The sequence below is a fragment of the Neodiprion virginianus genome, chromosome 6 (assembly GCF_021901495.1).
Source record: "Neodiprion virginianus isolate iyNeoVirg1 chromosome 6, iyNeoVirg1.1, whole genome shotgun sequence".
Lineage (NCBI taxonomy): Eukaryota > Metazoa > Arthropoda > Insecta > Hymenoptera > Diprionidae > Neodiprion > Neodiprion virginianus.
Genome location: NC_060882.1, coordinates 11,370,575 through 11,492,130, shown reverse-complemented (window position 1 = coordinate 11,492,130; position 121,556 = coordinate 11,370,575). Strand labels below are relative to the sequence as shown.

The following is a 121,556-nucleotide window of genomic DNA, read 5'->3' as shown; positions in this document are numbered from 1 at the left end:
AAAATATCTGCCCATTTTGTGTTTACAATTTGCGGTAATCGATTTAAATTACAGGTATTTCCCTATTCTTTAATGGAATACAATATAGTGTCATTTTAAGACTTTATCAATAAAGTATTGAGAACTGTAGGACAATGATGACTGACTGAGAAAGCGTACGTGAACCTCAATGTGGTAAACATAATACTCCGACTTATCCAGTGACAACATTCTCTGACTATTTGTAGTTTACCCAGTCTATCACTACGTTGTTGTAAATGTACGCATAAATACTTGCGTATCAAGGAATCGTTGTCTTAAATAAAAATTTCTATTCAACCATTGAAGTCTGCCACCCAATTTTGGTAATATACTTTTCGCTGCCCGTATTTATTGCGTAACTCCGCAAAATACCTTTGGACTATAGTCTGTCAATCGAGATTTTGCTAAGAAAATTCCCGCAGATATTGAGCGGTCTGCAGCAAAAATGTGCACCGCGTGCATCAAATATAAATCATTTCAGGATGCATAAACTAAGAAAATAAAATGTGGCTATATTAACGATTAAAACGGATGGAAAAGGACTACTTTTTTTTAAACCTTGTTTTTTTTGCAGTATTGGCAGCAGTGGACGGTGATTTTGGGTTTAGCTGGTTCTTGTGCTTTTTACTTTCGACATGTTGTGCAAAACTGCTCTCTGAGTTTAGAGAAACGTTGCAAGGTGCACAGTAGTATTGCCCTGATGGATAAAAGTGGAGGATTACATCTTGGCTCTGAATAAGTACTTATACTTCTAAACGGACCTTAACGTGAAAATGTTCTCGACTTAAAACTTACCCGATGGGGTTCTATAAATTGAATAATCTAGCGGTCCACTAACAACAGGGACCACTTCAGCTTCAGGTACTGCAAAATAACAAAGTCACCGAGAGATGTAAAAAATTAAAGTCAAAGTCTGTATGACTAGAGTAACGAGTCCATTACAAAAAGACAAATTACTGTTTCTGAAATTGACAGATCTTACCTGTGTCAGGTACTGGAAGCCCATTCATTCTGAGCATCCTGAGATGCCTTGCACCTCGACGATGTGTTTCTAATTGGTCTTTTCGATTTGCTGAAACACCGCAAAGGTCACAGCGCAATAGTGTTTGATAAGATGGAGCCGTGTAGAGAGGCGTACTGACTGGTACTGCTGCAGCAATCGTCGGTATCGGTACAGGAGATACAACAGGTACAACAATGGCAGCTTCTGCCGGAATTATTACTGGGGCTGGTGGTTCAGCTTGAAAACCTATCCCTATGCCAAACCGTCCACTCGGATCTATCGGGGCTTGATTCTGATTCTGCTTTTTTGATGTCCTTTAAAAAAATGGTATAATAAGATTACTTTAACATCAAAACTGTGCCTCCACTACGTATGGTATTACATAATATTACAGACATACTATTATTCTCTCTTGTTCAACTGACATTACTCGTATTATGGTTTTTTGAATCACTTGTAAGTGGAAGTGTTTAATTGATTTTTGATGTCGGCTTGTTACTCACCTAACACGTGGGCCACCATTAGCTGCCCTAAGATGTTTCTTGCCAGCATAATGTTGTGTCGCATCGGTTTGCGAGGTGAACCAAGTCTTGCAGATCTGTGAATTACAGTGACAAATGCTTTATGATTCGTTTTAAGTATTGATATTTTATGATCACCTGATTAGGTTCTGGAATTTTACCTCGCAGTAGGTATTCCAATCCGCTTCGGTTGTACTGGAAACTTGACCACTGTCTTCAGTTTTCAATTTTTTCACGCTCTGATTCAGGAACATAGATACCTTCTTTTGATGGGGTTTGCCATCGTAATGTAACTTTGCTTGCAACGTAGAGTTCATCTGTAATTTGATACAGTAATATGAAGTAGGATTCGTAAATGAACCTCTCACAAAGTTGATTATCAAAAATATATTGTAACAATATTTATTCTTACAACTGCATTGCACAAGTCACATTTTAGCGGTTTCATCAGAGCGGAAAGTTCCCTTTGAGCACTTGCAACTTTCTCTGGAATAAGAAGAAAGACGAATTCATCAACATGAATTTTCAAATTGCGACAATATTTTCGAAACATGCAACGGTTCTTTTATTCTTTAAGGAGAATAAAAATTTTCCAATTATGCGATTCCTTGACATTCGTAAAATTCCGCGTCTTTCCCTTTTCATCACAAAGATAAAATTCTAGTTGTGGTTGTAATACAGTCCTTAACTATATTAATTTTTTACTATAACTAAAAAATATAGTTCTTCATACAAAATGAAAGTCAATTTTGTAGATGGAACCAAAAAATCTAATATACGTATTCTTTCTGATTATGGTCACTCGTACTATATTTTCTTGTAATTGTTGCAATAATTTGATGATGGTGCAACAATTAATTGTACTAAGACCTTATTTAAGTGTAAAAATATTGTAAACTATACAACCAGATTCCACATTGCAATAACCATAAAATGTAGTACTGAGAACTATAATCGCATCAAATAGTCACTTGTACCACATTTTCTTGTGATTCCAACAATATTTAAACTGTTATTTCCACGATACCCATTTGACAAGAATTTTCTAGTAACTGTAACAAACGAAATATTTCTCAGCGTAGCTGCGGCCATCATGAATTTCCCTAGTGCTGCAAAATAGTCGAGGTGCAATAAAGAAAAACTTTGAGAACATTTGGCTGGTTATCGGACAGTTCCGATGAGTTTGAAAAGAAAATAGGTACATATATATACAATATAAGAGAGTAATAAAATCTAACGAGCGATGTAATTTACCTGCATCTTGAGCGGGGTCAATGAATTCACTCTTGCGTTTGTAATACTTGGATTTAGCTTTGCCGGAAAGGTTAGCTGGAAGAGGAACTTTGTAAGTTGCTTCGTACCATTGCGCGTATTGCGAGTCGTAAAGTTCCGAGGAATCTGCTTCCGTTGGCACCCACCATGGGGTGGGAGAACTTTGCGTTTGCATCGGGGGATGGATATAATAAGGAGAAGTGGCGGCAGTTGGAAATTGACTCGGCGCCAGCACCGTGCCCGTTGTTGCTGAAGCATTTTCTTCGGTTTGCTGAGGAAGCTTGATTTGCGTCGTTACAACGCTCGCTTCTGTCGACGATAACGACCCAGGGAGCGGGGGTGGCCGAGGTGGTAGCAAACATTCTAATCCTGTACAATAATAAAGATGTTCATTAACATTCACAGAAATTAACTTGCTGTCTCTTAATATTCATTTTATACCTATAGCAATGCTGCATCTAACAGCTGCGTCGAATGCGCTTAACGATCAGATAACGTCCGCCAATTTGGGTAATTACGCACTATTCAAAGTGAAATTAACTCGAATTTATTATAGCCGTGATAGAATTGAAGTCACCGAAATAGTTATTTTCGTGGCTAGTGGGCATAAAATACGGATTTCTTGACGAGCGTAAAGTGCCGCACGAGCCGAAGGTGAGCGCGAAACTCACACGAGTCAAGAATTTCTTACATGCACACATAACACAAATAATTTTTCTGTGATACCGCCGTTAATAATCCGACCACTTTGTAGTTTTTATGAGCACTAAGGTTTAAAAGTCGAATTTTAAGCACTAGTGCTTATAAAAACTGGACAGTATTCTCGTTTTTGACACGAGGTAGCACAGAAAATAGAATTTCATACCATGTAAGAATGCATGTGGATGTAATAAGTATAAACGTTGGATTCACTCCACAATGTCTAGAAGCCACGCGATATACACGGGGAAAGGATTTGTTGAATCTATCAAATATGGCGATGAAATATGGCGAAAGGAATATATTTTTGGGTCGAAAGACCGTCATTTGATTCAAGTACAAAGAGATGAAAAAAGTAATTGGAGTTATATATATATCTGGTGGAATGAAAAAAACGTTTCTTTTGCCATATTTAGCAAATTTAACGTTTTTTATGTTTGTTGTATTTAATATGTGAATGACAATGCTTACTGACATCGTAAATGCTTTTCTTGGAAAATAACCTGAATTATTTAGGATGGTTTAAGCTTATGAGAGGACTATAAAAACTTCTATAAATCATTGGTGATGGATGATGGTTATAAAATAAGGATACCTGTATTTTGGTGTGCAGATCTAAAGGCCTTAGTTTTCTGCCGACAAGAAAGTCGTTCGAAAAAAAATTCTATAAATTATATGAAGAGGCAGTCCACCACGGGATGTTGCTTGAACATTTGTATATATAACACTACGCTGTTGAGAATTTTTTCAGATTTTTAAATTGCCTCAATCCAATGTTCGTTGTTAAAAGTTGCAAATAATTAATTACTTTAGAATAATCTAAAAAATCTGAAAAATATGATCTGACATATGAAAATTAATGTTTAAGCAGCCACCCATAGTAAACTGACTCATCGATCTAATTCTTTTTTGTGTTTCTTTTGAGAAAATGTCGAAAAAAATAAAAAGGGAACGTCAGACCACTTTGGCTCAAAGCTTGACAATTTTGATATCTGACCCATGGTTTTTTTAGATTTATTTCAGATTTTTAAATCCTGTTGATCAATATTATCGTTTCAAAAATTGTAACTGATTGACATCGAATCAAAAAATTTCGGAAAATATTAATATTTTCCGGTATCGAATCAATCACATAAAAGATCGCGAGCCAAATCAGAGAGGTCAAAGATTAGAGACCCAGATCCAGTTGGTATGGAATGCCTCATATATATGATAGTGAAAGGTTGAGGCATAGCGATGATTGGTGTATCCTAAGTAATTATCATCATTATCTTCATTAGAAATCGCATTCGAAAGAAGAGTGTTCCATTGTATTGAAAGTCCCATGCATACGTACACATCTGAAATACTCAAACGACCTGATTTGAAAGCATACGACGTGGAATACTAAAGATACGATCTGAGAGGATGATTAATGATTTCGGAAGGCGTTTTATATTGCAGTAACAGGTGCAATGGGTACAGCAGTCTATCGCTATAGCCAATCAAACAGTGTTTCAAGCAAATAATTCCACCCGCTTGAAATTTTCTGATGGCTTAAACATCCACTTTTTGCTCATTCCTATCAGATTCTATCGCTTTTTGTACGAAAAAAAGTGTTCCATCGACAAGCAATAGTTGGATCGGTGGATTCTCTATCGGAAACAACTTACAGAACCGATGATAGCATGAATATATTAACGGATTCATGATTTGTTGCAAAAGGTTATGCACACAGCATTGACATTCTAAATAACTCGACATGAAATTTCAACAATTAAAAATCTATTAGACACCAATATATGATCGTCTATGGCCCGCTTACATACAACATTATTGAAGTATCTGAAACTTAACTCTTCTCGCGTCGTGTAAAGGTAAATACGAATGTGTTCACACGCATATAAGAGAGGAAAAGGAGATGCTTTGCTGAGCAAGGATTACGGTCAGCTAGTCAGTCGATCATAAAACGTTCTAAAGTAAAGTCTGTAGCTGTCACTCTTGGCCAAGTAATGTATAGAATTTTTACAAAACCATTATTCTCATATTCATAATTTTTATATTCAATTCAACTATTGACGAACCCTGCTGAAAATCTTAGATATAAATAGAATGTGGCCGACTCAACGACGATACGTCTTGAGCAAAGAAGAGTCCTCAATTTGATTGAGTTGATTTCGATGTAAAAGAATTCTCCTCTGCAATGTGTATCAGGATATATTCAACAGTTGGAGTTTCATTAATAGTTCATAAGTATTCATTACTTTAGTAAATTAATAAGTTCATTACAGTGGAATAGCCCAAAAATGTACATCAGTACGTTCAAAGAAAGATTTATTGACATACCAATTGCAACGATAAACATGGTTTCAAGTAACAAATACGACTCAATCAATTTCGATTATAATGTTAGGAGTTAAAAATTTCCAAATTCCCAGGTTACAAATATTTAAATTTTACAAAAATCAAACTGTAGAGAACTTACATGTTTAAACATTTTTCGATCGATTGCCGATCAATTGACTGTGACAACAAAATTCGCGTACTGACTATGGCATAGTTATTTCAAAAATTAAGACTGTGCGATTAATCGATTAATCGTAAACTTCGATTCTTTGTTTTTATAATTAATCGATTTTTCACCCTTTTCAATTATTGTTTTTCCGTCGAACGTCAAAGGAGTCAAAGGAGATTAACAGGTCAATCAGTCGTACATTATTGATTCGATTTACAAGTTTCCAGTCAGTCAAGTAAAGCTTACAAGAATTACCAATAATTCACTAGATTTTATTTAACAAGTCAATAACAATTAATAAATCGAATAATAGTGGTTCGCGGGATTTTCCGATTTTCGGAAGAATAAAATCAAACGATAGCTTTTAATAAAAGATGATAGTTAGCAGAGAAAATTAGACACAGGTCGGTAAAAGCGATATAATAAAAAAATCTACTTAGAACTATACGTCACTGAGCGACATGATTTTACCCACTTTTCCAAGAACGACGCTACGGTAATTATTAGTCTATTGATTTGCAATAAGAAAGTACGGACTTTAATAGAAATCGGAAGTTGTTGAAATTGACGATAGCCCGGAACGCTCGTGAGTAGTGACAAAAGAATTAGACGTAATTTGTGGTAGATGGTAACTGGCAAGAGACATTGACGTTAATTAATAAGCCTCAAAAATCGGTAGCTTAGATGAGAAATCATCAAATGAAGTAAATTGTGGGGGGCAAATGACGAAAAAATTATCGATAGATAACTGAACTGATAATTTAAAAATTCAAGAGATAATTCACAGAGTTTTTACATATAATTTACGAAAAATTATAAAACTTGGACAGATGTTAAGAGATTACTAGGGAATACACTGAATACACCTTATTGCGCCAAAATCAAAGATAATAAATGAGACTTGAAGTAACAAAAAAAATATGAAAAATGTGGCGGGTAATAATTAATAAAGGATCATTAACAAGAAAATGGCAAAAGGTACAGTAATATTTAGCGGCTTAATCACGACGCTGAAGTTAGTAACGTTACCGTAACGAAACGTAACAAAAAAGTGTATTAATGTACAAATTTAGGATGACTCTCAAGGAGTTGGCTTTACAAACCGTGAGCATGTTTAGTTTTTTTATGGTTTACTAAAGTTTAGACATTCCTAAAGTTGCGAAGAAACGATTTTTTCTCAACATGTATGGTTGCAGTAACGTTACTAACTTCAACCTCGTGCTTAATCTTCACTTAGATGTACTCCAACCAACTCGACTTACGATACAAATTCATGCACAATAGCAAATAAAATACAATAAGCTGTACGGTAAATTAAATATAATAAGCACTACCAGTACAGAAATGAAGAACAAAGAAGGATAAGAGATAGCTCAAAAAAGTACGATAGAAATTACAGAAGCAGTCTAAGAGAAAATTACAAGAACATCAGGGAAATTCAAATATACGGGAGAATTCTTATTCGATAGTTACGAGGTCGCTCAACGATACCAAATTAATTAATCAACGAAATCATGCAGTCACTCGACCGCTCGAAGCACTTCAGATGCATGGACCATTATTCACAACGATACTGGCATCATACAATGCAACGAAAAAAATAAGTAAAATACGAGAAAAGAGAAGGTACGAACAACTTCGTAACGATACGATACTTAACGGCAGAAGCCTTACCTTAGCCGGTGACTCAAGCACACAGACACTGAATTTAATTAAAAATAAACTTGACGGTAGCAAAGAAGGTAAGAAAAAAATGTGAGCGGAAAAGAAAAGAAAAAGAAATTAAACGATAATGCAAACGGTAGTAAGAGAAATGTTAGCGGTAAAGAAACGTTAGCAAGAAAGAAAAAGGAAGGTAGAATTTAACGAAGGAAATCTCTAGTTGTATCGAGTAGGAACGTGCGGTCGCCTGGCGGGTTGAACGTAGAATAAACGGAGGTCGGAGGTCGATTCTTTTTTCCTCGCTTCTTTTTGTTGATTCGTCGTTTGTTCCCAATCATAATTGGGTCATCCCATTCGCGTCCAATATCAGTTGTGAATACGCGACGCGTTTACGGAGATTACCGGTAGATGCTGCGTAACGTTCGTCCTGTGACCTCTTCGATTACACTTGCTCGTGCGGAATTACAGCCGAGGCACATTACGACCAGCTGGTTGCCTATCGTTGGGGACCCTCTGGCGAAGATACGCCGAGGAAATTTTCTCCAGGCCAAAGTTTTTCGCCTGGAGAGCGACGGCATAACGCACCTCAGGGCAATGTACATCTGCCCACAATGTAATCGTGATCCTTGCCGACAGGAACGCTGTATCGAGTCCTCTGGATACTCTTGACGGCGATGAGAACCAGCGGAACGGTAGTGATTAAGAATCGCTTCGGCGCCTGGCTGAGAGGTTGTAAATGCGCTTCTCGGGCGACCCTGAACTCTCATCTTCACGGCATCCGGGAAAACGGGTGGCTGACTTCTTTGGGAAAAGTGGTGACTTTGCTGTCGGGAGGACTTTTGAATGCTCCTCATAGATGCTTATACGCCGGCAGTCGAAGGGTTTGCACGTCAGGTAGTCGGTAGATGAGGTCATCGGGAGAATGATTCGGAATCATCAGGGATGATGTTGATTCCTCGGTGGTCGGGATCGTTCCCGTACTAGTAACTTGTTCGCTTCCGCTGAACCGCGAAATACAGAGTATACAATGAAAAAATTGGTTACTAGTAGTTTATCGTCTAATTTGTATCGAGTTCGGTCGGAGTACCCCGCCAGGGACGCGTTTTTTGGGAATTACAGTCAGTTGTGTGCCCTTGTGACGGGCCGTTCTAAAACGCCACGGTACAATACATGATACGCATACAGGCTGCGCCGTGTATGAATTTGTGACATATAACATGATTGTAGATTCAAACATCAAATTCTGACATTTTTGCATGCGTTATGTATAATGTGCAGAGTATTATATTGTGTTTATAACGGCAATTTACAATTTCGCAAAAAGTCACGTACAAATGCGTAGGAGCGGGTAAAAAAATCAGAAAAACCCAAGATCGGAATGGTCAGAATTCCGAACACAAATGTATCGAAAACTCACAATCACGAAAGAACAAAGTGGTGAATCTGCATTAAGCCAGAAATAATGAAAATAGAATACAAAAGTATCGAAATTTGAAGTCATCAAATTTAGAATACACAACTGATGAAAATTCCGAAAGGCCATTGGCAGAATGAGTCAAATGCGGTTGCTCACAAACACAAATAGATAACCTGCAGATGGATCATAAAGTAGACTTTTTATCTATTCGAATTCATAAATGTGAAGGATCAAGAATCAGAACAGTTAGAACTCCTGGTAGTAATCTTATAGAAGGCTCAAAATATAAGTATATCAGAATCGTCAGAATGAAGAATCGCAATATATCAGAAGTCAGGCACATCGTTGGTCACACTCTAAAGGGCTAACCCAACAGCTTTAATAACTCAAAATTGTCCACTTGCATTGCGTTCTTTCTTCTTTGTTAAGTATTGAGTAAAGAATTTCTTTGATTCTGTATATAAAAGATTTCACAAGTCAAAATAGATTAGTTGGATAGACTCGGAATGTGAAATTCTGGTGGTAACCATACGGTTACTTTCGGAATACTGATCTTTCAGGATTGTACGATTCTAAATAATGACTGTTAGACATTCTGGATATCTGTTTTCCGCTGTTTCTAGATGATGAAGTTCTAACTTTTATTTTTATAATATTTGGACATTTGAGAATATGAAACTTTCAACAAATTCATTCTCTGGAATATTGACTCTATACATTATTAAATTCTGCATCTCTGAATTCTTGGATTAACGTTTTCTGAAGTAAGTGGGTTCGGATAATAGAGCCCTCTACTAAATACATTTTAGGTAAACAGCAGCTTTTTATCGGGCACCATTCGGGGGGTAATATTTCTGACAGTATCTGTTCGCTCATATTTGTTATTCGAGTTTATTAAATTCGGAATTCTGGCCATTCTGATTTCTTACCCCCACCCCAAATGCGTACGTTTGTGTTTTACGGATACACTTAATAACGCACGCAGCGTAACAGCGAACGCCTAACTGTATACAATACTCAACTCAATGCGAACTCTTTACCGAGTCTATTATTGCCGGGTACACAGCTGCCGCTGTGTAGATATCGTTTACAAGTTTGTTATGCATACAGCAGGGTTAATTAATTGCGTCACGACTTACCGGGAACTTCTGGATTTTCAATGGTCTTCGTCACTGGCCCTGACATTAGTGCAAAAACGTTTGACATCCAATAACTGAGGGATCGTTTAGCCTTCTGCAGGTACACTGAAAATCCAAGGGTCTTTAATTCAACAACCCCATACTGAATCGGCGGTATATTCCAATCGCTGGAATATCTTCACACGTTTCGTTTTGCCAATTGCTTCATCTAACCCTCTTGAATTTCACGCAGATTTGCGGAGAGCCTCGAGTGATTACCGTCGTCTCGGTGATAGCCCGGCGTCTACTGTTTATCTCTATCAAAAATATTGAGCTGTATGATAGGTTAACAGTGTTTGACAAGCGGCCTGCCGACCGACAGTATCGACTTTAATTGCAAAATGGCCGACCGTTGTTGTTCGACTAGGGTCCCTTTAAATCGGGGCGAGCCAAATTTGAGAGCCAATCAGGTGCCATGAGCCATATAACAAAATCCACCATGTTAAGGCGCGCGACTTTTCAAACGTCAGCTACTGTAACCGCTTGAACTGAGAGATTTTTAAAGTATGATATTATTGAATAACGTCATGTCACGGAATGAAACCTTACATTATAAGACCTAAAGTTTTCGTTAATTCTCATTTCACCCTGAGGTTGTGATTTAAATTAGCATTAAAAAGGATGTTGAATAATTACTCCAGTTTCCAGTGGAAGACTTCGGTCGTTAGAAATGAAGATACAGATCATCTTCATATATCTTCAGTTAATGCAATTATGAACTTGAAATTGATATACTGATTTTTGTTTTTCTTCTCACTCCAGATGAAGTCTACGTAAAAATTCCGTTGTTACCAAACAATTCTCAGCTCGTCAATGAATAGGCAGTGAAGATTTTCACTTTCTTCTTTTCCGTACAAGTTTTTGACCGGCTTAGCCAGTCCATATCTTCGAGGCTGAAATAACATTTATCGTAAAATTTTCTAATTATTTGCACTGAAGTTAATTGGTCGAGCCAGTCGAAACATTGTACAGAAAAAAAGAAAGTGAAAATCTTCTATCATTTTTTTTCTGCTCGTAGTTGAATATCTATATGTAACTTATAATCTTTCCAAGAATAAAAAATACAAAAATAAACTATAGAGTTTTTGAACATGGGCGAATGTTTTGAATTTTCCACCTATCAAAATAATGTCGCATGTATTGAGTTATGATATAATTATTACAAACGGAACTTATATGATGTATATTAATATTAATAGAAGTTTCATGGAATACGACTCAAATGACGATAATTTTTTTAACGTTGACACTTCCTCGACATGACTGTTATGTGACATATTTGAAGAACGGAAGTATCCCACGAATAACTGCGACCAATCCGCACAGCGGATCCACTAAACCTATCGGCGAGTCCCGTACTCTTTTTACAAACTACTACGTGCATCGGTACTTGTCTCGATAATTGTTCAGTAGTGAATAGTTGTAACAGTAAACACATGATTATAATCATACTATGCCAAGGTTTTCCCGAACTCTGTCAAAATAGTCCATGCGGATGTGCTGTGTTCTGTCATGGATGAGAATACAGAGTTGCTAAAACAACTTGAAGAAAGAATTCAAGGCGGCAAGCAAATGATAGAAGGTTTGAAGTTACTGGAACATGTCGAAGGGGTTGACAAGTTTGCCAGAAAAATTAATCAGGAAATCCGATTTTTAAAAAAAGTGAGTTTACGCGACTTCGATTTATTACTTTCAGATTTGAAGGTCGGTTTTGTTGCAAAAAAAGCCGCAGTTCCTATTTGATTACAAGAGCTAGATGTACAGTCGGTAATGTAGAACGCTCAGATCGCGCGATTTTCAAACGAGTCAGAGATGTGAGTTTCACGTAGTTTGAATCAAGCAATTTATTGTGTGTATTACTTCTGATTTTTATGAGGTTTCACGTTGGGTCACATGCGTTCAAAAATAAAGCGATCAAACATCCAATAATCTACGCACGGCTATCTTATAGTTCATTCAGAATAGTTCTTCTTAATCTAAGTAACAACCACGAGTCTTGAAAGTATTGAGTGAATTTGGAATTATAGTTACTCTTTAAAGTAGATTTATAAACATAGGAGTTCTTTCTTTTCGCAATGATTGCTCAGGCGTAACAATTTTTATCCGGTTTGAAAAAGGTACAATCGACCGGGAATGTGAAGAAGGATCATTTGCAAAGTACAAATTTAATCCATCTTAGCGCCTTGGTAGATCGTCTACATGCCTCTAAGAATCCGGTGAGTGTTATCAAACCATTCAAGTTTGAACAGTCTCGACTGGAGGTCGACATCGTCGATAACAATGGATCAACCTGGGTAAAAGTCATAGCAAGAAATGCACGAGCTTTGACGCTAATATCCCTTGGCAATGGGGAATATGGACAGAAGTCTGTCCTGCATCAAGCGGCAGCCTATCTAAAATGTGCTGCCCTCCATCCACACATGTACAAAATACCAGAGGTCATTTTTCATTTTGCCTATGGGATAGAAACCCCATTAGCTATCAGATTGAAACATCTAGGAGTTTTGGTCGAGGGGGAAAATATTTCCTGCTCAGAAGTTCCGTCCCTGGATAATTCTTTCTTGATGGACCATACGCAACAACTTGATTTCTCAGCTTTAGATATGTATGACTCAGACTGTGAAAATGATCAGGGAGAGCTGAAGGAGGTGGCAATGCTTGACCCAATTAATTCGGTGCACACGAACGAAATAGAGGAGATCAGAATTCTCAATTTGGACGTTTCTACTCTATTGGCGTATGTTACGAACATGGTGAATGGGCATACGCATTTTAAGTATCGTGAACCTCTGTTGACCATGCAAGCAGAGTGGGAAAGAAGCCGTCCTGTAAAACCGATTCTTGATCAAATTTTCCAGGGCAAGACATTAATCGTCTGCCGCACTGCCTATGATAATTTTACAAACATAATTCGTGTTATTGGAGGCCCTAATGAATCTCGGAGAAGTAAGGAATTCATGAGGAAAGTGACGATCGTTCCTGACGATCCTTGTGACAGGATTATGAAGGCGTTACCCCTTGGTGGTAGAATTAAGGATCGGTCAAGGCTCGTTTTTGCAACTGGTGAAAATATGAAGAGTATCACTGTGTCGGCTAATGAAGGGTTCGTCAGAGCAGCCAGGATGCAGGTAATATATGGAATTATACATAAAGACTCCTCTGTCAAAGGAGCTAAATTTAAAACGCACCTGCTGCTCGATTTTTTATTGAACAGTAGGGGTTATTTTCAAAGCCTAAATAATTTTTTAAGCATAACAACCACGTTTCCACACTTTTTTTTAATGCTAATTTTACTTATGACTGCTTTCTATTAAAATTAGGAAATTCTGAGATATAACTATGCCATTCTGCTTTCAGGGAATTGAATGCTCAGTTTTTCTACATGAACCAAGATCGTTATCTGAAATGAAAGAAATTAATGCTCAGAGATTAAATCTATCGTGACATCCCACATCAACCAGATTGATTAAAATGGGTGCCAATAAAAACAACTCGCAATATTTATACACGTACGTAATTCGTTATTGCATTGTAAAAAATTGTGACATAATAAGTATTTTTGTTACAAATAAATTGTACTATATTTATTGACCACCAAAACTCCAATTAATGCCTTGTGTAATCTCGTTGTTCAGTTGAAACATCGGACATTATTCATTACTTCTGTACAAATATTATTCGTAGCCCACCTCTTGTCTCAGTGGAACTTTTACCTCATTATCCAAGTTTTCCACGAATTCTGTGAACAAAACCAGCATCAGAATTTTCGTAACAAAATACAAAACTGTAGACGAAAAAAATCATTCTTCCTACCAGTCTTTTATAAACGCTATTGGGAAAGGAAAGGTAAATATCAAGATGCGAGGTTCAACATTGTACTAGTCAGGAAAATACCCACGTACGTGTACATAATTTTCGTGCAAGACGAAAATTTTCTGCATTTTGAGTGTCAGGTTTGAGTGAAAAATAGCTTTCTAGTTACCGTTTCCACTGTCAAAGTACATGTTAGTTTTTTTTTTTTTTTTTTTTGCACTTATAAATTTTGACGAATGAATTACCAAAAATTTTTAAGATTACCCATTGCCAGCTTACGAAATTTTATCTCTCAAAAATAACTCGCTTTCGGAAAAAAATGCAGTCATATAATGTTAACTTTTACTCGAAAATATCGTCGAATTCCCATCATAAAAATAATTATGGGAGATTTTCGAATTCAAACACAAAATTGGAGATTTCTGTAATAGGCCATTTTTAATTTTTATCATTTTTCGAAAAAAAGTGAAAGTGAACAAAAACTTTTCACCCTTAAGTCCGCATAGGATAATTTTTCGTGATTTGTTATTAATTTTTTAAGTAATACTTTCTAAGATGAAACTGTCTATTTCATACAGAATTTCCCAATGTGGCAGTTGAATTTGCTTTCGTCAATTTGAATTGCACTGTCTGTACTAAATTCAAAAATAATTTTCAAAAAGTTGAAACAAAAATTAATTTAAAAAAATGTAGTCCCATTTTTTACTATGTTTGTAAATTTTAGTCGAATTTAGTACAGGTTACAATCAGTGAAAATCAGTTTAACTAACATATTTGGAAGTTCTATATGCAATAGTCAGTTTCATTTCAGATGGTTATAATAAAAAAATGAATAACAAATCAAAAAAGATTTACTCCGCGTTAAGTCAGGAAAACAGTGAAATTGCTCATTTTTGAATTTTCTTCTTCTAAAAACATACATCAAATTCAATATATTATAGAAATTTTCAATTTTTAAAAATTTTTGGTAATTGTTTAGTCAAACTCATTAAGTGAAACAGAAAAAAAAATTGCTTTAGGGATATAGTTCAACTTCACAAAAAATAACTCGAAAAAATATTTGGGTCAAATCTAAGAATAAAAATTCAGAACCCTTTCTACTTGAGGAAGAATTATTGATATGCACACATATCAAATAAATCAGGATACTTTTGATTTCAGATATGACCATTTGCAAGCCTGAAGGTTAGGCACCACTGCCACAAAAGCACACTGGAATTTTAAATTACGGGGTTACCCTACTGTGAAATTATCAAAATAAAATGATTTATTTTTTCACTTTAAAAAAGGCAGAAGCGTCGAACAAAATCTAGGTTTTTCTTTTGTCATTAAAGAGTAAAAAAGCTTTGCAGCCGATAGCCAATAGAATGTAGTTAACAAGCATTTTTTTTTTTTTTTGCGTTAGACCAACTATACTTGCGATATCATGTACACCGAGGGATCGTGCACGAAAATCATCAAAACACGCGAAGCGACGTATCTTTCGTCAAATTGTAATTTTTCCGATAAAATTTTTTGAATACGCTTCTTAACGGGTACATGTGTTGATATCAATAAAATATTGATATTGCATGAGTAATTTTTCCGAAATTAATTCCTGAAAATTAGCGTATTTTGTCGTTTGTCACAGTAGGGTATCCCTTATCTCAACGTTTTCGTGCCTTTCTGGTTGGCAGATGTCTGCAAAAATCAATCAGTATCCAAATTCATCATGTTCTTTTATATACCTGGTGACCCAGGACTGTCGTCCCTATAAGCTATCAATGTATTTCTTGTGAAAATCTTCAACAGCAACGTTTCTGACTTCTGATAGAAAATTTATTGTTGGCGACTTACAGCAGTTTGAAAATGACCAATACGGTAGCATCCGATGGCTCAGGATAGCTGCCAAGTACATGATGGTCAAATGACGATTTGCCCTGTTCTCGTTCTGTTCTGAGTCATCAAATATTAACAGATTGGCCAATTTCAAACGGCTGTGTTTCGCTAAAGACAAATTTCCCATCGAACATAAAAAACGTTCGTTTTAGATTTTCATCAGGAACATATTGATGACTTAAAGCGACACTCCTGGATATATTTTATATTATTCTACTCTTAAGCCATCAATTCGTGATATTATATTCTTAGTCAAAATTTTTTACCATCAATAAAGTCAATCAGATCAGGATTTGATTCTTTAGCTCTGTGAATAAATTCGTCAAATTTTTTGTATTGCCTCAAAAACTTGTAGCACTTGGCGCCATTCAGAAGTGCTTTGATGTTATATTCGTTTACTTTTAGAGCCCAGTCACAGTCGTTCAGAGCTTTTTCATACAGACCCAATTTCATGTAAGAAAGAGCTCTATTATTCCAAAGCATAGCGGAGTCTTTCTTCTGTTCTACAGCCTTGGTGTAGTAAGTAATAGCCTTTTCATAATTCTGCTCCTTAAATGCTTTGTTGGCGATCCTCTTAAACGTATCTGCTCGTTCATTTCTGATTTTCCTATCCTCTGCCCTTTGTTTTGCATCCTTTTCTACACTCTTCATAAACGCCTCTGAAATTGATAATGGCCTTAAATGTAATTTGCTTTTCTTTATGTCATTTGTAATTTTATGATTAATGTATTTAACATAATCAACTGTGAGGTAATAATTTTTGAATTTACCTCAGTAAAAAAAAAGAAGCTAAAAATGCTATACGATTAGATACATTGAAAAATTGAAATATAATATTTTAAATAATAGGTAATAGTGCAGCCATGAAATGTTGTCGACTTGGGCAGTCATTAAAGATAAACAAACGGTTAAATTGCAAAACATAGTCATTTTCACCTTTAAATATACGTATATGTAAATATATATCTTGTGTGCGTCGGAAAAACAAATTTTTTTTTGGCCAACATCAAGTAGTACAGTTCAGAAACAGACACAGTAACTTTTTGAATTTCTGGACTCGTATTTTGGGAATACCATGTTTTTCTTAATTCACTAGAAATTATTTTCCAGTGCTCTTACGTGAATACCTCACTAACGATTTTATTTACGTCGAAGCTAGTCGTCCGGGAGCGAGTCGTAATAGTAGCGAAATACTGTGTTTCTATCAGAACAGGTGTTCCGACAGAACAGCCTGCGGTTCACAAAAAAGTTCATGTGAGGCACTGCGGAATTTTTGATATTCGTGGTGTCGAAAAAATGAGACTTTTTTTCAAAAAACTGCCCCAAGATTTTTGCGATTTTTTCTACGACAAAGAACGATTACACGAGTAACAAAGTTCGTAAGGGTTACCATATTCCTTCAAATCCTGCAATTTCGATATCACGCATCGAACCTTCCGTAGCCTCAAGGTCTCCTATGACAAAATAAACTGTTGAAACGTAAGGAAAAAAATACTACCAATCCACTATGCGAAGTAAGTCGTTACTTGCTGATTATCTTCGTTTTATTATGCATGAAAAACATTCAATGACATGAATACCTGGAAAAATAGTTCACTGTTGGTCGTCCAGGTACCCGGCCGACTAGCTAGGTCGATTAAAACCAGTACGGATTGCGATGCATATTTGCATTGTGTTTTTCATAACTGTAACTAGGTGATGAAAAAAATGGTTGATTCTAGTAAGTATACTGAATATTTATTTCAAAAAAGATTCAGTCCGTCGGTAGAAGGAGCCAAAATATTCACAGGATCGCGGGATTGTAATTAGTTTAAAGAACTAAAACAATATATCTTCACCGCACTCTCACTCTTTACAATCATTTACCAAGAACCAAATTGAACCATAAAATTTACGCTGAATTGCATTAACACATGCGGAGTATGTTACATTGCCCATGAAAAATTTCCACACCTTGTGACATTTTGTTTGGGTCCGATTCCTGTTCGGTCAGCGGTATTTTGTTAATGACCGTTCGGCTGCTCTTGATTTTCAACTCTCCAACATCAGAAATTTCCGTCGTCACTTTCGGGTCCAAGATTTCGTCAGCGAGCATCGTGCCCAACTTCTGTTCCTGAGGATTGTCTGACGCAAGTTTCTTCACGATTTTCTCTGAAATGACAAAATATTATACTTGGCAAAAATCCGGAATACATACATCATAAATATTGATACTTAATCTTATTATGTCAATATGACCAATCTGTAGAATGCCCATGTAAGTGCATGGTTGAAATCACTCACCAACCTGATGTACACGGTGCATGAAATTTTGAAATTCCTCTTCCGTCGCACTTGAATCCCGTATGACGCTCTTCACAGATTCCTCATCGACTTCCATTCTATGTTCCTGTCACGGTTTCTGTTTTCGAAAATTAGCTGGAACTTTTGAATATTCGCTTCTTCTTTTGCAACGCAGTAGGTGCAGGTCGCAATATGTTCCGTAAACAACCCTCTTGATCTCCACGGCAACCGATGCTCACTGATCAAAGGCGTTCATCCAGGACACGCTTATGGTTAGAATGACTTCTTATATCTTCGCCGTGGTAGCACGGAAATTTTTTATACATATGAATATAAGTCGACATTGTCGAGTGATCTACGAGTTATGTAAATAATTGCCTATGCACTACAGACATACATATGTAATATAGTATATTAACAAATTTGATTTGGTGATGTTATTACCGCCGTTAATGAGTTAGGAACTTTTTACACGTGTTAGGGCTCACTATAAGCGAGGGCGTTCAGAAATGAGCCTGTTTTCTGTGAATCAGCATGTCGTACTTCGTGTAAAAATAAGCGCCACAACCGCAAACGTGTGTTCCTGCCGAGTGCATCGTGAAGGTATGTTGTCGTAAAGTTGCCGCATCCCTATAAACCCGGTTGCAGATGTCACATGGCCTCGGTTCGTGAAAGGCCAGCTTCCGGTGTTGGCTCTTCACCAAGGTTTTTGCAAAATTCTGATCCGGTAATGCCCCAAGAAAACCGCTGCAAGCACTCTCGGTCAAGGCGCTTTCAGCTGCTGCAACAAAAGTCAATTTTATTTCGAATAAATATAACAAGGTGTAGCAAAGTATTACCTTTGTTTGAGTATTTTGATCCAACATTAAAGACGCAAACAATATTAATAAGCAATATTTTGCCGAAAAGTAAATCGACTCAGCTAAACATCGCAGTTTCAGCTGAATTTTATGAACAGCAATAAGACATAAAATTTCGAGGAAAATATAATTTTTTTACTTCGTATATCAGTAGGATCGCAACGCGTAGATCGATGGGCAATGATGGCTGATTAAACTTTAATTAGAATTTGAAGGTTTAGTTGATAATGTAATTGAATTTAATTATAAAAATACAATTTCGACTTGACGACTTATAATTAAATCGAAGTCGAATGCAAATTGTGACTGTAATTTGTATTATGTCATTACTCATACGCCTAAGTCTGTTCGGGATTCCTTGATCTTCGTCTAGAAGGATGTAAGAAATCGGTAAGTACAAAAATGACAACCAACAAATTTTGTGATTGGATGTGCAAAATTGTGCAATTTTGAAATACGTCATGTCATTTTTTCTTCTTAACTGACGCAATAAATTTATAACTCAATGATGTCAATTGTATTGTAAATAATAATAAATAATGATATGGTTCTCCTGCCATGGATGCGATTGCGAGCAGTAAACTGAACATAAAACTGTAAATTAGAATTGAAATAATAAATTTGTAGTATGTGGCAACACTTTGAAAAATCCACCGAATCTCAATGAAGACGTTTATTGACCATAATTTTACCGAGCAGGCTTGAGAAGGAATGTGAAAAGTAGTAAATAACAAATCCACAGGAAGGAAGTTGAGTGAGGATCAAATCGTATTTAATCGAATCAGAGTCACAATATTAAAGCAACGATGCGGGATTGTCAATACAACGAGAATTACTTAAAAAAGAAACATGTATAATATATGTACATACATTACAGATAAAAAGATAGAACAATGTTACAGAATATGTACAGTTTTATACATACTATCAATTATTTGTGCATAAAAATGTTGTATTTTACAGGGCTTTCGCGTAATGCAATCGTCTATAATTATGTCCGATGGGTATATTGGAAGATCGCAATATAAACATGAACCAAAGATTTGTTCTTCAATTTTATTTCAGGGTAATAATTTGGATTCAGAAAAATCAGATTTCACCAATACTCATGGATACTTGTTAAATTACTCCTTTAAGGTCTGGGGCAATGTGATCATTGGAGCGTGTCATTGTGATTTTATGAACATATACTAATCCTACCTAACATATATAGTCAGTATATATATATATATATATATATATATATATATATATATATATATATATATATTATATTATATTATAATTGATACTTACAATTTGGTAAGAATCAGCAAAATTATGCGCAAATGCATATAATATGTACTTTTGTGTGTTTGTGTGATGGAAAATAATACCTCCATTTCTACAGTGAACCCCATACTTTGTCAAAATTTGTACATGCCTATCATTCCCTAGTACTGAGAATACTTATCTAGTACTATTATTCCTTACAAGTTACAATTTAGAATAATTTCTTCCAAAATTAGTCTGTCTAGGATCAAGTCTCCACGTAAATTCATCTCCGATCTCGTTTGGATTAGTCTTTCTCTCTTCCACGTGCTTGTCGATACTTTGATTGTAATCGTAGGCTCAGATCAACCTTCATTGCTTCATATTTTCAGTTATAATTAGTGATGTAAGATCAAATGATTCTGTGAAAAAATGATCCAAATTTGCTACATAATTAGTGAACAGAAAAGTCATGTTTCATAGTAATCTAATCAAATGTAAACTAGGTAATTTGTCTCTCGAGTAAGAGATGCTAAAATATTTGATAATGGACATTCTTTAGTGAACAGACAGTGATCTTCATTGAATTAAAATGTAATGATGTCACAACATGATAAAAATAAAATGCATTATAAAACGTGAAAGTACGATTTCCAGTAACTTTCACACCCTATATTTTCAGTCTTGAAAATCTAATTTTACTCTTAATCATGTTCAGCATTTCTACTGTCCTGATCACCGAATTCATCAACTTTGGCACCACTTCCCAAATCAATTCTCCCATCGTCTCTATCTCCATTTCCTGTCCGACGAAGTGCAGCACTCTGGTTTTTACGAGCTGAGCGAAATCCATGCCAATCCTTGGCATTGCTTAGACAGCTGGAGAGTGCTTGGTAGTATTCCTTTTCAGTTAGAGGTTCATTTCTTTCTCTGCGATGGTATTGGCAAATGAGAGCTGCAATGAATAAAAATTATGGACTTCTGATTACTATACGGCAGATTTTTGATGGTTTGATTATGAAAGGTAATGACAAAGGATATTACCGAAGAGACAATCGTTAAATTTGGTGCCTTTGAATATCATCTTATCATTTGATCGTCTTATTGCAGTGCAGGATGTTGCCAAGTCTCTACTGACGTAACTTTTCAATATTGATGTTATACTCTTTTGTATTTCTTTTTCAAGAAGGTGTTCCAATGTGGATACCTGTGATCGAAAGTTTTGACAAGGAAGCATTTTGTTACACAGTATATAAATCAATGTTTTCATATACTGGAAATTATTCTGGTAATCATACCGTGGAACTTACAAACTTTGCACAAAAATCACCATCATTTTTTAATCGTAGATCGAAGTCTTTGAACTCTTCAACTGTTTGTAACTGTAAAGATATTCCATACTCCTCGGCGAAACTTCTAACGGTAATTGTGTCGATTTTCAAAAATCCACGACTCTGCAGACAATTACGAAGTTCTTGAATTTCGTAGCTTTGACGCTGCACTTCAAATGTCAGCTCTTTAATTGCGGTGAACAGCTTTTTGGAATCTGCAACAGAAATAAAAAAAACCAGATAGATATTGTGATATAATTTTTTTTAAGTTTTTAAAATAACAAATTGACCATTGATTTATGTACTTTCTACGAGATAATTATTAGATACATCCCTTGGTTTGTTAAATTTATTCCTCCTCTTGTTCATGCCAAGTATTGCATTATGATTGATTTCCAATTATATTAGTCAGTTATGGAGCGCATTTAATACCATGCAAAGTAGGTATCGTACGCAAAGCTGGCGCATTAGATAGATGTAGTGCAGTGTATCTGTAATTAATTAGAAGATCGCAAAAAATCTAGTGTTGGAAATTTAAACTACTATAATTTTGTCACTGATACGAATTTAGAAATAGATTTCTAATGATTCTTCATTTACTATTATTTAAACAGATAGATTTTCATAGATTAGTTTATATTTGGAAAGAACAGTGGTATTGGGGGGATTTTCGTTAGCTTGTAAATGAATTTGCACATTTCAATAAGGTAATATAAATTTATTGGAAAAAAATGAATACTCGTAGTGTACGTAAACGAAATCATTTTGAGATTCGAATTTTAAATTTAATAAATTATTCTAAAATTGGTTTTAAGATTCAGGATGACAACTTTACAAGTCTTGAAACTCGTGTTCAGACGGTTAAGAGTGTTACTCGCAATATTTGATATTTATATTTACTGTAACAAGAAGAAATGATTATGAGAATAGAAAAAAAAAACAATGAAAAACCAATGTCTAGTATTATTCAGTTACAGGAATTAGATTTTACTGTTCTTTACTCTTACTTTATTATTTACATTGGCAATACTCGGAATTAGATGTATAGAAAAAGCATATTCGTGAATGTTATCAACAATCATTTTTGTGTTATTTCAATAAAAATAATTTTCTATTCCATTTTTCTCAAGGATCCTCGATTTCAAAATACCTGGATCAGAAATAAAAATAGTGAATTTCAATTTTACCGCTAAACAACATAGAGTAGATAAAATTGATTGAAGTTGTTTATGGTCAAAATGTACATTTCCTGGATAGTCAGATTGTCATGAGTTTCATCTGCACTCTATAATTCAAAATTAAATCTATAAGACAGAAAAAAAATGTGGCACACCTGAATCTTTGCTGATCGTAAGTTAATAGTGAACGCCAAATCATGCAATAAGATCTTTTTGCCAGTCAGAAATTGGTATGTAATCAACTAATACCACGGACTGATTAAAACATGTCTGAGAAACTTATTGAAACATATTTTTTTAGATCATTCATTATTCAAAGCATCGTAGCGTCAGTGATTGGATAAACTGTTCTGAAGGAATTTCAATATATCATTCTTGCAGAAATTCTTAATTTTTATGACAACAAAATTACATGGATTTCATTTATTGAATCTGGAGTTTCTATCGATTAAGCTTGATCGTGAAATCATGTTTTCACTTATTCTCAGTTCTCATAATAAATAAATATACGCCAGCATAATATTCATCCTTGAGTTTACCATTTTGTGCTTTTGGATTGCCTAACAAGTTTTATTTACTCTTTGAGATCTTATTATTAAAGTTTTCGGTCAAGCTTGATCGATCGAAATTTCGATACGTTTATTTACTGCTTGATTACGTATGTCCTACTTACTTTTACTGTACTTAGGGCTGATTATTATACTACACTTCCAGCGTGATGATTAGCACTTAGAACTCAGAACTTTGGTACTTGGTAACACTAAAGAACACAGTTATCGCGGAATGAGCGCTAATGCAGGTACGTGCACAAAGCGCTATTTGAATAAAGTGCATTAGCATTTTATTGTATAATAGTAGATTTGGGCAGCAAGGAGGAAAAGTATATAATACGACGAGTATTGGAAATACGAGAGGCGAGGCATAAAAAAATTTGCATCCATGGTGTACGCGATATTTTATACAACAAGACTAGGTTTACAATTTTCTTTTTTTAAGCGGATTATAAAAAGAGCAGTTTTAAGTACCATCACGTAAGAGTTCACTTTTACGAACTCTGGTCGTTTTTTTTTTTGTACTGTCGCTAAAACAATTACATTACGTACAAAACGCCCGCTAACAAAGGAACATACTAGCGTGACATAAAATATACTGTACATAACTTATGCATCTTGTCTTGCCTGTGTTCCGTACTTAAAGTAATCGTTTTGCGACAATATACAAAAAAAGAGCACATTTACATTCTAGTACTGGAAAGTGCTATTTGTTGTACCCCGCGATAAAAGAGAAACTTGTAAACCAAACTTTTGTTACCCAAAGTATCCTGCGCTTATTTCCAAAATTCGTCCTTAGCTCTCTCGCCTACGACTCATATTGCAAACTTGCGTTTGGTGTAGAAGGACCTGGTTTGCGTCTTTGATGCACAATCTACTACGCTTTACGAGTGTATTTTGGTGACGAAGCTATACTAGCTCCTAGAAGTGAAGTTTGATTCTTACATGGTTGCTTCAGACAGGAAAGGAAACATTACTAATTCCACAATTTATGTTGGATTTGGTTTTGATTGGAAACACATTAAAATTATTTCTATTTGAAAATGGTTTTTACTTCTCAACATTAACAGTGTATGCAATGATGCATATTTAATTCGATCATTTCTATTCAAGATTTCTCTACAATTTATCATCAATTAAATCTCAACCTTTATTCTCGGATGATGATCCTAAAATTGGAAATCATCTCAGAATCAGATAAGTAGGATGAGATCGAAGTTTGTAGCGTTAACTTGACAAAACGCGCACTGCCGATTCAGATACTTTAATAATCAAAGGCTTCGAGGATCGCAAAAAAAAAAAAAATGAATAAATCGCTACTAAAAGAACAAATTGAGTGCGAATTTTTTTCATTCTGTAAATTGTCGATGGTTGCAGTAGTGGCTAAATATTTCCCGTATACATATATTCCCATATACATTATTCCCTCAAAATAAAAATTTTAAGAGCATTATCCTTATAGACAAAACACTACTACTCCAACTTTACTCTGCATACTATCATATGATGCTCGCTCTTCAGTCACAGCTAAGATGAAAAAATGTGTACACTGTACATACGTTACTCACCTTTCCTTTTATTCGCAACAGCCTTAAGCAGCTCTGCAGCCAGCATGCTTGACCCAAAACGATCAGTGTTGTTTACGAGCAAGTTGTCTGCTGGTGAATTATCCAGATCGACATCTGATGCTGTACTGCAATCGGTGGCAACATCAACTTCATCTTTGATAAAGACACAGTTTTGCAAAAGGTCTTCGGCGTCAGCTGAGCGACCTGGAAGGGTTTCTCGCACTGTGGACAGTCGCCCGGCTATTTCAGCCTTCGGTTCTAGCTCTGAATTATTCAGAGTATTAGGTGTCATATTAGATTTTTTAGCCGGAGGTTCGGCGACGCCTTTGTCAAAATCCAACGATCTCTTTTGACCCTCCCAAGCTTCTTTGGATGCTTCCGACGACTTGTGATGATTCACATTTTCTAACAGTTTGGCCATTTCCTGAAGTTTCTGACTTGAACTTTTGAATTCCAATCTATCCAAATCTCTGTTCTGAGATATTTTTACTTTCTTATTATCGCAGTCACTTGGTATTTCCTGTATCCTTGTCCCATTACCGTTTTGCGCCTGCTGTAAGAACGACCAGCTTCCGACGCTCCTTGAACATTTCTCAAACTTCTGTGCCATCTCTTGCAATTTTTTACTTGAACTTTCAAACGGTTGAAGAGAAGATTCTGAATTGTTTTTCTGACCAAGGCTAGAGACATATTTGAGAAGATTTGACGCAGGCTTGCCACTCGAACTATTTAGATTACCTTCGTAGTCCATATTGTTTTTAGAAGCTTCAGTTCGATTGATCTCAGCATTTGAACCAAGATAATTTTTTACACCGAAGCGAACGGCAGGACTATCCAGTTCTTGAATTTGCTGTAATCCCGTGATTTCTAAAGTATCAGCTATTTCTAACAGTTTTTTGAGATCGTTTTGAAATACTTGAACCTCCCCGCAGTACATAAAAGTCATCAAACTCCTGAGATCGTCAGCGTCAATGTTGTGCAAGACGATCATTGGGTGCGGATGTTCATTTTCAGTCAACAAACGTCGAAAAAACTTGCTAGTGTTGGCGAGTATCATTTTGTGACCTTTAATCACCTCCCCATCCTTGCATACCAACGATACATCCACAAACTGTTGGGACTCGTAACAAGAGTCGAAGGAAAGCGCCAAGTGAGATGAAAAGTTGTCCCACTTTAGGTTCAGCTGAACCTCTTCCGTTTCATTCATCTTTTCGATGAATGTTTATTAAACGCCAATGTGAGGCCACAATAGCAGTACAATTGTTTTCTGTTTTGTACTCCAAAAAGACCTCGAAAGCTACAAAGTACTGGATGTTTTCTTTTGACGCTCGTTGCGTTTGACGGGCGGCGCTAGCTGTCACAGAACTGTCACTTTTGCCAAATGTAACGCAGTCACCATAATCGTGGTAAGTTACAAGGGTCCGAGGTGATTGGTCGTGTGTTCACCATTTGCATAGTTGCATCGAATATCGATACAGTTGAAAATTACATTTCAACGCGCGTATGCATTCACATGTCGCACACAGAGTGCATTTCGATTTACACTTATTGCTTCGGTTATTCACCGTAACGAAAATTTTTTCCTATTTCGCCGAAATTTAGGCACCGCGACAATCGTTTAGCAGCAAATGAAGTACAAGCAAGTATCTTGCTCGTTTACCTTCCCGGCCCGAGGATTCAATCGTGGTTAAACTAGCACCACCCGTCGTTGACCCCTTAACCTCTTGACTTTTCTTGGTTCGGCTTTGGCCTCGTTTTGCGGCGATCGGACGAGGCGAACGCCAGCGGAGTACACACATCATACATCATACCATAGACTATCATACAAGCTTACAAGTCGATAGCATTTCCGAAAATCCGTCGATAGATGGCTGCACGTGTCGACGATGTGTGAGGAACCATAGTTACGATTAAAAACAGTTGCACAAATTCAGTTATAATTGAAATTTCGAGAGAAAAGAAGGCAGATTACTAAAAGTTCTGTTATTGTCTATTATTGCTTAGTGTTGTTCATTTAACTTGAAACCCAGCAGAAATTAAAGCTGCAGACGTAAACACACTTCCCGCGTTTTCGTCCACTGATCCGAAGACTGGTTAGTGTGCGCAGGGTAGTCTATGATAAGGCACCCGCCGATATGATGTCTTGCAATGTTTTCGTAGTATGATGCATTCTCGGAAGGTCCTATCGGGGAATTTGAATATGCGAATACTCTCTGTTAGTAGCATATTGCTTTTCTACTGATGTGCAAACAACATGGCCACAATAACTTATAAATCTGTCAAGTCTGGCACAAAGCTAGTATTGAACTAAAATACAAACGTTAAATGTTTAAAATGAATTGATTGGTCGGATCGTTGATTATTTTTTTCATCACTTGGAATATTCCACGAGATTCGTTTCACGATGAAACAAATTTGGGATATTCTTTTTTTAACTTACAAAATTTTGAAATGAGAAACCAATGGTTAACCTAACCTGAAATGATCACAGCAACACAATGAAATTATGTAGAACTTTTAAGAAATTTAGAGAAAGTGGAATTTCGAGAATATTTAAACATTCAAAACTTCAAAACTAGTAGATGAAAAAATTAGATAAAAATAACTTGGGGATTCTAGAGATGTTATTCACAGCTGAAAAAGTTTCAACAAAATTGAGAATAGTGAAGATCAATATTAGATGATTTGGCATCAAATGCTCTATAATAAATACTAATTGTATGGAAATAGAATTGGCATGGTCGAATCTATGAATAATTGATCGGAACTAGTAGATCTTAATTAGATTTAATTTTCATCCGATATCATTCTAATACATGTTCAGATACCCTGCACACAGTATCGAATGTTTCAAAAAATATTTGAACTCAAATGTATTGAAGAACATTAAAACAATATGTTATTGGAAATGAGTGTTTTCCAATGACTTACGCCAATTAAATTTTTGTTTCCAAATTATAGTCCAGATTGCAATGTTTATCACAAACTGTCTACAAGACGTGGTGTAGATTCATCTTAGATACGAAAAGAATTTAGCTCATTATTAGGTGTTACATAAAATTATCGAAGAATTCGGAATCGTAGGTGCCTGAGATCACAGTTTCTTAAACGTATCCTGAAACAAAACTAACTTCGATTAGTCACAAATAATAAAATCTTTCGCCTTGCAATAACTACCCCGTATATATGACATTGAGACCTAGGTATGCCTATAGGTATTTGACCGAGCTGATACGACTATATGTCACGGAATACATACCTAAATAGATATATCTCTTCCCTTGGTTATTTATAGTATTCGAATATTGAGATTAGCCAGAAGTCGAGTACCTTCAAAGTTACTCTATACTTATACATTTCCCGACAAAGTCAAGTGTCTACCTATCCGGTAAATGACTTATGCATGAGACAAAGATATCCTTGTGGCTCCACGTGCCAAGTAAACACGTCTACAGCGCAGGTACGCGTATTATATTTACCATCGTTCGTACACCTATTCAGTTTCCGTCCTTCTGCGTTTCACACTATCCGCCTGATTCCATACGACGCAAAATATTTCGAAAACATTGAGAGGATGCTTTTATATTGCGCTCACATACCCAATATTTCAGATGGATCATCACAGGAACATCGTCATTAGTATAAATATGGTATCATAACATTTCGTGAATATAACATTATTACAATACTGTTGCAGTATACCGGTGATACTAACCGATCAACGTTTAACGTCGAACAAAATCTTGCTGATATATATCCCACAATATAATTTCCATTTTGTGAATTACAAGGTAAAGCTATTCTTCTAAAACATTTTTGCAATATTATTGTATCATGCGGGATATTAAATATATTACATCCTAGTAAATATATGTACATTATACCTCTTGCTGTGTTATAAAGAGTAATATACACGCGTGTCTAATATCTCACAATTTGAGGACAACTCCCAGTTACCCGCATGAAAAACATTTAGATTACTCCAATATGCCTTTTTGAAATACAACAAGATGTCTAACCGTCGACTATAAGTTCTGTCGAAAAGTCATCTCCGAACCACCCTACAGGCAAGAAAAAGGCAACATATAGATGGACATTCTTCGACTTTACATTGCCTATAAGTTGTCGATTTAGCTCGCAAAAAGGCAACTATCGTCTACGACTGTCATCTGACAGACAACCATCTGATGACATCGCGTTTACTGGGAGCTTTTTCGCCAGAAAGTGCAATCTCCATAAAGTGGACGAAAGTGTTCTCGTACATCTTGAGATAGCGCTGCACCGCTTGCGGGAACTAATTATTTTTCGTCATAGTAGACCGAGAACGGGATTTTACGCTCGCGCTCGGATCGTAAAATTCTATTTATTCCCGACTCAAACTTAAAGTTAATTTTATTGACCTCAAAAGCGGGACGAATGTGGCATGTTTTTCCCGCAGATCCAAATCAGCGGGAAATATGAGCCCAATTTAAAAGCCCTAATTTTCAAATAAATATTGAGGCCAGAGTTGAGTCGGAAATAAAGTCCTATATGTAACACAGGAATAGAAGTCGACTTTATTCCCTTGTTACATGATGTACTATTTACGTCTACGTAGGACGAAGAGATAGCCACGTTCGCCCGCTTCGGAATTGGCCTGAAACGTCCTACTTTGCGTTTGCTTTACATGTATGAAATCACGCGTCATCAAAGGGGTCTGGCATAAAGCATTTACGACTAATTTTGAACGTAAGTATGACAGAAATTCCGCTAATGTTGCCAATGTACCTAGTTTGAAAATATGCATGGAATCCTCTTGAATAGGAAGTATGACGATGAGATTTTTATTTGTACCTCTTCATTGGAAAATCTTAATAAATATAGTGATTATTACATTCGAAAAACTGTGACTGAAAATTGATTATGAGCGAGCTGTCAGACGATTACACCTGTATATACCAATCGTATCATAGTGTAACTGGTGTAATTATTCCATTTTAACGCCAACTAATTTAGAATTATCCCGAAATAGTGCTTTTAGACACTGATACCAATATTTATCGTTGAATAGCACGCTAGTTAAAATAATTTATAGCAAAAACTTATTATATATGAAACCAAAAAAATTTTCGAGCATCCCCCCAAAATTAGGTATATACTAGAGAGCTCACAACTTGCTCATAATTGAATAATATATGTGAAAGCATCTCACACATTGTGAATTGTCTGAATAATATAAGGTGGATACATGATTAATTTGTTTAGGATTTTTTACTCGTGAATTCGTCCCACCACAACTTTGTTAATATACATTTTTCCAACCAAAACTTCAACAAAGCAAAATATGTCACTACCGTTGCACTGTTTTGATATAAAATTTATTTTCCTGCAATGTTTATCATTGTACATACATTGCTCCAAAACATGACGCATTTGTCAAAATTTAAGTTAAATATTTCATGAGTTTCATTACATCTCTAGAACTATGCGCTAATTTAAAAAAAAAAAACCATTGACTGGGATGTAGAGAATTGGATTGCCAACAGCAAAATTAATTTAAAACTTTATTATACGTCGACGTATATTTACAGAACCAGAAAAATCGTAAACCACTGAATACTTTCAGGAATTCAATCAATTATCTTGATCAGTTTAGACTGATTTCCCATGATTTTTCCCAAAAGAAAGTATTACATTGGAAAAATTCAAGCTTCATTCATTTGTCACGTATTTCAATGAGCAGACAGACTCAGATACTAATTAGTACGCGATGAAATTAAAAATATTGTAATTAATGAAAATAGTACTATATAAGATAAAAGTTTTGTATCGTCTATTCCCGCCAACAGATAATTCGAAACTTCGGAGCGGCTAAAGAGTGCAAATGAAACTCGTAACGTTATTCCATTACGAGTTATATTCAAATTGCTAATTAAATTAGCTTCGGTAATCTTTAGAACAGGTCTCCGAGTTTTTAAGAAAATTTTAGCGTTTGGCGACGAGACAGACCGCAAAAAAATAACTCGCTTATTAACCTGTCGGTGGTGAAAGCTGACGTCACCATTTTCTTCACTGACAAGCATCTAATAATTAAACGCCGAAGATTTTGGGCTTTCGAAAAATTTCCAACTTTCAGTGTACCTCGTTTTTGTACAGAGATATCGAGTCCTAAAGCAACGCTCCTAAACGTGAGTGACCACGATAAGGTGGCCACTCCCTGCCAGCAGTCAGTCACGAGGTGTGTTAAAAAAGTTTTAGCATGATTTTGAAGTGAAATGCGATGAACTTTTCAGTAGCGATGATGTATTTTGTTTCAAAGCAACCGGTTTTTCGCGGGGAATTTTTTTTTCGATTTTGTGGTTATAATACGTTTCAAAATTTACTTCTAAAAATTCGAAATTTATCGAGTTCGGATACTTAAAATATTCAGAGATTCGTTGAACAGATCACACCAACATAAATCTCAAGATTCGAATTAATCGCTGAAAATTTGGCATTGATTGGCACAATAGATTGAACTGGAACATTTGAGAAGGAACCAGCGCCAACTTCACTCGATGACATGTTAAAAAACGGATGTATAAATACAATGCTCAATGGGTTTAGTTGAGCTGAGTTTCTCACTTTGCAAGTACCTAGATAATAGCAAGATTAGGAGCTACACAATTGTGACAAAAGTTACAAATCCAATAATAAGAGTAACAAAAACAGTAGTAAGAGTCGCAATTGATATATATTTGACTACAAATAAGTGCTGTCCGTATATGAGGCATTCTCCACCAATTCAGCCAGTTTTTTTTTATCCTCTGGATCTGTTCCATAATTGGTTATATAGTAGTACTACTTAAAGTTACTTTCTGTGAATTTTTTAGATTTTTTAATCTACTCGTTACGGAAATATATTTTTTTAACCCCGTGTATCATGGAAGATTAAACTATTTAATGCCATATATGTTATATTTTGATCAAAATTATCTGAATTAATGTTTTCCATGAACTATGTAATGCGATATATATTATATTTTGAACAAAACAATTAAACTCATTAAGCATTTTATTTACATATTAGCTTCTTCAAAACGGGTACTCGGCTGAAATTGATGCTGATCAGTTTCTAGATATTTCAATTCCACCTTTTCCAGTATTAAATTTTCGATGGATGGATTGAACTTTAAGATTTAGTTTTGCGTGATTGGTTTGACGAATCTCTGGCAATTTTACGTATTTGATCTCAGGAAATTTTTAATTATCGACAAAAAATGTTGGAACCTATTGTGAACATAAATTCTAAAATTAAATCCCTACACAAAACCGGTTGTCTTGAGAAAAAAATCCGACTTCGTTATCGAAAAATTACTCGCACTTCATTTTAATATCATACAAAAAGTTTTTTTCAAAAATCGCGTGACCGTCTTGTCGTGTTTACCCTTGATATATAATATCTAAAGTCTGAAATACACTGGAATATTCTTTAATTACAAAGAAATAAAAATGGTAACCCTGAAAATCTGCTTGATAATTGTCGGAATTACCGCATGTCGAAAATGAACACAACCTGATACGTAATGAGACATAGATTGGATACATTGCATGTCGCAATTAAATTTATACGCATAAATATTGGTAAAATATTTATTGATAGGCACAAATAAAAATATACATTATATACAATGATTCATCTGAGCTGTGTATACTTTCAAAAAGTGACTTCTGTCATTTCTTCGTTTTCCTTACGTTTTTCAGATTCAATTTAACGGTAATTATAAATAGTTGTTTAAGAATTTGGGCACAAGGCTATAAAAATAGCGTTGTAATCGTAAGCGTATAGTAATTATTAAGGCCTTATGTCTCTGACGATTAAAATTAACGATACATGTGTTTATAATATTATTGAAAATAAGTAATAAAGTACATAAAAGTTGTATTTCATATGCGATTAACTAAGTATTCGTGTACCTATGTAAAGAAATCGGGATCCTAATCTAAATTTTTAAGGTGAAAACATAACGATAATAGTCGCGATGACAGTAAACATATCAACGTTAACACTGCCATAGTAATAGTCATGACAATGTTATTAATAGTAAAAATCGTAATGGTAATATACATTCAGTAATAACGACAATAATATTTTCACTACGTTGAAACTACATGTATGTTGCTACCGCTATATGTACAATATTCGGAACCACCGTCACGTCTGTTCTAAAATTAGAATGTAAAATTAAATAAGTAATATACATATCGTGTGTGTGTGTGTGTGCGTCTGTGTGTGTATGTACGCACGCCGCGCACGCGTGTATGTAATATGAAATCTATAATCTATAGTCTAAATCTAGACACTGTTAATTTTTTTAAACACATTTTTATAATTAAGTTATTGTTAATAACAGTCTGTACGTTGCACCAACTGAATCTATACGAAGCACGTACGTATTCATATATTATTATTCGATATTTCTTCTTTGAGCTACAGCGAAGGATATTATTTTTACATTGCTAAGATTTTTAAGAGATTCTTTCCCCGATGATTTGCGCTGATAATTCGCTCTTCACTTCGTCGTTTATGTTTACAATACGTGTGATATATATATATACTATACTATATATACTATATATATATAGTTGGTCCGTAATTTCCTTGACGTGAATTCATAAGAAATGCTTAAATTTGGCTGTTTCATCCTTAGTACTGTATGACCATCTCCTCATTTGACGGTTCGCTGTCGTCGTATTACGGACCAAAATCTTCGTAGGTGACAACCTCGCCGTCTACGAAACGAACGTAACGAGTACAGGCTGCAACGAAGAGTGCAGGGACTCGTTGATCTGTTTCAAAATGAGAAAAATCAAATATTGAACATTTGTTGTATCAGGAATTGATTTGAACAGACAATTGGAGAAACTGTTATAGGTGTATTGAAATGTAAGTGTTAAAATAAATTATCACACTTTTAGTATTATGTGAAATTATTATATATTATGATGTCAGTAACGTGCGAGTATGCGTGGTAGTCGTAAAAATTACACAGCAAACTGAATAATACCAGCACTTAAACTTCCCTGGGGAAACTTTTTCATGCAAAACTCCTTTTGTCGAAAATTAATCGAAGATTGCAAAACTATTCGGACTAGTTGCATTGATTTCTCTTGCAGTTTTTCTGCTTTCGTTGAAGATTCTTACAATTTACAATATTTTCTACTAGTTGTTTTTTCTATGATTTTCTTTAAAAATTGAAAAATTTCCTTCAAATAATTTTTACACGCAGTTCATTGATAAAATTTCGGGTTTGTAAATTTATCAAAAATTTTGTTTAGTCGACAGTAAAAATACTGAGTATACTCTACAAATTTATGAATTTCTTGCGAATCTCTCCCAATTTTTAAACGAATATACAAAGCATTTAAATTGATTCCAAAGCATTTAATTGATTCCAGAAATCTTCTGCAATGGAAGGAAGCTTGAGTCAAATCTGTTCAATTCATTTGGACGAATTTATTCCGTATGGACTCGGTTGGTTATTTTCTTCCGCGGACAAAAATAACTGTAGGTCAGCCTCGGACTACCTTGAATATTTTGAATGGTAGATAAAAATAAATTATAGCCGTTCGGGAAATTTTGCAGCTTGGAAATTTAAAAACCCATAGAAACTTTGCTGATTCGTTTGAAAGTAAAAATCGAGTTATTTTGAGAAATGCAGAGTAATGAAGGCGTTTTTTTTTTGCAAGAATGAAATGCACCGCTCATTGGAGCAATCCGGAAATTCGCAGAGAATTTCTTTGCATGTATTTACGAATTTTTTCCACAGAGTCTCAACTCGCCGAGAATTTTGCAAAATAATTTCCAGGAAAAAATCTCCCGGGATTGTCCCGCGACTGGCTGGACGATACCGACAGTTAGTATTGTTAGGTCACACACTCACATGCCTTATCATCTTGCTGGTTCGAATCCGTCGAGTTTTGGCAATTCGGTGTTTCTATGTAGCGGCTCGGCTGCAGTGGGCGTCCATCCTGGTCCTCGACCTGGACGAGAATTCCGTGGTTGTGTGAGCTGTGACTACGCCAAAATCTCAATCCCTGTTTAGCGTCTAGAGCTAGATGTTCCCCGGTCGCCGTCAGCGAAATCATCTTCGAATCCATCAAAACTTTCTTGGCTGGAAATTCGGTAAAATAAGATCAAACTTTCAGTATAACCGAACAAAATATGAACTTCGGTCCACTGTGCACAGCAATGACCAAACGGAGCTAAAATATTTTACAGTTATACCATCCATTTTCATAACGAATATAACTAAATTATAATTTCAGCCCGTTCTACAATAAAAACGGGTGTGGCAAATTTTTTCAATGATACAACTTGAATGACGCGCAGGGCAACGAAGTAGGAAATGTGAGCGATACTAACAGCGATGTTTTTTCAGGGATCTCGTGTAGTAAAAGACCGATATTCTGATCTTCTTCTCGTCATCTTCGGCGCCGTCGAGGCTCGTCGCTGCTGTAGTTACGTTGACTTGGGGCAATTTAAAGAGTCGCAATTTAGCCGCCACGACATGCTGGTCCGTTGTCAGGTTCAAATGGAACTCCATGTTTATGGAGTACGGGTCTCGCCACGTCTCGACATCGGTGTTGTGAGGTACTTGACCTGGGAAAATCCAGTGCAAATTTACGAGATGTTATCCAAAGAAATGTGGCCATATCTCAAGAAGTTTTTCTTTTCTGGCGTTGGGTCGGAAATAGTTGTATCGGGATGAAGACGGTTTGCTCATCTCTTTTTGGATCGCCAGCATATAACTGTGACTAAAGCTTCTTGATCCAACCGCGTTATAACCGCATTAAAAGTTAATCTTTTTGTTAATGGGGCTCGATTGCAATTGTTTAGTAAAACACTTATTTTACTTTATACGGAAAATATGTGGACATGCATTGAGCTGAGAAACCACACAATCGTGTACGGTGTAAATCGTGACAACTGATGAGGAGATACGTGAAGGATTTACTCACAAGTAGGAGAGAACATTGCCATCTTTGCTTTCCGCGGTCGAGCAGTTCCCATCTCCGTGGCATTCTGACGTCCAGTGATCCACAAGACTCTCTTTATAATTTCTTCTATGGTTTTTTGCTTCTGGCTGTAAAGAACACGACGCAAATCTTCAATTTTTCATCTTGGAATCACTTACGATTAGTTTAAGCTAAGCGTTAGCTGTTAAGCTATTCACACTCTGCTGTGTAAGACGTGAAAATTAACATTCGAAATTTCGTGCAATGTTTACCACACAGGATAGTCAGGATGATATTTTGGTCAATACTGGTTCAAGATTTCATTAGAAAACACTTCGAAACGAAATTTCCTTGTTTTTTTTTTTTTATGTAATAACAAGATGGTTCTCCGAAAATTCATACCTCAAGTTATTTCTGTTAAATTCGGTTCCCAGGCAAAAATAAGCCTGCACGAACATATTACCATCTAAATTTATGATATTGTTCACGGAACTTTTTTACCGCTGAAAAAAATATTTGTTATTATCCAAGCACGATTGAAAAGTTTTTTTCAAAAACTTTCGAGGTATACATATATTTAAAACAGCAGAAAAACTGTCAATCAAATTACTGTTAAAGACAAGTTAAATTCACTTGAAACCGTGAAGCGGAAATCAACACCTTTTGATCGCAACTATGAGAAACGAAAAAAAGCATTAAGAAAAGGTAATTGCAACCCGGATTGAAACTGATCCTAACTTAAGCCGGCATGCCGAAAATGCGTTGCAATTAAACTGCTGGCAAATATCGGCGGATGGAAAGAAGAATCTGGTGTATACGTGCGGGTGGGCTTACGTATCCTGGCTGATACGTTACATAGTTCCAACACATCGCAGGCGTGTTACATCAGCGAGTGAACGTGCCGCACGACGGGGATCACGTATAATGTTTTGCATACTGGTAATTGGTAAAATGTCGCAGAGTTCGCATGCAGGGCGTTCGGACGATATAACCATTCGTCGTGCATGCCATTATAACGATTATAACGACGTAATACGTGCGTTACGTGTCAGGCGAGGCGGAAGAGGTCCCAGGGAGGATCTGCTCGCGGTTTGATACGCATCGTTCGACAGATTGATTAGCATAATTGATTGCGGACCGTCTACCCGAACGAACGCTGTTGAGGGAAGTAACCCCGCACACCTTTCTCTCTTGCCTAGCATTTAACAGATTATTGTACCGGCATTTCCCCCCTGTCTAGCAAGCGTCTGGGGCAAACAGCTGCCCCCTACTACCTCTCAAGGCATGAGATTGGAGTCACTGACCACAGCCGGCGCGTCGCGTCGCCCGTAAGCCAAGGTGAGTTGCCTCTTTTACCTAACTATCTTGCCGGAGTAAGACATACTTGCGTGGCGTGAAGCCGGTCGGAGAGGAGGAGAGGCCGCGATTTCTTTAAATTTCAACCACCCGAGTACAATTCTAGACATGTCTCTCTGCGCCTAGGTGCGCCCAACTCACGTTCCTAGACGCTTCTTACCTGTTCACGTCTCCTCTTCTCCTCTCTCACACACACACGCGCAGACACACACACGTTTTCTGTTTGCCCGTCTGTCTGATCGCTCCAGGAAAGTGTGCCCGCAGGTAACGTACGATTGGCGTCATTGTAACATGATCAGAGTATACGCACTGCACTCGAGGTGTACGACAGTGTGCGAAAGAATGTTCAGATATGTCGCCGAACGCGTAATTGCGGATTTGATTGAAATTTTTCTTTGAAGCCCTCTGAATTTTCATTTCACGATCCGATTCCCATACCCTTTCCATGCTTCGAGTCAAGTGTCGTATACGTGCACCTACGTTACCATGTGTCGTATGCATATAGGAAGACGCGTAGACAAGGTCGGAGCGTTTGATTAAAATGTATTACATAACCAGATACAATATCGGGCTAACCGCACTCGGCGACTAGACACTGGTCATTACAGGGGTGGTCAACATTTATTGTCAGTTGATTGCTCAGCTGTGTTTGATAGAGACCGGGGAGCGCGGAGGCGAGGAGCGAATATACAGCTGCGCCGGGGATAATCGCTGAGCCCTGGAACCTCTGGTATTATTCAAATACTACGCCTATGCGCATCAGAGCGACTCGAATGCATATAGTACACAAACGTCTAGACTTAATAAAATAAAAGAAATTGCTACCGTTGCCACGAGGCGATGGGGGATTATTTGAAAAAAAAAACACACACACTCACGCGCGCACACGCACGCACACACACGCTCGCACACACAAGTTACGTTCACTCGCAGAGCGACACACGGATGGTTCCCGGCGATCATCGCGCCTCAAACTTGTGAGCGTGCACGTGTACCCGAACCACCTTTGCCACGTGTGTACCGTGTGTTGCCCACTAACGCATAATACGTTGTGCGTAAAATAATGTAGTAATTATAATTGGTTGGAAAATAAAAGTGAGAATACAAAAAGACCGGGTGTCGATCGGACGTGGAACCGTTTTTCCCGGCACGAATCCGTGTCCCGTTTGACAGTCGTTATCACGGTGGTTTGACTGCGACGTGCAAAACGGAGAAGCGGTGTAACCAGGTACGAGGAAAACGCTTGTACTTGGCGAGTAAAGATAGGGGTGATCGCGATTCTGGGAATTGGTTGCAAGATTTTAGACTTTCCGCACACCGCGTTGTACCAGGAATACGATTCGTGGTTGGAACCGCGGAACACGTATATACGCGGAATTGTTTTTGGCAAGCATGCCTCTCCTCGAGTTATAGCATGCAGAGGAGAGGAGCGTTGGTTTATAATCAACGCCCGGAGAGATCGAGACGCGGTGTGCGATGCGAAGCGTGCACGAAAATATATCCCCGAGTAAAATATAACCGGGGTAATAACTCGAGCATACATAGGTATTAAATTTATAGGTTTTAAATTGTGGGTGTAATATTTATATACATGTGTGTGCGTAAGATGAGCACTGTGCGTGCAGCGTATTTTATATCTAAGTTTAAAAAAAACCACTCGCGTGCTCTCAAACGGTTAACAAACCCATGCACATATCAACGCCTCGAATTCCGTTCTCAGATACAATATGAGCTTACCAATTATTGGTACATGTCATCTCGATCGAAGGAGTAGGCTTACCTGTCGATGGAGGCCGACATATTTCCACTGGAATAATTAAACAGCTGAATACAGGACGGATCGATTTGCTACGGGATCGAGAATGTCGAGGCAGTAAGAAGGGTATGGATCATTTTTAGGCAGAGTTCAGGGAGAGAGACGCAGAAATACATTGACAACAAACATATGCTTACGCTTCGCGTTCGGTCAGGGTTCTCGGCCACTCGGAGGACAAATTTTCCAAGTTCTGCGTCAAGCCGTTGGATTCGGATCCGACGAGGTGCACGGACTCGGTCGCGTCGTTTTCCATACCTTCGTCCGTGCTCGTCTGGTTCTTCGAGGTGGGTTCGTCGAGGTTCTGGTAGACTGCGTCTTCGATAGGCGCGGTCGAAGTCTCGTTTTCCGCGTTCTCCGACTCAGCGAAGTCGATGTACTCGGGAATCACTTGATACACGTCGTCCTGGATCCACTTCAGGCCCTTGTAAATACGATGACCCCCGTTCGAAGCTGCGGTACGATTTTCGTTCGAACCGCTCGTCGCAGCTTCCGGGGTACTAATTGTCGTTTCGGTAGTCGAGGTGAGGGCTGGAACGTCGAACGAGGCGTTTCGGTTTCGTAAATCGGTAGCACTCTCGTTACGGAAAATTGGATCGGGCAGGTGAAGACGGTCGAGCGGCGCCTCGAGAGCTTTTGTCTGGTTCCTTGACGGGACAACGTGCTGTTTGTCAACCTCGTTGTTCTCCTCCGGTGCCCGTGTGCTGCTGAAATAATTGGTCGTGAAGTTGTAGAGCTCCCTGCTCGTATATATCTGATAGTCTACAGGAGCAGAAGAAGAGTTAACGGAAGTAACAGCTGTGGGAAAGTTATTTCCGGTCCCGTTTATCGTCGTCTGACGATTTACCTCGCGAGACGGCATCGGGTTCTCTTCGGGACGCGGGTCGAACGCGGAGTCGTTGTAACTCAATCTGAATACGACCCGCGGTTCCGTTATCGAGTGCCCGTTGTATTCGTCTGACTTTATTTCGGTGCTGCTCTTCGTTTCGTCTTCGTAGTCGGTCAGGGAATCGTTCCTTCTGATCACCGCTTCGTTAAAGGAAGCCGAATTCTCATACTCGTCGACCGCTTGATTGTTGTACGCGTCGTAATCGATTCTCGGCACCTCCGACAAATCTTCCTCCTTCTCCAGCTTCTCGATGTCAGCGTCGATGCGATTCCGTAGATTTCTCTTCTCGTCGATCGCCCCCACGTCATTTTCTCTCTTCTTGAACTGCTCTTCCCTTATTTTGCGTACCATTTCCGCGTCGTAGTTCAAGCTCTTCAGCAGCATCATGTCGGCAGTGGTGAGTTCGCCCATGATTATCTTTAAGATCGCTTCTTGCAAGATTATCCCGATCTTTTGGGCGCTCATCGGCTGTTTCCACTTGCGTTCGTCGTCGGGCACCGCGGTTGTTCTGCCTTCGGTTTTCACGTCGACGGAAGCGGGTTTGTTCTCCCGAAGCACCTTTTCCAGTGGAAAATCAGTCGCCGCATTCGCGTTTTCCTGCGTTTCCATTCCCCCGCCGCTGCCTCCACCGTCCCGAGTCCCAACTTTCTCCGTGTTCTTGAAATTCGAAAACTGATCCTGGGCAACATCCCTTAGATCCTGGCGGTAAATGCGACGGCACAATACACTGCTCGAAGAGATCAGGAGGACCAACAGTATTCCCAGTAAATTCATTTTGACCAAAACTCCCGTATTTCGCTTTTCTCTTGTATTAATTATCCTTTTCAACAACGCGTATTTTTCGTCAACCAATCGAACGAACTTTCAAAATAACAAAGGAACGATACACAGCCGGTTAAACGAACGTAAATGTCTCACAAAAAACTATCAATTTAATACATAAACGTTATGGTTTAATATTTTAGATTAGTGTCTTTTTTCTCCCCGCGATATTGTCCGTTATTATATACAAAATGGAATAAAGATCGTTTTTATCCAATCAAAGGTTACATACGTTTGTATAATGTGTATATTGTGCGTATGTATCTGAAGCGCCGCGATGTCACGTGTGTTTTAAACAGGCGCGCGTTCTAATTAGCGATGTGTGATTTACCGTCGTAAGAATCTCAGAGTCAGTATATATAACGCAGAACCAGGCAGCAGAGAGTTGTGTAACTAATCAACGGAGACGCGGTCGGCGAACTTTGAAAGGGTTGAATCGCGGTTTGACGGCTGGTATATGCAATTAAAAGTGATACTCTCTTATCAAATACGGTAATTCGTGTTTATAATCTGACGGTGCTCGTGCGTGTACTCTACGAAGATTCCTGTGCGTGTGCTCGGCCTGAGGCGTTCGTCTCAACTGAGGCGAGCAGAGACACCACAGACATAATTCTGTCTACTCAGTAATTCCCAGCCACAACTATACTGGCAACTGTACAACGAAATTTTCTATCCTCTCAAACGGCTAGATTTTGCTGATATCTGCAGTTTCGAGAGCGTCTTTCGTATTCCCGTATATTTCTTTTTTTTTTTCCTTTCTTTTTTTTTTACGTATACTTTTACTTTTTACCACAACTCTGCGGATCTCTTCGATTCACGGAGGAAAAGAATCGAAATCACTCAACCATTCGCGTCTGTGCAACTTCTTCTTTTCTTTTTTTAGGCAAATATATTCTTCGACCACGGTAGGAACGAGCCTGTAGCCAGCCAATTCTACGGTTTTTGTTTGAATTGAAACTGATTTATTTAGCACCGCCGCAAGTGCGATATTATAAACTCGGGGATGTACAAAATTTTAAGACCACTCTGTACCAAAGCTATTTCTAGCCGGATTTACGTACGTTGTACGTGCGTACCGTTCGACCGGATTTCTTGGTTCAGTGGCGAAATTTCGGATATTCTTCGAACGCGGACAGAGCGATTCTCGGTGTCGAGCGCTGTGCGATAACCGGTGGTCGGAACACCCGGATCGATCTAACGTGTTTTTAATTCTTTTTTGCAATATTTTTCAAACAAAACGAGAAGGGTGACAATTCGCTGGTAAAGAAAAGATGTACGAGCGTATATGGAAGTACACACGCCGAGTGTGATCTGGACTTGATGTGACTACAGGTTCAGATGTCTCTCAGGGGGCTGAGATCAAGGCTTATATAGGTATCTCCCACTCCAATGCGTCTAGACGAATCGAAAGATATAATCTTTGAATCATAATGTATTGATTTCGATATATCAGTCTCCCCTCGGCGTTATATACACATATCGGCGCGCGTGTCACCACACAGCCCCAAAACCGCGATACATTGTCTCTCGATCAGACGAAGGTCTCTCCTGCGACCGCCGAAGAAGCACGTTGCCGGAACTTACGGCCGTTTGTACGGATCCCTCTTCCCCTTTCCTCACCGCGTAGAATTGTCCTCGATTCCTCGGCGAACGCGCCAGACGATCGTACTTAATTTACAAATATTTGTGAATTTGAAACGAGTCCGTCACTCCGACGTCGCGCGTGCCGTGCCCCCTGTTCCCTTTTTCTCCCTCCGCTATCCGTCCGTCTGGCGGGCGTTCCGAACAATGTTATCGGCTAGCTGGTTACGCGGAATTAAGGATAGGAGACGGATGGACGGACGGGGAATTTGACAAAGACGAATAATCCGACTTGAGAGGGAAATCGCCGCGTGATTAGCCTTTGCGCACCTCATAAATAACCCGAATGTACGGCGAAACGATTTACCGGTTATATTTTATTCAAGTAGTGCGTTCGGTTCGGCTGAAACTTTGAACAAAGAATTTGATTAGCGAATTTTTTCCGGGTATTCTTTTGTTCGTTTAAGATCCGAGAAAATCATTTCGAGGAACTAATGTATATTTCGTCTGCTGCAATTTTAATTTTAATTCTTCGATAATAAATACATTTTTGCAATCTACACGGTGTAGTAAATACGAGCAAATTGCCATTTTCCAACGAAATGGTAGAGGAAGTGTAAATGACAGATTTTTCATGATAGTATGATTTACGATCTTCTCGAAGTTATCGAATTTTTTTATTATTATTCATTTGTTTCGCTTGAAACAAGCTTTTTTGCGAAGAATTACCATCACCGACCATCGATTTCTTTCCATAAAAAATGGTGATACTATCGTATCATTATAATTATCATCGATTTCTGATGCCGTTAACGGAATAAAATGAAGTTCCAAAAGCATGAAACGTTATCTGGATTAGTGAGTTTTTCGTCTATGTTGTATGCAATTTATTCTAAGATCGAAACCATAAAACATCACTACTCCCACAGTTAGATTAAATCAAACTGAAAGAGTTTGCTCAAATTGAATTCATGTTTCATACGGTTTTCTGAAATCCTTAATCGTTCCTGTAAAGTGTTTTGGCACCATTCAATTGTTAGTACAATAATCAGTTACGGTTGAGCTGCAAAAATTTTGACTATACCATAACGATTCTTGCGATTCGGAAGAAAGAGGAATTCTTTGTATTCGCGTATTGATTGGCATCAAGAAATGTAGATCACTGCAAAATATCCTCTACCGGTTACTACCTACTTTAGGTCGTGATACGGTGCCCCGAATCTTGATTCGTGATTTAAAAAACATTCGTAGCTTACGCCTTGCGACAAGTTTTTCTATTTTGACTAAATTTGACTACTACATGGCTTACAAGAGTCGAAGTGTCGAAGATCCTGATCGTCATCCGACTATATAAAATTGAAAAGACGGCATTGAATTTCGGTGAAATCGGACGGGGTCATGACAAAACTCCCTTGAAATGTCTCACGACCAGTTTGATGTACAGTTTTGAATTCATATTAATGGGATCAAGTCCAAGATTAAAACGAATTTTAAAACCCATACATAATACACAAGGTAGAGAAATTTTGTGAAAAATCTTACAATAAATCACAAAATGTAACGAATGGATCCGTTGGTGTAACGTTTTGAAATTTTCACGTACACATTCAAATACGATGACGACTCTTGTCAAGGGCATGAATTATGAGGGCTGCGCGGGTTCCCAAAATGAATGCCGAGGTTTTCGGAAATTCCCGGACTTTCGGGAATCTGGTTAATCTCGGGAGCCCGACCCTAAACTAACAGATTTTCCCCAAGCCGACTCAACCCAAAAAAATCCAGTATCTGCACAGCCTTACTAATTATATTTGATCATAGTTAAAACCTTAAGCTCGGTGCGCCATATATTTTGAATAGAAGTAAACGAAAGTGAGTTGTTGAATTTAGCCGTTGAAAATCCAACGGAATTTCGACCTTTTCCTGTGCTAATCACTGATGCCTCAAAATCTATTTTTTCCACACTTACGTTTTTAAATTCCAGTTATAAATTTTCAATGGTTTCGACTACCCAAGTACATGTACAATTGTTGAATATTTTTGTGACAGATGTGTTGTGATATGAACAATGGGTATGCACATTCAGACGAGACTTCGAGTGTACCGATCTGATTGTGAACAAAGATTTTATTCCAACTTCAGTTCTGTATCAACCTTTCCGAGAATTGATGATTTGTAAAATGAATACCGTCCAAAGAGACGGGTGGGTGTCTACGCGGAAAAGCGAGACCTCGATTGATAGTATGCAATAAGGTATACTGTGCATACACATGTAAGCCACAGGGTGATTAACCGGCGAATTCACCACCGCAAACCGGAATAATCCGATCTGGACTGAGAAAAATTTCATCCGTTACAGTAACTAGAAAGATTCAGTAAAACAGGTATCGTTAAAAAAAACTGTTTGAATATTGTTGGAATTACGAAAAAAGAGGTACACGTGATCATTTTGCGCCATCGACGATCCTTTTTTGATAATTGCAACGCAAAATCAGTATGTTCGGTTTACTCTACTTTTTTAGTTAAATAAGGCTTTAACGTCAATTTATTCTTGCACAAGCATTAATCTTCGCAACAGTTGCAAGAAAATATAGCAACAGCGATCGTAATGAGAAAGAATAGTAACGGATACTAGAGTTTCTGGTAACAGCTACAAAACTAATTTTCATTTTGTAAGTAGAACTGTATATTTCGATTTTGGTAAAAAATGAAAATAGTTAAGGATTGAGCGGTAACCGGAACTAAAAATTTCTCTCAGTGTAATCGCCCGAAGAAATTGGCCAGATAAGCGGTCCTGCAGGTCACCGCAAGATGTAATTCCGCAGGACTTACACGCGACGGTCGCGGGATGCGTAATTAATCAGCATGGTATGTGGACGCGTTTGACCAGCACCTACATCACACGGAGAAAGGGAGAAAGCGAGATAAAGAGAGACAAAAACCGGTGGAAGAAACTCACGTCTAGGCGTGTTGTTCGTATGCAGATGTGCAGCGTTGACTCGCGTGTGTTTTATATGCGTGCATGCCTGAACCGTGTAATTGCCCCTGTCTGTGCCGCGGGAAGCATTTTAATATATTACCCGAGTATGCATATACGTGGGGTACATGCGGTGTATGCATCCATGCCCGTACGTATCGTGTATATGGGTGCATGTGCATTCGGTGCGATGCATACGCGTAATCGCGGCGCTGCGCCGCAGATGCGGGGACGAATAAACTCTGATTCTGGAACAGGTAGGACGAGGTGGGCCTTCTCGTGGTGTTGCTACCTGTGAAACGAAGGTGCGGTCTGAACCGAAAAAGAAATCACGGCACGCGTGTGAATTTTCCTTAAAGGGGGAATTTTGAAATTGGGTCAATTCGGTCCGGGATACAAAAGATCGTCGCGGGAGATCCGCGCATGTCCGATGACCGGTGCGCGGCCAGACCCTCCGCGTGTCTATGACCGCAAACTTCGATTAAGTCGAGCCTCGCGCGATCAATCATTGTCACGATCAAATTTCGATCTACCCGGCTATCGGTGAACTTTACTGCGTCGCCACTCGAGCGACCCCCGTACGCGTCTGCACTTTTCTCCTCTTTTCTTCTCAAACTGCACAGGGATTCCCCGTTCACTCGTTCAATGCTTTTTCACCTTGCCAGAAGGTCGTGGGAAAAGCAGAGGAAGCAAAAAGTCTCTCGTACGTTTAATTTCACCTTATACCACACCCAGAGTCGTTTCGAACTAATGCTGGATTAGGTATGTATGAAAATCTTATACTCGGGTGAAATGCAGTTAATAAAGTGATGAAATTTTGTGAAATTGTAAAGAAGCACGTGCGATTTATATTTTACATAGAAAAGTATGGAAAGACGTTTCAAGTTGTACTGTTAAAAAATTTTGGAATTTGGAACTAATTGTGGTGGGACTATTTTTGATCGATGGTTATATACTTAATGAGCTTTTATCTCAGAAGAGAAATAGCCAAGTTGGTTATATTAAGTTAAAAGGCAACGATAATGTAAGGGTTGTGTCTTCGTATGCGAATTTTGAGGAAAGTTGGCGTGCAGATCGAGTACAAGGAAAAAACTTGATACAGGTAATATTTTTAGCTTATCGTTCGTGCTGATGTAATAGAAAAATTGAAAAAGCCGCACGATCGGCGATAGTTTTTAATCCGCAAATACCGTGGAATGAAAGCATTTTCAACTAATGAAAGGATGAACCTGGAAACTGAAATATAGAATAAAAGAGATCTGTGTCCAGTTACAACTTCAACATGCCAAGTTGCGTACAGTTTTGTGCTGACAATAGATTTTCTTTTTATATATTTATTTCCAAATATTTATAGTATTCATCGACTTTACATCTGACACCGTTAATGGTGTAGAAAATGACTATACAGTCAACTTCCAAACTGCATTTGATAAATACCTGATTAATCACCCGAAGTCCAATTGAATATATTAAACCATTCCGCCGTTCTGACATAAAACTTACGCTGAAAAATTTGTGGAGAATTAACGTATACGTACATTTAGATCGAAATACCGCGCATCAAATTCTGCAAATACTTGTACTGCAATTTTCCGCATTTGCGGGCTTGCCTGAAATTTCATAAAAATATCGTTAGAAATGGAGGATTGCCAATGACTTGTTGGAACGACATTGAATCGATTAAAAATCTTTTTCCTTTTCCAAATTGACTGAAATTAATTATCCAGAATTCGAGTCTCCCGCTCAATTTCCGAGTGTGGTAAATTTTCGGTTAACCATTTCGATGAGAGAGGGCGAGTGAGAGAGAGAGAGAAATAGAGATAGAGAGAGAGAGAGTGAGAACCGAGACGGCGAATCTCGACGCAAATCGCGTAATTCTATTTTCAGAATTGCATTTCACGATTGGTTGCATATGCGCAGGTGGCGAGGCTTTCGCGCTTACTTTTCGCGTGGATGCGATTAAATACATATTTCACATGGGACTTAATTGTAGTCGTAACGCGCAATACGGTTGAGTTTAGCACCGGTAGGGCGTTATTATCATTATTATTGTCATTATTATTATTAATATTACTGTTATTATCGTTTTCGTACGTCTAGACGCCGAATTGTCTGATTGCGCCTGTGGCTTCGTATTGCTCGCCCCCGACTCTTCCCCGGGCGACCAGACCGTTCCCTGCAGCAGTTGCAGCCCGACCCGGTCACCCTGTACTTCTAGAATTCAGACATGACGTCAGCACGGACACACCGATGCCTGACTCAAATTGCATCTTTCATTGCATTTCGCTGCTCGTCTCGCGTCGACTCCGATGGCCGGTGCAACGCCGCCTTTCGACGACCAACACGTATAAAACGTTGTTGCAAGTCCGACGACGCAGGCACCTATCGCCCTTCGCCTTTCGCCTTTTGCGCATTTTATACGTCGGAGTATCCCTTGATTTGCTCCCATTTCTTGCAATAAAATGCCGACGTTGTTCTTGTTCGCTTTTCTTTCATTCTCCGACAATATTTCGCTAGGCTTGCACTTTTCTGCAAGTCTGTTAATTCTTTTGAACTTGATCGGTGGATTATAAATTTCTCAAAAAAGCCTCATATCCATGTGAATACGGGAATATATTGTATCTGTGTCTTTTTGCGAGAGTCACTGAATTTCTCTTCGATCTTCGTTGTTTTTCTTCAAGGGGGTACCCTCGTCGATTTCGACATTGACGCATATATGTCTCGAAATATCAAAGTCAACGTATCTCAAAAGCCTAAAAAGGCTTGATAGCCCCATTCTATACACAATTCTGAAGAAAAACACTTAATACGTTTTCATTTGACGCAGAAATAGAGGAATGGTATGAATTCTACGAATTTACTATTGCGATTTCGTTGAATCCGTACCATTTCTTTATTTCCGCCTCATTCTATACACAATTTTGAACAAAAACATTTCAATGGATTTTCATTTGACATGGAAACAATGAAATGGCACGGGTTTCTCCTCCGTGTTTCTAAAGTTTTCCACAAATTTGAAGTACTTGCGCTGAGAAAAAGAAATCCATGAATTTATCGTGCGGCGGTCGCATGCGGCGAAATAGACAATTTAGTCGATGCAACTGAATATCTGGTAGCCCAATGGAATATTTGTTTCAGTCAATAATCAGTTGATCCGCATCAACAATTAGATAGTTCCCGGAACTGAATTATTTATTTCGCCGCTGGTGACCGTCGCAATAACAATACTGCTGATAAATTATTGATTGAATATTAGAAACTGACAGTTAAATTTGGATAAAAATTAAGTTAGTTCCAATATTCTTTGACACATATTATCAACTGTATCTCATGCACATGATTCGAACAAGGTTTAGCTGAATCTATTAAATTTATTTGGACAAAGATTTTTCAATATACTCAGTTGTAATGATTCAAATATAACCGCGCAATGAACACGGCACGAGTGGATTAGGTTAGACCCAGGGAGTGGGGAACCTGGTCACAAATTTGAAATTAAGAGGCTTGGTCTACGTCTCTCCAGGAGGAAGGAGGTGCGGAGATGTTCCTCTCTGAAATGAAATCGTAACTGATCGAAAATCGACCATTTAAAAATAATAACGGAAATCTAAACTACGAGGACATACCTATTAAATTAAAAATTAAACACTCCAAACCCAAGCCCAAATTTAAAGAGAGACGATATAAAACGAAGAACATTAAAAGTGCAATAAACAAATATAGTGCCTCGATGAAAAACCGTTATTGACAATAATTTATAATTTCAACAATATCCGCCAATTTTAACAATATACACTGTTTTAACTATACATACACCTGGAATGAATGAATTGTGGAATGGATGAATGAATGAATTTTAAACATAATGACGGCTCATGTGTGGTTATATTTATAAATAAATTAAAATGGTCACTCTACTAATCATAGTTTGATAAAAGATTTTTAATATTGATTTAGCCTCATTTTTAATTTTCAAATAATCTTATAAATTGGCGCCCAACGCGAAGGCTCGAAAGCTAGGAAAAAAGTGTGAATGATTAAGAGGTTAAGATAGAATTTACAATTTTCAATTAATTACATGGGTAGAGTAAAACGAACTCCAGTTTCTAGACCGAAAACTACACGTAGCGGCCGAAATATTCAGTATAAAAACATGGCATCTGGTTCGACAAATTCAAATTCAGACCGTGAAGACAATGCGACTGGAGGTGAAGGAGGTGATGATTTGAACAAATTGAGACTAGAACGACAACAATTGGCTAACCAACAAAAAGAATTGGACAAGTCTTTGCGTGATAAGCAGCAGCAGGACGCGATGATGGCAGAAATTCGACGTTTGACGGAAGAAAATGATAGACAACGTCAATTGGTAGAAAGATTGTCGGCAGTAGAACCAATTCAACAAAATCAAAATATTGAAAGAAGGTTAGTAGGAGGTTTGATAAACCAATTGCAATCATTTCAAATAGAGATAAAAGTACCTAGATTTTCTGGGGAGGATAACACGAATCCTAGAGAATTTTTAAACGATTTAGAAAGATATTTCGATGTGAAACACGTACCGGCTGAACAAAAAATATTAGTTATTCATGGTGCATTAAATGGTAGAGCTAAAATTTGGTTTGATGGAAAAAAAAGTAGGTTTAACGATTACGAATGTTTTAAAACTGCATTTTTGAAAGAATTTTATTCCGTAGCTATTAGAATCAGGGAAAAAAATCGTTGGTCGATGCGTAAATTCGAAGGGAGTGAAAATAATTTGCAAACGTATTTTTTAAAACAAACTAAAGAAGCTCAGTATTTTGAACCTAAGTTGTCGGATTACGAAATAAATTATAGTATTATTCAACAAATGCCGATTAAAGTGAGGGAATCGTTAGTTGCAATTGATTTTTCCGATAATAATAGAGTTGAAGCCGCGTTAGCTCAGCTAGATTTAACTTATGAAGAAAGAGAACGTGAAAAACCTCGAAATTCACAGTCTTACAGCAACAATTCGTATAATACCAGCGAAATCAATAAACCAGGTCACATTAACGCACAACCGAAATATCAACAGATAAGTCAACATAACGGGGTATCCACCAATCCAAATTTTCAAAATACTGTACCAACAGCTGTTAGTTTTTGTTTACCCAACACAAGTTATCCGCCACCTACTTACTTTGGACAAAATCAAAGGTCGAATGGATATCATTTACCAACAGGGAATCATAATAATAACAATAGTAATAACCAACAACAAAATTTAAACTGACTATCGGCGCGTTGAATCAAGGTCCAATAACGTGTCGTGACCCTTTTGATTATATTACGGACCTATCTTATGATGTAACTGGTACTGAAAAAAATGTCCAAAAAAATTTAAGATTAACTGTACCAAGATGTCCACATATCTTAGTTACTGTTTTGGGGATTAGAATACATGCACTTCTTGATACTGGTAGTCAAGTGACATGTATATCCGAAGAATTTTTCAATCGATTAATGACAATAATAAATTTAGATATTCTCCCGGTTAGTAAAGTAATGGTAATCCCAGCTATTGGACGAAAAACTATAACTGTTAAAAAACAAGTTTTCTTACAATTGCATTTGGCAAATCAAGTTATAGAATATTCATGTCTTGTTATTCCACATTTATCTAATCGTATAATACTTGGTAATGATTGGTTATTGAAAAACGAAGTGATAGTAAATTACAAAGATCGTATGTTGGAAGTCAACGGTGTTCATATCGGTATACCAACGGTGTTGTTTGATTTGGAACCTTTAGATAAATTGGTATCCTCTACAAATAATGAAGTAACTTTAATTCAAATAATAAATATGCAAAATGTTAATTTAGATTTAAGTGATGAAAATGATAAACTTGTTATTGGTGAAGAAAATTGTGGAGTTGATGTGTTGATTCATAATGAACAACCACACTGACATTTAGAAAATGAAATTGAATTGATAGTTGATGAAAATAATATTGTTAATGATAATGATGTTGATACACAGCATCTCAATTGTGAAATGTATAAAAATAATTTACCTCGTGAAAATGATTTTGTTAAGTTAGTTAAAGCCATTGAAATAAATACTAGTCATAAACAACTAGAAGAAACAAATGAGGAAGAAAGATCTCAAAATTTAAAGAAAGATGAAAGATTTTTAATACGTGGAGAGGATCATAATTTTTTTAAAGAGTCTTCAAACTTCGTGCATAGTCTAACGACACTCAGTAGTGTACCGATTGAAACTGTTTGTGCACTTCGTAAAAAGTATCAAGTCTTGTTTTCCAATAAACCCGGATGTACTCAAGTATATCAACATGAAATCAAAGTAACTAAACCAAATCCAATTGTACGAAAAATTTATCCAATTCCTTTAGCTTTGCGAGAGTTAGTAGACAAAGAAACTAAAATTATGATAGCTATGGAAAGATTGTTAAAGAACTTTCGTTATCGACGAAAGCAACAAAAAGTGAAAACAAAGATTATTCTTGATGTGAATGATCTAGTTTTATTGAAAGTACCACTACCCTCTAATGCAGCTGATAGAGTAACTCATAAGTTTTTTCATATACATCAGGGACCATATAAGATTACAAAAGTGATTGGAAAGAATGCGTTCGTGTTATGTAATCCAGAAAATTTAAATTATGTCAAAGGTACATATAATAGATTAAATTTACGCAAGTATCAAACTTCCTAGTTTCTTGAATCAATTTTGAAAGCAATTTATATACATTTAAGTTTATTGATATTCAAAAAAAAAATATATATAATAATGTATTTAACTCGTATAAATCTCAATGAAATTGATTTCATCCTCTACTTTGGACTCGGCATAGAACAATGACAAGCATATTTTGTGAGTTAGATTTAATTTTTTATTAAGTGGACGAGATTGTAATAATCGGAATAACGGAAAACCAGAAGATTGTTAATTAGTTTATACAAGTGGATGAATGTGTGTGGAAGAATGCGTGTGACAAACTTTCCAGTGCTAATAATGCGAAAAGCTGATGAAATTTGAGGTATGTGCAGAGAACGGTGGACATGAAGCAGTTTTCGATAATTATGTAATAGATTTGAGTATGGATAATGAACAATGACAATAACTGATGTTTGTGATAATTATGATAAACCTAACTATCACAAAAGGGAGGCAAATGTAATGATTCAAATACAACCGCGCAATGAACACGGCACGAGTGGATTAGGTTAGACCCAGGGAGTGGGGAACCTAGTCACAAATTTGAGAAGAAGGAGGCTTGGTCTACGCCTCTCCAGGAGGAAGGAGGTGCGGAGGTTTTCCTCTCTGAAAAGAACTCGTAATCGATCCAAAATCGATCATTTAAAAATAATAGAGTAAATCGAAACTACGAGGACATACCTATTAAAATAATAATTAAACACTCCAAACCCAAGCCCAAATTTAAAAAGAGAGACGATATAAAACGAAGAACATTAAAAGTGAAATCGGAAAATATAGTGCCTCGACGAAAAACCGTTATTGACAATTATTTATAATTTCAAGCATATCCACCAGTTTTAACCATATACACTGTTTTTAACCATATACACCTGGAATGAATGAATTGTGGAATGGATGAATGAATGAATTTTAAACCTAATGACGGCTCATGTGTGGTTATATTTATAAATAAATTAAAATTTTCACTCTACTACTCATAGTTTGTAACAGATTTTTAATAATGATTTAGCCTCATTTTTAATTTTCAAATAATCTTATAAGAAAGTGTTGCAACCAAAGGAAAGAACGTTCAGAATGACGTCGAGAAATGCTGCGATCACAAATTTTTTTTCGGAAATTGTACAAGAGAACCCATCACCATTAGTGACCTCAGAAATTCGAGGATCATCTCTACGATTGTCTGCGATTTTTTTCTTCATATTCTCAGTTATTCGCAGATGTGTGCAAACAAATTCTCGGAGATATTGAAATGTTTATTCGCATGACGATCGGCCGCGTCATTGTGTACAGAATAAAAATACGTCTCCGATATCAAAATACGAGATAGAATTGATTTATTCGATTTTCACGCCAATTGGTATTCGAGCGATTTTCAGGTCACTGACTCCGAGCCTGAAGTTTATAAATTTTAAGTACAGATATCGAGGAGTTTCCTCGCTCGTGCTAAACATGGCAGGTTCATGTTTGGGGGAGTTCTCTTCACAGCCATTACGCTAATTTCGTAGGTTTTTTACGGTCACGTAATCATTTGTTCAAAAATCGTTGTATTCGTATCTAAATGAGAAGAAAATTTTTAGTTCAATTTTTTTTTTTAACCAATTTACGCAGCTCCTGCACGATGATGGGTCTTGGTCATTGACGGTACATTAATGTAACGGGATGTCGACACGTTTTATGATCATTAAATAATTGACCATACCCAGGAGGCTGACTGATACATTACAACGGATGAAATCTGTTTTATTCCTTTTTAGGATGGTGATACTATTTGGAATATTTCATAATTTTAACAGCATAACCTGTCAAATATCTCAAAATGCGTAGATTTTGTTGATTCGAGAATTTTCGTTTTATTATGCGTGAACAGAAAAAGAATTGCATCATTAGTAGACAATTTTCAAAAGAAATGATGCTAATCGGTTGGAAGGGGGAAATGAACTTAAGGTATCTCGATAAGTCGTACACAAAAACTAACTTTGCTCCTCAATATCGCATCGTTTTTTCACCAGAATTGACAAGTTGACATTTTTAATACAAGAATATGTCTCCATCAAGATTTACATGACAATTTGCAAAACGTGTCCGGAGATGTAGAGAGATAAGATTAAACTAAATACGGACTATTTCGTGGAAAAAAGCCCTGCGGAGCTTGTGTCACATTGTCGAAGTGTTTAAAGTTCATTGTTCAAGGTTTGGTTACGGTACAAAAAAAGAAAATTGGATAAAAATGAAAGAGACAGAGATAGACAGAAAAATAAATTGAATTTCTTTCTCTCACGTAAAACTCTTGAACAATGTTTATTACAGCTTATGATTGAATACTCCGCAGAAATGGCATGTTGACGTAGAAATATATATTTTTGTTATGAGGCATCCATCACGCGATGCGTTATGTAACGACCATCTCGAATTTCACACGTTCTTGCAATTCTATGCCGAATGAAATTGTAATTATACACATGCCGGTAATATGAAGTGATATTATTAACTCTAAATCGTGAAAGACGGTAGTTTCGAAAAAATAAAACCAGATACTTACTATGCTTTTAATTGGTTTTATTCTAAATGGTGTACAGTTGTGATTTAGGATTTTTTGTTTTCAAGTAACGGACTATTTTCCAGCAAACATAAGCTCTTGTGCATATAAAAGTCAGTTGTATACAGGGTGTCTCGTTTTGAGTGGAGTGACCGTGTATCTTTAAAAATTCAAAAGTTGTTTTCAAATCCGAATATAATTCCCACAACCTGAGAAACGATGCCCGCGCCCATGTACGGAGTCTTTTGGAAGGCTGTTTTGAGTAAAAAAAATCATGAATCATGATTTCACGTATATATGATTATTTCAAACCTGAAATTGACCGAGGTTTCTAAAATCATGACAGTTGACGATTCTGTATTACCCATTCTGCAACATCAGCCAAGCACTAATTTGATTGAAAGTCGGTTTCATATCAATAAATTTAAGGGAACTCAAGATCTTTCCTTTTCCACATTCCCAGAGAAAGTTGTTGATAGTACCATGTTATGTCCCCCTCTTGACCCTAAAATCCTGTCTGAAACATCTTCGTACAAATCGTATTTTTCTCAAGATATTTGCAAATTCTATTTACGACAGGGCATCGTGTAACCTTAAAACTTCAAATTGGAATCCCAAAAAAAATGCTTCGTTGTTCGAGATGTTGAAAAATCTCATATTTGAGCCATAGAATTAACATATTAAAGTATTATCAAGTACCTACCCAATTGTAAATCATGAATGTAGCTGGACTTTATCTCACGTCTCATGACTACTCATGAGTTTAACGTTCTCTAAAGAATCTCCCGGCAAGGCTGTGCAAAAATTGGAAACGGTTGGTTCAACTTATTATCAGCAGCAGCAGGTAAGCGGAGCCATCTCTCAGAAAAGAAACAGTCTGCAAGGGTCACTGAGGCACGTTCGTATTTTTGCGCTAGGCCATGGCAAAACGGAGGGCACGAGACGTCGGAAGTTGGGTGAAAATGACGCCGAATATGATAGTCCTTAACAATGCTGTCTAGAAAAAAATATCATAAGCAGTGCGAAGATTTTCGAAAATCGCTGAACTGACTGGGCCGAGGGACTGGTCACTCGAAAAATCCGGTGGCTCAAGGATTTCTAAAAGGAATCGATTTCTTGTGATTTCAACTGCGATTTCCGTGATTTGCGAATCAATGAGATTACCTGTGATTTCGTGTGATTTCTGCTGATTCCAACGATTACGAGTGATTTCTAGACTGTCGAGAAATGAACGTTGATTAATTATCATAGATTAACAATAATTAAATTACGATTATGGATACGTGGGTATTCAATCAATGACACAGGTTATTAAAGAAACGAGAATATTTTTTTGATTATCTTATAAACATTGTCACGAATACTTAAACTTTTTTCACTTATAATAGGGGACAAATGCTTGCTTAGTTGGAACGTAGATGAGTGATTCCCAGTGATTCCCGAAATCACATGATTTTTTTGGTCATTCCCCATGATTTCCTATACATTTTGAGAAATGGCGAGGAAAGCAGGAATCATTCGAGTAGAGTGACTTCTAGCGACTTCTAGCAATTCCCTGTCTGATTTTGAATGAGATGGCTCAATGATTCCTTAAGTGACCAGTCCATCGAACTGGACCCTTCCGTGCAAAAACATCGCTGCCAAAGTTTGGCGTAATAGTTTTAAATAATTTCTCTATATAGACACAAATGGAAAAATGAAAATTTTCACTTAGGGGTTCATAACTTTTGTAAAACTAATCCGAATTTGACGGTTATAATTCGTTGTAATGATGGGAATATAAACCAGCATTTGCGGTTCGCAAAACAAAATAACCGAACGATTTGTGGTATATTAAAAGCGTGTTTAAATTGTCTATCTGTTCATCTGTCTATTCCGCAAATGCAGCTAGATTTTTCCAATACAGATTTCACACTTGAATCACAAAAATAAGCATTTGGATCCACTGATATAAAGTTTGTTGATTAATTTATTATTAATCTCCTGTACAGGTAAGTTTTCCTGAAAGTAGTAAATTCAGATAATATTGTCAACAGTTACCATTTATCTCGTCAAGTCTATGAGTATACGACTACGAAATTCTGATCAGATGAATTGAACAAATGACGACATCCCCGGTGTCTTTGAGCATGATGAGCTTTCTGGGCTAAATCCATAGCTCCTTTCCGGGTAAGTTAATATCCGGAATACGTTCACACCGTGGCATGACGTCATTGTCATAACTATTCACAATTTACAGCTTGAGAGTAATCTATAAAAAAGTATGGAACAAAACGGCGACTTTATACCAAGGTAACGAACTTAAGAGGATGCTACAGTCAGTCTCTGTCGACAAAGCACAATGTCACTGTTTTTCATTGATATCGAAGCCTACGCAGCACTGACATAAAAATACCGCACTCAACGCAATTCTACATGCAATGTCGAACAAGAATATTCAAAAAAAATTTTGTTTCATGCGCGCACAAGGCCAGGAAACGTATTTATGCAGTAAGTAGTAATTCAATTACAGGAATACCTTTCTTGCAAACATTGCTGCGCAATGCAAAACTTTTTTTGGCTATTCTGACTTAGCATTGCAGGTAGAATTATGCAGACTGCGACAAGTTCATGTCGGTGATGCATAGACTTTGATAATAGTTAAAATAAGTGACATTCAACGCGGTTGGTAAGGACTGAGTACAGCATTCATTGAACCAATGCTGGTCCTCCTGACAACGGTGCAGAGTAATACCGGTATCTTTGTATATATTTATTCATAGCCTGACCTAATTCGACTATGATGATATTTGTTTGTATTTGAATTTAAAAATCGAGTTACCAGCTGCCGGCTGCGAGTCAAGTATAACGAATTTTCTTTGATCCGCTTGAATCTTCTTTTTAAACTGCGTCGAAGGACTCATGCCTGTCTTCACAACAATGTATAATGATATTTTGTTTAGTCTGCGGTTATACATTTGCTATATTCATGAATGCAGCGTGTCGTCCTCCTCGCCACCATCGTCACGATCTTTCTCTCTTTCCCTACATTCTTTTCTTTCCACTCGCACTCTGTCTTTCCCCCTCTCTTTCTTTGTACATCATTCCGCATCTATCTCTGCTGCTAAAGTGAGACTCTGACTCTACCTGTACCTAGACAAAATAAGGATAGTAATTAGTGTAGTAGGTGTAAGTCAAATTTCTCTATTACACGTATTAACGAAGCTATGATGCCACACAGTTGCAGGCTACATTTGGAGCGTACATTTTTATTTACCTCTGATTGACTCGAAATTTGGAATTCGGGAGTTTCGGACATCGCTGATTAGAAAGCTTGACTTAGAATTAGGAAATTTCAAATGGCGGATCTAGGTCAACGAAATTGCAAGAAGTTATTTGATTTGTTTGAAACTTGGGATCCGTGCAGGGCTTCTGAGGGCACCGATTGCAGTTCAGAAATCAACATTTCGTAATTCTGAATCGATGATTTTATGGATCAGCTATTTGGAATTTTTTAATAACTACTTGAGAAGGCAACTAATTAACGTTTTCAAAACCCCCCGGGCATCAAGTTTCGTCCATATCAAGCAATTTCTGGCATTTTCGGCTGCCATAATGTGTGCACGATTTTAACTTCTCAACTTTTGAGCCCAGATTCGCAATCAGCGACTTTAAAAATCCTTGATTTTCAAATTTTTAGTCAATTAGAGGCAACGAAAATTGCATGCCCCAAATGCGTAGGGCGGAACAGGGCTAAATGAACCCCTCTCTTATTGTTAGAATTAAACTAAGGAGCTGTATTCTCTAGAAAGAACGAAAAGTTGATCATTGATCGTGTAAATGAAGTATCTTAAGGATTACAATCTAACTTGTAACACTTAAATTGCCTTCAATAATTTCAAAGATATATTTTGTGTTAATTTTGTTTCAGACTGGATTCAGCCACGCTCTCCCGTAAATATCCACTTTTGTAAGATCATGGCTTTGTCAATATGCCCAATAGCGAAACTTTATTTATACTTTATAAACTCAATCTTTCGTGTACAATAACGAACTTACTTCTTGCGACTTACGCAACGTCACAGCCACGCGAAGGAATACACGACAGAATTGCTACCACCAAAAATGGTGGGCAGTAAAGAGTTGCTGTAAAAATCGCTTGCAAATATTTTGAAATATAATCACAACGACGTGCATATAGAATATCCTATCATGTTCAATTACAAAATCGGCTACTTTTTTGGGTCGTTCGCGGTATTGAAAACCGTTGTAGAATCGTGCCTTGCGAGGGACGGAAACACATATATCCATATGAGGTGACGTTTTGAAATGTGCCAGTTGTCGACCAAATTGTGAACCAATATCACGACCACGGTTTTTTTCGCGAAGGAAAGTTTGATTTGAGAAGCAAACAAATGTACTAGAATAATTTTAATTTAAGAAGTAGATTCAGGGCAATTAATAAGTTCAGCGGCACAGCCCCAGCTTCATGAAACCCAACCTAATCGCGGAAACTTAAGGTAGAACTCATCCAACATTATACAATTCCAATGTAACTAGTCTAACCAATTTTGAAATTTTCCGCAATAACCTCTTTTCTATTCATAATTTTAATTCTCTTTCGACTAGCTACTACCTACCTCAAGTATATGCAACTGTCAGCCATCTTGATCGTCGACAATTGAAACCACTTCCTGTTCGATCGCGGAGAACTGAACATCTCAAGTGCTTAAGTATGTCATTTTTTGTAAGTTAATTAGTTTATTCTTGTTTATATTATATCTTAATCCTTAAACTCCTGTATAAATTTCAAAACTATGTAAACTCGCCTAGTCTGGCATGATGTACTGTCAAATAGTAATTTTACGTGCAATAGCGGAGGAACTCTAACCTCTACATCAACACGCTGTTTAACAGCAGTTACATTTTCCAACCCAAGTGGTTGAACATTAGTATTTCATTTTTTGCTTTTTTTTTTTTATTTATTATTTGTTTCTAATAAAGAGCCTGAAGACGGCTGGCTGGGCCCATGCCGAAACGTTGCCTTGATCAAATGCTATCCAGGTATTTATTCCTTTCTTGACCTTCCCCGACGAATTCTTCATCATAGAACTCATCCCAATGACGTCACAGGTGATGAGTAAAATTAAGTTTTCGGAAAGTGCGCATGCGCCAGCGTCTTTACACCGCACTATTCAGAAATCGGGCACCTTACGCACGCTCCGCAGGGTTCGAAGATCCAACTTTAAAGTGAGTTTTGGAATAAAAATTCGCAAACAGCTATAATAAGTTTGAGTTAAAGATCAAATGGCTATAGGTGAGACTTCCGTTACGTAAAAACATATAATTTGAATACACTTTATATGCTTATACAGTAAGGAATTTGTCTGTTATACAGACTCGATGGAAGTTTTATAACTAACTATGTTACACGGAAATTTTAATTTTTTTCAGGGAACAGTTTGGATAGATTCGAAAAATTTCTTAAATTTCTCGAACGAAATATTCTTCTGTCAATATACCGAACGTGAATATTTCTTTCTTAAAATTTGTTGAACACTTCCTATAACTTTTGTGAAACATCCGTGAAAATACTGAAAATTTTTTATATCATTTAGAAAACTTCGACGGACCACAATGTACACAAATGAAATTTATCATAAACAAAACTCCTTGAATAATATGAGCTATGCGAAATAAGAGCTTTTCGAAAATAACTATTTAATTTCATCCTAAATTTTTCTGTAGACAGCACGTTTCATTTGGATAATCTGCAATACGAAGATCCACGCAAGATCTCGAAATAGGACTTGGCACAAATCAATCTTGGTAATAAGTATCTACAGAAGCTCAACTTGAAACATCTGATAGCAGAAAAATGCCAGAACAAAACCTAAATCATCAATGATGACGGGATACTCAGGAATCATCGTACAGTCCACAGTCGTACTGATTCGAGGACAAACATTATAACGCATAGAAAATGTTTACACAACCTGCCTCCATGCGTATGATTATTATAATTCGTCGACGAGTCAAGAAGCGAGGAGGTGTTTTATTTCGAAGTAGCCAGAGTGTGGTGTTTCCCACAGAGGAATTCGAGGTGCGGAAGTTGAAATTGCTTCACCTACGGAAATGGTAACCGTATACACTCCAAGAGACTACATATAACGGGTGAATCTCGTGAAGCTGACGAAATGCGCAGGATGCAAATTGAGCATGTGGATCGTCCGACACTTCTTCAATCTCGTCTTACCCAAGAGACTAAGTTGGTAGGTATTTACGCATTTAGGATCTGCGTCGCGGTGCCTTGTGACTTCGTCGCTGCATCCACGAGCGGTACGTATCCCATTTCCTCAATCTCTGCTGTTTTCTCGCTTTTCAAAATACCTCGGTGCATCGTTCGACGCAAGTTGATCCCTTTCGACAGTGATTAGAGTTTTGATCAAATTCGATTTTAGTCCTCGTTGTTTTTGAATGCAGTAATATTTTTGTTACATGTTTTTTATTTTTGCAGGCCAGTAAGACATCAATTACTCATACTTAAGTTCAGGTGTACAAAACTTATCGAATCAGAATGAGTTATGAAACAATCTTACGATCGTATCGTTATTCGATCGTAGTAATCATGGAGTTAATTTCCAATTTCACGTAATGCAGAAGGGGTAACGATGTACAGTCTAAATACAATAGTAATATGTATGCTGAATATATTGTTTACAACAGCGAGTACGAAAGTTCAGTGTACTGCAAAAATCTGAATTTAGAGTGGCTGTATGCGAAATTCCGAAGACAGACGTGTGCGTCTTTGGATTTCAAATGAATCGGTCTAACTTGAAATATAAGAGATCCATCAACATCATGGAAACTATACGTACATATATCAAAGTAGCGGCGCCGAAAAAACAAATCCAAGGTAAAAGGTCAGACGTTTGTCGCGTAAACAACAAATCCACGTGCATGAACTACGTAATACGAGTAGTTCTGTATTCCTTGAAACTACGATGGACTGGGTAAGGCAGCCACGTGCGACGGAGTCATACACAGGGCATGCGATTTTTCTGTAACTATACCGGGTTATTTCAGTGATGCGCCCCGTAAGGTCTCCTAAGTGTAGGCAAATCAGGGTACAAGTCCACTCTGAGCAGATCCGAGTTTTTCCGGGGCGACATTGCCAGAGTGGTTTTGTTGTACCCTGAATTGCTTACAATTAGGAGTCCCTGCGGGGCGCATCAGAAATAACCCAATATACCTATCCAAGAAAGCAGACTATTGAAAAAAAATTGCTGAATTATTTCAACATTTCTGACGATCATTACGCGTTTCCGCTGTTACAAAAGTCAATATTTTTCTACTTCCGAGTTCCGTTTAAAATGCAATAAATTTTAACCTGTTAAGAGATACAAGCCGCAATGTCAAATGGCACATCGTTCTTCGGTGTGGTGTTTTATAATCGAAATGCACTCTGCAAACAAAAAAGACCATTCAAAACGGATTATAATAACAAACTACGAGACGCATTATTTTTTCGTATCATTTATTTCACAGATGAAAGGTCTCTTGCAGATGCACGGTAGAGTGCCGAATTTTTCTTGCCACGATTTTTTGAATAATTAACAATTCCATCCAGAACCTGCATGGCAAATATTAGCCGTGTCAGATCGATGTTACCTACCAAACCAATGCTTCTTGATAAGCATGCATTATTTTCAACTTGAAATGGAATTGTATTTTAATCAAATATAATAATTGACATGATAGTTTCGGATGCAGCAATTTGCCGGAATAACAGTTAACTTGATACATAACTTTCTTCGAATTAACAGTTCTTTCAAATATACTATTAAATTGTCGAAATTTCTGAATACGTTGTTATTATGCAGCAACAAAATTGCATGTGTTGGATAATTGTGTAAAACGTGTTCTATCGATCTTCACATTTGCGTAGATCGTCTACGATATTCAGATAATATTACAATTTAACGTTTGTGAAGAAGCCCGCAGAATATAGAAACACGTAATCACATAAAGGACAAAAAAAAAACACAGACAGTAATCATATATGTGCAGGTGTGCATAGACATAGGTATAATATAGCTGCGAATTCACCTCGTGAATTATTGAAAAGAGACTCGAAATCGGCAAGAGATTACACGCTGCAAAAAAAAAAAAACTGCTCTTAAAATGCATTAGATTTGGTAGTAAGATGTCTCAGTCGAAGGTTTGGCGACGAAATAAAACCATTCTATTTTAAGTCCCACCTATCAAGTCCAGCACATGTATAGACGTGGGGTATTGTGCAATAGATCTAACGCGATTTGCAATTCAAATGTCGCGTATCAGCGCGGGCGTGACTCCGTAGGTCCCTTCGATTCGAAGACGATCGCGCCACAGGGCCTGACATCATACACCCGCATCAAATCACACCGCACATTCGCTTATCTTGTTTTGTTGTCGAGTTGTGTATGTGGTATGTAAATTTGTCGCGCGGCGCGCGTGCCTGGGCAACTACCTCCGATTTGCATCCCCCCACGTGAGACATGCCGCGTTGGCGGACTTTACAAGTATAATAATCCAAATTCCATGAACGTGCGTCGATACCAGCTTGAACACCACATCTTTCAGCCGCCGCATCGATCTCTGCAGGTTCACGACCCCCAGCGGTGCGCTGGGTACACCGATTTCAAATTTCCCGCGGTTTAATCGTCGCGAATCCAGGTATAGTTATTTTTCATAAGTTCGGTATAATATATTGTGGCAGTTTCTGGAAAGTAAACACTCGAATGCGCATGCGCCGAATCATGTGATTCCATCGGAAAATTGAACGGATTCGCACCGAGTTTCTCGTTTGTTTTTAAGGGTGACTAACTCAATTACGGGCGGACGCTAGCTATTGAAATTCGCAAGCAGCTCAAGGTTATGTTGCGTTGGTGATTTGAGATAGCCAAGATCTTAAGGGTCTGGATTTCAGTCTGCATAACCTCGAAACGCTTACGTGTAGTGACAATTAGCGCTAATTGTAAGGTCTAACCAGACAGAGTTGACTGCGACTACGCTAAACAAACGAGAAATTTGGCGCATACGCAATTCGGTGTTCAGTTTTGTGAGACTTTGTTTTTCATTTCATTTTTCACGTCATGTGTAAATAGAAAATAATAATAGAAAATGTATTTAAAAAATTATAAAATCAAAATTACGTGCATTTAACGAGATCATATTTCCGTCGTTGGTCACTTATGCCAATATGCTCATGTCATTCCAACTCGCATTTAAAAATGGAACAAACAGCTCAACAGCATATAACAGCGGCGAAATTGCCGCCGCGCTTGTGCCAAGGAGAGCGACGATTTTATTCGATTTTATTCAAATTTACGGCGCGACGATGGCTATATATCTACCCATTATATCTACCTATCCATGACCGTTGTCGGGAAGAGAAAATATACGTAGTACGTGCGCCTGTGCGACCGCAGTTTATAAATAGAGCTCGTAAGTTGTATAGCGTTTTAAGATCGAAAAAATACTTTTGAATATTTGCTCGATCTGCATTTTTAAATACTTATATTAACTTCCAGTTATCCTGAAACGGCAGCCTTGTCAGACCCCGTATCAAGCAATAATCATGATATACTTCGCATCAGCTTGGACTGAACTATTTTATAGTATTTATTCCATAAAAAATATGAGCATTTTGCTATGCAATAACTGCTACGATATTCGTAAGAAGACCTGAGTCGTTTTGATTTCTGAGAAGTAAAGATGAAAAACGGAAGCTGCCCTGCTTCGCTCCACTTTGAAATTTATGTGAGAATATTATGTTAAATTAACCTCTGAATGTATTTTATCAAAAAATTCTTGAACGTTTTAGTATTATTTTCAGATAATAGGGCGACTTAAGGGCAAATAAAGGAAGAAATTAAAAATGATTTCTACCCTCCACGGTACATCTGGGTCTTTTGAGGTGCAACCCAAATTTTTTCCTTAAATATCTCCGAAATGCAAGAAGGGCTCGACCTGGCTCCACTCCCTGAAAAAAGTTATTGGTAGTGGGGACTCAAGAGCCAAGAGACGACGAAGTCCGGCAGTTTGCTGGTAAATAGTAGAGAGTGCAAATCGTGTGCCCTGAGAGACCCGGGAGTTTCGCGGCCTTAGTGTTCTGCAACAGTAAGTAAAATTTATTTGTTTCGTTTTTTCAATTGTTTTCAAGTGTTTATCAATAATATAAAAGTTTCTCGAGTTATTTATATAAATACGGCGTCATTTGGGAACATGTACGTCGAAATATTAGGTATGGCAGAAAGGAGCGCAAAAGAAGTGCGTTATTATTTACGTGAACGTGAGCCTCAAAATTTTCACGAGGCTTCTCAGAATGAAAAGGATGGAGAAGAAGTGGAAAAACATTTTTTCGACACTCAGGATGCCAACGAAGATTAAACTATATTTTTCTGAAAGGTCATTGTCTGAACTTCAAAACAGTATTTGTTTTTGATATTTATTTACTGTAGATATACATTTTTTTAAAGAATTTCAGCTTTTTTGAAAATTATTGTGTGAATTCCGATGCTTACCACAAAAGTCTTGATACATTTTATTCTAAAAAGGATTGGAGTATGCAGTAGCAGTAGAGACCCTGGGGAGTATCCATGAATTTTTCAGATTTTTAAAAAGCCATAAAGAAAACCAGGACAGGACATAAAAGACCGAGCGGTTCCGCAGAAGCAGTCAAAAAAATGGGCTCCGTGGAGGGTTAATTATGGTCTGTGGTGGGGTATTTTTGACACTTCACTCCAATATAACACCAACCTAAATTAATACAACAAAAATTCAGCAGACCAGAAAAATTCCATGTCCACTGGAGTGTGCATTGAAGTTTGACGGTGAATATCTTCTGAACAGTGAGGTATACAAAAAAATTGTAAGAGACCTTTCTTGTAGAGAATTCAATTTCCTACGAAAATATGATATACATTTTTTTTATAAATAGTAGATACTGAGATATGTATTTTTCTTCCTCACCATAAGAAAAAAACAGAAAACTGCGAGGCGGAGGACCTTCCTATTTAAATTAAGAGCTCATACTTGGAGAGAATGTTTTTGAGGTCTCTACCAACCAAGTTTTCAGAGTAAAAGGTGAAAAAAAAAATAGTCGATTTTTTTGGCCCACCCTAGTGCTGGTGTACTGTTTTTACATATGAAAGTTTAATTTTATGTTTGACATATGTTTGACAATTTTTTTGGATCTACAGATCACTATAATTATTAATTATTACAATGGTAGGCTTGATAATGATTTGTTTTTGAAAGCGTCATGCGGCGAAGAATCCAAAACAGAAAATTCTAACGTGGACATTACAACCAGCAGTTATTTAAGTTTCACTGTTTTGTTTTTTAGTTCAACTTGAGATATAAATTATTTGCAGAGTACGTTGCTTTACTAATAATCCTACTCCGCTAATACCTTAGAACTACTGCCCAACGTGCTTAATTAAAGATCGAGCAGATTAGATGATTGTTCACACTTGACTCACATTCAGAATTTTCGTTGTAAGCAAGGCGGAGTTGGCCTGAATGCCAGCAGCACTAATTAACGGATTGCAGGTATTCTAGATGAGACGCTGTTCACTGCTAACATTATATAAATATATATTATAAAATTCATAAAAGTTTACAGTGGTTTACGTCATATAAAATGACTAATAATAAAAAGCGAGTGCAGTACAAGTTTGAAGAGTATGAGAAAGAAGACTCGCGGAGTGTACGTGTCTCGAGCACTGAACTTGAGCGGAGATGATCCTGGTTACTACCAAATTTTGTTAGTTTGAATTGTTGGAAGTATGCAGGAATAGAAGTAGAATTATAATGAAAACGGACTTGAGTAAGGGTAGGAATGTGTTAATTTGTACTGATTGGTTGAAAAAGTGAAGAGGGAAATCTGTGTTTATCGTTGGGAGTATGTATATGCAGATTCCTAAAAGATGCAAGTGAAGGAGAGGCTCTACATGACTATAACGGAACGTACATAGAACAATAGGAAAAAACTGCTAAAAAGTCACATAGAGAGCCTGCAAAGGAGACGAATTTTGAAAGTTCATGACTCAACATTTGGTCACTAAATGTTCGGGTAAAATGGTAACAAAAAGAGCGAACGTTCAGGACCGCATTCTACCTGGGTTACAAGGTTTGGCGTATACTCGTGCATAGACTATGGAAATGCAGCCACAATTAGTAATAAATTTATTATTTTACTTTAATTGAAAGTGCGCAGGGCTAATGTTCGTAAATGTCGGAACGCTAGAAGTGAAGTAAGATCAGATTGTGACGTCAGACTCTAACGATCCAAAATAGTTATTGCTGAGAATGTCTTACATGAGTCCACGGGGAAAGAAGAATAGATGACCCAAGTGGCGCTAGTGTCCTGCGCCTATATTGATCTATTTTACGAAAGATCCGCCAGATATCTCATCAGCATAAAGTTTAGTGTATTATCAATTGCCGAGGGGCTAATCACTCTCGAGTATACTCGCTACTTACTACCTTATTTAACTTATTTCACCAAAAGTGAATAGGCCCTCGCCAATGGTGGACTATATTGTCTATTTGAAGGCATTTATTAGTACACTTACGGAGGAGGCAAAGTCAGTGATGCGATTCCGAACCCAGAGAATGCTCAAAAAATTAAGTATACCCACATGCACATAGCTGCAGGTGAAATTGTATCTTTATTTCAACCTGCACCAATAGCATTTCGAGGAAAGAGGTATAAAAAATAGTACAATAGTGCAAAATTTTGATATTCTGAGATATGATCATTTGATTTGCTCGCTCCTTTTGCACTTGGGACATTTCGTAGCCATTATGTGAAACGCGTTGAAGTAAGCTTCAACTGCTAAGCATTGCGAAATAGGGCGGTTGGATAACGTATTCTTCTTACGCCCTACAGGGATCTACTCACCTCGGATTATTTCGATTGACTTCGGGTAAACTTCTCATCAATTCTTAGCATTTTTACTGCATGGTTACATCGCCTATTCGGTTCGCCCTGAGTGTAGTTTCCACAGTTATATAGCAGAAGCGGAATCCTAGGAAACTCGCATATCGTATGCATTAAATGCAGCCAGTAAAAAAATGCTATTATTCGTTCAGTCTGAACCTTTACAATACACAGTGATAAAACCAAAATGGCGGTAGGTGCAGGGACCTTGTTTAGTCCGCTGCTAGCCTTCGTTCATTTATGGACCTTTAACTGGCTTTACCAATTGGGTAGTATCGCTACATCCTTCAACCGCCGGGCGCGGTGCAGACTACGCCTAGCTAGTAGCAATTTCCATTGCACGAAACCGGCGTGAACCGTAACGCACGGTGGGCAACGACATCTCTTGTCCTCTGGTCCACAAACATAGCATGGTTGAGTCTCAATTCTATGAGTTTTTTCTTGCAGTTGCCAGTCTTATACGTTGAATTTTTATATTTTAGTTAAACTCGTTATGAGTAACGTATGTCAAAGATATTGTACACACAAAAAGATAGACATTCACAATAAGGTTCAACTGGTTTTCATTTTTAACGAAAGAAATGTTCATTGTAACTGCGAAATGGAGAACTGTTCAGTTGGTTGAGAAAAATTTTAGTTGATCTATGTAATAGAATTAATTCATTGCGAGCTGCTCGTGAAATATTGAATAGATGCTACCTTGTGATACACGGTAAACTTACAGACAATTCAAGTGGCGTCAATAAATGTTAATTATTTGAAATGCATTTCTTTCCATTTAATTGAATTTATCATTTTTTCCATAAAATATTTTGTAGGCAGGCTCCAATTAATTAATTTTTGTGGCTCCAAGTAAATTTTCTAAATTCAATTAGATAATTCGTTATATCATAGTTACAAGAAACGGTTTCATGAAATGAAACAACTTTGAAAGTCCAATATTTTACGAAATTAACTAAATTTAAATTGTGTGTTATTTATACAAATCTAGTAAATATTTTTCTCAGTGTGCAACTTTGATATGGCTGGTTCCATTTCAAACCGCGCAGCAAGGTCGGGACGAAAAATTCAAACGACTTGTAAATAATTTACATGATTCTTTGGGTAATTTAAGGGGACCCATATTTGGTCATTTTGCTCTAAAAAAATTTCATCTTTCTGCACGGTTATTACCATTTTTTATCAAAAACTCGTTTTTACAGATTCCGTAAATTTACTGATTTTTTTTAAGTGCTATAACTTTTGAACGAATTAACGGATTTGAGTGATTTTTTTCTTCAAAATGTGCGTATTTTTATCTTCTTTCAGAAAATTCCAAGTTCAGGAAGATCGACACAAAATCGCCGGAGTTATTCAACGTAATATAAAATAATCCGAAAAAATTCAACCCCGATTTTCAGGAATCGCATATTTTTTTTTTCTCTCACCAATTTTTTATCGAATAGTTCTTTAAAGGTACTAACTCTTCGCACAAGATTTATTAGCGGATTAGTTCTGTAAAAAGAGTTATGAATTTTTCAATATCGCGAATTTTACGCCCAAGAAACGCCGTCACCGAGATAAAGCTCAGAGATTAGCTGAAGCGACTAATTGAAGACTTGACTAATAAACGTACTCAAGGTACGCAAGTTCCTGCTCAGAACAAAATTACAAATTTTCAACACGAGGTTATCGGGGATTTTTTATCAATACCCGAAAATTCCTTCGTAGCTAGGGTGCTAGAACTAAGTCAGTGTAAGACTGAGGTAGACGATAAGAAGACTCTACGACCTGTGTGTCAGAAAAGATTAGCAGCTCTGTCAGACTTACAGAAGATTGAATCGATCTGCAGAGTGGAAATAAGTAAGATATGCAAACGCATTAAAAACGTTCTCAGCATCCCTAGGCTTCTCGCAACTCGAAGTCAATGATGAATTATGCTATAAAGAAAAGGCTAAGGACCAGGATGCACCCATGGCGCGAGTGATGGAAAACTAACCAGTGGGGCATTGGAACAAAGAGAGACATTAAACAATAACCTTGAAGGTATAGATTGGCTGTTGAAAAACAAAAAGAATGTGAATCTTGAGGCTATATATGAGTTGTTCTTTTTAAACCTTGGCCAGGTTCTCTAATCCTTAAAAATTCAGAGTAAATGTTCCAGGTAATTTGTGGAAAGAGAGCTGCATGTATTTGATGTTAGAGCGGTAAGATTATTAGTGGAAACCCCAAATAGGACTGTAAGATTACACCGAGTGCTCGATAATTGTTTGCCAAAGAGAATCTAGTTTCGCTGATAAAAACTTTAGGAGGTTAACAGAAATGTCTTAGGCCACCAGTTTTTGGAAATCATAGAAATTTACGTCAGAGAAAGGAACCAAATCATAAACAAATAACCGAACCGTCCTAATTATTCTACATCTTCGCCTAGTCCGCTCCCGGCAGGCAAAGTGAATGCGCGGTATAATAACAGCTACAAGTTCGAACGAAGAAAAGAGTATCCCAAATCCACATTTCCAGGTTTCTTTTACAGAAAATCAAAAAAATGACCACATGAACATTTCAGGTTTTTCAGCGAAAAAGCCAAGTAGATATTTGGAGAAATGGAAAGAGTTGGGAGCACCCTACACAAATTAAAAAAAAAAAACACATATTGTGTACGTTGTCCCCTTGCATCGCGTATAAGAATATCGCTGCGGAAGATTTCGCCGACCAATGAGATTGAATTATTTGGTGCATGCGTAGTTGATTTTCAAGTTTCATGAGATTGTCTCGGTACGGTACGATTGCATAATTCTCGTACATGTTGGCAACACTGAATGAGAGCTGTTATGAAGATGTATATTAGACTGGGCCAAAAAAAATGAAGAATTTTTTTTTTAATGCTACTGTAAAAACATTGTTCATGACGACAAATAAAAATTATCCTGAAAGTTTGAGTCCTTAATATTAATATTAAGGGGTGTATCGTTACAGCTATTGATTTTTTAACAGTTACCGCATTTTTTTACCCAAAATCCGTCAATTATCAATCTAAAAAATTTTATCAATCCATATTTTTGAAGGAAATTAAATTTCCTACAAAAAATCTCTCCTACTAAATTGACGTAGATCGAGCCGTTTCCTTGTAATCGTGCCTTAAACTTTGATTTCATTTTTCAAATTTTTGTTTGAATTTTTGATTTTTTTAATTACCAGAAAAATCAATATTTTCATAAATCAAACCATTATTTTTGTGGGAAATTTGATGCTCTACAAAAAAGGTCTCTTAACATTTTTCATGAAATTCACTCCTTTAAAAGTCATTCGACATTGAAATTGTATTCAAACGTGATTAACCGTTGATTATGCGTTTGACATAATTCTTTTCACTTGTTTGACAAATTTAAGACTTAAATATTAAAAATATTTTTGTTTTCGTCAGATGGCTAAATTTTTTTCAAAAAATCGATATTTATTACGATATTATCCAGCGAAAACCTTTCTTTATCTACATATTTTTATTTTTACTGTATTTTACTAACTTAAATAGTGAAAAAAAATCGGTTTCTCAAGTTATTTTTTTGTGTAGTTACACGCAAAATCAACGGTTAATTACTTTTGAATACAATTTCAATGTCGAATAACTTTTAAAGGAGTGAATTTCATGAAAAATGTTAAGAGACCTTTTTTGTAGAGCATCAAATTTCCCACAAAAATAATGGTTTGATTTATGAAAATATTGATTTTTCTGGTAATTAAAAAAATCAAAAATTCAAACAAAAATTTGAAAAAAGAAATTAATGTTTAAGGCACTATTACAAGGAAACGGCTCGATCTACGTCAATTTAGTAAGAGAGCTTTTTTGTAGGAAATTTAATTTCCTTCAAAAATATGGATTGATAAAATTTTTCAGATTGATAATTGACGGATTTTGGGTAAAAAAATGCGGTAACTGTTAAAAAATCAATAGCTGTAACGATACACCCCTTAATATTAATATTAAGGGCTCAAACTTTCAGGATAATTTTTATTTGTCGTCATGAACAATGTTTTACAGTACCATTAAAAAAAAAATTCTTCGTTTTTTTGGCCCAGTCTAATGTATATGAGATGTATGCGTCCGTTGCCGCGACGCGTGATTACACAAATTCAAAGGAACCATTGCAAGCCGGGTAAGCTATTACAGAAAACGACAGATGGCACCAGAACAAGGCGAGTTAAAGGTAAGTTCTCAATAGCGTACTTCTCACGTGGATGCCGTGTGTCGGGCTCCGGAATACAATTTGTGTTTTAATTCAATCCGAAACACTTGCATGGTTAGCTCCTCATTCTACGCAGCAATTCTACTTTGGACGATCCCAACCTGGAATATACACACTAGGGTGATCGTAATCAATATATGATGTCATTAATATCTTTGCATAAGCTGTTATTGTTACACGCTCTGACAATCTGACGTCACAAGTATGCTCGTATCGTGTAATTTTTGCATCTGTATAGCGATGAAGTTAACCTGTAACATGTTATTAACAGTGCTGCTGTTGTTGCGATGGATTTTTCCTTATTCCACATGATCAGGAACGTCTTGGCTACCTGCAGATCTTTTATACCATTGATTGACAAAGTGCCGAGTTGACCTGTCGTGTTTCTCCTTCCGTCCACTGAGTGGAGTACCTGTCCACTGAGGATGGCCAAAAATAATCGATTATTTACGAAGATTAATCGAGTATAATCGGTTATTTTTGAAACTCGATTATTTTTCCTCACAATCGGTTTAATTATTTTTACTCCCATGAATCTCACTCCCAGGGACTTCAGCACACACAGATATGATGGTATTCTTGGGCTCACTAGACAAGCCATTTCGGAATGTCGTATAAAAAAAGCAATATTGTATTATGTGATTAACGTTTTCATTGTTATTTAGTATAATAAGTTAAAAATGAATGAGTATTTTAACCTAAAATTGAACAATATTTTGAATTAAACTATAGATTATCAAAAAACTTTTCCACTACCAAGATTACATACCGAAATTTTCGAAACTCATTTTCAAATACACCCTTTTAAAAAATTACGAAACAATCGATTAATCGATTCATTTTCGCCGATTGAATTGAGTCGTTTTCGATTATTTCTTTGAACTCGATTAATCGATGCGTCGATTATTTTTGGCCGAGTGGCCACCCTTACTTGTCTACACCGCAAGATAATTACAGTGTTAAATTACAGCGATCACTACGGTAAATTGTCAGTGTTCGGCTAATACTGTTTGATTCTACGGTGATTCACACTCTCTGAATCTACAGATTCAAGACTGTATGGTGTAACTTGACAAAGAATAACTCTTTTCTGCTTACGAAGTTAAGATAATAGAGGAAGAATAAAAGCTACCATCACATGAGTCCCGTCCAATTATTATTACCGATAAACGTTGAATCTGGCATCAAACAGCGTAGATGACAGTTGAAATTAAATACAACGTGAATATTGCGATTTTCGTGGGTTAAACTAAAATATATCACTGGTTTAGCATGGTGAGACGAAATACCGAACCAATTGTTATATTATAATAAACACTAATACACGGTATGCGCAAGATGCACCAAATTTTCGCATAGTGAACAACATTACGATATCTTTGTAAGCTGTTTACAGAAAGTTTGCAGAGTGCTCTCAAGCTACAGTTTTTTGTTCTTGGATTCAGCTTCATTGCTTGCGTCTTGCTCATGATTAATATTCTATACGCAAATTTCTCAATTGCGGTTTGGTAGGGGAGCGCGGATACTGAAATTCTTCGTGACGGGTCAGATCGGATAAAACGGATTACTTTCGGGTCGGGTACGCAAAAATTTCGGGTACCCAAAAATCTCTAGTTCCTCGAAAATCTCGGGTTTGCCAAAAATTGCGGAGTTTTGAAAATTTTGGTCACGGCTGTTTTCGCTTCTCCAAACATACCAGGATTTATAAAGTGAACAGAGATTTTCGAAAATTTTGGACTTATGTCATTTCCAAAATCTCGGACAATCTAAAGGACAATTTCGTAGTCATCTGAAATTATGAGTTCTGGATGTTCTATTCTCAAAAAATCAGACTAGAGTCTCACCGAAAAATAAACTCTTGAACTCTTTCACATCTGCTTTATTATCGTGAAATAATTTTGCTATCGACTATAGTAGGAATGTGCGGGAACTGAAATTCCCCGAGTCGGGTAAAATGGATTACTTTCGGGTCAGGTACCCGAAAATTTCAGGTACTCGAAGTTTTCGGACTGCCCGAAGATTTCGGGATTATCAAAAAACACGACCCGATGCAAACCCGACCTGAACTCAAGTTCGAGTACTCGAGATTTCGGGTACTCACACACCTCTACGGGTTGGTGATTCCGAACGCGTTTAATTCAAAGAAAATGTGAAGTGAGCGTTGAAACAGTTTCGGATGAGAAAGTTCAGTGTTCTGAGTTACTTATGTTTTGAGTGACTTATAGAAAGTCTGTTTTCTTGTTATGAACGTCCGTCTAAGGATTATAAATTACACGGTTCAAATTTATTCGAATCTTATCTAATCGGTAAATCTTAATCTCGCACATTGGAATTGACGTATCTGGGATAATCGTGTCAGTCGATATCCATCGGTCTGGTTGTATTTCGTTGTCTGGTTACTGTTATATTCTTTACGCAAGAACACGTGGCTAAAAATTAATTCAAAGCTGCAAGGTTCCGCGTGCTACGCCACTCGAAGCCGTAAGCATGAACATCAGACAGACAAAGCTGTACAAATAATTTTTACATAATTGAGATGTTCTACTGTAGTATTCAGATGAGTCTTTTATAATGACTTGTCAGTAAACAATACTTAACACAACATTCGGACCACATCTGGCTACTTTCTACACCTATTAGCAATTATACTTGAAAGAACTTTAACCAATATCGATTTGTCGGAAGCAAGGTATTTTGGCGCGTCAATTTATGTAGGTACGTCTCAAATTAAAAATCTGTTATTAACCGACAAAGACTAGCTGACAAGATTGGAGCCTCTTAATATGTGTTATAATGCTTATCTGTCATAATCAACAAAAAACTTCTTAACTGGAGATCCAGTACGTGGTATAATTGGTTGCATGCACCTTTGCGACACCAGAAATATATTTCTGATCTTTTACACTACAATATTCATTGTTATCTCACGAACGATGCTTGTAGAGTTGAAATGTTACAAAATATACACAAGAGAACATAAATGTGCACTTACTGTCCACCAATTAGTTACGAGATAAGAAGATTCGTTAGCAGCAGTTACGACGTCTCTTAAGCTGGAATAACCACTTCATCAAAATCGAAAATGACCTGTATGGGGATTTAGTGCTCTTTAGTTGCTAATTTGTTCCCCAAATTTTGATTTTGTTGCTCCAGTAATTTCGCCGAAATTAAGGGCGATGTCAAGTTTAAAAAAAGTTGGCAAAGCCAGTCAAACGGATGACGGAGTATTAACGAAAAAATGATGAGAATTTGTTGTTAATTAATTGCTCGAACAATACACTCATTTCGAACTGAAAGAATCAACCCTTGCTCCGGAAACCACCCCCAAGTCGTCACGTACAAACAATACGCTTGAAATATAATTGAATGTACTGTATATTTTGTTTTCAACCAATAAATCACTGAATCAGGTGAATCTGTCATATCTCCGATTTTGTTGCTCGACCCCCAACACCCGAAACTCACCCCCATGCCAACGACGCTACACAGAAATGACAGAACGCGCGGATATAAAAATTCGCTAAAAATTGATTTCAGATCCCCGAATTAGTTGCTCTCGATGTACCGTATCTCCGATTTTTTTTTGTAGAAGAATCTGTAATTCATTGCAAAATCAAGACAAGTATGTGGTTCAAGTAGCATGCTCATCTATAAAATTAGAATTTTACGCTTGTATGTTCATAGTGCTCCTGTTAATTTTTGGAACTACTATTACTCATCACACGAGCACGGTTGCTTACACTATCACATTTGATTGTTCATAACGAATTTATCAGGAAAGGAAAGATATTGTATCCAGAAAATGTATTCAAAACAATTAGCTCATTTTACTGGCACTCTGAGATTCCCTGAATGATCACATGCATAAAGATCTACACAACAAATATGTTTTTTATTTGCAACACTGGTTTTATTTATTATTTTGGTGCGCAAAAACCAAAATTTTCGGATTAGCGTTGAGTGTGTCTTTTAATCGGAGATCCTTTCATGGGTATCGTCGTATTCGACCCAAGATTCTCCTCGACGTCTCGAAATCGCCGTGTAATGGCCTAGGAGCCTGCTCTTCTCTCCGTCGTCGGACGTACGCGTTCGTATTCCTGGGCCCTTGTAATGAACAAGACCCACCAGTTCGTAAATCTCCAATCGTGATGATACAGGGTTTACAAACCGTTTGGGTATTTGGCCAAGCTTTATTGGCCAATCGTCATTTTCGAAATCGAATACTTCGAATAACACAAGCTCACCTACAATTGGACATAACGTATAACATCAATATTGGAATGGTTTAGAAAAAATGGATTGAATCAATCAACATGGATCCCACAACGTAAAACATATTTCAGAATATGTAGACCAGTATATCAAGTACATTATTCATAGATACGAAATTAGACTAGGTTAAAATAACTATTAATAATGTTTAATCACGTGTTCATAGATACCAGACAATTCTTACATCGTGAAATAACGATTTATTTTTCGAGGCTGAAGTTATAAACGTTAGAGTAATCGAACCTCAGCGAAAAAAATCATCACGGCCTCCGAAAATATGACATATAACACTGTTCGTTGAATCCCATTTTTCGTGTACTTGGAGCAAAAAAATTGTCTGCATCACGAGCGTGACGATTTACAACCTTGTGCGATCATGCCGAGCGCTCGTGCCGGCTCCGCTGAACTACTATGCGGCTGATTGCACTCGGGTGTAAATCTTCACACTCTTAATGCAAAAACCACTATCATTCCTTCTAGTAGTAGAAAATCAAAGTGAAGGGGGTACACTAGTCGATTTCGAAGTTCTCGTATCGTATATCTCTCAACATCCAAGTCCACGCGTCTCAAACGCGAAAAATAGCCCAACAGTCCCATTGTGTACGCAATTCGCAAGAAAAAATCATTTCAATACATTTTTATTTGACACAGAAATAAAGAAATACCATGGATTGAATGGATTCTACGAAATAGTATATTACGAAATAGTAAATTCGTAGAATTCATGCAATTTGTTTATTGCTGCGGCAAATGAAGATGCATTGAACTGTTTTTTGTTTAAATTTGCGTATGGAATGGGTCTGTTGAGCCCATTGTTCCGTTTGCGATATGTAAACTTCGATATTTGGAGATGTATACATTAACGTCGAAATCTAACAGGCCACCTTCTAGAATGGGTATCCTTACAACAACTGTTTAGGTATTGTGGGAATCACAAAAAAATAATATAACACGAGTAACTATTCTGCGCGATTTGAGTTGTCAGTTATACTTCTCACTGCGTTTTCTGGCAATTGAAACGCAAAATCAGTTTGCTTGGTTCATTGTATTTTTCTAATTAAATAAGGCTTTAGCACTAATTGTTGTTGAGCCGATCATATCATCGTCATAGTTACAAGAAAGTATAGGAAGAGTAAGCATAATCGAAAAGAGCAATAACAGATTCTAAATTTTCTGGCCACAGTTGGACAAAACTCATTAGCATTTTCTTTCCTGTAACGTATATTTTTTGTTATGGCACAAAATAAAAATTTTAAAACTGGTATCGTTATCTTGGAGTACGTTTATGTTCCGAAATTCAACTCCATAAATAAATAAAATTGTATTAGGTCATTCCTTGAGTTGCTATTACCATTTTTTACTTTGCCGTAACGAGATTTTTACGACATTCGCAAGATCAATTTGTCTCGATGACTTGTTTAGAGTAGGTAATTATGTATGCAAAATTTCACCTAATGCCAATATTTCTGTTGTTTTCCATCCCGAGCATGATCTTAAAGAACATCTCTTTTGACCAGTGAGCCTGACCTGGTCCAGAATTACATTTTTAAATTCTTGTCCATTGCATAGAGTTGCTCGTTGAATTGTTATAACGGGCAACGTTTTCTCCCGAGTTGGGCATCCGTTATCACATTGTGACCTTTCTCTATAGCTGGGTATACTTCTAAATAGTACACCAGCAAAGTAACCAACATTTGTGGTGCAGTCAATTAGGCGGCATCCACCGCGTATGATGTCACTGTCCTTCTTAAGAAGATCAAGCAATATCGCGGCTCGTGATTTGTAAGAGTAAGCTCTTAGCCCTTTCTCAAAAATATCGAAGCACATCTTGATGAAAGGGTTCCCTTCCTTCGATTCTGCCATCTGTGATAACCGTTACATATTATGTTTAAACAACGAAATATCGAGAATTGCGTATAAAAATTTTCGTGAAACTAGATACCCAATGTCTTTAGCCAATGAGGCAATTTCCCTCAGACTTTTTTTTCGTTGCAAATATTTAGTGATAGTGATTCATTACCTTTTCTCTTTCTTGGTTCAACCGCGTATAACTATTTACACTGTAAAACACAGGGTGCCGACCGACCGGCAAAACTGGGCAAACTGAGAATGGTTAGGGAATTTTGTCTGTCGGAAAAAGTCACGGAAAGACGTATTTTTTTTTAAATGCGTTTTCAAACGTCAACTATGCATCGTAAATTTAGCAAATATAACTTTCGGAAATGGCATTTTACAGTTTCTGATTATTTGTGTAGATCGAAGCACTACAATGTGTTTTTGAATTGAAATTCATATATCAAAGGTGCACAATTTCGGGAGGTTTTAGTCGTAACAACTGCCCAACATTACCGAAGTTTCGTGAAAAAAGCTCAGGGACTTCTAAATTTGTCGACGGGAAAAGTCATGAACAATTCAGGGAACTTTAACTGATTGTGAGCGAAATTATCACCACAACAAAAAGCTATGTTTTACTTACTGCTTCTCTCAACAATGGCCAATCACAGATCGCAGACAACATTATTTGGAGGAGACTATCGAAAGCACACGTATTATAGAGGCATATGTTTTCGTTTCTGATTTTAACTGACTGTAGAGTGCCTGAATTGCCGTTTTTCATAATTGGTAACGTGATATGTTTTTCGAACAACAACTTGTCCCTGACTTCATCTGCTCTCATGCCCAAATATCGTGCCTTTCGTGACTTCATTTCCGATGCTTTTCCATGGCCCCGCCAATCTTCTGTTGAATAAAAGTGTAAACGACACAATCATAAAGGCCAAAACAGATTCACATACACATTCACTCTCGCATACAGACAACACATTTACACGGAACATACACACAAGATATACAATGTTTACCTCCTTCTTGATACTTACCTCTTGTGTATGAAAAGTTAGTCGTTACAGAATAAACGTACAAGACAGACGTACAGAATTTCTCTCACAATATATATAAACTGTTCTCTAATTTATTTAACCATTTCCTCTCCTGATAAGGTAATTCAGGCAACTGCAGATAATTTGCAACATCTTCTACCTCACGTGTTGCAAGTATTTGCGGCACGCTTCATAACCGCAATTGCCTTCAATGGGTCTCGATCCAAATATTCGTTGGCGATATATTCATATTTTGCAACACGAAGAACTGTTGCCGAATAAAGGTGCGGTGGTTCTGGATCCTCTTCTGGCATCAAGTCGTTTGCTTTTTCCACCTGATAAACGTGTACGGTTTTGTGCATCAGAAAACTTTGCTGGACGAGTAGATGTATGTACAAGACGCACGGTGCACATAGCTACATCAGAGACTAATTGTCCGCATTCGGTTCTGGCCTGCGGCGTTCGGTTGCTAACTTCGTCTACGTTTGATTACCGACGCGATATGTGGTGTATATATTTTTTATTAAAAATGTTGGGTCAAATGTGATGACTATTGGAACAATTCTGATGAAATGAAGATAGGTACGTTTCTACTGTAGGAATTATATCGCTCGAGTAATAATTATAACATGATTCAACACATTTTTGTCCGAAATATTAGCATATCGATCTCGGTACTTCCGTACTTCTATTGGTAGGTGAACATAATTTGTTGTGATAATAAAGAAATAATACGTACCGTTTATGGAGCCAGACTTCGCATCACCGGACAGAAAGTGATTTTGGAAATTAAAACCACATTTAATGCGATTTGCATCCCAAATTCTGTGGGTAATCATTTCTTGCCATTTACCCGGTTTCAGCACCTTTTGCTGGCGATAACCTCTATTTTTTTTGTCTGTACGTTTGTACAATCGATCAGTCACTAAGTCTTCGAAATTGAATCGCAAAACCAGAATTGTGAAACTTAGACACTGAGGATCTTGTTCTTCTGAAGATGCCTTGCAAATAGATGAGGAATCAAAAACAATACCGCTGTGGACGCCATCGCTCGCCGATACGTCAATTTTCGAATCCTTCGAATATCTCTGTAAAAGCTTGTCTCTCACTCCATATCTGTTGTACGTAACAAATACATACAACGACCTTGAGGTTATATTATTATCAAGTTCACGTGATATTACATCCCATATTGGTTTAGATTTTCCAACCACTTTTTTATTCTGCAACAATATTTCGTCCCCGTGTTCCAGTATTATATCAACGATTATCGTCTGATTGACTTTTGAGGGTCGACCACGCGCTGGATTCATTGTTAAATCAAAGCTGATGCATTCACGACAAGAGATTCAAAGATACTGGAGCTGATGCGGAGGAGAACATGGAAAAATTATTTATTGTTAAAAAATCTTTTGTTTTGAGTGAAAATGATGCAAGGATATGTATACCTGCAATAAGTGGTAATTAAAATACAGGAATACATCTTCTGGCATTCTTGTTGCGTAAAATGAGACTTTTTTCAGATATTTGTACACGACATATTGTATCAGTACCTCTTTGGGAAATTGATAGGAGAGCGAAGGTAATAAGTTTAGAGGACGGGGATTTCGGATTCTTGGTCTCCTTTAGAAAATGCATAAAAAAGGTATCTAATATGTTAAAACTGTTATGGGTAAAGTGTCGATCATGCGTCGCCCTCGTATACGGGTGTCACCGTCCTCTAAAGGTGAAGAAAGACTACAAAATCCTCTACAAATGAACAAATGAGACTAGAGGTAAAATGAAATGCTGATGAAATAATCGCGGAACAACCGACACATGTGATTAACATACGATAGACATAAAAGCCGATCGAGCCACGACGAATTACATTCGGAGAATAGAATGATATTGAGCGTTCTACAGGCACTCAAAACTATTTAACTCGACACATTATTACAGCATGAATAGTTGGATCGCAAAGCCGAGTTGAAACGTGGATATGACTCGTGGGCGAGCTCATTCTCCGATCATGGCAATCCCATCAACAGCGTTCACTTTGGATATTAGATATAGAGCCCAGCAACTTTGACACGTGAAACTCTAATTTTTATCGAGATAAGTTGACAAAGGGGTGATTTTAATGAATCAGGGGTGGAACGGTAGAATCCTAATAACAGCATATCAATGGAAAACGTGCGTTCCATCACTTTTCTGTAACGTAGTTGACTTGGGGGTGAGTTTCGGCCCCTTATACAAACCTTCGGGCTCGGAGTTTGGAATAGGCATTCGAGAAACAGGTAATGAAAATACTCGCTCACTACACCACACTACTCAGTGACACCCTCGAAAATCAAGATTTCACACAATTCATCTTTCGTGATTTTATTTTCGCATGTTTAAAATTTCGTTATATCGGCCATTGAAATATTAACCCTTCCAAATTTTTACCCTCACCCTCATGTTCCAGCAAGTTTACTCATTGTATATTGCGTTCACAAATGTTTCCACCTCCGCTTCTACACCACTCATATTCATCTCACGTCTGGACAATTTGTTGTGCAACATATATTTCATGCACAATGCTTTGAATTAAAAATTCACAAATCATGTTATAATCTCAAGAATCGTATGCTCGATTTGAGCAATTATTTGAAATAGTGCTTTTATTAGACAGTTACAGCAGATCTTAACCCTTTCAGTCACAGAAGCCACTATAGTGGCACCCTTTTTTTCTTTCTTTTGTCATTTCTTTTTTATATACCCTGCAAAATTCTCAATTTTCTGCTTATTCAGGTAACTGAATTGCTTGACTGAAAGGTACCGAAGATGAATCCAAATCGAATATTATAATTGCATGAAGAGTTTTACATGGTGCAAAGCAGGAGCACTTTAGTCAAAAAGTTGTCACGTTGATGCAAAACGGTATCCAGCCTATATGTTAGAGGTTATATCGACATACATAAACGAGCCGCGATATGTCGCGCACCGATGTGTGGCGGTACATAAAGAACATCGCGGCTAAAGTGTGACAAAAAAAATTTACTTACCGTAAATAAAACATTAATTTGGAGCTGATATTTTCTGCTACTACACAGTTATTGAATTATCCTTTTTTCATTTAGTAGGTGTGCAATTCCTTTAGATTCCCTGGTATGATGGTAGTAAATTGTTTTTGAGTTATTTGAAGTTGATTCAGAGGGCGGCTGAGAACAAATTCGTCAACACCCTAAACAAGAACTACCCTAATGCATATATGTAGGTCTTCGGTACCCGTGAATAGAGTGAATAGAGTCCCCGTTTAGTACTTCAGTGTATGTGAGGAGATGTTCCAACAGGTTTGCGAAGATACTACTACTACTAATAATAATAATAATAATATGGCACACGCCATGGAATCAAGGCGCGCACATCGAGTCTTGTAGTCATTCTGAAGGGAGGTTGTGTTAATAGTTAAAACCGTTATTTTGTTCTGAGAATCGAATGTACATTTAGTGCAATTATCATAATAACATATTAAAATTTGAAGCTTGAAAAAATAATTCAAATTTCAGCGCACAAACGACACAGTTGAAGTTATCTTCAACCCTTCAACACCGGCTAATCGATCTGCCAATGTGACGACGAGGTTAATAGGCTACAGAAAAAAGAAATACGAGCACTTGTAGCCTTGAAGTACTAATAAATGTATGCACTTTCTTCCATGTGAGAGCGTTGTCTTCCACTTTACCGTTATCAGGAGTTCTCCTTACGGATGACCCTTATACGGCTGAATCCATCTCAAATCATGCAGGCCAGCGGAGGTTATATTCCAGGATTGCTGGTAACTGAAGTGTAATCTTCCTCGGCCAAAATAAGCGAATACGTATATTTTATTATTAACCAAATAAGTTTTTCACGCCTGATACCGATTTCTTAAAAATGTAAGGTAAATATTGGTTTTTCTAAAATTTAACATTCAATTTCCCAAAAATGAATGCCAATTGCACAGTTTTCGAGCCTCTCTCAAAATTCTTGTTTTCGAATACGTAGAATCTCACACTTCGTCGAATTAGCATGGTCCGGCTAGCTTCTAGCTTGCTTCAAAGGCTCGGTTTACTGGGTTCATAATATTTGATATTAAATATATTTTCGCTTGTGGCTCCATGTATATTCAATATTACCTCCGTAATTGGAATATTCTCATAATTATACAATTTCATAGTGGAATAATTGGATAATATAATAGTTGTGGGATTTAGATAATTGTACGAAAGACGGCACATGTGTGCAAGGCTGAACAGATATTTGGGGTGTACTGAGTACAATTAGTAAGGTAATGTTCTACGGGGTTCCTTCACCTTAGTGATTTATTCTTAATATTCAATATTCAAAGTGAAATAATATTGACTGATAGGCATTTTCATCCACGGTCGAATGTATCGCTCAAAGCCTTGTAACGTTTCCAGATAGTGCGCACCATTTCTAAAAATTCAGCCTTCGCGATGTAGCATCGTACTGACGGTGGACCCGCTGACTTGAACTAGCGTTACTTGTAGCAAGGTTTAATATCACTGAAAGAAATTTTATTGCAATATTTGGTTTTCCACATAGCATTTTAGGGACAAACGAGGTACAATCATAAACATTCCTAGAATAATAGGACATTATACTATTTCTATATATATTAATATTATCTTGAAAAGCAAGAATTACTATATGATCTTTGAAACATTGTTATAAATGTTATGCATTTCGTTACTCACTATTGTACTTTTCACGACTGTACGACTGTTGTCCCTAAAATGCTATATTTTATTGTACTTTTATGTATGGGGAAAAGAAAATATTACAATAAAATTTCTTTCAGTGTATTATATTTAATTGAATATGTTTTTATTAATTTAAATAATGCTAAAGTGATCTATTTCATATGGAAATAAGCGTGAAAATATTCCCCAGATACCAAGATATATTTCAGTGTGAATAATGGTAATATCAATAGACAATGATTAGATGTTGAATATTTGAATATCATCATATTGTTGACGTTATCCCGATTTATAATGTAAGTGGATAGCACTTTAATATCAGTGCATAATATTCCTTATTATTGGACGTATATATAAACACACACACACAAACATATGTGAATATAAGTATTATATATAATAAGTACATGCAATGTTCTGGGTTACAAGTGTTGACTACGTCTATGGTCTACTTACCGACAGAACTACTCCGTGTTAGTGGAGTTGCTTATAATACGGCGTTAGTCTATGCCTTCCCGGAAAACCTACTCTAGGGGTTTTCTGTTGCTTAATATTTACGTTAAAAATACATTTAAGCAGGTTAAATTATAGTTGTTGCGATAATAAGATTCTGTAAGAGGATTTTGTGACTCTCAGGTAAGTCCAACTTACAATTTAGTGATATATAGTTAGATCTGGCTAACTAGGAGTTATCTAGTAACTTTTGGCTTATCGCAATATTCTTCCGTCAATATATGTGTTAAATTATAAGATTATACGTAATACAGTTCCGTTCTATACTACCTTCGTCGATAAATTTGGTGAGTTCTGTATTGCAAATTAAATCTATTCCAATGTTCTCGCTAGCCGGAAAATAGCGGTTTCACACTGTTAACATCGCCTCCTTTTCCCCCGAAAAATAGGAGCACTTTCTGTTAATGAAATATAGGGGGATATGTCTCCTTCTACTCTATGGGTTTGCAATGCCGGTGATCGGGGTAGACCACGGAGTAGTAGGAAGGAGACAACACTCTGCGATCAAACTTGTTCCCAGTTTTGAGGTAATGTAAGAAGAATTGTCTAAATGCGATTTGAGCGCCTCTTACGGAAAAAAGTGAAATTTTCGCTATAAAATGTAAAAAAAAGGGCGGCAATCGTAACCTATAAGCCACCGTTTCATAAACATACTCCGTAAATTCGTAAAATACGCATCTGAAATGACTAAAAAACAGTAAAAATCAAGTGATTGCTTTTCTAATCTCAACCGACATTAAATCCGAAGAAAAGGTTTGCAAACGGCGAATCGTAAGATCATATGGGGAAGGGGGTGAGTGCGCTATACGGGCTTACATCGCAAGAGGCGCTTAAATCACACCTTGACAATTCTTCTTACGTTGCCCCAAAAACTGGGCAACTTTTGAGCCAAGTGCTGCTCGAGTGTTGTCTCCTTCTTACTACTCCGTGGGGTAGACTCACTTAGTGTCCAAGTTCGTAGTTTTGATTTACGCCGCAAGGTGCGCTCATAGTGTTGGGGTTGCGTTGGAGTATCATGTGCGACCGAGAAAGAAGTATCTTTCGTTTTCTTTTCTCCCGAATGGGCAAGGGGAAGCACTCACAGCGGACCCGGTACTAATACAGCTACGACGCGTAGTGGCGGCTTGGGACACGAAAACCTTCGACACTAATGCAAGCGTGGGGATACCCATCACTGATAATTCTGTTCTTTGCAAAACCTGTCCGTAAGACCATGGTCAGGGGTTTTACGGTGTTGCTGGAGCCGAGATCGAAGGATAAAGTTAGTTCTGCTGGAGTCCTCTCTCTGTCACACGATCGAAAGAGTTGGGAGTAGCCGCCATGCGGGGAATGCGATATGGCAAGCGGGAAGGTATATTTGAATGAGTCTATCTAGGCATGCAAGTTAACGTGTAACGTAAACGTGACCGGTAAATTTACTGTATTTTTACCGTCACAAACTGCTAACGTGACCGCGAATAAAATTACCATATTGGTCACATCATAAAATATATACTTAATTCGAGAAAATCATTCTAAGAAATACTAAGAAAAATTGTAAGAATCATCTTTTCAGGCACATATTTTTGTAATGAAACTATAATAAATTTATCAATATAATCATGATTGGCTGTGAATGTTATATTACTTTCTACTGAAAAAAATTAAAATTATGATTATGGAAGGTGAAAAAAATGACGCGCTACTTCTATCCCGTTGTAATTTTGTAAATGATCAGTCATATTCTTTTGCATAGTGAATTCGCAAGAAAAAAACGGAACCGGTATTTTTGCATCTTAAATAGGTGGTGTTACCCTATTTTTACCGTAACACAACAATATAATCGTAATTTCACATCACAAGATAAGAAGAAAAAAAATGACATCAATTCACGTTAAAATTCCGGTATTTTTTTTTTTTTTTTAAATTTTACTGAGAATCTTAATACCGGTATTTTTACATCTCTAAGTTTATCGATATGTATTTCCCGCGCCAAGTCACCGATCAAAGTGAGAGGGAGTGTCTGCAGTTATTTTGTTCGCACTATCTTCTCACGGATTGAGCTCGTTGCACAGAGCGCGCAGTATATCTCTATAAATATATGACGCCGGAAAGATTGGCGAGATCGGCGATCCATCTATTCTACGTTCAACCTGCCAGGAGAACGCATCTTTCCTTCCGCGCTTATCATATTCTAGAAAATCCGCTAAATTCTTTTTGCCTCTCCTTTCACCAAGCTTCTTATCTACCATCGTTCTTTCGTAAATTCTACCTTTGTTCTACCGTTTTCGTTACTCTTCCTGCCTTTCGTGTCTGCCTATCATTTTTGTGCTATCGTTTAGTTTAATTTGAAATAAAGTCAGCGAGTGCCTGAGTCACCGGCTAAGGTAAGACTTTTGTCTCAACTGAATTGTTATGAAGTTGCCCATGTTTTTTGTTTCTCTGGTATCTTAATTATGTCTTCGCTAATTAATTCCGAACTTCTGAACAACCTCGTAGGTTATTCCGTGTATTTTATTGTATCTTAGTGTTAGCTTTCCCTTTCTCGTAAATTATATGTAAGATTTGCTTCGTAAATCATCTTTCGAATTCTCTTTTGAATTTAAGCTAGATGAGTTTCTCGAATTTTGGTTTCCGGAATTTATTGTATCCGACTTCTATCGACAATTCATTCGTAAATTAGCCATCGCAATTTACGTTATTTAATATTCTCGTATTCTCGATTGTAAACTATCGTATTTGAATATTTCTCTCGAAAGTTAGGTATTCAAAAGCTAACGTACTTGATTAATTTCTACAACAACTGAACTAATACAACTTCTCTTGTTACCGGTCTCTGTAATTTAATGATAAACTGAAAACACTCTTGTCAACTACCGTTTATAGAAAACTCTACTGAATTATTTTGTCAAACTACCATTTCGAGCTATTGTGAATTTCAACAACTCGTGCTTTATCGCCTCAATTCAAATCATCAAATCGCGGATTATCAACAAGAAAATTGGGCCAAATCTCGCCGATCTGTGACATATAATGTTGAAGTCTACTTACAGCTTACTCTCGCTACCGACTACCGTCTTGTAAACATCTATCGTTTGACTTTGTTCTACCGAAATTCTCGCTAGCCGCTACCGTTCGGTTTATTTATCGTTGTTGATTAGTAAACTAAAATTGAAGAAAAGTATCGTGAAACTTGTAAGGTCTAATTTAGCTGAACTATCGAAATGTGTAAAATCAACGGACAACATATGATTGACTGATTTGTTAATTTTCTTTGATTTGACTCGATTCGTTAATTTATTTAGTCTGCTGGTGAATACCACATCTCTAACAGATCCTGTTAAGCACCTGAGCGTAGCTAAATCACCCGCCAAATTCCCTGGTTATTATCGGACCGTACTGTTCCTTTGTTAATTAAAAATTGACGCATACGTCTCTGGCAATCAACGATTTTCTCATCCGATCGTTTAATCAAGGTGAGTCCGAAAGGAGAATGGCAGCGACGTGTCGACGGTAGTCCTCAACTGAGAGTAAAAGAAAAATATTGTTACACCTCATTTAACATAACGCGCCAAAAATCGTTGTTAACAAATAGCTTCCGACACATCGATTTTGTGCAAAGATTTTTCCAGTATTGTTAATGGCTATAAAAAGCCGTCGGACTAAGTTCGAATGTTGTGTGAGGCTTTGTTTATTAATTATAAATTTTTCGATCTTAAACTATTTGACACCGGCGTGCAGAATTATTTGTTAACAACGGCTTCCGAACTACCGATTTTGACTACATTTTTTTCCTAGGTCATTATCTACCATTTACATCATTTACGCATGGATTGTCCAGCAAAGATTATCCGGCAAGATCCTCTCCTTGATTTCATATTTTTACGTGTCACGTACGCGCCGATTCTACACAAAATTATCCTGTTTACAATTTACGAAATAGTTATCCTACGTAGTTAATCTGCACAAAATAAAAACTCAAAGGAAAATTATTCTATAGTACAAAATGATCCTACACAAAACTATCCTATAAAAAATTATATCTGCTCAATATCACTCAGCATAGAATTATGCTACACCATATAATCTTTTACAAAATCGTGATAATTTTGATTACAAACACCACGTATATAGACCACTAAAATGTTTACGTGCATCTTCTTTAATTGTATGCACACGATGCTAGGCTAACAGTTTCATTAAGCTGCAATATTTATAGTTTGTTGCGCATGTCGAGTTATCATTATATAACCTCCAAGTTATAGACTTTCATGCCTATACGATTCGAAGTGTTGCTTTATGCAAACCTCGTATTCCAACATTTTTTTCGAAAGCAATCCACGCCTACCAATTTTACCTTTTAAAAATATATTTGAATGCAGGTTGACTTTGTGCAGGATGCATAGGATATGTATTTTACGTACAATAATAAATCGTAGCAAAATTTTGCGTAGGATGATTTTTCGCAGCGTAAATTTTATGCAAGATTTTATCCATAATGGGACTTTTGACAGTGATAACTAGTTGTTATGACAGGCAATAATCTATTATCAAAAAATTACGAAGCTTTTTCAACTATGTATAATAAACCGACTATTGACGAGGCATTGTAACAGACCTGAAAATATTCTGATTAATTTGACTACAATAATACATTACCATACTTACTACAACATTATGGTAATACATGATGTGTAATTTCATTCCGTTGTTAGTAAAGGTAAATCTTAGTAGCATCGATACTCACAATGTGTCAAATGGTGACTGACGTTGATATCTTTGGTGTTGGAAAGATAACAACCTTCCTCCGTGCCTTATCAACACGTGTCAGATCGAATACAGTGAAAAGAGATTGTGTGTACATGCATACAGGTGTGATTATACCGGCTCGTGCCCATTAGCAAGATTAAAACTATTCAAAGTCTCTAATCAACGCGGCGAAAAACTCGTCGTTGACGCAAAATTTTAGAAGCAGCAGTGTTCGAAAGCAAAACAAGGCAACACCGAAAAAGCGACAAACACAAAATGAAAGCAATAAATTAAAAATTAGTATTAGATGAGATCAAATTTATCTGACAAATAATTATCGGGAACGTAATCAGGATAAGTTGTGCTCGTAAATACCGGTGTGTACGGTTACTCATTCGGTCTAGTGTGGTGCTTGAGTCAAGTTTGCTGTACGTCATTAAAAGCTACTGCCACTGTGTTTCAGGTTCGCACATTGTGGTGTCAGAAAATGTAACAGAATCATGGAGCTTTGAGCCATCGTTACAGCGTATGGACTTTATAAGAAAGAGAATTTATTCATTGACGCACGTTATCGCGTGAAGTACCATTATGCCTGGAATGACGAATAAGGCCTTTACTGAAGAGGTGAAGAAACATATTTTCAATGCACATTATATACTTCCAGATCATGTAAATTTAATGGCACTGTTATAATATGTGTATATCTAACAAAACATATTACTACTCATTAGGAGGAATCCTGCCGGCGATACGATGAAAATAGTTTACAAATTCCTCTGGAACAGAAGGTACGAAAATATTATTGTTTCATCGACTTCGTACATCATTTTTGTTTAACATGCAAATACGTTGTTCACGTATGCACGAAGACGTGACCATTGTGTGATGGAGCGCTTATTGGATTATTTTTTTCCTAGGGAACGCAAGTGTACAGTGCAGAAAATGAATCAGACAAGCGTGAAAATATCGAGGTAAATTCCGTTGTAATCCAATTGGTATTCATTGTATTAAGGATTGTTTGAGATAACAATTACCCTTTGCAATACGTATGAAACAATGCTGCGACGACAAATTAAAAAATATTTTTAAATAGCTCACAGAACAACAAGAAGTGCAGCTGTGTGCCAGAGTGAGTAGAATTTGTTTTCATTTTCTGGTGTTTTAGGATGATAAAATGCCAGAGTTAAACGCTGGGTGTTTTGCAACAGGACGCAACGCCATAGGAGCCACGTTTTCGAAGCACCCCAAAATTTTCAAATTAGTATGGGTTTTAGTGCTAAATGTGGGGGTGTTTGTATACTTCGGTTTCGCTACGAGATACTGGTGGGTGACATGTAAGTTGTACGAGACGAGTTGACAAACGATCGGCCTTCGACGGTGGACGGTAATAAACCGTATTCACAATAAATTTTATTGCTTCACAGACGGATCGTTATCGGGCCAATGGTGCGAGGGCTACGGCTTGCTGATAATTTTGTTCGTGATTACTTACGGAAGTTTCTTTTATGTCTATATCATAAGGAGATATTTTGGAAGAAGAATCGCCAAATGTTTAAGACCTCTTGGACGATGCTGGAAAAGTTTTACCGCAATCAAGTGAGTTAATGGAAAAGGAATGACGATGATCTTAGCTGATCGTTTCCCGTCATTTTCATGACAGTAACAACTGAAAACTCTCTTATTCCAGATGCGTCGAAAGATTTGGAAGCACAGTCTTCTACTTGGCCATATTATTGGCTGTACTAGTATTCATGGTTATCGATACCGTCGATTCCCGTGATCGGTTGATCAGTTTACTAGGAGTCTTCGTGCTTCTTGGACTTGGTTTCATCTTTTCCAAGCATCCAGCATATGTGAGTTTGCTTGTATTGTAATTGGCAGCGTAGTTTCTCATTGCAGCACGGTATTACGCAATGTTTGAAGGTCGTTTTTCTCACGGCGCACTTTTACTAGAGAAATTGAATAGTCTTCTCAAGAATCACTGTTTAAAATTTGAGATCCGTGAAATGTTACTTCCCATGTATGAATGCAGCCAAGGTAGAAGCAACTGTATATTTCATATGTTAAGATCTCTTATTTTTTTTATAAAATATTCTTCGATATCAGATGAGCTTAGGATTATGTTGCGGGTGTTGTAAAGATTATCCAAGCTTTGAGTATTCCTTTGCGACATATTTCATATTGTAAACTCCAATTACTGATTTCGAACTGTTTCTGTTCAATGATAAGTATAATACGCATTCCAAGAGCTTTATAAGTTCATTTGGTAAGTACAAGATGCAATAAGTGGGAGTCGATTTCATTCCTCGATACGATAACGTACATTTACTTCGACGGTGTTTAACTATCGGGCTGCAGGCAAAACATTTTGCATATCTTATAACTATTATCATTCTATAATCCAACAGTAAAAATTTAGGCAACTATTTAACTGCACTGTCTTAACAGCCCGGTTCTGTAATATCAATTTTCTTCTTCACAGATTATATTCAGAGAAATTTGGGTAAAATTCTGATCCAATGTAATTCTAACATTATAGTTTTATAATACGAGCTACTCACATCACTTTTTAAATCTATATATCTATACCGCGCCAGGAGATCATCGTTAGCCCTGAAAATTTCCCACGGGCCACAAAAATATTATTCACTGTACTCATTACCACTTTAAGTGGCTCACGGGAATTCCCATTTAGTAGCAAGAGCCCATTTTTAATTTTCACCACAAATCACGCCTCTTACCCAGACAATAAAAAGTGTCCACGAAGCACTGCGCGTCTTAGGGTAGGCGCTCACTGATGACTCTTGTCACGTTGACAAAAATTTTTTCACACGCTTTCTATGAACTGTCACGTCATCGTAATGAGCGCAGCGTCATACACTGAGAGAAAAATTTGCGCGTATAGTTAAAAATCTGTATAGTTAAAATATTATAGTCGTGAAGATAATTTTTATAGTAGAATTTACTCAAATTATCGTTTGGCGCACTATAAACACAATGTTAATTTTGCCACACACTTATAGTTGATCCAAGAACGTCAAAGGGACCATAATAATCGTACAATTAACTAAATTTTTTGTTATAATGTTCACCATACACAGATGTTCATCAGGATTATATTCGTATAGTGCGGTGAGCTCTGTTCTATAGTCTTCGATAGTACAGAATATGGTTCAATTAACTAATTTATAATCAACTATTTACGGATAAGTATTTAGACCACCCGAGATGATTCATGCAACTTTTGTCAGAGTTGAATGCACCATACATAGTTTGACTCGACTTAAATATGGTTAACACCGATACATTAATTATTCAGACAAGATCATACGAACATAGTTTCAACAACTAAACATACACTGTTGAAAATATTTGAAAATCTACGACACGTTTACAACACGAAAGTGTAGTCGAATTACAAATTTCGTGTTACAAAGTGAATTATTAAGCATACTCAATAAATGTGTATTATAATTTTGTCATTTTGCTTAACTTAGTTGGAAATACGCAAAAGGGTATTTTGAACTTATTTTATTGTGCAGTAAATGTATCAGGTATATTTGGAAATTTCGTTTACGGTACTTGGAATGTACTAAAAATTCTGCTGAATTCACTTGATAAATGGAACAACCTCATTGATCAGTTTTCAGTGACTGTACCCGTCATGTCCGTATGGACCGTACGTTGTATTATCAATCAAATAAAGTCACAGATTTTCATAAGGTGGTTTGGCGTAGTAGGTAGGGTGCCCGACTCATAATCCGAACATTGTAAGCGAAAGGGGTTCGAACCCCGATTAGGGAAGATAATGCGCTGGGTTTTAAACGATCCAAAATGCGTTTTCAACGGTTGTAGCTACTGATATGTTGTCAAAATGGTGTCTGCGCTCGCGAAAAATCGTTGAGATGAATTATCTACGAGTTCCTCATCTATTTTTTTTTCTTTCCAGTTTTACTATACATTTACGATGAAGCTACTTAAGTCGTATGGTAAAAGTTAACAAATTGCAATCTAAAATTTCCAAATTTTAAATCGAGTAACGATAAGTTTATCACGTTTATCGCACTAATGTTTAAATATGGTCAGGTCTTCATTATTGTACCGTTAACCATACAACTTTTGTCAAATGTAACGATAAGTTCATAGTTCGGAACAACATAATGCAATAAGTTCTATTAACTATAAATTCGTGTTGTCCCCTGAGCACACTATTTTTTATGGTAAAGTCAACCACAATTTTCTCTGAGCGTAGGTTTCTATAGAAAGCATGACAAGAATCTTTTGTTACCGTGACAAAAATCAGCATTGAGCGCCTACCCTGAATACCGTCTTTGTACAATCTGTAGACGTTCTCTAGATATTCCGTGAATTTTTGTTACTTGGATAGTCACGTGTTCAAGCTATGCTGGAATAAACCTTCCAAAAACTGTTCTTGATTAATCTGTCTCAAGTATGGTTTCCATTTTGTAGCTGTTCAAATTTTCACAGGTAATCACAAAAACGCGCCTAGTAATAGGTAGCTCAATGAGAACTATTAGCTTATCGCTAGGCGTACATTTTCCTAATGATCAATCAAAGTTTTATCTTAGATAAACTGGACGCCGGTATTTTGGGGCATCATTCTTCAATTCTGCTTTGGACTGTTCACAATACGATGGTCGGTGGGCAGAGCGATTTTCCAATGCATTTCCGACAAAATGGCAACTTTTTTAAACTACACGGTGGAGGGTGCAACTTTCGTATTTTCCGAAACCTTAGTTAGCACCTATGCGGTGTTCGCATTTGCCGTAAGTTTATAGATCTAAATTTTATGTTCCGAACGGAACAATCGGGACTGACCACATGTAAGTGACAATCTCTTCAAAATTTCAGAGTCTTCCCGTCATCTTCTTCTTCAGCTTCTTCATCCAGATTCTTTACTACCTTGGCACAATGCAATTGGTGGTCATGAAGCTAGGGGGGCTTTTGCAGTCTGTCATGGGAACGACGGTCTGCGAATCGATAACTGCTGTAGCCAATATATTTCTGAGCATGGTGACTAAAATCACTTGTTTTTTTTTTTCTCACAACCATTCAATTTCTTATCGAGGGATTTCCGCCGTTAACCATTCCTCCTGGCTGTTAATCTTCTCTATTTTGCCTGCAGTCAGAGTCGCCACTTCTGATTAAGCCGTACATCAGTAGTTTGACCTCTTCGGAAATACACACCGTCATGGCGTCGGGCTTTGCTACTGTGTCCGGTGGGTATCTACAAACTCAAAGCATGTTCTATTCAAGAACAATCTTTCAGAAGTTGGTCGGAGTTTGATTAGAATTTTACGATTGATACAATAGGAACTGTATTGGCTGCCTATATCAGATTTGGAGCTCAACCTGCTCATCTAATTACTGCCTCAGTGATGTCAGCGCCAGCAGCACTGTGCTATTCCAAATTGTTCTACCCGGAGACGGAGAATAGTAAAACAACCCGACAGAACATCGAGTTGAAGAAATCGTAAGTCATTGATTGGGGATTAGATTAATTTTGACACAAAAAGCCAAGCACTTGAGAACTATGAGCGATCGTAATTTTCACAAATTAAGCTTGATAAGGTATCGACAGTGGTATGCGAAATGGTGAACTTGAGACTAAACATCACACTGACCTACCTATGTTGTTTGTTTATTATCGGCAGTCATTGTGGGCGTTGTTAATAACTTCAGTCTGCAAACAAACAATTCACTCAAACGAAATATTTAAGTGCATCTTTCCAATTCAATGGCGAATTTAATTCGGGTCATTACTAACCATGTTCCATGACTATTCCAGCGAGGATACCAGTATCTTGGACGCCGCTTCGAAGGGTGCAAATGTAGGAATAGCAATATACCTGGGAGTTATAGCGAACATTGTGGCGTTTGTTTCGGCAGTCGCTTTTCTAAACGGCATAGTTTCTTGGCTGGGAGAATTGGTCGGCTACGAAGATATAAACTTCGAGGTAGGTATTTGAACCTCTTGTAGTCTTCACGAAGTGATAAATTAATTCAAAAAACCATCGATGTCTGCTTCAGTGGTTCCTCTCGAAAATTTTCATACCATTAAGTTGGGTCATGGGAGTGCCATGGGATGAATGTGAAGCCGTAGCGACATTGATTGGATTGAAAACTATCGTCAACGAGTTTGTCGCCTACCAAAGGATGGGAGAGTACAAAGAACAGAATATGCTCTCACCAAGAACCGAAGCTATCGCAACATACGCGATTTGCGGTTTTTCAAATCCCGGATCAGTCGGCATCATGATCGGAGCACTTGCTTCCATGGCACCGGAGAAAAGGGCGCAGATTTCTAGCGTGGCTGTTCGTGCTTTTATCACTGGAAGCGCGGTGTGCTTCATGACCGCTTGCATCGCTGGTAAGTAGAAGATGAATGCATTTGTGTTTGTGAAATTTTTGGATCATTCTTTACAAACTACTTATTTGCGATTCGAAACTAAATTGAATACCTTGTCAAATTAGACTTTGAATGTAAGAAAATTTTTCAACGACTATAATTCTACATTTCTGTGTTGTTGTGGTGAAAATTTTCATAGCATAATAAATTTGTCTTTGATCTGTTGCTTAATTAGGTATGCTGATGACGGACGATTTTTATACAACAATTTCATCGAGTACTAATTCTACCAGCTAACACCAATTGTCATGAAGAAATACATGGGGCGAAAGAAATTATCGTTTTAATTTTATAAGCAACATCGCTGTTTATTAAGTACGACATTTATCATTTTCTCGTTATTTGGCAAAACAATTTTACGTACTTATAATCATGCACATGTATAGCGAGTGACTCGTGGAAGTGCAGTGCCAGTGCGCACGTACGTGTAATTTCAGATTTGTGAGGATACGAGTTTTTCTTCTTTCTATGACCACACACTTATGTTTGGTGGATATTAGTAACGTGACATCCTTTGGCATCTAGTAATTATGTTGCCACCCAGTGTTGATTAGTTCAAATCTTGTGGAGTATAGTTAAATTCGTAATGAATTAAGTTCGATTCCGCAATCCTCAAAAAAAATATATATATATATATATGTATATATTACTTTATTATCTGTAAATTGAAATTCTGCAGAGAATTTATAAAACAAACGTTTTTTAGTACCGGAAATGAAGATTTTCGCATAAAAAAAAAAAAAAAAAAACATTTAAAAATTGTAGAAAACTTCGGATCAAGTTATTTGAATAACTCCCAAATCTTCAGGAAACTAATAAAATTGTCTATGACGTTTTGTTGAAGTATCCATATGGGAATAAGCAAAGAAAAAATAACAAAAAATGCCCACCACGGAACTGGAATGGCATTTTGCATATCTCCAAGTCTTTTTGTAAAACACTTACTTTTCCTCGCTTTGCCTCTGCATTTTCTTTATTTTATTCAACTTCTGTCACTCAGAGCATTACTTCTAATTTCGTTTTACAACAGAGCAGAGTGGTTCGCTTGAAGATAAGATAACGGTATACTTAACATCGTAATCAAAATGCTTATATCGACGCGATAATCATATGACAGCGGCGGTGAAATCGGTGTTAATGCAGGGAGCAATGTGGTTAGAATTACAATTAACAATCAGCGAATATTTTTTATCGCCGCAGGAAACCAATTATACGCGCATTTGGCTTTGTACTATGTTTCAGCTAGTGAGCCTTGAGCTAAATATTCGATGCAGATGAACTCACGTTAATGTATATGTGTATGTGTGTCATGAATTTTTTTTTATTTTACTTTCAAAATTTTATACAGAATAATATCACAAAAGGAATGTTCTCATTTTGTATTGAAAATCAACTGCAATGAATCACTTGCAAGGAAGGCAAAGTGGCGCATTTGAATATTATAATCGAAAAAATTTAGAGTTCTGGGATCTCGACGATGGAATTTAATCGGCTGTGCAGTCACGTGAATGTCTATAAAGATAAGCTCAAGTTTTCTTTGCGGTGAACGATCGCGGTTTGTAATTGCAAATTTTGTCAATTACGTCGTTTTGACACCTTTTTTTCCCTTACGCATGTATTTTTATGGGAAGTTCGGGCAATTTAAAACAGATACGTAAATGCGTATCAATATGTATGTATAATACATATTCTGTATTCTTAAGGCAAAGCATGTAGGTTATTAATTTCGTAAAGCTTATCCGTCCTCTTGAATACGTCGGCAGTTACTTGTAACATTTTTGGTAAAATATCTAGGTTACGTTGAACGTTGTCTCCGCAAACCTGTGAAAATTTACAAATATGTTGATACTTGAAATATAGTGCTCTTAAGATTATCTACAAAGTCATACAAAGTGATACAAATATGATAAATTTTCGGTTTAATTGAATAAAATTGCGGATGCCGATTACTATCGCTGTCTGAAATATTTTGAAAGACTTATTGATTCAAGAAAAGGCTCAATTATATCATGTTATAATAATTCTTTTTCACAGCGTCCATTTTCCGCTAAAAATAAAGTCACCTAGTAAAAAGTCAAGAACCGCTAATCTACTGAAAGATTTTTAATTTTTAATGCTTCAAGACGGTATACTATATTTGAAAATAACAACCGTGAGACGAAGGAATTCCGAGACATTCGTTAATTACCTTCATTTCAAAACTGCAGTGTCTCACGATATAATAAATTCAAGTTAAAAAAAAAGTTTGCAATCAAACCAAAAAATATAGAAGCGTATAGTGTAAGGAGTTAAATGTACGGTTAGATCAATTTTTTTTTTTTTAATAATTGAATTTTTTACTCTACAGGCCTATTCAAGTTTGAGTTTGATTTCTCTACTTATAAGCTTGTTCCGAATATATGCCAACAATGTAACATTTCGTAAAACTTTTTTTTTAAAGAATTTCTAAGCTGAGAGGATTAAATGAACTCGAGTCAAGAAATGAAGAGTTAGATTTTTTATATACTTGCATTATAGTATACGAGATCGATTGTGTCAGCAATTCACATAATCAAGATACCTATAAATAACCAAATTATCACTCTTTTGCATTAAAATACGATCGATAAAGAGATTGAATGAATGATAAATTTGTTAAGAGATTCAGATCGGTAAACTACTCGGTCTGATCAGATTCACTAAAGTCGAATTCTCGGGTGCGTACCTTTTTAAATAAAAGTTCTCTTGTCGGCATGGCATACATGGCAACTACCGCACCCTTTCGTATAATCCATGGATGGTGTTTGGCAAGTGTTTTGTTATACGCGTCTTGACAGCATGCCGATGTTTTATCACCGTCCGACAACTCGCCTAATTGTCGTAAAAATTCCGAGATGAAGTCTGAAATTCAAAGGCGACAAACATCTCACTCAATTAAGTTAGAAATATGGAAATATGGCGGAGGAATCGAACGCGCTAGTTTCATATGCGATAATTACATAATTCAGAATTTGAAAATATGAAAACTTTTAGTAAGCTCGATCTATTTACCCAGGCCTCTGTGGAGTCTCAGTAACGTACGACTACCGTTCGTGTAGTCTGCCTTCTGTAATAAATTATTCTCCGTCTCATGCTGTATCATCGATTTTATTGTGACAAAATTTTCCTCATCCTTGGAAATCAGCTCGGCCAAAATGTCTATTTTCTGTTTCAAGTCCGAAGAGACAAAGCTGAATACCGAGCCCATAAGTTGAAAGAATCTGCGGGACAAATAGACAACGGTAGTTGAAATTCGAACGTTTCGATTTCGACCTAATCGGCAACGTGTAACACGTGTCACGTGGTCCCAACAGTTAACACGGGTCCCATAGGCGTAAAGATAGCTGTTGGCTGTCAGCGCCAGCAGACTATGAAGTAACCTTGGCCCGGGAAAATATTCAGAGTATGGATATTCAAGGGTCTTAAACTCACTTGTAAAGTTCGTTGTAGGCCGCGAGGTACATTTTAATGTCGACGTCATCGTCCTGTATTAATGCCCGGTCGAAATTGTCGTGGACAGTCCGTAAATCGAAGAGAACAAGCTCTGACCCCTCTGCCATTTTGAGTACGGTAGGCTATTGCCAACGAAGCTTGAGTCCCAAGCCGCGGCTGCGCGTTGCCGACTCCGGAACATTCAAATGTCCAATTGCGCCTACGCAATATGCGCTTGCATGTATGCTGATTATTTGCGATAACGTGTTTCGCTGCAGACTTGCAGATCAAGATCCGTGTGCTAGGACTAATCTTGTTACCACCAATCGCGTCATATCAATGGAGCGATGAAAGTCGTAGATGGAATTTCACGTCTTGTACCACAGCGCCAATAATTCGACGATCCCTAATAAAATTCACTCAACTTTAGAGAGGCTGATTATCAAAGACCTAACTCTCGCGTGACGATTGTAATTCAAGTAACTATACGGATCCTGATGATAAAACAGTTAACTTCTATGTATAATACAAGACGAATTTTATCAGGGGTCATCGATATAGTAGATGGTTAAGTCCCATTTGATATATAGCATAGTGCGACGTTGATCCTGGCGTATTGTTCCGATAGTGTACGAGCGAGAAGTTTGTCATTTCCCAACTTTTCGCTGTAAATAAAAATTATAACACTTCGGAGAAATTGCTGAAAATTTCTGAAGTTTAGAATTAATTTTGAGCAAAACGCAGAAATAAGATGCATTCTGTCAGCGTGAGAAAATTGTTTATCTGAAACTTTTCAAAACTACTTTAATGCGCTCCTTAATAATTACTTGCACTTTATACATTTGCGTCAGGTGCTTCAAAATTGTAATAAATATTCTCGGTAAGTTATATAGCAATTCGGGGAGAAATTTAGGCTCAGATGCGCTATGCTAGCAATCGTCTCAGAATCAAATTCTTGCTATCATCTTTATTCTCAATTTTTTTCTAAAAGCGAAATCCAAATAATTTATGCCCAACGAACAATTTGCGTTTGCCAGTTACACGGATTTCTAAGTTTTTCAAATTAAAAAAAAAAACTGGCAGACAATTGTATCCATATGGATAATGATTTCTCGCAATGTGACTACTCAGGTACGCATATTTCAAATCTTATCATAGGCTTACTTGCCGCAGAGATATTTTATAATATTACTCACATTAAGAAATTATCAGAACACTGCAGTTGCAAGATCTAAACAAACCGTAAAGAATTTCTGAGTAACTATAAGACGTGACGCATTTATGATCAATGTATGATGACGTTATCGTTGCAACGTGCAAATCTTTGTTCGAGGAACAAGTTTTATCGAGAAACATATGTTGAAAAATTTCTACTAAAGAGAACCCTGACCAAGAAAAGCATAACAAACTCCATTTTCTACATTTAAAATAAGAATAATTTCATCACTATAAATTAGGTCCACAGTTTCGACGTCAGTTTTCGAAAGATCAGTTAATAATGATAATGGAGTTTTACGTGACATGCGCAGTCGTTGATACGTATAGAACAATTCAATGTAGCACGTGGTACGGGAAATATGTATAGGTATATGATATATATATATATGTATATATATATATATATATATATATATATATATATATATTTCACCGATTAGAAAGTACGTCGATGTAGTTTCTACGCGTAGGATATTAAATACTTTTAGTAATCTTCCAGATGTACATAATACACTCGCAAGACGATACACTATAATATAACGGTATAAACACATGCTTAAATAACAAACACTCACCCGCAAACTTTTCACAACAGAGACGTGTGTATACGGAGCTTTTATTAATAATGGTATAAGACATTTGAAATGAAGAAAAATCGATATATGCTTTATTTAAATAATATATAATAATACTAATAATAGTAGTAATAATAAAGTACAAATATACACGACATATTTACACGTTTAAAAAAAGAACGCCTAACGAATACAGACAATCGATCATATTATATTCAAATGTGAAAATAGTTACCCAGTATACGCGTATAATGCATACATAGTACATATACTTGCATATGCAACACAACCCTATTACAACACGATACTGCGTAAAAAGGCAAAACAGCAAATATCACGCCTCGAAATAATTTCCAAATCAAGCCAATTCAGATAAACTCCGAGACAAATATTCTTTTGAAATCAGGGGCTGAGCCGCCTATGTCGTGCCTGCAAAGTTCTCCGTTATCCAGATAACTGATACCAGAATCTTTCAATACGTTGCGAAGGCTTTCGACGGATAGAGCAAGATCTTTGTTACTGACAGTTAATTTGTCGAGATCATTCATCGAGTATCCAGCGGTTATTTTATTCTTCAAATGATACGAATGTATCGTCGGCTTGGAAAGATTCCGGGCGTTCCTCGAGCCGGGTGAATTATCGGCGAAAGCGGGAGCGTTAGTTTTTGAAGACTTGGAAGATTTCTTGTCTATAATCTTCGGCGTGAATGACCGCATGCTACTGCAGGCATCGGAGTTTCCGGTTCTCTTCGATCCGCCGATATCCACCCTCGCGGGTTCCTGACGTTGGTAAAACTCGAAGTCATCGTTTGCTACGGTCGTCACCGAGCAGCAACTCCTGCAGGAGCTAATCGTGTCTCCGAAATCTCGGAACTCGTCGTCGAGGTCGCAACTCTCGTCGTCGGAGGTGTCGTAGCCTCCGGAGGCCTCGACGCTGCCGTAATGGAGCTCGAAGACGGAGGGGTAGCATCCCTTGCCCTTGACGTAGGTCCTCGAGTCGCCCTCGAGGCCGCAAACCGCGTTTCCGCTCGACTCGTCGAAGCTCTGGTTCCGGCGCATCGGCTTCCTGCCGCGATTCGGTATCTCGTGAATCTCCGTGCACGAGTTGTACTTGAATTTTGCGTCCAGGCTTTTCTCCAGCCTTGAACAATTCTCGAGGCCGACTGTGACCTTCGGAACGTGAAGACGAGGACCCTCTTCGCATATCTGACCCAGGCTCCCCTTTATGTAGTGATTTCGAGGAGCGTTTCCGGGCCCGGATCCCGGCCTGGCGATCGCGGTGACGCCGTCGTCGAGCTGCACGAGGTTCTCCATGTTCTGACCGAAGACGTCCGTGCTGCTGATCTTCCGCTTGCTGCCGAACTCGAAGTTCTCGTTTATCCGTATTCTGTCCGGCTTCTGCTGCTGTTGCTGGTCGCTCGATACCTTTCCCTTCTGCGAGCCTATCCTCGAGTCTTTACGGGGCTCAAACGTCGAACTTGTGAACGAGGTCAATTCCGCCGGGAGGGACGAGTAGGCATTTTCATCGTGAGACTGTGACCTTGGATAGTGCTGTATTCCCATCGTTATAGTACCGTTTCTTCCTATAAATGGGAGGAGATTCGTGATTTATCGAATGAACTTTGATCGGAAGATTTGCTGCAGTTACGAGTACATATGTGGGACTCTCTTTTTCTCTCTCTCTTTCTCTCTCTCTCTCTCTCTCTTAGCTGGATTAGTACCGGTTAAAATTCAAAACATGTAAACAAATTAGCAGTAACGCATCTTGAATTTAAAATCATCCTGCAGTCAAGATGTAGGACGGCATATTTTTTGTCAGCTTGGAAAACCAAGAACCGCGTCGTGTTATAGGAATTAATGGAAAAAGCATATTGTGCGTAGAAGTGAAGATAAACAATTGTCGTTACGACGTCCACCGTCTCATTCTCATATATCGATGGAAAATATATTTCCGAGGCACCGTTTTTGATCTGTGGGTATTTAACTGAATCTCTGCGTTAGGAAAAGTTCTATTTGGCATTCTCAGTTATTAGGATATACGAATTATTAATTATCTGGTTCACAAGTTTAGCTAAAAATAGACAAAAGAAAACTAAGCACTTCATGGGTATGTTACAAAGAAAATTTGAATCGGTATTGACGAAAATAAAAATAATAGTGCTAAGTAGTTTCACAACTTCGGAATCTGAGTGGTCAGGATTAATTAAAAAATGCTCTCAACTTTATGATGGCCATATCTAAATGTTTTACTGATAGTCTTTGGAATTGAAAATCCAATTTTTAAATATTCATGACCATGCCGTAAAACGTCTCAATATTCTTACGACTTCGGATTTTGGAAGAAGCTTTTTTAACCCGAATCAGTCTGAATGATCTTTTGATGAAGCTACGTTAAATCCATTCAGGATTCGAAAATTCATCAATAAATTTTTTTTGTGGGATCCTGTAACCTTGCAATCGTTAAATTGAAAACAATAGGAATTTGGAGACGAGATTCAAACGAACCGCACAGAAACGCGCTAATATGTGTGTATACATAAATCTATAAACAAATAGTTTGACGCATGCATACAGTGTAAAAAAACATTAGATATAGTATAAGAAATAAAGTATATACCTCTATTTTGGTGGTTATGCAACCTTCCATAGAGACTCCCATTAGTTAGTGGAAATTTTAAGCCATGATTCAAATTTAACTGCAACTTATATTCGGCGTCCTGTTCGAAATGTCTGAATTTTCCATCGATACCACCTGAAGCAAAAATAGAATTCCGCAGACGAAAGTAGGTTTTACGCTGAACTTAATAGGCATGTAATAGAAACAATCACACAGTGCAGCCACATGTACGGTTTCTTTGTCAACTATACAGGCCACTTCGCTGTCAACCTCTCGAACCTCTGTTATATGATCCACAATACTGTAACACTAGTTGAGAAAACTAGCGGTGACATTTTCCCAAATTTTTATGTTTTATTTGAACAGTAACCCCAGATTTTGAAAATGAGATGAAAATTACCGTTGAACTCGGACGACTGTTAGGCTCAACAATTTGACAGTTTGATTGAAAGAGTAACCCAGTTGACGAAGAAAGCACCATAAGAATTAGAAAAGTCATGCAACTTTGCCATAGAAGATATTATAATATCGTATGTATGCAGTAACAGCAGTAAAGCGTCTATGAAAATCACAGTTAGTCACAGTTTGTCCATCTCAAGACACCAACGCCTACCTTACTTGGGCATGTACGGACCTATAGTAGGTATCATAAGTCAAATTTACCGTAATCCACGAGAAGGCATGAAACTAACCTTTCCAACTTTTTACCTATTTTTCATCACTAATGGGGAATTGCCGTGTCACGTGCCCTTACGGAAATTAATATTAAACCTACGCACGAGTGGAATGTGCGTAATATTTTGTGGTCAAGAGTTAAACGTCTATGCAAGCCTATTTTGGCCTAGAAATATTCTTAATATTCCGTTACGCGTGATCACGGCGCTCGTTATTAGATGCACAGTGCCTTCGTAACCCATTACATGCCCACCTATATTATTATATACGCGTTGTAGACAACTATGCGTGTATAATAAAGCAGTTCACAGTCGTCATGCTCATTAACATCAAGCGCGTTTAATGGGCTATGTACGTGTATCGTGCTTGCCATTGCAAGGTAGGTTATACGTACGAAAAAAAGCTTCAAATGAACAAAGTTGTACAGCCCGGAGGAAAATAGGTATCACCCGGTGAATCGAACAACTTATTCTCATTATAACTGTTCGTTTCGCGTTGATGCCTACTTACCGAGGTAATATCCAAATATCGCCTATTTGAATACATATTATTTATTTAAGTTTCAGGTGATTTTTTTTTCCTTCAATCATTTCGCTTGTAATTTATGCAGCGATTAACATTCCCGATATTAAATTATATAAAGAAGTTCTTCCAAGATTTAAAACGATCCTAACATAACAGTTACACCGCGAACTGTTATTTCAATGACCGTGAACCTTCCGCGGTTAAAGTTCGCGCGGCAAGTTTAATTGGCTGATGGTTAAATTTCACGAGGCAATAAAATTATGGACGTTACTGCAACTTTATAAGTATATACAATATACCTATACTTACAATTGTTTATTTATATTAGGCCGAGTACCCGTATCGCAAAAAATATGTACAAAACAGAATTTATTTTTCAATTTTTCAGCCTTTATTCTCTTGTCAATCAATTTTCATCTTTCTTTTTATTTTTCATTAGACCTCCATCCGCAGGGACGGTATAACTGTTGTTGGTTGGCAACATTCTTTCGTAACTTCGCAGCAAGTGGAACGTTTCAATACGGTTTCGTTCTGTTAATAAATGTAGAGATAACTCCTCCTGGCACTCAAACGCAGATATATTCTACATAGGTAGAATGATCAACAATCGGATCGCAATTTTGTGTATTGCAAAGAGAATAGTTGTTCGTATGTAAACGATTAAATGATCTTACGGTATGTATCATCAGATGTGGTATATATAGGCGGCGATCATTCGGCGAAAAGAACAAAAACACGATGCGAAAGTAAATGGAGAATGTAACGAAGAAGCGATAACCAAGTTGAAAGCTGTTTGAACAAACCGAATAATGTGGAGAAATACGGAATTGGCGTATCATTATTATTCCTACTGTTGTAATATTCGAGTTACGTATTTACCGTGTGATAATTTCCCTGCGTGATCCTGCTTCGTGTAAACTTTGGCAACGTAGTGGCAGAACATCTTGTCGAAAATTGCCAAACAGATTGGAAGTAAAACATCCTGAAGTAGCGGTAGCCACGTGGCTATATTTTGTGGTGTACAAAAGCCTCGCAGTAGTTCCGGTCTTATGGAGATCACCTGTAAAGGAATTTCATATACTTTTTCTCACTCCCTCAACTCGTGATAAAATCAAAATTGATTTCATTATGAAAGCAAACGAATTGAAAATATTTTTTATTCGTGTATTTCGCAAATACTTGTCGCCGTTGAAAATCAACAATTTAAAAGCTGTATAATAACTTATGTAGAGCCGCCCTCCTTGGCGGAATAAAATTAATTATAATTCAGAATCATCCGTTCTATGTTTATCCGTACACGGAGGTATGTCACACTGAGGTAGAATACGCAGGCGTGTAATGCGCGTAGAATTACAAGTTTCGAATGAGAGAAATCGTAAAGTGAGTCGAGATAGTTGCAGGTACACCGCGCGTATAGCGTTATGTTATACGCGTAGCAAGTTAGCAACACCGCGCTTACAAAATTGTTCCTCACAGATTTCGCTTTCAGATTAAAACTAAAGTGAAGAAAAAAACGTAAAATCGTAATAAATGAAAACAGCGGTGCAACGGAAAACGATTTGAAAATGGTAAAACAATGTGAAATAAAATGCAGTTCAATTAGGACGCGAGGGTTTCCCAGGAGTTTCGATTCAATTTATAATTCATTTAATTATCTTCTGCAAATCATGCCCAGGTAGCCGGGCATTATATGCCTCCCACACACACACAGACGCACACGCAGAAGCCGGGGAAAGCATATAACATATTTAATTCTACCTCACAGTGCTTGTGCACCGAACCCGAACGAGCCCACACGCACGCACAAGCCCAATAGTAATGAACACGTGTCAGCCCTTGCATTATGTGCAAACACGCGTGCAGCACGGAGCATAATACAATTTACAAATAATGTTCAGCCAAACGTGGTATTTTCAGTGGTTCGCGACGCTGGATGTAACGGCAGCATTAATTATATTGCGGTAGAAATATAATTTCGAACATAGCTGACTGAAATGCCTGATGATAAATTAGAACGGGAAACAAGTCGGTTGCAGGTGTCGCTGAAGCATCGCGAGTGCACGGTGCAATTGCTAGGCGAAACTTTCGGTTTTAAACAATCCGTAGATTTAATTGTGCACAAGTGAAAACGCAAAATACACTTTCGAACTGCGGGATGAATCTGGTTCCGGACGCACACGCTATATGTTTTTGGTTCAGTAGATACGTTTCTATAGGCATTTCGTCATGTGGTGATTTATAAAAAAACTTCATTCAAAATACCTTTATATTCAGTTCAAGACACCGAAGAGAACAGAAAAAAGAAAATAACCAACCGTCGACATTCTTTCGCAATCAATTTACACCAAGAAAATTATCATCAACCCGTCAATGCCGCCTGTCATGTGAAATCACTTAATTCAAAAAGCACCTATATTACACGTATACCTGATTGAAATTTATACATTTCAAAAGAAATGATGGTATAATATACAATACTTCTTGTGCAAGTAGGACTATTCATCTGATTCGTGCATGAGTTTTATGTTAGAATGTATGAATATTAAATTATACAGACAAGAATTTGCTTCGATCAACGAACCCAAAATACCACAGAGATCAAAATAACGGCTCGTGTCGCTGTCTGTCTTACGAATTATAATGGGAACGCGACTTCGCTACTGAAAGACGCCACACGTATAGCTGGGACGAACTCTCTTATAATGAGCATCAATTTGCATATTCTTTTTTCTGCAATCAAAATTAATTCAACAAGACGTAAACACTGTCGTCTCATCATTGATAACACCTAGTGATGATCAATTTTTCAATTATCACGAAACACTTATCACGTATCGAGTGGATGATCCAAGACGTCAAACAAGAACAATAAAAAAAAAAAAAAATACTTCGTCATCGATTACATATATTTCGCATCGATTCAGGTATCGGGAGTTGCCGCTACATTAAGCGAAACGAACTTCTCATGTTTCAAATTAATAGCAACACTTGTTGGACGCGAACGAACCGGTCAAAATATGTAAATAAATTGTATGTTCGTCGAATTGAAGTATCCAAAAAATGTGGTTCTTTTTTACGCGTAAAACAGAGTTCAATATACCGTCGGTCGGAGGAATAACATGCCGTTGACTTGCAGGTGGGTTAAACCGATCATAGTACAGACTTTTTTCAAAATCTAACTATTTTCTAATCCGTGTTCTCTCTACGCTTGATGGTGTCAAGGCAATAGCCGGGCAAACCGAGGTACAGAATGAATCCATATACACGCGCACATTTGATTTGGCGACAAAAAATCAACGAGCGTACCCATTACAGGATACTATACGTGGTTAGACGAAGGTTCCAACGACTTCCGTCGCCGGTGGATTCAGTCATTGGAAATCCTTATTTTATAATTACTTCTTTTGCGCTAGCGCAGATCGTGTCGCTTTCTTGATTACGTTGCGAGGTTTGTACAAGTAGGTATGTTTGTATCTGAAACTTAACGCTGACACTCGTAAGCGAGATATTATAGGTACGTGTGGCTGAAAGCACGCATGGCTTCATCCTCGAGAGGCCTTTCGCTGCAGAACCATCGAACCATTCCACATCCAACCTGATCGAATCGCGATGCGATCTCAAGACCTCGAGGTACTCAAGGATACCGAGATCTTCGCCAAACACCATCCGCCCCGATCGGTAATCAGGAATAAAACTTTTTACCGCGTAATATAATTTCGGCTTAGCCACTTGTACGCCGTACGCGAGTCGAAAGTTTCACGGTTGGCTTAATTCGCGATCCGACCGCTCCGAGTCCTATAACGTTACATGGCGGCCGAGTTAAACCGAGTTACGAAATATTGGCTTGGCCCTGGCGAGCAATAATTGGCAAAAAGATACCCTCTCACCGTGCGGGCGGAATTCGAACGACGCGCGTCAACTGTTGAGTAACCATAATACCGGGCACAAGATACAACTCAAAAATTTCAATTACCAGCACTGGAATGTGGTTGCAGATATAGCAGACAAACAGAACGCTGTAGACCGTTGAATGGCTGTTGTTCTCATCCACCACCTTTTTCTTCCTGAGGCAGGCTCTACTGTTCGTCGAACTGCTCGTGCAGGACACACTCGAAGGATCCCACGTCCGATCCTGAGGACACTCGAACCCTGATGAATTTTTCGAGCTTAGGTCAGACAGGTCGGAGACGCTTTTCAGGAGCTCGTTCTTCGGTTTGGCGCATATGTCCTTGTAGAAGGTCACGAAGAGGCTCAGGATCGACGTCAACATGAGCAGACCTCGCAGGGAATTGAAGAAGATTCCGTACTTAGGCGAGAGTTCGTGGGCTACGAAGACGCAGGTGTCGGGCTGGAAGTTCAGGACACCCGTCACGCCAATGCAGGCCGACAGAATGCTCATACTCAACAAGTGATACTTCAGGTGATTCTTCGTCACTTCTTCGCAGCTTATTGCCGCGAAAATTGCAATAGTCGTTAGCGACAACTCTTGTAATATGCTCGACGAGTTCAGCATCCATACCAAAGTTGAGCATAATTCTGCAACAGAAGACACGGTTAGTTGACCGTCAACTACCAGGAGAAGGTCACTCGAGTCTTGACGAGGACATTTTCCTGTTCCAGAATGAGGCAGCTTGATTTATACATTTCCTAAAAATTCCTTGCATGCAAAATTATTTTGGAGATTACTCTTTTGGAATTGAACATATCTGGTCCTTTCCCACGGCGAGTAAAAGCAATTAACACTTCGTCTAGTTCTGTTGATTAAGTTTGAGTTACACTCATTGGCAAGGTCGTGACTTGTTTGTTGTATTCGCTATATGCCAGTTTAAAGATAAGACGCGATCGCAGAAAAACACAGCGAAAAAGAACTGTTGCCAATAATGTATGAACGAATCCTTTCAGGTGGGTTGGATATTTGTTAAACAGCTGTCTCTACCATACTTCCTGACATTGGATTGGGAAAAAGCTAAATCCCTGAGGTTTTCCGGTTTTCCAAATCAGTGGATACTCTCACTCTAATGTAAGACCAACCTTGTAGCTTTTGAGTAAGGTGTGTTAATACGAAATCGTTAAAACTTTGGTAAATCGTCCTTAAATAAGATTTCGGAAAAAATTTGGAATCTTTTTTAACGACACCGTTTTGATTTCTGATAAACAATTGACCACTTAGATTTTTTTTCACCTCGGTGATCCGTGCGAAAAAATCATGCGATGATTCAATTCAAATTGAAACATTTTTCAAACATTCAAGTGTTGATATATCCTGGAAATGTCTAAATTTTTATGAAATTTCACCATACCAAAAACTTTTTTGATACTTGTTCTTATAAGAAAGCTGCAATTGTAAGCCGGACTTGACAACCGTATCAATATGTTTTTGTTTATTCTGAATTCGAATCTGATGTCAGACATGCTCCATCACCCCTAGATTTTAAGTTATATGTGGGGTATTTCACTCTAACTTGCGCATCGAAAAATCTTGCAGTGTTCGAGGTCGACGAACGACCATTTTAGGCAGGAGTACTCAAAATTTGGGGTTGATGGAACAATTCTAACCACATATTCGAATTCAACACGGCTAAAATATAAAGGTATGGTGTTCTAGTCCACCGGACAAGACTCTTTTTGTAATTCATGTCTTACATGATATATTGCGAAATTTTTCATGGTTTCAGGGATAAAATGTCAGAGTCATCGAAATATGATAAATACAATTTCAGCAACTTTCATCTCTACGTTCCTGTTTACAGATTTGTTTAAAGACAATAAAAAAAATTCCAAAGACTGGTAAAGACCTTATGGAAAATATTTGCGAAAAACGCTCGCGCTTTAACCACATCACTGTGAGGTGAATATTTTTACCGATGCGATGTTACGTACCTCCAAAATGATTGACTGGTCTTATAAGCTTAAGAATGGCGTAGAAAAGCAGGGCCAGTTGGTGAATGAGGCTCTGGGCGAGTACGGCGACCACTAAAAGATCGATTCTTCGTTTACCCGACGACGGCTGGTTCTGGTAGATCAAAAGAGTCCAGGAAATCAATAGAACGCATATAGGTGACCCGACACACGTGGCGAGCCATTCGCTAACTTCGCTTCGCATTTCTGAAACCAAAACGGAAAAGTAAAATTAGTCCAGTGTTCGAAGTTCAAAGAAGCAGTTTCACGAGATGACCTCGTTACGTGTGCTTCGATAAAGTCAAATGTACACGGAGAGAGAAAAGACGTTAAATTAACCGAATCGATTTAGTTGGATAGAAAATTGTTGCTTTGATCATTATTTTGTGAAAATTAATATACCGTAGCTGACATAATAAATTCTGTCACGTGAAAACAACCAAACGAGTTATTCGAACTATGCGGTTAATTTCATTGAAAATTTGATACGTCCAAACAATATTTAGTTCTGTGAACTCAATGATTTGGTTGAAGAAGGGTTGAACGCGTGCAATCGCTTTAACTAAATACTTTTTTGCCGTCGAAAAATTCAGTATTCCGCGGAATCAAATTTGATCCTCTCGAATCAACCCCTGCATGCAATTTGGTAAACAAATTGATTTCGTCAAACTAAGTGATTTTTATTCTTTCCGTTCAAAATTATACATTGTTCAATACGTATAGTTGAACGAACTAAATATGCCTTTTGTTAGGAACTTTTCATGATCGAAACAAACAAAACAAGTCTTAGCCTAAACAAATCTACATTTTGTAGGTATCACTTGTTCCATTGATCCAAGTCAGCGAATATAATTCGAATAAGCGCAAATACTTTTGCTGATTCAAATGTACGTATCAGTCGAAACAACAACAAAATTTCCACGCAAATAGTCCAATGAATCTATCTACAATCACGAATAGGCCAATAAATTTAGCTACTTTTGAATATTTCGTTGGTCGAAAGAAAACCACAAAAGTCCAGCTGGAAAAACATAAAGGTGATGAAATTTAAGTTTTCAGTGCGTTGGGCCAATGATACAAACGAAATTTTTATGTCGAATAAATATTTTGCCGATTGGAAGCATTTTATTCCATAAGTGAACTGTTTCATCGACTTTTTCACTGCTTTCAAATTGTTGAAATACCGATGAAATCCGTACAGTTTTGTACAAAATCGTTTCGTGTCACCTGGCAATAGCTTCGCAGCATTGAGATAAATGTATCTCGTCATCTAAGTGAGCAAAAGTTAACCCGAAGTTTGTGCGATAGTTTGGCATATCGGATACAATAGTTCATCTAATATATAAAATACATAAAAAAAAGGTGTGCAATTCGTGTAGGATGATAACTATTTCCGAGCAGTCCTTGGTTGAAATCCCGATAAAAATCATGCGGTGTTCAATTGGAAAATAATATTGCGTTCTATCCGACTTGCGAACAATTATAAGTTATTTGCGTTACTGAAAATTCTGCCAACTGCCGTTATTAGGCTATACATTTCAGTTTTATTTTTGGTTAGAACCATTCCAATAATTTTTGCAGGACTTCCTTTCACTCCATGATTCATGGTCATTCTTGTCAATCGAAGTTTATAATAATGCTCGTGAAACATTACTTTACTTTATAACCTGAGCATTTGTTTATGCACACGATACGTCAACAAATAAGTTCTTTGAATCGATGATTGAAACACTAGATTGAACTGAATGTTCAGTTCCTCGTACCTAACTGTGATTTATCCAACTAAACATTCAGTTTCGTTAACTGAGATTTTTTTAAACCAACAGAATATATTCTTGCATTGATGAAAGAATTGTTGGATCAAAAGGCAGGATACTCAGATTAACAAAATAATTTTCATATTAACTATATAATACAGGTCGTTCAACTTAATATTTCTTTGACTGTACATCCTCGTATTTGTATTATTTAATAATTAATTTAGTCAACAGTAATATTTTTTATTTAGTTTGTGCAACTTATTGCTGTATTGTTGTAATAACTAAATATTCGTTTAGCCGCCCGTGAACTCCGCATTTGATTGACCGAAACATTTTCTTATTTTGATTTAACGCCTTTTTTCTCTCAGTGTAATAAAAATCGATATAAATTGTACTCGATTCCAATTATTAAATTAAATTACTTCAGAATGTGTTTCTGCAAATTATGTCATAATTTGTTGTTTAATACAACATTTGCAATTTTTCATTCGACGTCTAGTGAAGTCAAAGTTACCAACTTGGACTGCGTATACATAACATTTCCTTTCTCCTCACAAGTTTCTTGAATAAATTTGGTTCTGAGGCAATATCTGTTAGAGAAATTGTCCAATACCAAGTTACATATCCAGGAGTTGTAAATTTTTCTGTATTGATCCACTCTCTCAAAGATCATTCGGCGCATAGCCTGATTAATAGACGTTAGACAGTGTATAGGAATTATGTGAAAAGTGTCCCTCATCACTTTCGCGAGAAAATTATTGCCTTTAAACCTGTGAAAATAGTAAAAACTTGCAAATTCTTTTTGTGAAAATCTAAGCTTTCAATTGAATATTTAAGAGCGATGGATACAGATTGCGAAAAGTGTCTGTTGCTAAGGGTGGAGAATCACGATGTTGTATAGGTCTTCAAGCAGCGATCAACTACGCTTGTTACCGTCGCACTCTCCGATTGGCTTAAAGTTCATACCACGAACCGAGGTAATTCGACCGTTCAAACGCAATATCATTTTCATTGATTTTTACACAGGTAACTCTGCAGGTTTGAAAATTCCATTAGTTCACGGAGTTCCTCAACCATGCAGAGGCTCTTTTTACCTCTTCCAGAAACAACTTACTATTAGGAACGATATTCTCAAGTAAAAACATGAAGTCCGCCAAAGTAGGTAGGTAAATATAACGATGGTAGGAATACGTGAACATCGTCTTAATGAAAGATCGACCGGCTTACATCAAGCTTAGCATCGTATATTTGTTATGCGATATTTTCGTTCCAGATCGATATTGGCGGCATATCGTCCCTCGACATACCGAGGCCATCAGGAAACGCTTGGGAATTGCTACAAGTAAGGAGACGTGGAATGCGGCTTCTTGTCAACTCTTGCGTCTAATGTAAGCTGCACAATCGTTCATGCAGCAGGTTCTTTCCAAGTTTAGCTGATAGGCCATTTCAGTACAGTTTAGCAATTTGTTGGTGCAAATGTTGATACGTCTATTCTGTGATTATGTAAGCCGGAAAACCGACAAGCAACTGCCAACTGGTAACAAGGAAGAAATCGTTCGACGACAGCTATGCCATTTATAGGATTCTTTTACTCTCATTTGTCTCCTGGGCACGTAAGAAGTTTCATACCCGGTGTATATGGATATGCATAAACATTAAATAGAAACACACCGATATAGGCAACTGCACGTGAAAGTGCTCCGAGTCTCGGCTCGAATTTACAATCAAAATGTCTGGCGAACCGACACGATCCTTGATAGTTTATAGCTATAATAATTGTGATCGGCATTGCAGTAGTCGGAAAGTCATTTCTTTGATCAATGGCTGTAATATAGTGGCGGCAATCATCGCAATGGACAGTAGTATAAACATTGAGTCAAGATTTTGAAGAACCACCATACTTTTCCTTTTGTTTGATGTTTTTCTTTAATGGTGAAATTGGTAAAAAATAGTACCTGTATACGGTGAGAAAAAAACTTAATCACAAGGGATCTGTGGTAAGTTCTCGTACCAGGGTTCGCAGCTTCATCTCAAGCTGATGTAAATATCATATAAACTGTGTTAAACCTATAATAGTTGAAAAAAAATACGTTGAACACAACTCGTGGATATAGTTGAACAAGCTACCTGAAGTAACCGAGTCTCAAGATTGGAATGTAATTGAATCTTTTCTTGCCGATGGTGTAGGGTACTAAAGCAAAAAGGAGATCAAGCGGACAGTATCGCGCGTTATAAAGTCGAGGAATAGGATCGAGGGAAAAACAGACGTTACAGCAAAATCGTATACCTTAGATACTTCTCTGTATATAATAGCGCACGTAACCTGAAAGTGGGTATTTTTGTGCCTGTGAGTTTTTTGCTCGGACGGTACGTGAGACGTGAATATAGATTGAGCAGGCTTCGTACACGCATGCTAAGCTCGTCCACCGCGAGATGACGATTATTCAAATAAGTAATCAAAAAATGCAAATGCGCGTTTTGGTCCAACCATCCCATCCACATGATCCGCGGCTCACGCCCTCAGCGAGTATACCTATACATAGCTACAGTAACGGTCTTTTCTTTGCAGTAAGTGTATGTATATCAAGTAAGGCTCCTCAAATTCCATGATCTGAAATGTGAGATCGGTTCTGCTGCAGCGATCCAGCCGTGGACTTAATATGACTACTTTGTCAGTAGTCGAGCTTTTCAAAAAGCTTCGAAGGTCGAGAAGTCCGAGTAACGAGGAAGCACCTTTGATCTGAAATACGGCTGGATTTGGAGGCAGTGACAGTAGGCAGCACGATTTTGAACCAAGGTGGAAAGCAAGGCGTAGCTAGCAGGTAGGTATAATTTAGTTGTCAAAGAGGTTGAGGTAAACGTGGTAGTCGGGTAACACCGAAGCGAATAGAAAGTCGAGGTGGCAGTATGTGCAGAGAAGTTGAAAGATGTCGAGTTCCGGAGACCAGTGCATTAATACGTCTATAGGACAACTTCTTGGACGCGCGCTCTTCCGAACAGGCAAATGTATATAGATATATAAGGAATCAGCTATTTGTGGAATCCACGCTTGGATGTTTATACGATATACGCTGCACTTACGGTAACTTCCTAGTTTCTACAATTAATTAACGTTTCGTTAGCTAATGACAGTCGGCGAGCAAGTACGGATAGAGCAACTAACTGCAGCGCCTGCATCAAACGTTACATATATGTACATAAGTCGATGGAAAATTAGAAAACTTACTTTAATTATTACTATTGCATAGATAATCGTAAACCGCGTACTGACTTACGTTTAATTGCCGTATTATATATATATATATGATATATATATTATCGCAAGTGTATGGGTATACGTCATAGCACGACATTTGTACGGTACATGATGAATAAAAACACTTTTTTATCGGCAGACATATATTTTGTACAGCAATCGCTTGGTCCTCGGAAGTGTAATCGTGTCACAGTATAATGAGAACAGTTACCGTAGAAAATTGATTCACTGCAATGCTACTATCCAGATTATGGATTATTTCAACTCTGATTCTTTAGAGAATGTGCTTTCGGATCACGGATAAACAGAAAATGCTATGCTCTGTCAATTTTGTCTATACGTATAAATAGATTGGATTAAGAAGGTAAATTATTTATTGAATCGTATAAATTTGACAGGTAGTGTCTTAAAAAATAAATCCATGTTTCACTCACAAACGATCGGAGATAAAAACATCTAGAATCTAATTACGAGCAGCGGGTTTGTCTGGTTTGGTGCAACAACTGCTTTTACTTTGACCGTACCTAACAGCGCAAAGTGACTTACGATAAAATCTGACTTTTACATAATTTATACACTTCAAATTATTATAGTCAACAGCTGCAGTACTTATAAAACAAAACTACGATGCTAACAGATTTCTCTAAGACATGACAACTCTTGAAAGATGTTCCATCATAAGACTACCATTAAAAATTGATGGTCAAATTTAATGAACCTCAATAATGGAATGATTCGATAAACTCCGGACCTAAAAACATTTGTATACTAAACTGGATCACAACCATATCGTTAGTTCAGCTACGCCATTCTTTTTTCGTTATTTCAGTCCGTTGAAGACTTGTAACCGCATGGAAACACGTATCTTGCTCATATCTTCAGAGATAATCGAGATGTGTTTACAGTGCTCGAGTTAAACTGGACGTTCAACCAGTTTTGTTATGAATACAAGTCACCACCAGCGCAAAGAAATAAAGGTACAGAAAGCGCATAAACGCGAGCCATAAGGAACTTTTCGTACGTGGTCATAATTCAGGATAACGATTACCGTACCCAACAACTTTCTTCTCGTTGCACTTCACACGGCGGAAAGCCATAATGAAGCATGAACTTTTTAAGGCATTCCAATTAATTCGAAAGTCGTGCAGCGAATACCCTAAGGTACACTCACTCCTCCGTATTTCATCAAAACATGAAAAATAAGCTCCGTAAACAACGTGAACTTTCAAGGATGCAGAAAATCTGTACACACGATACAAAACTACCAACACGATAGAGAAGCATCGAGGCCTGGGCTTCGAAACGATCGCACGCCTCGCATTCCACCACTAAGATAACAAATAAATGCATCTTATACGTTTGAGTATGGGCATAAGTGTGCATGCATATCGGTGCACACTTGAAATACGTATCGAGAGACTGTGGAGTGGCGCACAACTGCGCCGCGACGTCTTTTCGTCGACGTTAAAACGAAGAGCTGCAGACCAAGCGTCTTAAGACCGAAGGTTTAGCCACACATACGCTACGCTGCGTACATGTGTACAATATGCCCTACCGACTGAACTTGTTTAGCGTTGAGAAAAGAGCATTCTTTGTCGATAAAATACCTCCGACCCAAACTTGAGCCCGATTTCGGGTAGCAAAACAGAAAGAAGGTAAAACAAGCTCTGTACAAATAAGAGTTTTTTTTTTTTTTTCTTTAATGGTACCATCAGTGGTTCTCAGGACCCCTAAGCCGCTCGCGTTCTTTAGCTGCGGGCTCTGCGCGATCTCTGAAAAGGCGTACGTCATGGTCCACGAATTCCTAAATCCTCCTGCAGGTATGTTATACGCCGGCCCTTCTCAACGACGCGACGTCGTAAGATGTAGGCTTTTACATTAGGCAGCGTACCCATGCATATTCATGACAGACGAAGTCATACTTGGCACCTAGTTCGATTGGCGGTCATGCAACGCCGAGCATACGGTATTGCACGCATCGAGAGGATCTAAGGATCGTGAGATCGCAGTGCGGGTGTGTCGTTTGTCTCGGTTGGAATGTGGAGGCTTTATACCCGCGGGTCCAAGGTCGTGAAAACAGGACGCAGGCAAGCGTTCAAGACGACATATACTTATAGTATAGCGTAGCGTTATATTTCACGGTTGTTCTGGGTTCAGCATAATAGGAGCTGACGACGTATAAGATTCAGTTTATGCTATCCACGGACTGCAAAAGTTCGTATTATTTTTTATTTTTTTTTTTTTTTATCCAGTAGCTGGATGCGTTATGGGCACGAATATACCTTCGGATGGTACAATTCACGATAGGCAAAAAGGACGGCAATTGGCTCGCAATTCGAAGGCGTGCAGCCTTATGGGTATAATTATTTCGATAAAAATAACTTTGGTAAGCCTACTTCTAAAACTTCTTTATATTAACTCGTATCAACGACGAGTCGAGAATATTTTTTCAGGTTTCGTATGTCGAACGATAAATTTTAAATTACCGGCAGATGTTATGTACGTTTACAGTTATTATAATCTTTATCCGAAACCTCAAATCGAGGTAAACTAGGATTTAAATAAAGCTAGGCGAAGAAGTATGCAATAGATCAACTTTACTGCTTATTTATTTATATTTTTAGTATCTTGCCGCTCATTTTAGATGCCGGAGAAGAGATTGCTCGGTGAAAACATGCGCAACTGCGGAATTTCTCTTTTTCAAACCAGCGTGGGTATGTAAGAGATCAGGAAATGTGAGGCAGAAAATTTTTAAGGTGTGTGTACTATGCTTTCTGTAGCTATAACAGAATCATGCTGTGTGCTTAATAAATGGGGGCAAAGGTCGCAGGCGACTAGAGCGCATGCACGTATGTACGCATTCGCGATGTACGCGTACGAAATTGGAACGACCGTCTAATAATTCACTTTCTCTCATAAAAGCTGGGAAAACTTTAAAATCGGAATGAAACTGATAACAATATAAAACTGTAGAACGCGTGATGCCCCCATTGGCAATTGAAAAAGAATTTGAAAAACGATTCGAATGTTTTCCTTCTGAATTTATTTGCAAGGTACTGAGAAGCGAAGCTTACACAAAGCGTTGAATAAGTTGTGACACGAGCTGACAGGCTGTAATAACATAAGAGAAGTATGTCGGAAGCTGAAAGTGGGAATAAGGAATGAACATGCTGAAAAAACGCGGAACTTGTAGGACCGTTTGGCAAAATTCTCACGACCTTGTCAAGCGTGTCCGCGAAAATTGTATATGCAGTATAACAGTGAGCAATAAATGCAGTGACCCACGCGTGCGGTTGGCGGTCGTTTAATGTGTATATCAAGTACCACGGGGAACGTGGGTTGCAAGTTGACAGCCCAAGCTGGAGGCATTAAGCCGTGCTAATTGCATTAATTGCGAGGTAAGGTCATTGTTGCTAGCGTTGGGAAGGAGGGCGAATTAGCGAACATGCGACAGTTTCATCACAGCTAAATTCAGGACGTTGAAAAAGAAGAAAAATGTTGATTTGCTAAAACATGGTGGACGGAACGGTGGACAAGCTTGTTGGAGTGTTGTTGCAAGTTTACTGTTCGCAACGGAAACTGAGAGAAACAAGGGAACAAGAAAGCGCGCGGACATCGCGGACTTGTTTTTAGTAGGACATTTATGTACTTGAATATGGCGTGGGAACCGAGATGGTTAACTGAATTGAAAAAATTGGAAATGGGTAAAACGGATCTATACGCAACGAAACCGAGGAGCTCGTTTACGTTTCGTAACGGTTAAGTTCATCGGCGAAACTTCATGCATTAAGGACCACAACTATTGGGCCGATTTTTGTGTAAAAATTTTTGTTTCCTTTCTACCGTTTCCAAAATAACAACGATAAACATTATCATACGTTTCGAGGGCGTAACGTTGGCCTGGCACGCCTTTCGCGATTCTGAAAATGGATGTAAGTTCTTGTATATGAATATGTAGGTACCGCATCACTTACTGGAAATGGTAGCGTTTAACGAAGACGACCGGCTTTCTTGCTGGCTTCGAAAGTCGTCCGCACCGCCAACCGCATCGCCTGGATAAAAATGTCTCCAAGTTTCCCTTGCAGAATTCTCTTCTTACACGTGTGTGTGACTGTGTAATCTCTCTCTCTCTCTCTCTCTCTCTGTCTGTCCCTTTACTCGGTTATTTTATCGACGGATATTATTAGTAAAATATATCCCGCTTCCACTTGTCTCACTATACTTTTTCACTGCATATGTGTAAGATTCATCGCGTGGTTCACCGTGTGTCTGATCCTCTAATCAGTTTTGATCATCTTCCGGGGTACCTGCAGCTGGATCCTGCGCCACGTGCAGCCTCATCTTTTCTCGGCGTTCGCTTATTTATTCTTTCCAACAGTTGTCCGATACCACAAAAAGGATTATTAATAGACAATAGATAACGTTAGGCCGAAATCGTATGCCGGATATACAAAGCCGCTGCTCGCTGCACCAGATTATTTCGGGACGTCTTCGATACGGCGCAAGAACCCGAGTCGTTCAAAGTCCGCTCCAAACGCTTTTAGCTCAAACCCAAGCTCGCACTGTGATCCAGATACAGACTTCAACACTGTCAGGTATTTACGAGTTCCACAATACCGGGTCCTCTTTTCTACGTGCGAAAACGATGTTATCACTCATCGGGATAATAATGGGAATAGGAGCGATTTGTTAGGTTTTAAAAAATCGCCAAAACGCGCACCCGTCGACTCTCGGCATGTGATACTCGGAACTTTTTCAAAAATGATACAGTGGCGGGGGAGAGGAGGAAGCCGAAGGAAAGGAGGAGGAAGTTCAATGAATACTTAACAACACGCGCATCACATTTTCAACCCCCGTGACGGGAGTGTAAATAAAAAATAAATAAGAAATTTAAACAAGGGGGTTTCTACACATGACAAACACCGCGCGCTGCAGCTGCATGCAGACACCTCCGCAACTCTCGGGGGCATAGAAGCAGTGGCCACTGGTTCCTCTCACTGGCGATGTGCCGCTGCCGCTGCCAGCAAGCCGCCCCGCTTAGAAGCCCCGAGGCTTACTCTTGGTATACCTATACGTATACCTACACCTAGCAGCACTACTGCTGGGACTGGGACTTGCAACAATCATTTGGGTCAGCAGCACAGCGTGCCGTGTAACAAAGCGAACGTGATTCTCAACTTCTTCGTCTCTCTCGACTCCTTCCAATTCGTTGCCCAATTCCCCCTCTGCGACTCGGCGGCTCTTCGGGTTCCAGACCGGTTCTCGATGCCCCAGCAGCGGCAAATGCATGGCAGGTACGGCTTCGGCCGAACCGCGTTATTATCCTTTTGACATTCATTTATGATGATGTTATCTTTGCTATTTTCTTTTTTTCCATCCGACCTTTCATTCCTTCAACAATGCGACGTCGTTATTGTATCAAATCATTTTACAGCTTATCGGCTTGCGTAAATAATGCGAATTTAATACGGGCAATGTCGGTTTCGACGGTGAAATATCATCTAGGTATCAGCTTCGACCCATAATTAACCGTGATACGGTATTGCGATATAAAAGAATGGAACATTGATCTCAATGGAGATTGTATGGGAATTAGAAAAGTTACTCGTATTCTTAACACAAATATAGATGCATAAAAGTCATTGAACTGAATTTTTTTTTCAACCGTGTACTGTGAGCCGTTTTCTGAAAAGATAAAATAAAAATAATTTCAGAGCAATTTTTGAGAAATCACGACTTTTCTAATTTCTCTAAACAAAAGTGAACTTTTTAATTACGAATAAAAGATTTCATCTTGAGTATGGTCATTAAAAAGCTTGAAATTTGTTATTACTCTTCTAAACTCATAAATATTAGTAGAGAAAGTGGTCGTAGAAATTTCGACTTTCCAGTGACAAAATAAAACTTTTCACTGAATTCTGATTCTTTGGGTCTTCGAATTAGGCAAAATTAAACATAATTGAAACAAATTGAACTTGATTGAAAAGAAACGATTCTTCCGTGAATTCCACACCTCGGTCACTTAACTCGTGAATTAAACACTATGCCATGCAGTAAGAATTCGGATTTCAAATTTTCGAACTGTAATAATTACGGCATAATGAAAGATTTTCTTAACTGTAAGATGTTTTCTTTGGTAAAATTTCTTGTTGAATCAATTTGTCACGTTGAAATGGAAAAATTACAATGGTTTCCTGGTAAG

The 121,556-nt window shown here is 37.5% G+C and overlaps 10 protein-coding genes and 2 long non-coding RNA genes across 19 annotated transcripts; 4 read left to right on the top strand and 8 right to left on the bottom strand.

The window, feature by feature from the left end:
* Positions 1-312: 312 nt before the first annotated feature.
* LOC124307143 (zinc finger protein 346-like) lies at positions 313-10,963 on the bottom strand. Its single transcript, XM_046768567.1, has 9 exons — positions 10,904-10,963; positions 10,229-10,755; positions 2,800-3,186; positions 1,958-2,031; positions 1,707-1,862; positions 1,528-1,622; positions 1,004-1,338; positions 817-885; positions 313-718 (listed from the first exon to the last, which is right to left on the bottom strand). The coding sequence occupies exons 2-9, from the start codon at positions 10,293-10,295 to the stop codon at positions 564-566; spliced, it is 1,338 nt and encodes a 445-aa protein (XP_046624523.1). The 5' UTR covers positions 10,296-10,755; positions 10,904-10,963; the 3' UTR covers positions 313-563.
* A 693-nt stretch (positions 10,964-11,656) lies between these two features.
* Positions 11,657-15,753, top strand: LOC124306688 (UPF0415 protein C7orf25 homolog). Of its 2 annotated transcripts, XR_006908662.1 has the most exons (4): positions 11,657-11,929; positions 12,385-13,395; positions 13,625-13,776; positions 15,242-15,753. XR_006908662.1 is itself a non-coding variant. In XM_046767584.1 (3 exons), exons 1-3 carry the CDS (start codon positions 11,780-11,782, stop codon positions 13,709-13,711), a joined length of 1,248 nt encoding a protein of 415 aa, XP_046623540.1. In that variant the 5' UTR covers positions 11,657-11,779; the 3' UTR covers positions 13,712-13,840. The 2 variants fall into 2 exon arrangements, 1 of the variants encoding a protein (XP_046623540.1); XM_046767584.1 differs by lacking the exon at positions 15,242-15,753 and having other exon boundaries at positions 13,625-13,840.
* LOC124306689 (tetratricopeptide repeat protein 12-like) lies at positions 13,768-18,383 on the bottom strand. The gene is made up of 4 exons (XM_046767585.1): positions 18,242-18,383; positions 17,912-18,109; positions 16,225-16,617; positions 13,768-14,006 (listed from the first exon to the last, which is right to left on the bottom strand). Exons 1-4 carry the CDS (start codon positions 18,336-18,338, stop codon positions 13,942-13,944), a joined length of 753 nt encoding a protein of 250 aa, XP_046623541.1. The 5' UTR covers positions 18,339-18,383; the 3' UTR covers positions 13,768-13,941.
* LOC124306690 (uncharacterized) lies at positions 18,242-26,811 on the bottom strand. Its single transcript, XM_046767586.1, has 2 exons — positions 26,641-26,811; positions 18,242-19,022 (listed from the first exon to the last, which is right to left on the bottom strand). Exons 1-2 carry the CDS (start codon positions 26,780-26,782, stop codon positions 18,745-18,747), a joined length of 420 nt encoding a protein of 139 aa, XP_046623542.1. The 5' UTR covers positions 26,783-26,811; the 3' UTR covers positions 18,242-18,744.
* Positions 19,852-26,647, bottom strand: LOC124306687 (protein tramtrack, alpha isoform-like). The gene is made up of 4 exons (XM_046767582.1): positions 24,981-26,647; positions 21,663-21,898; positions 21,397-21,559; positions 19,852-21,307 (listed from the first exon to the last, which is right to left on the bottom strand). The coding sequence occupies exons 1-4, from the start codon at positions 26,185-26,187 to the stop codon at positions 21,057-21,059; spliced, it is 1,857 nt and encodes a 618-aa protein (XP_046623538.1). The 5' UTR covers positions 26,188-26,647; the 3' UTR covers positions 19,852-21,056.
* Positions 26,812-32,577: 5,766 nt separating the features above from the next.
* Positions 32,578-42,158, bottom strand: LOC124306686 (uncharacterized). 5 transcript variants are annotated; one of them, XM_046767577.1, is made up of 6 exons: positions 39,267-42,158; positions 39,094-39,120; positions 35,961-36,085; positions 35,365-35,601; positions 34,883-35,113; positions 32,578-33,788 (listed from the first exon to the last, which is right to left on the bottom strand). In XM_046767577.1, the coding sequence occupies exons 1-6, from the start codon at positions 40,787-40,789 to the stop codon at positions 33,694-33,696; spliced, it is 2,238 nt and encodes a 745-aa protein (XP_046623533.1). In that variant the 5' UTR covers positions 40,790-42,158; the 3' UTR covers positions 32,578-33,693. The 5 variants fall into 5 exon arrangements, with proteins under 5 accessions (XP_046623533.1, XP_046623535.1, XP_046623537.1 ...); XM_046767579.1 differs by having other exon boundaries at positions 34,887-35,113; XM_046767580.1 differs by lacking the exon at positions 32,578-33,788 and adding an exon at positions 34,685-34,747 and having other exon boundaries at positions 34,828-35,113.
* Positions 42,159-49,545: 7,387 nt separating this feature from the next.
* LOC124307279 (serum response factor homolog A-like) lies at positions 49,546-50,649 on the top strand. The gene is made up of 2 exons (XM_046768799.1): positions 49,546-49,817; positions 50,301-50,649. Exons 1-2 carry the CDS (start codon positions 49,546-49,548, stop codon positions 50,647-50,649), a joined length of 621 nt encoding a protein of 206 aa, XP_046624755.1.
* Positions 50,650-63,924: 13,275 nt separating this feature from the next.
* On the top strand, positions 63,925-65,446 carry LOC124307462 (uncharacterized). The gene is made up of 5 exons (XR_006908825.1): positions 63,925-64,104; positions 64,191-64,419; positions 64,496-64,779; positions 64,904-65,067; positions 65,217-65,446. It is a non-coding gene; the product is annotated as an uncharacterized LOC124307462 (long non-coding RNA).
* Positions 65,447-71,183: 5,737 nt separating this feature from the next.
* On the bottom strand, positions 71,184-85,528 carry LOC124306807 (uncharacterized). The gene is made up of 3 exons (XR_006908686.1): positions 85,518-85,528; positions 84,235-84,237; positions 71,184-71,315 (listed from the first exon to the last, which is right to left on the bottom strand). It is a non-coding gene; the product is annotated as an uncharacterized LOC124306807 (long non-coding RNA).
* A 774-nt stretch (positions 85,529-86,302) lies between these two features.
* On the top strand, positions 86,303-96,305 carry LOC124306805 (solute carrier family 28 member 3). Its single transcript, XM_046767840.1, has 14 exons — positions 86,303-86,589; positions 89,423-89,575; positions 89,683-89,739; positions 89,869-89,922; positions 90,117-90,285; positions 90,376-90,547; positions 90,639-90,804; positions 93,541-93,738; positions 93,824-93,985; positions 94,098-94,191; positions 94,286-94,445; positions 94,761-94,929; positions 95,003-95,342; positions 95,557-96,305. The coding sequence occupies exons 2-14, from the start codon at positions 89,540-89,542 to the stop codon at positions 95,616-95,618; spliced, it is 1,839 nt and encodes a 612-aa protein (XP_046623796.1). The 5' UTR covers positions 86,303-86,589; positions 89,423-89,539; the 3' UTR covers positions 95,619-96,305.
* A 377-nt stretch (positions 96,306-96,682) lies between these two features.
* Positions 96,683-99,036, bottom strand: LOC124306806 (ceramide-1-phosphate transfer protein). 2 transcript variants are annotated; one of them, XM_046767842.1, is made up of 5 exons: positions 98,832-99,036; positions 98,412-98,620; positions 98,086-98,261; positions 97,892-97,941; positions 97,163-97,202 (listed from the first exon to the last, which is right to left on the bottom strand). In XM_046767842.1, the coding sequence occupies exons 1-4, from the start codon at positions 98,957-98,959 to the stop codon at positions 97,933-97,935; spliced, it is 522 nt and encodes a 173-aa protein (XP_046623798.1). In that variant the 5' UTR covers positions 98,960-99,036; the 3' UTR covers positions 97,163-97,202; positions 97,892-97,932. The 2 variants fall into 2 exon arrangements, with proteins under 2 accessions (XP_046623797.1, XP_046623798.1); XM_046767841.1 differs by lacking the exon at positions 97,892-97,941 and having other exon boundaries at positions 96,683-97,202.
* Positions 99,037-100,506: 1,470 nt separating this feature from the next.
* Positions 100,507-120,421, bottom strand: LOC124306804 (uncharacterized). 2 transcript variants are annotated; one of them, XM_046767838.1, is made up of 6 exons: positions 119,329-120,420; positions 110,321-110,545; positions 108,414-108,976; positions 105,320-105,500; positions 103,241-103,375; positions 100,509-102,206 (listed from the first exon to the last, which is right to left on the bottom strand). In XM_046767838.1, exons 2-6 carry the CDS (start codon positions 110,541-110,543, stop codon positions 100,993-100,995), a joined length of 2,316 nt encoding a protein of 771 aa, XP_046623794.1. In that variant the 5' UTR covers positions 110,544-110,545; positions 119,329-120,420; the 3' UTR covers positions 100,509-100,992. The 2 variants fall into 2 exon arrangements, with proteins under 2 accessions (XP_046623795.1, XP_046623794.1); XM_046767839.1 differs by lacking the exon at positions 103,241-103,375 and having other exon boundaries at positions 100,507-102,206; positions 119,329-120,421.
* Between the last annotated feature and the right edge of the window lie 1,135 nt (positions 120,422-121,556).

Excerpts from the sequence above, each read along its gene's own strand:
- LOC124307143 (XM_046768567.1), bottom strand. The coding sequence starts at position 10,295 with ATGTCAAACGTTTTTGCACTAATGTCAGGGCCAGTGACGAAGACCATT. Across the intron at positions 1,863-1,957 it reads GTGACTTGTGCAATGCAGTT|ATGAACTCTACGTTGCAAGC; the intron begins GTAAGAATAAAT and ends ATCAAATTACAG. Across the intron at positions 1,339-1,527 it reads AATGGTGGCCCACGTGTTAG|GACATCAAAAAAGCAGAATC; the intron begins GTGAGTAACAAG and ends ATTTTTTTAAAG.
- LOC124306688 (XM_046767584.1), top strand. The coding sequence starts at position 11,780 with ATGGATGAGAATACAGAGTTGCTAAAACAACTTGAAGAAAGAATTCAA. Across the intron at positions 11,930-12,384 it reads AAATCCGATTTTTAAAAAAA|GTACAATCGACCGGGAATGT; the intron begins GTGAGTTTACGC and ends GGTTTGAAAAAG. Across the intron at positions 13,396-13,624 it reads TCAGAGCAGCCAGGATGCAG|GGAATTGAATGCTCAGTTTT; the intron begins GTAATATATGGA and ends TTCTGCTTTCAG.
- LOC124306689 (XM_046767585.1), bottom strand. The coding sequence starts at position 18,338 with ATGGAAGTCGATGAGGAATCTGTGAAGAGCGTCATACGGGATTCAAGT. Across the intron at positions 16,618-17,911 it reads CCCAAACAAAATGTCACAAG|AGGCGTTTATGAAGAGTGTA; the intron begins GTGTGGAAATTT and ends TATCAATTTCAG. Across the intron at positions 14,007-16,224 it reads TCTGATTGACTTTATTGATG|AATTCGTGGAAAACTTGGAT; the intron begins GTAAAAAATTTT and ends TTTTGTTCACAG.
- LOC124306687 (XM_046767582.1), bottom strand. The coding sequence starts at position 26,187 with ATGAATGAAACGGAAGAGGTTCAGCTGAACCTAAAGTGGGACAACTTT. Across the intron at positions 21,899-24,980 it reads TGTTGCGAATAAAAGGAAAG|ATTCCAAAAAGCTGTTCACC; the intron begins GTGAGTAACGTA and ends TTTCTGTTGCAG. Across the intron at positions 21,308-21,396 it reads ATTTAACGATTGTCTCTTCG|CTCTCATTTGCCAATACCAT; the intron begins GTAATATCCTTT and ends TATTCATTGCAG.
- LOC124306690 (XM_046767586.1), bottom strand. The coding sequence starts at position 26,782 with ATGATGTGTGTACTCCGCTGGCGTTCGCCTCGTCCGATCGCCGCAAAA. Across the intron at positions 19,023-26,640 it reads TGAATCCTCGGGCCGGGAAG|CAGCTGAAAGCGCCTTGACC; the intron begins GTAAACGAGCAA and ends CTTTTGTTGCAG.
- LOC124306686 (XM_046767577.1), bottom strand. The coding sequence starts at position 40,789 with ATGAATTTACTGGGAATACTGTTGGTCCTCCTGATCTCTTCGAGCAGT. Across the intron at positions 39,121-39,266 it reads ACCCTGACCGAACGCGAAGC|TGGAAATATGTCGGCCTCCA; the intron begins GTAAGCATATGT and ends TAATTATTCCAG. Across the intron at positions 35,114-35,364 it reads ATCCCTGAAAAAACATCGCT|CCAAGAAAGTTTTGATGGAT; the intron begins GTTAGTATCGCT and ends CCGAATTTCCAG.
- LOC124307279 (XM_046768799.1), top strand. The coding sequence starts at position 49,546 with ATGGCATCTGGTTCGACAAATTCAAATTCAGACCGTGAAGACAATGCG. Across the intron at positions 49,818-50,300 it reads AATCAAAATATTGAAAGAAG|AGTTGAAGCCGCGTTAGCTC; the intron begins GTTAGTAGGAGG and ends CGATAATAATAG.
- LOC124306805 (XM_046767840.1), top strand. The coding sequence starts at position 89,540 with ATGCCTGGAATGACGAATAAGGCCTTTACTGAAGAG. Across the intron at positions 90,548-90,638 it reads AAAAGTTTTACCGCAATCAA|ATGCGTCGAAAGATTTGGAA; the intron begins GTGAGTTAATGG and ends CTCTTATTCCAG. Across the intron at positions 90,805-93,540 it reads TTTCCAAGCATCCAGCATAT|ATAAACTGGACGCCGGTATT; the intron begins GTGAGTTTGCTT and ends GTTTTATCTTAG.
- LOC124306806 (XM_046767841.1), bottom strand. The coding sequence starts at position 98,959 with ATGGCAGAGGGGTCAGAGCTTGTTCTCTTCGATTTACGGACTGTCCAC. Across the intron at positions 98,262-98,411 it reads GAGACTCCACAGAGGCCTGG|ACTTCATCTCGGAATTTTTA; the intron begins GTAAATAGATCG and ends TTTGAATTTCAG. Across the intron at positions 97,203-98,085 it reads GAGAACTTTTATTTAAAAAG|GTTTGCGGAGACAACGTTCA; the intron begins GTACGCACCCGA and ends AAATTTTCACAG.
- LOC124306804 (XM_046767838.1), bottom strand. The coding sequence starts at position 110,543 with ATGCGAAGCGAAGTTAGCGAATGGCTCGCCACGTGTGTCGGGTCACCT. Across the intron at positions 108,977-110,320 it reads ACCAGTCAATCATTTTGGAG|AATTATGCTCAACTTTGGTA; the intron begins GTACGTAACATC and ends CTTCTGTTGCAG. Across the intron at positions 102,207-103,240 it reads GCATAACCACCAAAATAGAG|GAAGAAACGGTACTATAACG; the intron begins GTATATACTTTA and ends TCCCATTTATAG.